At 46.1% G+C, this 120043-nt stretch overlaps 2 protein-coding genes across 8 annotated transcripts; one reads left to right on the top strand and one right to left on the bottom strand.

Annotated features, from left to right (window-relative positions):
- Positions 1 to 14630: 14630 nt before the first annotated feature.
- On the top strand, positions 14631 to 48023 carry FHL1 (four and a half LIM domains 1). 3 transcript variants are annotated; one of them, XM_082488063.1, is made up of 6 exons: positions 14631 to 14809; positions 44282 to 44463; positions 45175 to 45352; positions 45860 to 46029; positions 46616 to 46802; positions 47547 to 48023. In XM_082488063.1, the coding sequence occupies exons 2-6, from the start codon at positions 44308 to 44310 to the stop codon at positions 47702 to 47704; spliced, it is 849 nt and encodes a 282-aa protein (XP_082344189.1). In that variant the 5' UTR covers positions 14631 to 14809; positions 44282 to 44307; the 3' UTR covers positions 47705 to 48023. The 3 variants fall into 3 exon arrangements, with proteins under 3 accessions (XP_082344189.1, XP_082344188.1, XP_082344187.1); XM_082488062.1 differs by lacking the exon at positions 14631 to 14809 and adding an exon at positions 35685 to 35819 and having other exon boundaries at positions 47550 to 48023; XM_082488061.1 differs by lacking the exon at positions 14631 to 14809 and adding an exon at positions 35685 to 35819.
- Positions 48024 to 48161: 138 nt separating this feature from the next.
- On the bottom strand, positions 48162 to 96362 carry MAP7D3 (MAP7 domain containing 3). 5 transcript variants are annotated; one of them, XM_082488057.1, is made up of 21 exons: positions 96215 to 96362; positions 82171 to 82272; positions 81315 to 81395; positions 79726 to 79889; positions 76733 to 76847; positions 75895 to 75927; positions 70764 to 70865; positions 68216 to 68314; positions 67710 to 67808; positions 66488 to 66613; positions 64234 to 64379; positions 63734 to 63864; positions 62904 to 63148; positions 57943 to 58078; positions 56664 to 56844; positions 55404 to 55508; positions 55085 to 55138; positions 54194 to 54287; positions 53530 to 53728; positions 52088 to 52383; positions 48162 to 50813 (listed from the first exon to the last, which is right to left on the bottom strand). In XM_082488057.1, the coding sequence occupies exons 1-21, from the start codon at positions 96297 to 96299 to the stop codon at positions 50806 to 50808; spliced, it is 2601 nt and encodes an 866-aa protein (XP_082344183.1). In that variant the 5' UTR covers positions 96300 to 96362; the 3' UTR covers positions 48162 to 50805. The 5 variants fall into 5 exon arrangements, with proteins under 5 accessions (XP_082344183.1, XP_082344182.1, XP_082344184.1 ...); XM_082488056.1 differs by lacking the exon at positions 48162 to 50813 and having other exon boundaries at positions 50933 to 52383; XM_082488058.1 differs by lacking the exon at positions 48162 to 50813 and having other exon boundaries at positions 50933 to 52383; positions 64234 to 64355.
- Between the last annotated feature and the right edge of the window lie 23681 nt (positions 96363 to 120043).

Genomic DNA, 120043 nt, shown 5'->3' with positions numbered 1-120043 from the left:
AAACTTGGGTCTCCGTCTCCATGTCACGCTGAGGAAGCATTGATGTAGATTTAGATGAGACATGAGGAAGAAATCCTTCCCTGTGCGGGCGGTGAGCCCCTGGCGCAGGGTGCCCCGAGAAGCTGTGGCTGCCCCATCCCTGGAGGTGCTCAAGGCCGGGTTGGACGGGGCTTGGAGCAACCTGGGCTGGGGGGAGGTGGCCCTGCCCAGGGCAGGGGGTGTGGGACTGGGTGATCTTTAAGGTCCCTTCCAACTCTATCCATTCTAAGGTTCTATGTGAGGTAAGATTAAAAAAAAAGCAAGCTTTTGATTCTTCCTTATCTCATCGTGGCCTGCAAGGAGCTCTTGTCCTTGCTGGGTCCTCTAGATGGCAATATTGGAAAGGACAGTAATGGTCCATCACGGCCATGTCCCTGCAGGTACAGGCAGTACAGGGGTTGCCAGCTCACCCCTGCTCCAGAGACCCTCTCCATCCCCTGCCATGCTCACCCGTGCCTTATGCACCGTCCAGCTCCAGTCTTTATCTGCAGAAAGGAGAAGAGACCCCGGTGCAGCAGCGACTGCTCTTACACCCTGAGCCCCTTTGCAGAAGCCACCGCCTTCTCAAACACCCAAGAGTGTGGAGGCAGTTGAGGTCACCTTGTGCTTGGAGACTGTACATCTGCCCTGCATCTTGCTCTCCCCTTTAAGGTCAGCTGCTTGTTGGCATTTTTTTTCCCCCTTTAGGCTTTTAGGATGGGGAGTTTAAGGCTAGTGGTCACAAGCTGCTTGCAGGACCACTTTTAGCCCCTCAGAGATGAGCTGCAGCCCTTGCTGGAGCTGCTGATGAGTATCAGAGCTGGTTCAAGCCCCCACGCACAGCGTCGAGCCTGGAAGGGCACCTTCCTCCATGGTGCTTCTCCTTCCAGGCTACGCAGCTCTCGCAGGGAGGGCATCGCCCGGGCTTTAAGCCATTCCTGGCACCAGAAGTTGCTGTCATCTGCAGTCGATTTGTGGTCGCGACGGCTGTTTGCACTGTTGCAAGAGCGCTTTTCTCTCTGCTTGGCTCCTGTTCGTCACAGCCCCGAAAGAGTGTTTGTCACCAGATGTGGAGAGTATTCTGGAGGGAGTATCTTGGCGAGATTACCAGAGGAGGTGGGGGTGGACGTGCCTCTCGGATGCCGGTGGGCCCAAATATAGTCTTATAATACTAAATTGCAAAAAAATCTTTTGGCCACATATGTCTGTGATTGGAGAATAACTGGAAGGCGAGGCAAGTGAAAGGGAAATGAAGAAATGGTGTCCTTGCTGACAATCCTAACGAGGTCTGCCAGGCCCGTGAGAGAACCCAGAGGCCGTGGCAGTATTTGTGTACGCTCTGTGTCCAGCGCAAGCGTAGCAACACTGCCCAGCGCAAACGCCGCGCGTGCCCGCTGCTTTCCAGCTCCTCCGCCGAGCTGAGAGCGATGCGGGTGTCACTTCGTGTAAGGGCATCTACACCTCACCTGCTGCCTTCAACCAGGTTAACGTTCAGAAGCTGCTTTGCCCCTTGCTGGCAGGAGCAGCCCTGGGGACAGCCTGGCTGCGGGTGCCCTGAGCGCTCTGCCATGGATAAAAGGAGAGGGGCAGAGCCATGCGGTGGGTCTGATGTCCCTGAAGGCTCTTGGCCTTCAGACAAGCCTGGGAAGAAGCCAGGTAAAGTCTTGATGGGTTGGCTGCTGCTGCAGAGGTGAGATGTCAGGGGTGAGGCTGTGACCGGAGAGCCCAAAGCTGGGGAAAAGCAGAATTCCAGCAGATTTCCAACCTGTGCCTGCTTGGTGCTGCAGGATGGTGCTGCAGGTCTGCCCACAGAAGGGAGTTTGGGAAGCAGGGGCTCTGGAGCGGGTTAGTTTGGGACACGCAGCTCTCACACAGCCCATCTCGGTGCTTTTCCTTACTCCATCCTTTACAGTCCATGCTGGGCACTCCGAGCCTGGGTCAGAGGCTACAAGATCCCTTAATGACTTGCAGAAGACTTTGTAAGGTTCAGGACTGCGGGGGTAGCAGAGCCTTGAATTTGTTGTCCAATATTTAGACATACGTATATACAAAAGGATTTGGTCTTTATTAATTGGCCTTTCATAGGAAATTCCACCAGCTGTCCTCCTCCGAGGGGTGCCAGCGATGCTCCAGCCCCAAGGAGTCCATATATGGTTGCAATCTCCTAACCCGGCGTGTTTCGCAGAATAGTGTGGTCATAGCTACTTTTAAGGATACGTGTGAACGTTGCTGCCTTTCCTGTATGCATAAGCTCCCAGGAACGTGGACCAAGATAAAAAGTGTGTAAATTAAAACTTTTGGCTTTATGCAGCACGTCAGCCCTTCTACCTGCAGCAGCAAGGTTGGGTATTCGAGCCGACCCACACGGGCGCTGCGCTGAGCTGGGAAAGCACCATGGTGCAAAGGATGCTTTGTGAATAGGTAAATACAAACCAGCCGAGCATCAAAGCATTCCGCAATGTAAATGTGCCCAGGCTGAGACAGCAGCAGGAATATTTTCCCTTGCCCATCCTCCTCCTCTAAGCAACGCTAAACTACAGCCAAGAGCTGCAGGCACCTGGCAGCTACCTCTGAGCCCTTCGTGTTTGTAAGGGACTTCTGTACCCTGAATCCTGCCTGATCCTTCTGCCAGGGACTTCTTCTCCCTCCTCCTCCTCCCCGTTTCTGTGGCCTGGGGTCCACAGCCCACGGCTGGCTCCCGCTCTGCTCAGTCTCCAAACGCAGCAAGAGGAGCTGTCGTCCCCTTCAGTGTCGGTGGCAGTAAGTGTCCTACAGCCCACTGACCTCCTCCTCCTCTCCCCCACGCCAGCTGCAGCCCCTTTGCCTGATTTAGGATGGGCTAATCACAGAAAATCAGAGAAGGCATGTTCTACACCTGAACCCCATCTACAGCACCTCCCTTCTCCTCCTGCAGCACTGGCCTGTACCAAAATGCACCTTTTCTGCTTAGTAGCTCCATAACCTTAAAGACAGCTAAGGGCAGCCTGTCTCCCACATCCCCGCAGCATTCTCTTTCTCCACAGCACCTTGAAGTATCTCCTCCGCACCCTTTGATGATGGATGGCTAAATGTGCTCTTCTGTGATACGGCTCGGTCCTAAAACTCCCAGCGGTACCAGAGGAAGGAGAGCAACAGATGCAGCATCGCCTGCTTTTCCCTTTTCCCAGGCAGTTAATATTAATCACCGGTGCTTTTGGATACGTTGCGTGAATTCTCCTAGCCTCCGAAGAGGCTTTTGAGATCTGTAATAAGAGAGAATTGGAAATGCCTCTGGATCTCAGTGGCGGAAGGGCCAGATTTAATACAAACTTCTTCCCTTCACCGGATACTCTGCCATATTTTTTAGCTTTGGAATAGACACAAACGTTCTAAAGCTGTTTAGCTGAATTATATTCAGTGGAGTGGCCTGAAGTCGCTATTTGCACTGGTGTCCGTTTTTCAAGGTGCAAAATGAAGGCTTCCTCTGATGAGGCAGGTTAAGTGATGCCTCACCGCCAACGCACAAGGTACGTCTGGGTTATGCTTTCCACTCTGGGACTTCAGAGCTGTGTCCGCTGCCCCCATGAGAATGCCCAAATTGTTAACAAAAGGCAAACGAATTTCTCTCGTGACTTTGTTCCTGCTCTGCATGGGCCGGTTCACCAGCTGGGGCTTTGTTGGGCAGATATTTGCTGTCGATAAAATGCCTTAGCTCTGGGTCAGATGCCTTGAAGGGCTGAACGCTATTGTCCTGCCACAGAGAAGCCGGTGCCATTTGGCACAGTTACGTGCCCAGCCCCAGCCCCCATCAGCGACTTGTTGCTTCAGCTGGAATCTGTGCTCCGATGACAGAGCTGATAATAGACCCGTGGCGCTCGTGACAAGGGTGTAGGGGTTGAGTAAAAAAAAATTCCCTGGAAAAAATGGATCATCCTGGCTTGACGGACATTTAATTGGAGATCTCATAGCCAGCACCGGGCCCCGGCAACGCTCACAGGACTGAGTTTTGTCACCGTAAGGGTGAGAGCCCAGATGAGGGTGAGAGCCCGGATGGGGGTGAAGCGGTCGTGCCCAGATGGCATCGGAGCGGTTGTGTTCGCAGCAGCCCGGAGCTGCCGGGGCTGCACAGCTCCGCTCATCCGGGCAGCGGTGGGCAAATCTAACGCTGCAGGTACACCAAAAGCAGAGAGCGACGCCCTGGCACCTCGGGCTGGGATGAGGAGCGTCCGTTGGCCCCCTCGGGAGTGGATCTGACCCAGGACACCGAGACGGCGGGCATTATGGTGCGGCTGAAAGTCCTGGACCACAGCGAGCGGGACAGTTAATACCTGGACTTCTGCGGCTGGCCGTGCTCCTGGGGCGGCAGGATGAGCAAAGCCGAGGAGCAGCCTGTAAATATTTATAGCCCAGTTACCAGGTTTCGTGTTTGGCCGGTCCCTCTCGGCTCCTGCCGCCTGATGTTTGTGGCTCCGAGTTGCCAAGGACACTGGCAGGGTTGCTGGAGGGGCAGAAGCCGCTCCGAAGGGAGCCAGGGGCATTGCTGCGGCACCTCCCGGAGGCGGCGAGGACGGCCTGGCGGCACCCAGGGCACGGGCCGACTTGTTTCGGCAGCGAAAGCGGGTTCTGGCTGTGGTGCCACGTCGCAGCAGCACCCGCTGCACCCACCCAGCACCCACATCCCAGGCAGCAGCTCTGGGAAGGGGGACACGAGGCGCCGCTGAGCCCTCCCAAAAGTCGGTCTAGCGGTGTTTTTCACTGAGCAGCCCAGGTATGAGAGAGGGAGGTGGGAAGCGAAGGCACCCAGAGCTCTTTTCCCCTTGGGTGACGGCTCTGTCACCCCTCGCTGTAGCGTGTTGCTCTCCCGAGAGAGGCTCCTTCATCTGAAAATCTAAACAGCCTCTGCATAACTGTCACATCCTTCCTCAGATCCAGAGTCTCCAATGCCAAATATTTTTTCCTCGCTGTTGGTTCAATTTCTTCTTCTGTTCCCAACCCTCACTTGAGCTGACGAAGAAAAAAAAATCCCAATCTGTTTTTACTGAAGATATTTATTTCAGTTTGGAAGTGTCAGGAAGACGGCTTCTCTATATCCATGCATGTATCTGAGATCTTTCTCTTGGGTCTCTTTCAGCTTTGACTTCAAACCATCTTTAAACCACTTTTCTTCAGCAGAATTCAACAAAGCAGGGAGCTCTCTCATTTTTTGCATAAGACACGATTCCCAGAAAACTTGGTTTAAACCAAAGGAAACACACCCATGTGCCCTTTGTGCCAGCTGAACTAAATCAGTGCAAAATCCCATCTGAACTGGAAGGAGAGGAAAAGTCCAGCACAGACAAATCTCCTTCACAGCCCGGTATCGTGTCTAAAATCTGTTGGTGGAGAAAGCTGCCTGACGGCTATTTACTGCAGCTCCTTCAGCACACTGAGCTCAGGAAATTGCATTCATAATTTCCTTAATGCCAAACGGTTTGTAATTTTCCCATGACTATTCCTTTTTTTTTTCTTTTTTTTTTTTTTCTGTTGTTTGTGAAACAAAGCCTTTGAGAAGCCCACGCAGATTTACTTTTTGCCCAACTGTGAAGCTGACACGAAGCGCACGGTTTAAGGGGATACCGTTTACTTGATTTGTTTGCCGTGGGAAATAAAAAAAACTGTTTGGGATAGGGGATAAAAAAAACCAAAACAAAACACTTTATTTGTGACTAAACCTTCCATAAATAGCCTTATAATTGTAATACAATCTTTTTTAGCAAAGGGAAAGCTGATCTGACAGAGCAAGTAAAAAATTCCCGTAGAGCCGGTGCTGGTGGGCACGAGGAACGAGCGGAAGAGGCAGAAAGGTGTGACCTGGCTTCTGGGTGTTGTCATCGGCACTGAGTAGCAGGTATGATTCCCTGAGCATTTATACACAAGAAAAAGAACTCGTGTCTGGTGAGCTGAACTCCAGCCCCTGGGACCGATCACATCCACATCCTCGGACAAGCGGTTTCTGTCTCCACTTTGCCCCCGGCGTAGCTACGGGCACCGCCTGGGTGGTTTAGGTTGGTACCCTGGAGGACACCAAATCTAAGCCTCCACATAGCTTCAGCTGCTGTTGACTATCTTACTAAATAAGACTTTCAACGGCATTAATCGTGAGTCACGCGAAATCACTATGCGAGGAGCCAGCAGGACGTTTGCTATGACCCCCCAGCCCGAGGCTTTGCATTCAGCGGGACGCGGATGCTCCACGAGCGGGCGGCGGAGGGGACTGGGGTGCGACTCTTGCGTCCCATCCTGTGTCTGAGGGGGACTGGAAGAGGCTGCAGCAGCAGAGGAGGTTTGTGGGAGTCCCTGGCGGTGATGCCACGTCTCCAGCTCTGCTTTCTGAACCTGAATCTTCCCCATGGGGTGCTTTTATGTCTGGCAGCTTGTCCTCTTTCTACCTGGCTGATGTGGTTGCAACGGCGGCGTTTTGAACAGAAGACAAGTCGCTCACAGTCTCCCTAGGAAGCAAAAATTGTTATTAGGTCTTTTTGTACAGAGGGGAACCCGAGGCACAGCGAGGCGAGGTGAACCTCTCCAGCCTGGTGGTGTAGCCAGGGCAAAGGCAGCCGCAAACGAGCTAAAAGCGAGGGGCTGCCGGCACTGAGCTCCTTTCTGGAGCGTGTCCATGGCATAGGCAGCAGCCCCGGAGCCAGGCGGGTAGACGTTACGTGGCTCAGCCAAAGTCAAGCAAGAAGTTTGTCCCAGGATGAGGAATTGAATTTTGGTCCCTTGAGCTGTAGGCTAAGGCTGTAAGTCCCAGCCAATGCCGTGTCTGCCGCTTCTCATGGTCACCGCGATCATCTAATCCGGTTGTGTGTGTTTCTTCATGGTCCTCAGCTTTCTAGTCTGATTTTAGCTGTAGACTCAGCAAAACGAAATTTGTCGGGCTTCAAAAACCTCCTCTGCTACTAAGAAACTTATTTTACTTACATTAGCCTGTGGGTACCTTGAATGAATTTTTTTCCGAGACTTAAATCTAAAGCTAAAATTAATAAAGGGGCCAAATTTGAGTCTAATGCCTGGAAGCCATCTTTTCAAATCCGAAACATGAAACTCCTGGTGATTCTGACACCAAAAAAACCCACCACTGCTAGGGTAATTATGCATAGTAAGATAAAGATAAACGTATTTTAGGTGTCCATAACACGTACCATCACAAATCCCTCTGCTTTGTTAAAAGTAAAAGCTGATATTGTATTACTATCCCTTTAACTGGTAGCTATTAGTATCCTTTGTTTGTTAAATCTCCTTGGATATGGATCCACCCTGAAACTGACAATTGTTAAAGACCAAGCTGACCAACGGATACAGACCAAGAACCAAACCTCCTCTCAAATTTTATCTATTCTGCTTATGCAAATGCTCAAATATTTGTTGGATTACAGTTATTGTCTAACGGCTGGCCAAGGTGTTTGCTGGAAGGGCCAAAAGTCTGGAAACACTTAAGCAAATTTTGACCCAGCAGTTGTCGAAGTCAGTGGAAACTTACTTGACTTCAGCAGACGGTGGCTGAAAAATTTGAGTCATAGCAGTAGTTCCGCAGGAGCAAAGTTATCTGTTTGCCCAGACTATTCCCCGTGCTTCGGTTTGTGGGCTCTGCTGAGGCTTAGACGGGGTTTACGCAAACCGTGAGGCCAGAGGAGGCTGGCGTGTGGGCTCGGAGAGGCAGAGGTGTGCGCTCACGGGGCTAGCGTGTCCCACGGCCCGCGTGGCCAGGCGGAGCGGTGCCCGCGGCCGCGAGCTGCCTGCTGCTCCCGCGTCCCTGCCGGTGATCCCGCAGGCGGCGGAAACCACAGCGGGACCCAGCACGTGAGCGGGGATGGAAATGCTGAGGTTCAAATGACCGTGGACCAGAAAACCTCAAGCCCTACCCTTGGCAGAAAACCTGGTGTGTTTGAATAGCCCCCTGCAGGCTGCAGATAAATAGCTGCGACGGCTGCCAACATTCCTTGAAAACTTATGTTGTTGCTGGAAAGACGGTTGGAAACCTCTGTTTCTGTTGCCTTTTCGAAAGGCAGCCTTGCTGGGGCCGGAGGGTCAACAGATGGGTCGGTTTCTGCGGGGCCCTGGTGCATCATCTTTTATAAATGGGAGTCACCTTCGTAATTTTCCATGCGTGAGAGGAGCAACTTGTACCGGGAGAAGCATTTTGGCCTTGGCCAAAGGACGCCCAGCAGGCCGATACGGCCGCTCCCCTTAATCCGACAGCTGAGCCATCCCCGCAGCTGCTTTTTAAAGGTGGGAACAACCTCTAGCTGGATCCCCTCTCGGGGTGCAGGTTCTGGTGTCACTCAGGAAAATCTGAGTCGCGGCGGTGCCTCGAATAACGCGGTCACTGTAATTACTCACGGGCTGATTTGATAGCGGCCTTTCAGCAGGTGATCGCCCAGTTTTTGAAAATCTCTTTTGATCCGGTGATGCAGGTTTGCTGCTGGTGCTGTAGGGCTACGCTGCGGAGATATTTTGGCACTAACTGGTGGAAAGCCGAGTAGTTTTATGCATGTCACCCGACACAACCACAACCCCTTGTCTTTGGTGCCCTACTGTTTTGCCCACTAAATTCACAAGAACTTCCTCCTTTGCTGGTTTGCACAGCCACTGGGCGACGACAGATCCACCACTACCCCTCGGGGTAACCCCTCACTCCCGCGCCGGTAGGTGATTTCCAAACCACACCGATAGGAATCGTGATAGGGGATGCTCGGAGGGAGCTGCCTGACGCCTGGTTCCCTCAGGGGAGCCCTGGGGCAGCCTGGCCGCTCCCCGCCAAGGACGGACAGGTTGCAATGCCCTCGCTTGCGGCAACGTTATGTGTTTAAACTCCATGGGAAAAAGGGTTTGTATCACCGATGTTATACCCCCCCCCCCCACACACACACTCACTGGCCTGAGAGGAATGACTCTGAAACGTTTCAGCTTTTCCATTACTTCGCCTGCCTGGAGACTTTTTGCTAACGGCCTGCGAGGTAATTAGCCGCCGCAGGTGAGGCCCAGCTGCCTGCCGGGCAGGGGTTCAATTTGGCCACGAGTTATCCCCCCCCCCCGGCAACAAAACGGTGGGGCGGTTTGGAGGGTGGGACGCTGCTGTATCTCTTTCCCTATTCCTTTTTCTCTTTTTTTTCCCCCTCCCTCCTTTTCTCTCAGATCTCTTGAAATGCCTCACTGCAGGGCGCTGCATCTTCCCCCGGGCTTCTGGGGCTAAAAACAGCCTTTGGAGAAGTTAAAGGAGGGCTTGAGGAGGGAACCGTCACCGGGGCCTTGAGCTTTCCAATGTGACTCTTCTCCTTTCAGCTTTTCGTTCCGGAGCCCTGTATGGGTCACAGGTGCTTTAAATGCAAGTGGGAAAACCACCAGCCCAAACCAGGGCATGGCTCTGCTTCCACATGGAGCCATGGACAAATAGATGGTGCAGAAGCAGCCAGCATGTGTGGCTGCCTCCACCAGGAAGGTTTCCTGCTCTCAGAAGCCGGTGGGAGGAGGTGGTTGTGTTTATACAGATGAAATCCATCAATTAGGCAAATAATGGTGCAATGACCCCGGGGAGCCGGTGTGGATGGGGAGGTGAGAGGTTTGTGGTGGCACCTTGTCCCCAACATGGTTACACCCCTCAGGTTGCGATGCTGAAAGGAAAAAAGAGCCCTTCTTGGCTGTTTGGGATGGAAGGGGCAATGTTGCTTGTGAGAAAGGAGGTCTGTCTGCAGAGGGTTAACGAGGGGGAGTTGTAATTGCCCTCACCTGGAGCTGAGGAGGGTGTGGGGGCAGCTGAGGGGAAGGGCTGAGGTATCAGCCCTCCATGTTGGGAGAAGAGGGCAGGAGAGCTCTGAAGGGTTTGTGTGGAGAGGTCATACCTGTTGGCATGGAGAGCTGCTGCAGCTCCGTGGGGCCGTGATGTCCCACAGAGGAGAGGTGAGTAGGGCAGCCCCGTCCCCTCACACGGGGTGGTTGTCACCCCTGTCAGCCCTGACCTGGGGATACCTTGGGTGAAGTACATCACTCCCAATCCCTGCTTGGCACCTGGAAGCCAGGAGGACAGCTAGACCTACCCAAGGGGCGTCATTCTGCATGGATTCACCCCAAAACGCACATGACTTCCTTCCACAGAGCATCAACTTGCAAAAACGTGCCTTGTGTGGAAGACTTCCCCCCACCCTCTGTGGCTGCAGAGTGACTTAATGAAAACAGCATGGAGACCCAAAGGATGATGCAAGGCACTTCACCAGCGTGGATGAGCCCATGGTCTGAGGTGAGTCCTTCGTTTTGGGGTAACGTCCGGAGCTGCCTGGGGTTTCTGGCAGAGCGCTTGGCCGTAGAGCAGCCTCCCTCCGCAGCTGGGCGAGCGCCGCCGTTTCCAAATAAAGTGTCCTAGCAGTTAGATTTGAGTGAGTAATTCAACCGGCTCGGCTTTAAGTGCTTCTGCTCATAGTTCATTTTGTTTGGATAACTAGTCAAGGATATATTGGAGCATCGGAGACTTTTTTTTCTTTTTTTAATTTATTGTGTTTGCCAAAAATCGATGTGCGGGGTAACTGATTGTATTCCTTAGCAAGCGAGGTGATAGCGTGGGGCTGACTCAGAGTTGTCTCAATCCTTTGAAATGAGTTGTGTCATTCTTGCAGTTTATTTTTGTTTAATCCAGTGCTTTGGCAGAGATTTTTATAGCGCTATATTGTATCTGTAATATGCCCGAGTGCCTTTTCCTTGACTCTCGTTGCGTGCTGTCCTTGCTCTCTAAATCATCTTCTGCTCTTTTCCAAACAGAATAAAGCTGCTGTTGTGATATGCGCGAGGTTAAGGGTGTTTAAATTCTTCTCTGTCCGGTATACTGGTCATTTGAAGTCTGCAGACTTAAGGTCTGACCCTCCCTGCAAACGCTCACTCGCTGCCGGGAGCGGCAATATTGAGGGTGGGGTAGAGTAGTCGCTCTGCGCCTTTTATTCTGCTGCCTTTTTTTTTTTTTTTTTTTTTTTTTTTCTTTTTTCTCCTGGACGTGCCCTTTTGCCTGCGGGGGTGGCTGTGGAAGACAAAGGGGATCTGGAGGATGCAGCAAGTGTAGGGTCAGGCCTTGAGCTGTAACCCGACAGGAGCAATGAGTTACTCAAATACCAACCTGCTCTGCTGTAAGCCCTGAGAAGCATGTTGAATAGGTCAATTTGTCATTTAGCTGCTACTCTGTTAGGCCCACAGACATATACTGCCTTTTAGTTGGTTTTGATGGCAGCTGGTGTTTGGGATTTAGCAGCGAAATCTCCGGTTTGCGTTGTATACAGAAGGCATCCGATATTTTAGATAAGAGGCAGAGGATCCTGGCAGCAGCCTGATGATGCTCCCTGCAGATATGGGATGCTTGTTACGCTGCTGGTGGACTGCGTACCTGCCCTGGGGCTTGTTCACTCGCTAGTGCGCTTGTGCTTCTCCAGCATGCGTAATGCAGTCGCGCTCCTCCAAGACGCTTCTGTATCAGGGTCAGTCCCCAAATACTCCCGTGGTGGCAGGGGCACTGACTGGTCTCTGGAGAAGGGGCATTAACTAAGCTCCACTGGTACCCTTGCTACACTCTTGTGTCCTCCTACTTCTGCTCACTGCCAGAAGCAGGAAGGCTCCTTCCTTTGAAGGAAGAGACCCTGCAGGAGGTGGCTGCAGAGTAACTTGCTCCTGGTGATGCTTTCCTACAGCTGTGCAACACCTAGTTTGTCTTTATATCCCAGCACTCTACAATTCATGATTCTCCTGGAGCTCTTGGCTTGATTTATCTAATTGGAAATGTTCTGTCTGAATGCCCCATCCTTGAGGGGCCTTAGCTGCTGTGACTGGGAAAAGCCAGCACGGATTGACCAAGGGCAAATCGTACTTGATAAACCTGATCGCCTTCTATGACAAAGTAACCTGCTCGGTCGATGTGGGGCGAGCAGTGGACATTGTCTACTTGGATTTCTCCAAGGCTTTCGATGCAGTTCCTCATAGATGACTCCTAGAAAAACTGATGTGTTACGGTCTAGACAAGTGGTCCCTGCAGTGGGGGGGATCTGGCTGACACCCTGCAGGGTGGTGGTCAATAGCTCCTTTTCAAACTGGCAACCTGTCACAAGTGAGGTCCCCCAGGGATTGATACTGGGCCCAACGCTCTTTAATAACTTCATAAGTGATCTGTACGATGGCATCAGGTGTACCCTGATGAAGTTTGCTGATGACACCAGACTGAGTGGGGAAGTGGACACTTTGGAAGGGAGGGCCACCCTGCAGGGGGAGACCTGGATAAGTCAAAGAGTGGGCTAACAACCTGATGAAGTTCAACAAGGAGAACTGTAAGGTCTTGCACCTGGGAAAACGTAATCCAGGAGTGCAGCGCAGGCTGGGATCTACCCGGCTGGGGAGCAGCTCTGTGGAAAGGGGCCTGGGGGGTCCTGGTGGACAACAAGCTCTGTATGAGCGAGCAGGGTGCTGCTGTGGCAAGGAAGGCCCACAGCATGCTGGGTTGCTTTATCAAGGGCATCACCAGCAGAGATAAATGAGTCATTATCCCACTCTACTCAGCACTTGTCAGGCCGTGCCTGCAATCCTGTGTTCATTTTTGGTCCCCGCCACACACAAAAGGTGTGGCCGGGCTGGAGAGGGCCCAGAGAAGGACCACCGAGATGATCAAAGGACTGGGAAGCCTGCTATATGAGGAAAGGCTGAGAAAACTGGGTTTATTCAGCCTTGAGATGTCGTGGTTTGGGCTGGACCAGCCACTGAGGCTTAGGGGAGACCTTATCACCATGTTCCAGTGTTTAAAGGGTGGCTACAAAGAAGATGGAGACTGCCTTTTTACAAGGAGTCACGTGAAAAGATGAGGGGTAATGGGTACGAGTTACTCCTAGGGAGTAACTTGTCCCATTGGACACAAGAGGAAAACTTTTCCCAATGACAGCAATCAGCCATTGGAATAATTTCCCCAGGGAAGCTGTGGATTCCCCAACATGGGACACTTTTAATTCAGCTGTTCAGGGTGCTGGGCCATCTTGCTTAGACTGTGCTTTTGCTTTTTGGTTGGACCAGATGATCCTCGAGGGCCCTTCCAGCCTGGTATTCTACAATTCTATGATTTCTCGTGAGTTTCGGAGCTCTGTGGCTGCAATCATATAAGCAATATCGTAGCTCGGGGACAGGGGGCTTTTGCTAATGTTATTGTTGGTCTGATCATTGGTTACAGACAGCCGCTAGAGAAAAGCTCTTGCTGATGGTTTTACGGTTGCTGGGAGAGCCGTTGGAAAAACGAGCTAGAAATGGGTATTTGGATTCCTTTGAGAAACAAATGTAAACTTCAGTCCATAATGATAAATAATGTTTCACATCTGTATTTTATGCATGCCTGAAGTTGCTCTTGGCAAGCGGTGACAGTCGGAGCCTTCAACCTCGGGGCAACACAATGTTCTCCTCCCTGCTAGGAACGTTGTTGATACGGATGATGGGGTGTGCAAGAATCGGTGGGAATCACCTGTTGAAAGAATAGAGACACACAGAAATACAAATGTTTTCGTAAAGAGAGTGCGTTTGCTCTTACACCGTGTTTGTTTCATTTTAGTAAAGAAACAGAAATTCCTTGGCCCGGGTATGATGATGTGCTTTCGAGGGATACCAGTGGCGCATCCAGCGCACCCAGCGGGATGCCCAGCCTCTCCTGCCAGTAGCCAGAAGGTCTGTGGTGCTCCAAGGCACCACGAAAGCCTATTTGTAGCGCAAGAGCTCAAACCCAAGCACCTCCTGTTAAAAACCCAAATTTACTCGCTCGCTGGACCGTATACCCAATAGCAGAAGCGTGGAAGAAAGTGTGGAACAAACTTAGAGGACATAAAAGCAGAAAAAAATAAAGGGGGATAAGGGATGGAGAACGGAGGGGGGAAAGAAAACAGACACGACTGTTGGCAGATTTGTCTGGTGTGGTGCAGCCAAACAGGCAGATTTGTTTAAAAATAGGAATGACTCGCTACCTGATAGTACTTTGAAGAAAATACACCTCTTCTGGCATTGTTTTTGCTGTGCTTTCCTCAGCTGGGTTGCTTCCCTCCCTGCAGGCTGCTGGCTTGAAATGCATCCCTTCTGTTGGTTTTCTCTCCTGCAAACTCTGTCTATGAACCTGCAGGTGACACATATTGCAAGAGAGCTGCCAGGAACAGCTTTAGCTCTGGGAGAGGGTAGCTTGGACGGGGTGGGATGCTGGCGACAAATCCACGCAGAAAACAAAGTTTTTGTGCCATGTTTTCCTTGCGTGAAACAGCCTGGGAGGGTGACGGGGAGCCCTTTGCGGATAGCGGGGCTTTGCCCAGCCTGGCGCGTGTCACGGGTCCCAGTAACAGCGCTTCGCTGTTGTGGGGAAGCAGGGGAAGGGCTGTGCTGGCCAAGTGCCGGTGCTGGGTGGGTTTTCCCCTACGGAGCATGCAGGGACCCTGGGAGGAGCAGGCTGCTCCCCCCCCCCCCCCCCCACTCCAGCTGCTCCCCAGGCAGGAACAGTGCTATTGGCTGGACTAATTTATTTTTTTAATTTTTTTTTTTTTTTTTTTTTTTTTGCAAAGCGCCTCCCTGCTATAAGTGGCAAAGCAGCCGCTGTCCCGCCAGCTGGACGCTCCAGCCCAGCCGCCTTGCCTCTGCGAGGCTGGAGGCAAAGGCGTTGGACCGAAGCGCGCCCTCCCACATCCATCCCGCTGCCGAGGGGCTGTGCGCGGCCGCTGGCCGAGCTCGGTCCATCCCTGCCCTCTTCTCCAGGCAGCAGCCACCTCGCAGCAGCTCCCAGGCTCTCCAGCAGCCAGTAAGCACATCCCTCTGTCTCTCTCTCCCTCTTGAGCATCACCTCGCAGGGAGCGTTTCAGCATCCCGGGTGCCGCAGATCGTTGGATTTCAGGGCTCGTGCCGGGTCCTTTCTTTGCCTTGCGACTGCTCTGCCGGGGAAGGGTTTGTGAGAGAAACGGGAGGTCTGTGGGCGTATAATGTGCTTCTAAAACACTCTTTCTAGCAAGCAGTTTCTTCGCGGATCACCGAGTTAACCTCAGAAACCGCGTCTGTTTTATAGGGTGTTTTGGGGGTGGGATTTATCTAAATTCTCGCTTCTGATTTCTCTTGCATCCTCTTTTTTTCTGATATGCGTATTCCCTCCCTGCAAGGTGGTGGCTTTGAAAGTACGGGCAGCCACCGGGGTATAAATATAGCTTTTTCTCTTTGCTTCCCAGCTGAGTGGGTGTTCAGGGAGTGTTTGCGGTGGTACAGAGCCGTGTAAGAGCTGTCAGCTGTGTGTCTTCCCAGGCAGGTGATCAGATGTGCCTGTTCGAAGCTTTTAATGACAGTTGGGGAGGAAACGGCTAAAGCCGTGGTTGTTTTGTGGGCTCTCAGGTGATGTGATGCTCTCGGAAAGCGAGGAATGATAACCCTCTGTATGGCGGGAGCAGGCTGGCAGTGACAGAAGTGGGGGATACGGAAATGCAAGCTTTTACCGAATAATTATCACGTCTCCCTCTTTCTTTCTGCGTTACAGAGTATCAGGCAGTTGCAGAGTTTCTGACGAGCCACACTGTGCCCATGTGAATTCAAACACCTTTATCTGTACAAACGCTGCGCCCTTTTATCTATCTAGATTTGTGACATCACTTGCATGAGTGAAACTCTTCGCCCGTGTGTTTGCAAGATGGGTGTTTCTGTCATTAATCTTTAGCAACTAGGCAAAAGATAAGTTCATGCGTGTGACTCTGGTCCAGTTCATACTGTGTAAGCGGGAGCCAGTCTGTGGTTTAGAAATAGACGCGGCTGCTTTTTAAATCACTGAAATCTAGCACGTGAAAGGGAGGGGAAAATGATTAAAACAATCCACCTCCCAATTAGTCTTTTCCCTTGTTTTGAGAGGAAGAGTGTTTTTTTTTTTTCAAAATAACGACAGCAAAAAAAATCTTCAGAAAGGAAGCTGATTAAATTCTTAAGCCATGATGTACAAAGCAAATAGCTGATCAAGCAACCAAATATGGCTTTAAAAATTAAACTTTCTTCTTTAATGATAAAAGCACCCACATACTTCACTTCAGTGACAACATCCTTCTCTTTTCTTCTCCCCCCCCCGCTCCATGAGTACAGCATTCTTGAATACAAACCAGTTCTTAATTTCTTCTAAAAGATCTCAGTATATAAAAATTCATTCTTGACTAATACCTGCTAGAAAAATGTGGGTGTGGGTTAGGTGTTTCAGAACTAATACCACAAGTGGGTAAAAAAAAAAAAAAAAAAAAAAACCAAACAAAAAACCAAACAAAAAGCCAAACCATCTAGAGCTCAGTGCAACAGAATGTGAATTGCTCAGATTTTGGACTGCGGCTCTGAGGAACTGGTTTGGGGCTGGGGTTTTGCAGCTGATTTCTAACTTGCACTGCTCTTGGGGAGTTTTGGCTGGGGGAGATTTGTAGGATTGGGCTCTTGAAGCTTTTCTAACAGGAGAAGTTACTCCCTGCGGTGAAGGATGGCTTGCCTCCGCGTATGCTGGTATAATTCTCTGCCTGGATGTAAATAATGGCAGCCGTTCAAAAGGAGACAACGTTTAGGGTACTCTAACACTTGAAAATAAACACTCTCCAGCCCATCTTGGCTGGCCTTTATTTCGGAAGCAGCCTTTCCATCGAACTGTACCATGAATGGAAAATCCAGACATATGGTGTGCTGCAGCTGGTGGGAGCCCTGTCAGGTCCCTGTCTGTGGATAGGGGAACGATGCTGTAGGTTGTACTTTATCTCTGATCTAAACCCGTATCCCATGAATATGACTTACAGTCCTTACTAAGATATAACAAAAGCTTTAAGTAACTGCCCTGTTTGCCCCCAGGAAGCAACTTAGTTCCTTTTGTGTAATACCTATGTGCAAGGAAGGTCGTTCCATGTTATAGGACATCCCACAGCCCTTCCTGTGCTGTGTGCGTTGCCGGTGGAAACTCGTGCTCCTTTGGTGCGGTTCTTGGGTATCATGGCTGTTATTATCTTCCCCACCTCCGCCTTGGAAACACATACTTGCGGTCAGTACACACAGGTCCGAGCACTGGGTGGGAGCTGGGACGTGGCTGAAACGTCCAGCGCTTCAGCGGAGGCAACTAACGATGTGAGCCAGGACTAATACTGTCCCCTCAGCAGCAGCCTGTGTGAATGATGCCCTTTGAAGTTTACTCCCCTCCCTGCCGTGAAGGGATGCACTGGGGCATTTAGGTGTCAGCTCCTTAAAGAACCTTGGAAAATTCCTCCGATCTTTGTCGATGAGCCAATCCAGTCCAGCCTATGTTTAGTGCTTTCCCATTTCGTGGTGCTGCTTAAACCTGAGGCCCCAGTGGCGTGAAATGCAGCAAGGTAAACCTCGCCATCAGCAACCTGCAGAGTGTGCTCAGGCTTTGGGTGTGCTCCGAAATCAGAGCAGCTTCCTGAGCTTCCAGAGCGATGGGCTGAGTTCTGGCTGCCGGTGCCAAGCTTCCCCTGGGGTCACACTGAGATGCAGGTGTCACCAGCAGATGTGGGGGTGCTGAGCCGTGCAGCTGGTGTCTGCCTCTCGCCCTCGTGGTCCCCAGTCATCGTCACCTTGCACTCTGTGTGTGGGAGTGCAAAGGTAGCAAAGCTGAGATTTCGGATGCAGTTCTGTAACTTTAGCTGTGTGGAATTACTTTTGCTTGAAAAGTTAGTGGGAATAACGTCTATACGATAAACCTTCCCAGACCTGACCTGTGATTTTTTTATTGTAAAAAATACATGGTAAGTCAAAATACTTCAGCTTGATTCATTGGGATCTCTTTTTTTTTTTCTTTTTTTTTTTTTTTCTTCATTTCTTTTATTATGGAAGATGCAGACAGGGAGAGTGACAAAGCAGAAATGTCTGACATCAGTCGTTTCATGTCTGATTTTTGGCAGAGGGAATGTGGGAGGAAGAAAGAGACCTCATGTTTCATTTAGATACCCTGATTTGGAGAGGAGTTTTAAGCAGATGGCTTTTGAGACACTAGGACTCTAAAGCATTAAATGCTATTTAGATAAACGCCCGCTTCCGCTTCTGCAGCACTGTTTTAGAAAGACTGTGCCATATATTCTGGTTTCAGTTCTCTTATCCCTGGGTCCAGGCAAAACCCGGTCTGCGGCCCCTTGGCCGGCTGTCGGAGCAAAGGCGCTGGGGCTTCCCTGGGGTGCAGAGACGGATTATCGCCCAGCACGTTTCGACTCCCTGATGTACTTTGACTGGGGCTTTTTGTCAGAGCCAGCTCTGGGGACGTCACCCCGGCTGGCTTCTGTGGGAATCGGAGTAGAGAGGCAGAAGATGGTCTGTGATGAGTGTTTCTCCCTGCTAACCCTCCACCTGTGTCCAAAGGGAGCCTGCGGACTCAGCAAAAATCCTGCGGACGCTTGGGCTCTGAAATGGTGTGTGAATTGGTGGAATAAAGTCCCTTAAAGAAGGACTATGAGTCGCTCGGCACAGGGACGCAGTCCTGTGGTGTCTAGAGACAGTCACAAAAACGGGCTAAAATGGGGTCTACGTGCTGGGAGAGAGCCCGAGGGTGGGGGCTGCCGACCCCCCCAAAACAGGCAGGGTGCAAAGAGGGCATGGGTGTCAGGAAAACAGAGCCCCGTCCCAGCTTCTCGCCCTCGATCCCGGGGGATGCAGGTGCTGCGGCATGCCACGTGCTCGCCCTCCCCAGGGCCATCGCCAAACCCCCTCTCTCCTACCGGAGACTGACCCGTTTTGCTGCCCTAAGTATTTCCCGCAAGGGCTTTCCTCTGCTCCGAGCTGGGATGTGGAAAGCCACCAAAAAAAAAAAAAGCGCCTTCTCGGTGGGGCAGCGTTCCCCCTCCCCGCACATCCCTGCAGGATTTGGCCCCCGATGCTTTTGGAGCAGTTCAGGGGTGTGCGGTGCCAAGAACGCTGCCAGAGCAAATTCCCGCTGTCAGAGCAAGAGAGAGCAGTGTCATCTGGGGGACAGACGGATGGGTGGATGGATGCTCTGGTGCTTCTCCAGCTTTTTCACCTCCCTCCGAGGAATCGGCTCTTTCCCTCCTGCCAAATAGGGCTCACGTCCTGTGGCGGGGCAGGGCTAAAATGACATTTAGGGCTTTGGAGCTATTCAAAAGCAGGGCAAGAATTGCACTGCAGCCGCAGTGGAATGGGATAGACGGAGTCCTGAGGGAAGGCTCTTTCAAAAAAGGCCGAATTAAAGAGTGCGCTGGAAAAGGCTGGAGAGCCAGGACAGGGTTCCCGACAGCGGGGGAGCCGCAGCCCATGGTGGGAGGGGTGGTATTTTGCTGTGCGCCTGACTGGGAACTTTAAGGCAGAGTGACAATTTTGGTTTGGACGGTGTTACGGAATTGCATTATTTTTGTAAAATAGGAAATTCAAACCCCCTTGACTTTGGATTGGGGTTTTCAGAAGATCCGCTCATTCCACGGATGTGCCTGATTATTTTTTTGTTGTTGTTTCTTGAGGTGCCCCTGGCGACTGAGGTAATTTGGGATGCGTTCCCCTCTCCCTCCTGCTTGGCAGAGCTGGCATGCGAGTAGGCAGTCAACAGCCATTAACTGTGAGGGATTAAAAGCACTTGGATACGGCTGCATTTGTGGTCTGTTGGGATCAAAAGCAGAATACCAGTTGTCACCCAGACCTCTAATGAAGAACGGGGGGGAAAAACTTCCGAATTGGCTCCCTGCTGGGCACGAGCACGGCGGGGTGGCTTTTCGGCTTCCTTTTTTCTAATATCTTTCCACCCCTGGAAAGGGGAAACCAAACCAAAGGGGCAAAGAAGAGACTAAAAATTGCCCACTGGAAGCTGAGTGACAAGTATAGCTGGAGGCTTAATAATTTGAGCCAAACGGTTTCAGAGCCAGTTTACTTGTTGAACTGCACAGCTACAGTGAAATGAGTCTGTTCTGATGTCATAGAGATGTGGATGGGGAGGAAGAAGAGGAGAAACAGCTAAAACCAACCAACCAACCAAAAAAAATAGAAAAACTTTCCCTCCTGGTAAATCTTGTGTTTTAAGACACGAGAGACCTTTGGGCTTTGTGATGCTTTGAGATAGGGAGAGCTTCAAATGAAATGATGGCTGGCTCCAGTGGTGTCTATTTGCTGCAACGATGGGTTTAAGAGACCTCTGTTAACAAGCAATTGCATGTGTTAGATATGCTGAGGGTCTCCTGTGGAGAGGCACGGGGTGTACAGGCATCTGAGGTCCACCTAGTTTGCTTCAAGCTAGCTTTAATGCCAAAGCAGCTGCCCCAATACGTGAGGGTTCTTGTGTTACACCAGTGTCTAAGTACCAGAGGACTTCAGAGCTTCTGGCCAAGCAAGAATTGCTCTCCGCTGTTTTGTTTGGCCAGAGACAGTGAAAAATCCACTCAGTCCTCCAAAACTCTGTCTCATGAACCAGTGTGCTGGCTGTGCCTTTCTTCCATTGCGAAGAAAAATAGAAGTGGTTCATCGTACTAAACCCGTGGCTGGTCCAGCCCACAACGGTCACTAGTTGGCTTTCCTGCAGGGAATTGGCTCCCAGCTATTCCCCAGTGCCTTCGTTTGGGAATATTCAGTTTGGGAATATTCAGTTTTCATGCGCTTCCAGTGGTCTCTGACCAAAGATCCCCTTAAGAGTAACTATGAAACCACCCTAAATATAGCTCCCCCATTACTGATAGGATGCTGGGGTGGGAGAAAATACTGTACTTTCTTTTAAAGAAATGCCCCAAGTTGTGGGAACCGTTCTGACTTGCAAGGCATTTGCTATTTGTTTAACTTGGGCCTGGCCGCCCCTGGCAGTTGTTACCATCAGCCGCCTTTCTTATCTACTCTTTTCTATAATAAACATTGGAGCAAAGATCTGGAATTAGTCACTTCTGAGGCACTGCCTGCCTGCCTTTCCAGCTTCTGTCTTGTCGTCTCAGTTTTAGACTCTCGAGCTTTTTCCGCTTTGTTCCGTGCCTCTTGGTTTGCCCCTCTTCTGCCGTAGCAAAGAGCTCTTTAGAATATGCCATAGGTGTGTCATGCCCAGGACTGGCTGCATCCCAGGGGATGTGCTGCCCTGGGACCGCTGCGCGCACTCATGTTGCTGCTGGGCACCACAGGGATTTTTCCAGCATGACTTACCTAATCCGGTGGATGGGCTGGATGAGTTGTTCTGGCTGACGTCCGTTCAGATGAACGACCTGTGGAGGCAGAGTAAGGATCCTGAGAGCATGGCGCCACGTCCTGCTCCTTGGTACAGCATTAACCGCGGGGCAGCTGGTGCTGTGAGGGAATGCAAACGCAGACAGCACCTCCAGAAGCACAGGGCTGTGCGGTCTTCATTCAGAAATCTGAGTAATTCCTACCGATTTGCTTCCATTTTACAATTCCCTGGTGATCTCTAAGCATTGTTTTGACCCGGTCTTCTTCTGACGGTACTGTTGGAGAGGCAGTAATGAGCAGTCCAGGGTGCAAGAATCTCCCTCTCTCCCTCTCTCTCTCTCTGTCTGGTCTCATCTCACTTTAAAAATACACAGAGCTATATATTTCACTCAACACATGCAAATACCGTTTCCTATCTACCCTCGCTCTGCTGACTGAAAGCCAGTCACGCTTCCCCTCCGGGACAGCCTGCCAGGTAAATGCCACTTGATGTATAATGTATTTCAGTGCTGCCTCTGGAAACGGCCCGGGTGGCAGCATCGGAGCAGGATGGAGAACAGCCCACGTTCCCCCCGCAGCGGCACAAAGGCTCTCAGTGGGGATGCAAATCTATTCAGTTGTCCGCATTTGCTTTGTTGGATGCGCGAGCATGTCATCTGCCTCTCGCCGTAACCTTCCCTTCTCTCTTATACCATTGTCACCCCGATGATATTTAGCTGAAGGAGGAAACTTTCACTCTCGCTCCGTCTCTGTGGTGGGACGGGTTTCTCGCAGCGGGTCGGGGATGCAACCTGCCTGTTTTCATTTCAGAAGGCTGGACTGGGGGCTTAGCCATGGATTGCATGTCTTGACCAACATTTCGGCTTGCTGGATTGAACTCTAGATTGAGCGTAGAGTTTCCCTTTCTTGCAAAAATGCATTCAGCAAAAAAAACCCAAAACAAAACACAAAAACCCCTCAACCAAACCCTTTGTTAAACATAAGAGGCCATTCAGGCAACTTCCGAGCTGTTATCTGGTCTCTGGGTGTGACAGAGAACCAGACATTGCTGATCTCTTTCAAGCACTCTACATTGCCACGGGATCAGGCGAATACCCTGAGGTTAGTCCTGCTTCTCAGTGCCCTTCCTGCTGATGCATGTGATCATGAATGGGAGGAAATTCCTGCCCAAAAGCATAAACAGGCAGGAAGACCTATAAGTGGCCGTGTCCTCGTAGTCCTGGCGTGTGAAACGGAGCTGATGATGGCTGGTGTTGGTGGAGATGCTAGTGTCAGACCCTCCCGATACCTGTTTCAGGGAAAGATTGTCTGATGTCTGGCTGGAGAGGATTGCAAACAGCTTCTCCCTGGTTGCTCTGATGTGCTGGAGGAGGCTGACACCCACCTGGTGTCTGGGATGGCAGGAGGCTGCCGTGCAGGGGCACCCGTGGTGCGCGTAAGCGAAGACTGTGCCTCACACCTCCTTTTGCAGTTTCACGTTGCTGGGGTCGGGCCCGAAATCAGCTTTCCCTCTGACCCCCAGTGCGGACGCAGCCCATCTCCATAGCGATGGCTGTAAATACCTCCACGCGCTCCCACCCCAGGCTGCGCTGGTGCTCGAATGTGGTGGAGCTCTCTGTGTACTGCACTAGACACTGAAACAAACAACCAATAAATCTGTTATAAACCAATGAGTAATTTGTTTTGGTTACCAGGGAGATTGCCAAGTGCAAATTCAACCTGAAATAGCGATGAGCTCATGCTCTGAGCAATGCCGGTGCCTGAGCTGGAGCAGCCGGATGGAAAGGGAGCCAGCACCAGTAACGCTGTCTGCTCCACCAACACTTGGGCGCCGTGTGAGCTCTTTTGCCAGAGAGCTTTTCCCTTGCAAGTGAGACCGAGCAGGGGATGGTGTGTGAGGCTGGTTGCTTAGCCCAGGCTTTTACAATTTCTGGAAGTGTGTATATATCTTATATGTGTCTTATCAATACTTATAAATACTTTAAGTGGCGGTGCCGGGGGGATGGGAACAGTCTGTGTTCAGTGGTGCCCAGTGACAGGACAAGAGGGAACGGGCACAAACGTGACCATGGGAAGTTCCATCTCAACCTGAGGAGGGACTTCTCTCCTGTGGGGGCGGCAGAGCACTGGCACAGCTGCCCAGAGAGGGGGGAGTCTCCCCCTCTGGAGCCATTCCAAACCCGCCTGGATGTGTTTGGGCTGTAGGTGCCCCTGCTCTGGCGGGGGTGGGACTGGGGGAGCTCCAGAGGGCCCTTCCCACCCTGACCTTTCTGTGATTCTCTGTGGCTGTGATGTTCCTGGTGGGCTGGAGAGCCCTGGGGATGGGCTAAGGTACTGCAGAGGTGGTCTCCTCTGCTGTCTCCCATATCTTGGAAACCCCTTCCCGTGCCAGGATTGTAGGGAAAAAACGAGACATTTGACTTGTAGATAAGGGCTGGGTTTCAACAGCTAGTAGACACATGTATCTGACAAGGACAGCCTCTCCCCTGCTGCTGCTTGTCATGGTTTGGGCGCTCAGAGCAAGGACTTGGAAAAACCTCACCATCTTCAGCAACGTACCTGGGGTGGGAGCTTGAAAATTTGGACTCTGGCATGATTTCACCCTGAAGCGTGCCCAGTTTAAGCAGAGCAGGACTTGACTTTTGAAGGGCTGATGCTAGTGGCGGCGTTTGGCAGCTTTCTGTGTCTGTCCGCCCCTGCAGTTGCTCCCAGGAATAAGCCCACAGATGACACTAGGTGTCAGGAGGACCTGCATTTGGACGGCCACTGGGGTCACCTCCTGCCAGGGCATAGCGGGCAGTGCAAGTGCTGCAAGCAGAGAGGTGGCTCTCTTGCCCTCTGCTGCAGAGGCTGGCTGATGGAGGCTGGGCTTGGAGAGGCTCTCGCAGGACGAGGAGGCTGCGCTGCGCTTGGTCTCTCTGGCAGCCCAGTCAGAAGGGGTCCCGGCAGGGCTCCAATAGCATCCTGCACTTTTCTCTGCTAAGGTGGAGATGTTTCCAGCTGTACTTGCATTCAATGAATTAATATTGTCTGAAGAAATGCAAGTTTTAACTAAAATATTCTGTCTGAAGATGGAAGTAGCCCCCTGTCCCTCTGCACGAGGATGCTGCAGGGGAGAGGCTGACAAATGTGTGGCGGTGATCTCTGCTGCTCCCTTTTCTTGGTTTTTGCTCCCCATTTCTGAGTCAGCAAATGCATGAAATGACTTAGAAATACACCACCGTGTCGCCTGGCTCCTGTCCTCATGAAGCAATGCATAAGCCACTTACCAGAAGCCCACTGATGGATTTCACCAAATCTTTTAAGACCTAGTTACCACTGACTGCAAACAGATAACTATTACCAACATCACGAATACAGACAAAAGCTGAGCCCCTGAAATGTAATCTGTGAACCTCCTCATGTGATGCGAAAACACAATCTTTTTGGATTAACCTCATGGCTTTCTGGAGCAAGGGATGAAGGCTGCATCTGTAAAAAGGGCATTGGTTTCAGCAGAGGTATTTTTGTATTTTAGAAGTCTTTTATTATAATTTTACAAGCATGGAGTCATCTGTCTCTGTGTTCTTGCAAGTCCCTTCCGGGCCTGTGGGTTGATGCCTTCCAGCTCCTTTCTGGAGCCATGTGGGAAACGCTTTGGTGACGTGCCCAAGTCCCTCCGCATCCTGGGCAGCTCTGTCGCAGCCACCAGTGCATTCCGCCACGAGCTCTAGGGAAGGGCTTCGTGAAACCCTAATACTTGGAGTAGGTCGGCATTTGAAAGAAGGTGCTTTTAATGTGAGGAGTTATAACTGGTTTTGAGTCCGCACGACTCTGCGGTGTAGTGCAGCTCCTTCCACTGTGTCCCCCGTGTTGTCCATAACTGAGCTGGCAGGCAGATAACGAACTGCTCCACGGCATTTTATCTTTGGCTTTCGGCAGCTCTTTGGAGATGAGGCACAGCACCTCTAACGCCTGTGAATTGTTTGCATGCGGTGTTTGTTATTCCTTTGCGTCGCAGCTTTATGACGGGGCCGAGTGGTGGGCGATAGTGTTTGGGAGTGGGCCAGGCATCCCTGCAGGACTGCGAGGGCTCTCTTCCCCATGCCACACACAATCCCAGACTGGTGAGGGCTGGAAGGGCCCTCTGGAGCTCCCCCATCCCACCCCCCACCAGAGCAGGGGCACCTCCAGCAGTGGCACAGGACACATCCGGGCGGGTTTGGAATGGCTCCAGAGGGGGAGACTCCCCCCCCCTCTCTGGGCAGCCTCCCCAGAAGTGTATCCCCACTCTGGTGTTTCACCTACTTGGTATCAAGGCATGTTTGATTTTTATTTTGGCTGTCTCTGGGCAACTGAAAACACTGCTGTACTCTGCAGACCCTGGACTTGGCCAGGACGGAGCCTAACCTTGCTCAACGCCGGCGCAAAGCAGGCACGGCTTGCCGCTGGGCTCTTCGAGCGCAGCTGAGGAGGCAATTTGGCGCAAGAGGTGTAACTTTATCAAAGGGACAGTAGAGTCCTTGCTATTGCAGGAAAAGCCCTCCATGGTTGGCGAGCCCTGCCCTTTCCCCCTTGTCTTACAGCGTTCCCAGCGGGACACGGGTTGCCTGTGGGCTCTCGTGGAATGCGGGGCCGCACAAGCTGGTTTTCAAAGAAAGCAAGCCACTGTTTCGCATCTGCTTTAGCTTTTTGACAGTTTTCTCTGGCGCTTGTGTGCAATTAGCGCTGCTTTTTTGTCACACGGAGCCCATCCTCTAACAGTTTGGTTTGGACAGTAGTTTGACAGCTAGCAGCAATTGTATCGAGAAGGGCTGTTTCTCTTTGCAGACTGTGTTACTCGTTGTCTCTGAATTTATTGTCTCACTGCTACTTGAAAAAGAAAACAAAACCGTTTTTGTTTTTTTTTTTTTTGCGCCGGGATCCAGCCACAGCGCAGAGGATGGCGTAATCAAACACAGAAGTGGTTGTACCAGCTCCAGTGGGTTTATTTCTATGTTTAAAATCAAGCACTCTTCTAAGTACCTTATTTTTCTTCTTCCAAGACTTGCGTTTAATAAACAGAACGGCCAATAGACTTTGCCCATCGCTCCAGGAGTGAGCACTGATAGAAATGCTGTAACGTGCAGTGCCGCTCCGAGACCCTCAGTGGGATCGTGGGAGAGGAGAGGGGACCTTCTCTTGCCCCCGAGCGCCCTGGCACGGCCCTGTGGAGGGGGGGAGAGGGGGGGAAGATGAAGGTATTTGCTGTTTCAGGAGGCAAATTAAATCTAGCAGCTTAAATAACCTTGCTTCGCCATACTGCTTTAGGCTGAACTGCCTCTTGCCAAGTATTAGTCTACTGATCTTAATATTTCCAAAGACACAAGAGCAACTGAAATTTTGCTAGGTTACCCAAAAACTAGAGTGGGAGGGCGTTGCGGGGAGGGTGATTCCCCTGCCCTCGCCTCCAAAACTGCCTCCATCCTGCAGGTGAGGACACTCAGCTGGGATGCTGCAAACCGGAGCTGAGCACTGTCTGGGCTGGGTCTCTTTGGGTTGGGCTAAAATTGAATCCTAACCCTGATGAAAGATTTAAGGATATTTGTTCCTTTTTATTTATTTAACAAAATGAGAATCAATGTTTTCTAACCAACCCCATGGAGAATGTTTTTTAGTGTAGTCCTTGTCCTGCTCTGATCTGACATGATTTCCGGGGAGACCTGGGATCCTTATCACTTTATGAGAAATGAGATTTACATTCCTGTATCACACAGGCACTTTGAAAATATTATCCCTGACTCCAGAGAAATGGCTCATACATTTTAATGCTGTTATTAGAAATTGAATAGACAACGCTTCTCCTCAATGGAAATTGCTGTGCAGCTCGGGGAGGGAAATATGCAGAAAGTACGGATGGTACTTCAGAGAGCTCTCATCACCCCGAGACGTGTGTGCTTTTGGTGCCGTGTTTCTGCTGAGTGAAAAGAGCAAGGTTTGATGTATGCCAGAGGAAAGGGAAAGCATAAGCGTGGGATGAGACTGCAGTGGGGCTCAAAGTATCAGACCAGCTTCTGGAGTGGAAGGCAGAGCGTACCCAGGCCTTGCGCGGTGGTGGGAAACGTGGGCTGCTCTGGGCTTGCGTGTCCCAGAGTGTTGTGGAGGTGTTGCATGCAGGTGCTTTATTTGTGGTCATAATGAATGCAGAGAAATCAAGCTGGATCAGTGCCGGCTTAAATTGGCGTTAAGAGTGAAGAGCTATTGAGGTGCTGAGATTGGTGAAAGATGCCCTTGGGAGGAGAAGGAGCAAGGAACTGCAACAAAAAAACCCCACCCAAATCGGGTTCCTTTCAAAATAAATTCTTTTTTTTTTTTTTCATGGTAAATGAACTTGAAAGAATCACGGGGCTGATCTCTGCCCCTCTCAGGGCATATGGCCTCTGAAGAGGACTTCACCTTTGGCTGCAGTGCATCGAGGCTCTGGAGTTGCTGAGTTGGAAGTCCCTCACTCATGAGTGTGGAGGGAGAAAAAGAGTCACGACTGGCAAAATAGTCCTTTTCTCAGGGTTCCAAGCTCTTCTGGAAGTCTGGCTGACTTCTCGGGTTTTGCCTGAGTCCTCAGTCTCCTGGAAGTCAGTTTGGGAAAGAGCAGCCAAGGCAAGTTCAGTAGGGCCAGAGCGAGTGGTCTCCTTGTCTGGCAAGGGTTCCAAATTACCTGCAACAGCAGAGGGGCGAGGAGTCTGGCCGAGCAAGGTGATGTGCGGTCATTAAACGAACAGGGCTTTGATGAGAGACCTGATTGGCAAAATATGAATGCGAATGGTGGCTGACGTCAACTCTGGCCACAAACTAAGCCTGGGCAAAAGGGAAGGTTAAACGGCATCTGCTTCAGCAGAGGAAATGTGTAAAAAGCAGGACCAGGGCAAGGTGTCTTAGAAAGGCTGCACCGTGGCTCCATCTTACAAGTGAGCGGGTGCTTGTGGGCCTCCTCACCCCCCTCTGCTGGGGGTCTTCTCCTGGGTTTGTCCTGGAGCACGTCCCCAGGCTGTCCTGGAGCACGTCCCTTGGCACGGCCAGTGAGTCCCCATGTGATGTGGTGCCAAAAAAGCCATTGCGAATTTGAAGCCACTCCAAGGTGAAGGGTTTCCAGATCTCCTGCCTGTGGTGGTGGCGCAATGTGTCCCATCCCAGCTGAGCTTTCATTACAAGTATCAGGGTGCAGCGAAGCTGACCCTTTCCTCCATTTTAAAATGCACTTATCTGAAGTTGGACATGAAGTCAAATCCTCCCAAAGCGGAGATTTCTGAGAATAACTTTTGTGACTAATCCAATCCCACAGCCCTCACTGGAGGGGACTTTGCAGCTTTGTTTTTCCTTGTAAAGAATGCCCAGCATATGTCCTGACAATTAGTCAGAGTGCCCAAAAATACCCGTCAGCCCTGCAAGCTGATCTCCTTTGGCTCTTGGAGCCGAGACAGACGCAGGGTTATGCACTGGGGGGCTTTGGGAAAGGTTATTTTTGAAATGGCCACGTAAGAAGGGTGATCTGGTCCTTTCGGCCACCAGCGCTATCTACAACTGAAGGTGTAGATAGCCAAACGCTAATCTTGCTCGAGGCGACTGTCCTGCCCCCAGGGTGATGGGCTGGTTGTCCTGCTAGACCCATGCGCCAGGGCTGGCTCCTGTCAGCTCTAAATCAACGCTCAGGGCACGGCCCTGGGGCCTCTGCCAAGAGCGGGCAGTGCTTTGATGGTGTGCTGGATGCCGGGGAGTCTTCCCAACCGGCATGCCAATGCTTGGAAGGGCATGTCCTTCTCATTGAAGAGGTGGCCTGTCTTCACCCTCAGCCAGGTGGTGTGCTTTTGCCCAGTCCTCTCCTGAGAAGCTTTTGTTTTACCCACCTCTGACCACCTGAGCTGAAGTCGCTCTATCCTTAGTGTTTTCTGATGTGCTGGATTTCTGGAGGGTGATTTGCTAGAACTGCAGTCCACCCACAAACGGCCCTTTCTTCTCCTCCGCTGAAAATAAAGTTCTCTAAGGGGAAAGACCAAGGCTCCTTGGTCTTGCAGAGTGCTGCTTGTGCGGGGCTTTGGCTTGGCCCGCTGTGCTGTGGGGGCAGAGGAAAGGAGGTCTGCAGAACCGACTGCCCAGCACCTTCCTGGGAACGTGATGTTTTGCTAGAAAACATCACACCGAAAACGTTCCCAGCCTTTGAAGGAAGAGCTTGGGGCATGGCCGGCAGTGCTCATCTTGAAAGTCCTCCTTGCTGCCAGGTGCTGTTGCGTGAAGGCAGGAGGGCAGCAGGGCTGCTGGGAACCCGCGGGGGGGGATGCTGGAGAGCGCGTGTGTTGTAGCTGGTGTCTGGGTAGCTGCTAATTTCTGGCTCGCGGCGGGTCGATTTCCAGGGAAGGTGACTGACCTAGCTTTCAAGCACTGATGCAAACTCAGAGCTGAACTTCCTTCCCGGCTCTCCGCAGTGAGCTGTTTAACTTCACCGGGGGAGAGCGTCGCGCAGCCAGCTGCCGTGCCTACGAGAAGTAATTGAAAGCAATTAGGAGCGTGGAGAACCTAATGGAGATTGTGAAATATTATTTCAGTGGTGGCTTGCTAACGACTTGGTGAAGCCCCGACACGAGCATTTACTGTGTGGGCATGGTAGGATTATATCTCTGTGAGTATTTATCAGACCTCATCTTTCCTGGAAGAGGCTGCCATGCTGCCTGGCTGGGATCGGTGTGATGTTTATTTGACAGGCACTGAAGCTATGTTTCTCGGCTCTGATGCCAGGGCTAAGCCACAGGGGGAAAGCTGTGACTGGCAGACCTTTGCCCAGTTACGGGTTTGATGCCCTTACGAGGCATCTGAACTGGACCAGCCTTGGCAGTACCTGTGGATCTTTCTCCCAGGAGGAGCAAAGGAAGTCTTTGTGTCCTCTTAGGGTTGCCCACTGTCCAGGCACGATCAGACCTATGTTTTCCACCTCGCGGTTGGTGCAGGGGGGCTGGAGGCAGCCTGCCGAGTCCCCCAGCCTGCTGCCCGCACGCCCACAGCTCCCCTCCGCAGACTGAGGCGAGGCAGAAGGATGCGGGAGACGGGGCTGGAAAGCAGAACTCGACCCAGGTTTAGCCGAGACTAATATATTTGTCTTTCTAAGAGATGTTAAAAAAAAAAAAAAAGTCTTCAGCCTTTTGGGACTGTCCCTTTTTGAGCTTTTACTGAAGGTCTAAATGTAACTGTAGGGACCACAGCAGGCACTCGGCATCCTTGCTGCTGGAAGATACAGTCTTGGCATCTTATCTATAACATAGCAAAGAGCCACGGGGAGGAGGGAGCAGGGATAGGAGGAAATGGATTATCTTGTTGCGGTTGATTCGAAGCTAACCCTCTGCGGCACCTTATACCGCTGCAGCCTCCTCTCACCCCAGTCCTCGCTGGAGCCTGTATGTCCTGGTGCTGCTGCCGCGCGTCTGTACGGTGCCTGAGCCCTACCACGCTGCGGCTCCTGTCCTCCAACCCCGACGTAGCCGGGAGCAGGGACGGGAGCTGGACAAAGCCTTGGGTCTGCAAAGCAGCTCTGGATTTGTGCGCAGATGCTGCCCCCGGGCCTCGGTGTCACTTGGCTTTCAGCAGCAGCCAGAGGTCTGCCATGTCAGCAACAGGTGACGGGACGAAGTGCCAGTCGGGAGCGTGTGCGGAGGGGAGCCGCAGAGCAGATGGCAGCAGGGGAATAAATTTGGAGCTGCCATGGGAATAGTCCTGGAAACTGTCCAGCCTGTGGATGGAGGCAGATGGGAAAAACCCGGTTTAGATCTCTTCCCAGTTTTGCTTTTTTTCAGATGCCTTCATTTCCAGCTCTGTTATCTCTGGGCCATTCTTTCCTGTCTGTTATTACACCCTCATCCTTATTTTTTTTCTCTCTTCTCATCCTTCCTTCCTTTTCCCCCTTTTGTTTCTACTCGTATTATATCTGAGTTCATGGAGGGCTACCTGCTCTGTCTGTCTCCTTACAAATTTATTCCCAGTTCCTTTATCCCTACCTCCGTAGCTGATCCTAATATCTTCCCCGGGCACTGAAAGGCTTAGCGCATGGATCTGACGCAGCTGCGGGCTGGATTTCGGCACGGAAGAAAGGAAAACACTTTACCATGTGCTACCCATTTCCTTGTCCACCATCCCCTCTGAGCTGGTTGCCCGAGGGCATGGGGCTTGCCCTGTGGCTAGTACCTTCCTCCCCTCTGGCATTGCAGGGATGTCCTTGCTGGCTTTGCTCTGGGTGTGGGCACATCTCGCGTGAACCAGGGTGTCTCTGTCTTGCGTCCGCTTGAGCTCCTGCAGGATGCTTCAGGGGTGCGGAGCTGCATCCTTGATTGCAGAATGGGGAAAATGAGCCAGGTTTTGCGTCTTCTGAAGCATTTTTGTGATACGTGAAAGAGAAACTGTTTGCATTTGAACTGACCTGGCTCCCCCCCCCTTTGAAAAGACTAGGTGGAAACTCCGCATTTTCGTTGATGGCTTGTGGGTTGCAGGCAGTGTCCCTGGCTGGGGGGGGGTGGGGGGTGGGGGGAAGCAGGGGCCATCCCCTGGCAGCCCTCTCCGGACGGTCCGCACACACTGTACCGCGGTGACTTTCACCAACCAGAGCCGGTGCTGGGAGCAAGAAGCACACAGGATACTGAGTGCTTGGAGAGCTGGATCAGCCCCAGGTGTCAGTCCTGGATCCCAAACCTGCCCGGCACCTCTGCGGCAGTGGGGCTGCTGCCTCCTCCGTCCCACTGATGGACCTGCCACAAATGCAAAGGTGGGCTCATTCTTCTCTCTCCTCTTGAGCCCAGCTGCTTTATTGGTTGGCTTCCCGCAAACTCTGTCTTTTTTTTTCTATATATATGTGTGTGTCTATATATGTCTATATATATATACACATAAAATTTTGGTTAGTTTCTGCCTCAGAAGAGCCAAGGGAAGTTTAACTGGGGTCTGCGATAGGCTGGGCAAGAAGGAGTGCTCTCTGCTGTGGGAGAACACACATTGCATGCAACCTAAGATAAATTTATAATTAAAAAACAAACAAACAAACAACCCTCCGAAACTGCTGTGCTGTTACTTGAAAAGAAAGAAGCGTTTGTGCAAACGGTGGGTGGGAGCAGAGCTGGATGTGGAGCAACCCCCTGCTCTGCCTGGTACATCCCTGGCCGATGGGACCGTGTCGGTCCTGTGCTCTCGCAGCAGCAGCTGGAGCCGCAGTGAGAGCGTGGATCGAGTCCGGCGCCCGCCTGCACGACCAGAAGGGTGAGGAGCAATATGGGGCTCTCGTTTTCTGGGGAGCCCGGCGAACGGCTAGTGTGCATTGCGAAGTGGTGCGTATGGAAGCAGAAGGTACAGCGTTACCCGACGAGGTGGACACGTGCTCCCCTCCTGCTCCTATTTACTGCCGCTTGCTTCTTTCTCCGATGATGGTGACTAATAGTTCATCAATGCCTGGGTTATACCGGCTCTATTTAGGACTTTCTGCCCGTTGAGTGACAGCAGGATGTGCGAGCAAGCTGAGACGCCCAGACCTTTTCTGGCAGGATTGTCTAGGGCAAGAAAATACTCTGGAAACCACAATGTGAATCATTTGTCTATCCGAGCGGATGACACTATGCCCCAGCCATGCCGCTTCGCAGGCAGACCTGTGTGGTGGGGTCAGCGTGTCCAGACCAGGGTCCTTGGCCTCCCGAAAACATTAAACCTGTCCTGTAGGTTAAAAACGTGAAAACCCAAGCCTGCGTGCCCTGCTGTGCGCTCACCGACAGGTTTGTAGCGCTCTCTCCTCTGGGACCCCCGGGTGCGTGGTGCCCGGCTAGCAGAGAAGGGCTCGGCCAGGGCTGGCCCACCTTCTCTCTGGGGGTTCTTTCCTGCAGGTTTCTGCTCCCTGCCATGTTCACAGGGCACCGGTGTCCCTCCTCAGCACTTGGGCTGTACTTTGCACCGCTGGTGTGTTTGATCACCTGGGCTTGTGTGGACACAGAGGGGTTTTGAGATGGGAATCCTCCCTGGTCATACGGCTAAAGCCAGCCAAGAAAGCAAGAGCAGCCCTGTCCTCTCGGCAAGGGTCATTCCCCAGCCCGTGCCCGCTGCGCTGGCCCAGGCGGCCACAAACTCAATCAAAATGACCTTTTTACTACAGACTGCTCTGGGGAATCACCAGAGGCTTTGCGGAGCGAGCCGTGCCGTGGAACGCTGCTCCTGGGAGTTTCATGGTAAAGCTTCACGGGCACCAACAGGGCTGGGTCTTGCTCCTGGTTTGTTTTTTTTTCTTGGCCAAGCTCTCCTTCTCCCACCTCCTGCAGCCCGTGCCCGTTGTCGTGCTGCAAACACACGTGCGTTTGTACGCGTGAACTATTTTGATGGCCAAGCGGCCATCCCTACTCTCCGCGTGCCTCTGCAATGCTGTCAAACCGCTGCTCGATTGCAGCCGCCTCCGGGGTGGGACGTGGCAGCTGCTGGCACCGCACGGCGATGCTATTCTGCATTTTAGGATGGGGGGCAAAGGTTGCTGTTTCTAATTGGAATACGAAGGTATTCAGGGGGAAGTAGGAAATGACTGCTGGGTGGGAGGGTGCCAGCGCTTTGTGTAGGGGAACCAGAAAGGAATGAGAATGGTTAATGGTGCAAACTCTACGGGCATTGCCAAAAATGAACTCATGTCTGTAAATATTACCCTGCGTGCAGCAAGATTAGCACAGGAAAATAGCAGTTGTTAGGGTTCCTGTTACCATCTGAATTATGCAAACAATTTGCTGGAGTTTATAGATGAGCTGGGGTAGAATGACGTTGGGTTTTTCCTAGCCAAAGCGTTTCAGCGTGCTCGTATTTTAGCATGTTTCCCAGTCCCAATCTGCTACACAAGTGGGTCTACGCTGTGCTCTTTGGGGATGGTGTGCTGTCAAGTGTGGCCTTTTCCAGGCCGTATTGGAAACTTGGAGATGTTGGGATGAAGCTGAGGTGCTGACCTTGCATGTGTGCTAGCTGGGAGCCTGAGACGGGTGGGAAGGCCCAGGGAGACACCGAGCCCTGTGCTGGGGCTGGAGGCTGTGCGTGCCCTGCCACGTGTGTGCGGTCGAGGAGCTCTTGGGTCCTCTGCAAGCGAGAAGCGGAGGTGTTCCCAGTTCCTGGCTGTAGCAGGGCGAACTGGGCTGAAGATGATGCTCAGGACTCTTTATCAGGGACTGTAATGATAGAACAAGGGGGAACGGTTTTAAACTGAAAGAGTGGAGATTTAGATGAGATATTGGGAAGAAATCCTTCCCTGTGGGGGCGGTGAGCCCCTGGCGCAGGGTGCCCCGAGAAGCTGTGGCTGCCCCATCCCTGGAGGTGGTCAAGGCCAGGTTGGACGGGGCTGGGAGCAACCTGGGCTGGGGGGAGGTGGCCCTGCCCAGGGCAGGGAGGTGGGACTGGATGATCTTTAAGGTCCTTCCCAACACTAACCATTCTGTGACTCTATGCTGATTGCTGTTCAGAGGCCAGACGCCACCGCGATGGGCTCTGTGGAAGGAATGATAAACATTGGCTCTTCCCAGTGCCTGTCAGGGAGGTTAACTGACTTTCCCACGGCCATGCAGTGAGTCAGTGTCGAGGCAGGATTAGCAGCTGGGCGTCCCTGGCCGCCAGCCCTGAACATGCGCTGCCGCCGGCTGCATAACCCAGAGGGAGCGTGGCCGTGGAGCTGCCGCAGCCTGCTCATCCCTGGGGGAGCAAGCCCTCAACCAGAGCTCCCTCCGCTCCCTGTCGCGGCTTGGGTGGAAATAGGTTGGTTGGAGCCACGGAGCCGGGGTCTTCCAGGGAGCTTTGTGGACACCTGAGTAACGAGGACAGAGACACGAGCCGGCAAGCTCGCTATAAGCCACGTGCTGGGGAATGGGCCCAGCCATGCTGTTAGGTGCCGGAGAAGTCCCGTAATCGTGACCCCAGGCTTTCTAAGTGCTGCTGCTCAGGGACTTGCTCGCTTTGAACTGCCTTGAGCTCTCTTAGGGTAAAAGCTGGAGGAGGACCAGGTATGAGAGTTTTACAGGCAGTAAAACCGCAGCGTGACGCTCATGTTGAAGGCAAGTCTGACCTCCCCCATGAAGGTATCTTCTATTACTCCCGTGGGCTCTCGGTTGCGTCCCCAAGGGTATAACCCACGGCATTTATGGGCCCTACAGCCAAGGGGACAGCCCCTTGCCGGTTCCCGGGACCGCGGCCCCTCCAGCCCTCGTGGGGCTGTGATCCACCTCTTCCCTTCAGCAGCGGCAGTGCAGAATTAATGTCGGGTCTGTAATTTAGCTCAGGACTGTTATGAGACACAATCTAGCTCTAAAGCCAAGGCCAAATAGTACTAGCATGGGGTCAAGTTCCTGAGGCACACTCTGCCTTTGGGACTAATTTGGGTGCTGAGTAGCCGGGCAGGTATTTACATGTTGCCTACAGAGACCTAGAGGTCTCTGGATCCTATTCTTCTCCCTCAGATCACCTAAAATGGTAAGAATTTTCAAGGGGGATTAAGGTTGTGATCTCTGGGGAGGGGAGTGGACATCTGGTAGGAGTCCCGTCCGTATTAATAGCCTCCGTTTAAATGTATGTTATCAAACGGGGCAGCTCCTAATCGGCCAAGAGACTGTGAACTCTGGTACCTAAGGGGGCTGCTGGTGACTTTGGGCTGCTCATCATGGCTTTCCACAGGCACACAGGTAAAGCGGAGGCGCTTCCAGGCGTTGTGGGAAAGTCCCTGTGTGTGTGATGCCCGGTAAACGGGGAGGAAGGTTTTGCTAACAGGCTCCTGCACCAGCAAAACAGCTCTTTTGAATGCCATCTGAAGCCTCAGCGCTCTGCAGCTGTAACTAATGATGGCAAATGGGTTTATAACCAGCGTGAGGGACTGGTGTGGGGAGCGCGGCGGTGGTGGCGGCCTCATCTGTTTAGTAAAACGCATTGGCTGGTAAGTGCTTTTGCACCCGCCGCTGTGGGAAGGCTGGCGCTCAGCCGTTATTTTGGGAAGAGTAGGTGAAAACACGGGAGGAGGACCTCCTCGCAGCAAGCTTGCTATGGCAGTGACCGCAGTGAGCCGGGGAGACCCGTAGCAGAGGGGACCCCGCAGAAGCCCAGCACGTGAACCCGGATGGTCTGCTCTGCTCTGGTGGGAAGTTTTGTGTTTACTCCCTCTTCTCTGGGTTTGCCTTGTGGACCAAATGTGCTGACCCTCACTGGTGATGGGGAACCAGTAGCTTTTCCTTCCCTTTAACGCTGACAGGAATCTCGAGAGCACGTTCTGCATGTCCCCCGTGGCATGTAGATGTGTTGTGCCTTCCCACTGCGACTAAACTACTCCAGCCCTCCGATTACTGACGATTGCAAGCTCTTTGGGATTTTTAAAAGCTTATCCGCCTCTTAGAAGCTAACCATGTCTGTGCGTGTGTCCATCATGTACTTACAGCCCTACATCACAACCTACAACGGCAGTGCTGTTGCATCTTTTGATGAGACGTAGCCCAAGGGGTGGACATGCCTGGGGAGGGGGTGTCCAGTTTGGGGCGCAGCTCCTGTGGGCATCAAACGGAGCTGTGGCACACCGGGAGCCAGGGGACAGTGGTGCCCGTGAGACTCTGTTGGGAACACAGAGCCTCTCCAAAACTGGGGAGGAGAGTGACAGCGTGCTGTTCAACTTCCCGCACAGCCTCCCGGGACAGGGCACAGCTGCGAGGCTTCTTGCACGGCATGTAAACTGCTTAGGATTTGCTTGTGTGACGCAGACATACGTTGTGCAAGGTATCTAATCTGGCTTCTGTGGTACCGTTTTTAAACAGCTCAAAGGTGTTTAAAAAGAGCAATCCATTCACTTATAAATGTAAGACGACATTTATTTTTTAACTTCAGCCCACGAGGCACGAGAGGATGCTGTAGCATCCTCTCATTACAATCCCAGCTCTATCTATCTTTTCTTTCTCATCTTCCCCAGGGAGGTGTTCTCCGGGGCAGGACCCACGGATTTGATGCTGTGCTGTAATAGAAAATGCTGCAGCATCTTCTGAGCAGATGCTGCGGTTGGAGCGCTGCCACCACCAAGTTACAGCGCACCATCCGCTCCCGCATCCTGGAGGGAGCCCAGCTCTCCGGGGAAGCTGCGGTGGGATGCAGGGGGGTACCGTAGTGCCCATCCCCGAGGGGGGGAATTCCTTGCCACAGGGGAAAGCCTCACGTTTGGCTCCTGGGCAACCTGGGCATGAGAAGAGCATCCAGCTACGGAGGTGGGGACGGATCCGTGCGTAGCAGGGAACATAAATGAGGAGTCTCAAAGGTCAAAGCTTAAGGCAGGCACAGGGCGAGTTAGCTACTGAGCAGGACTTTTTTTTTTTTTTTTTTGCTTTAGCTGATTGGGTTTGTTTTGAAAGGTTTCGTCTTCACTGCTTAAACTCTGCCAAAGTGCTCAGCCTTACCGTAGGCAGCGGTGCTGCGCACACGGGGAGCCGTGTTAGCCTTAGCCGGGCTCTGTATGAGGTGCAAAAGCAAACTCTGGGGGGGTGTTTGCAGGGCCGGAGCAGTGTGTTTTTTTTGTGTTTTTTTTTGGTTTTTTTTTTTTTTTTTAATAGCACATCCCTACTTCCCTGGGGAACCGTGAAGATTTAATAATGATTGGGATGTGCTCAGACGTGGTGGCAATAGGACCGTAGGGAATGTTTCTGGCAACCGCCTGAGGAACTTGGAGCCGTTCTTGTTCTAAATAAAGAAGCTTCCATTTTATCAACAGACTAATTTTTGAATTATGGTGTGCGAGACTCGCACGTGCCCCAGCCTGGCAATGGGAGAGCACAGCTCTCCCCTCCTCACTGCCAGCTCTCCCAGCAAAAACGACCAGCAAGTGATTTCTTCCTTTCCTTCTTGTCCGGGGCAGCGTGCCAGTGACCTTGAGGCGCAGTCCTGAGCGCCGCTTTGCATTTCGGATTAAGGGGACTCTTCTTTTAAGGCTATTCCCCAGTATTTATAGCAAACCACGCAACGCTGCAGAGAGAAAAGCTGAGAAGAGTCGCTCAGGTGACAGAGCAGGGGATGCCAGGTCCTGAGCTGAAAGGGGCAGGTGCAGCCCGTGCCTGGCGATACGGGGGCTGCGCGTACGCGGTCTGCTGAGGAAAACAAAACCCATGGAGAGTCAAAAAGCAATCGCTGTTTTCCTTCCGTATAGAGCGCGCTGCTGCATGTAGGGCACCTTCAGCTTCATCTGGTCTCCGAAGTGGCAGAATAGAGCGTGGGGTTGAAGTAGGGTTTCCCTGGTTGTTTTTTAGAGACCGCACTTCAAGTTCTTCCTTGGTGGTTTATCACATTTAAACATATTCCCCAGAGACATTAACACATATCCTGTGCTAAGTGCTTTGCTTATCAGCTGTGCTTCAGCTCCCTTTGCAGAGGGACTCGGTTTAATTTGTTGCGCAAACCGCTGTGATGCTGAGTTGTGGTCATGTGAACGGGGAGGAACCAGCCCAGGGGCCATGGGAGAGAGGAACCCACAGGAGAGGCACAGCGTTGTTGTTAATGCGATGGCTTTTGTGGGGTGGCACTTCTTAGGTCTGCACTCTCCTTTCCATCCTAAAGCTTGCCACGCTGCAGGGCTCAGGCACAGCCCTGACTGTCACCACTAGCTGGGACAGCCCTGTGACTGCTCCGCAGCATGAGTTGAGGTGCGTGGAGGCTGGTGGAGCCCAGATATCTGTGATCTTTCTCTGAAAGACGGAAGGTATGGCCGTCCAAGGGCTGCAGGTCTGTTTTGGCAAAACAGGAGATGCTCCTTGGGGACAAGTGGCTAACTGGCACCTCTGTGGTCAGGTAAATGTTAGGGTTGAATTCCAGTAGGTCTTCGTGCCAAATACCCTGATACTCGAGAAGGCCACTGGTCTGGCCAGCTGCCCTCGTGCTGTAGCCAAATCCATCGGGGAGCTACATTTAGACAGCACCCCGCCAGGGCTGGTGGGAGGGGGACACCTTGCTTAAAGGGGGGTTAGCTGCTGGAAGTATTGCTGGATTTTTTTCTTGAGCTCTTATTTTTATTGAGGGTCCTCTAGGCTATTTAAGGATGGTCACGTCCTGCACTTACCCCTCTCCCCAGCAGCCTGCGCGCTCTCTTCTCACCTGCTTCTCTCCACCAGCAGAACGTCCTCTGGGCATGGGCATCAGCCTGGGCCAGGGAATAGTTGCAATCTTTCCATGCTTTTCCTCTGTTTCCTAAAACCTGTCCTGTGGCCCCAGAGTCAAGCTGAAATGGGGTTTGGATCAGCGCACGTCCTCAGGGTACGCGATTCTCCCGGGGTTAAACGGGAGACGCTTGGCCGGGCTGTGGGCTCAGAGACACTGCAGTCTGGTACAAAGGTACAGCCAAAGAAACTGTGCTCAAACACCTTCTAAGCTAAAACACCCGCATGTACCGCTGTCGTTTTAAGCGCACCGCTGAGAAATGAAGCGCAACAGTAGAGCGCTTAGGGTTTCGGTGGTTGGTCTGATGAGTGCTTACTCTGAGCACCCAGTTTTGCGTTGCTGTGCCACGGCTGTACCACTGGTGTGAATCCCCACTGTGTGCTCAACAGCTGCTGCACAGCTCGCATGGGGAAGCCGTGCAGCGCGCCTGAAAATAAAGGCTCCGAGGAAGAGCGAGGAGGAGTCACGGTTTTTCCACGTACCCAGTGTGTCCTTAGTTTCATGAATCTCCTATTTTCCAGACAGCAAAAACTTCTGGAAAGTTAAGCGGTGGGGGTGTGGTCCAGCTGAGGGGTGAACAGGTTATTAAGGAGATAAACATCTCCAAACCCATGGCCGGGAGCCAACCAGGCTCTAGATGATGTGTACATACTTTTTTACGGAGCACAACGAAATACCTGTTCTGCCTACCTTCGAGGAGAGGAGAGGAGACTGGGCTGCTTAGGGGAGCAGCAGTGAGAGGCTGAATGTTTGTTCTCCAGAGCAGCAGAGCTCCGAAATCTCCACGGACGTTTGCTCCGCTCTGGGAAAATAACCCGGTGGTCTCCGCACACCCACTGCTGGCGTGGGGTCCTGGCAGATTTTGGGGCTCTTGTGCACCAGCCCCAGGGTGGGCTGCTCCTGCGGGAGGGTTGTAGGGGACGGTCCGGCTGGGGTGGGCTCCCAGCATGGCACGGGTGAGCAGGGACCAGCAGCAGGCAGCACGTTTGCTGGGACGACGTGGTCAGTGCATCTTCATTGCTGGCGAGGGGGTAGAGGTGCTTCTCCCGCGTCTAGATCCAGGGGGATACTGCCAAGGGCAGAAAGCTCCTGGAACGGCTGGAGGCAAATTCATGCCCTCGCCTGTGCGTGAGAGGGGCTTTTTGGTCCGTGGGATGGCACAAGGTCGGCAGAAGCTGGCACGTCTGCAGGTGCAGCCCAGCTCCTGGGGCCCCGGGCCCGCTGTTAATTGTCTGTGGAGCTGCAAAGCTGCTGCGGTAAACGTGTGTCTCCCGTTAGCGCATGATGCATTACATGGGAACACAGCGTCGCGTTACTCCCTGAGCCATATGTTCACGATTACGTGTTCTGGTTGAAAGCAGCCCTAAACCTGAGATCAGGAACGTTTCGATACCATTTGCCCTGGACTCTGGGCAACTGCGTTTCTTCTAAATTAAACTCCCTTGCTTGATAAAGCTCTGCAGAGCTGGCGGCGGCTCGCATAGTTTCCACGTTCCCCAGCTGTTTATTTGTTTCACTTACTTGAACCGGTACAAACACAACCCTTGGCATAGTTGTCAGCAGGACATGGCCGTCTTCTGACCTTGGCAAAGCGGTGTTTCCAGACTTCGGTCCCCATGGAGTGCAATTCCTGCCAGCTCAGCTTCCAGCCTGCTTCTGTGTAGGTTTTAGGGGAAGGGGAAGGGTGTGAACCTGGTCCCCACCTCTGCTGCAGCCTCCCTGCGCAGTGCTCCTCTCCAGGACCATCATGTCTTGCTTTCTGGAAGAGAAACGCTCCAACTTGTTCCATCCTGAAGTTATCAAAAGAGTGACAGAGAGGATGCGGTGAGTGAGGCTGCATCTTGAGTGCTGTCTTCAGTTTTGGGCCCCTCACCACAAGGAGGACATTGAGGGGCCGGAGCGTGTCCAGAGAAGGGCAATGGAGCTGGTGAGGGGTCTGGAGCACATGTCTTATGAGGAGCGGCTGAGGGGCCTGGGGGTGTTCAGCCTGGAGAAAAGGAGGCTCAGGAGAGACCACCTGGCTCTCCTTCTTTTTCCTGCCCAAGTGAAATGATTTGTAAATATTTGCAATATTTTCAAAATATTGCAGAGGAGGGCAACAAAACTGACGAGGGGTCTGGAGCACATGTCTTATGAGGAGCGGCTGAGGGAACTGGGGATGTTCAGCCTGGAGAAGAGGAGGCTGAGGGGAGACCTTCTCGCTCTCCACAACTATCTGAGAGGAGGGTGCAGAGAGGTGGGGGTCGACCTGTTCTGTCAAGTCACAGGTGATAGAACAAGAGGAAATGGCTTCAAGTTGCACCAGGGAAAGTTTAGATTGGATATTAGGAAGAATTTCTTTACTGAAAGGGTCATCAGGCATTGGAACGCGTTACCCAGGGCAGTGGTGGAGTCCCCATCCCTGGAGGGATTTAAGGGCCGTGTAGGTATAGTGCTGAGGGACATGGTGCAGCGGTGGGCTTGGCAGTGTTAGGGTAACGATTGGACTAGATGATCTTACAGGGCTTTTCCAATCTGGGAGATTCTGTGATTCTGTCACTCTTGGATTTTAAAATCTGCAAAGTAACAGCGTGAATCCCGTCTCCTGTGTCCTGTTCTGGTTCCTCCTTGGCTTGCAGGTGGTACTGGAGAAAATCAGCTCCTGATTTTCCCAGGGCCCACAGCATCTTCTGCTGCCACCCATCTGGCAGTCTCCTGAGCCCAGAGACGAAGCAGGAGAAGAGCTCTGAAATAATGGCAAAATGTTCATTTGCAGGCAGGCACCTCCTTGGGCTTTGCACCCGGCTGCATCGGGGCTGCTTGCGGTGTGCTGCCGACGCACGTTACTCCCAGGGAAAAATTGGGTTGGAAAAGGAGATGGTGAAGGCAGGAGCCACCCCTCACTTCTTGCTGCGGTGCCTGGGCTTGAGGGGCAGGACCGTGCCCTGCTCAGGACCCGTTGGGTTTGATGTGCCAGGTGAACTTGCACTGCTGCCCCTCACGAAGGTGGCAGCAGCCGTCCCTCGGCCCCGGGGTCCCCCCTGCCAGCGTGGGGACTTCTCGTGCTGACAGGTTGGGCCACGCAGTCGATGGTAAATCTAGAGTTACTGGGGTGGGCGGGTGTCCAGGAAAAAGTGGTGTAAACAGGTCCTCGTGCCATAACAACACGGCCATCCTATCTGCGCAGCATCCCGCAGCCACAGGTGAGCCCCGTGGGGTCCTACTGACCCAGCCAGGAACGACGTGTCCTCTCTGCACCCCAAAAATGCAAAGCCCTTATCCAGTTTATAAAGGTTCTGTGCTGGGGCTTGGAGCAGCACGGCTGTAACGGGCGGCCGTTACGCTGCTGAGCTCTGCCGGGAGCAAGCAGCAAAGCAGCCCCTCAGTTCTGGGGCTCGGTGGGGTGGTCGGAGGTGAGGCCATGCGATGGAGGTGCTAAGGGCCTCCTCCACCTCGCAGCAGGAAGCAGCAGCGATTTGTATTGCTGGACGGCATCCTTCTCCTTTTCCTCCTCTGCGTTGGTGCTACAGCTCTACCGGGAAAAGAATAATTAGATCTCCTCTTGGCATCCTCTGTTGCCAGACATCTCTCCCGTCCGGCTGCTGATGGCGCGGAAAGTTCAAAGCTGTGTCCTGGGTTGTTGTCTGTAGAGGGGAGATGGGGGTCGGTGGTACCGGGGGCTGTGGGGGCAGAGATGGAACCGGTGTCTGGGTCTGCATGGACCCGTGTCGCCCTGCCCGAGCTCTCGCAGGGGTGTTGATGGCCTCCTCTGGGGCTGCGTGTTGGGGAGATGGAAGGAGCCATTGGCAGAGGTGGTGCGGGAGGCTGAGAGCGGGTGTGCAGGCGGGGGACGCGTGCCTGGGGACAAAGTGTGAGCGTGCACCTCCGGCCAAAGCAGAAAATCCTGTCAAGAGCCCCCACCCCTGCTGATGTGCTGGTTCCCTGGCCAAGGTGGAATTTCACGCCTTGGCAGAGCCCTGCCGGCATGAACCGAAGAAATTTCTTTACATGTAGGGAGATCTTTCCTTGCTTTTTTTCCCTCATGACTTTATATGTGAAAAAAAAAACGGTGAAAAGAGGCAGCTGGAAGCTGCACAACTATCCGGCACAAAAGGCCTGGGAGGGCTGGAGCTGGCCGCGGGCTCAGGCTGGAAACTGGTGCGCTCTGCTTGTGGTTGGCGGCCATTTCTGTGCACAAATGACGCGGAGCCTCCGCCAGGGCCTGGCTGTAATGAACGGAGTGGCCCTCAGTCAGTGATTAGGTATCGGCACGCTCGCTTGATGGGAAATACATAAATAAAGCAGTCCAGTAGCCTTCCTGTTAAGAAGGTGAGGGGGAAGGGCTGGTGTGGGACGCTGCTCTCATGAGCTCGTGGCGGGTCAGGTCCCGGAGCGGTGCGGTTTCGTGCTTGGCCAGAGCCCATCCTGCCTCTCTGCAGGCAGAAATCTAGTGTCCGCATCTGGGATGGCTATTAAGGGAACTACAAATATTTGTGATACTAATGCATTGCTCACGCGAAGCGTGGTGGCGAGCAGAGGGCTTCCGCAGCACGGCCAGGAGTGGCCTGAGTGGCCTTACTCTGTAGCCCGCGTTTTTCTGAGAGTTTGTGGCATTTTGCTGCGTCCCCATGGCAGTTTGGGACCCGGGAGGGGACATCCAAGCTGCCTCCTGTATGAGTTTTGTGACTGCTGGGAGCAAACCCCGGTTGTCTGCTGCACCCCACTTCCCCGAGCGTGGTGGGGTGTTAGCTGAACCCACACCCTGAAGGCAACGCTGGAGGCAAATGTTTTATAAACCCTTGAGCTGCCTGATAGAAAAACTGCCTTAACAGTGCTGGCATGGACACTGCTTTCTCTACCAACAAGCCCTGGAGGAGCGTGACACCACCCTGTGCTCGTTGTGGAGCCACCTTCCTGATGTTCTGGATTTGCATAGACCCAAGAAGTTGGAGCAGTTATCAGGGCTGTAACTCGGTCCTCTTTCCTCTCGCAGGGCCCGGCAGTTACACCGTGGGCACCATGTCGGAGCGCTTTGACTGCCACTACTGCCGCGATGCGCTCCAAGGAAAGAAGTACGTGCAGAAGGAGGGCCGCCACTGCTGCGTCAAGTGCTTCGAGAAGTTCTGCGCCAACACCTGCACCGAGTGCAAGAAACCCATCGGAGCCGACTCCAAGGTGAGCACCGAGCGGTTAAATGGGTGATGAGAAGAGGGGCAGATGCTGATAACCCTCTCGCTTGTTTTCCTGGCTCTGGTCTGTTTAGGAGTTTCTATGTGAAAAACAAGTTCTCTTGCGAGTCCTCTGGCTGATGGGCCATGTGCTCCTCGGGCAAGGAGCCAGGGGCTCAGGGGAGTGCCATGGGCTGCTTTTGCACGGGAGCTGATTTCAGGATCTAGATTCAGCCATGTGAACGGCTGCAAATGCCGAATTGTCCCGAAGAGAGCACTGCAGGTAACCCAGCCTGCACGGGACTCGCAGAGAACTCCTCTCCTGGGCAAAGCGCTTAGGAAGAACCCAGGGTCTGATTTTTGTCATTGTGGCAAATGTTTATTGGTTGGTGTTTATGGCAATAATAACGCACACCTGAACCAGAGGGAACATCACAACCGAAGCAGCCCACGCTTGCAGAACTTCAAATCTCTAAGCTGTTGGTTTGAAGCACCTGCTGCTACCCCGAAAGCCCAAAGTGAATGTGATGGTGTCAGTGAGTTGGGTTAAATGTCCTTCCCTTAACCGCTTGCAGCTGAGCTGCACCTCCGAACGCAGACACACTTAGGAACTAAGGAGTCTGTCCTTCTCTGCCGAGGCGGCTCCCAGTACATCGGCTTTAGAGCTGCTCAGCAAGAGAGAAGGGCTTATTGCTCACCCCATTTCTGTTCGTTCCAGGAGCTGCACTTCAAGAACCGTTACTGGCACGACAACTGCTTCCGCTGCTTCAAGTGCTACACGTCCCTGGTCAACGAGCCCTTCATGCTAAGGGAGAACAACAAGGTTTGGTGTAGCAACTGCACTGCCACGGAGGATGCTCCCAGGTGTAAGGGCTGCTTCAAGCCTATTATTGCAGGTACTGGTGCCAGTGAAAGGGGCGCAACGGCCACGTTCTGCTCTAGGGCAAAGCCACAGCGGTTCGTGGTCATGTGGCTGCAGTTAGGGGTATGGACACCATAGCGGAAGGCTGGAGCACCACCAAATGGCGCAAGTTTTGACTGTTGCTCTCGCCTGTCCATTTTATTCAAGGGTTGGAAGGCTGCTTTGCAGTTCACCCTCACGTGGATAGCTCACCCTAGCAGGTACCCTTCCACCATCTCTACCAAAAGCTTTGCTCTGTGACTCAAGGTCCTCTTCTCAGGAAGGCTCAGGCACTGCTCTGACAAATATTTTAAGAAAATCTAGAACGCCCTGGCTAAAGTGAGACAGAGAAATTAACAGCTCAGCCCTTGCCCAGGTTACAAGCGAAGTGCTGGGCAAAGGAAGGGACAGGTTTTGCCTACAGGCGTGTGACACTGCCCAGGGTGGGGAGTTTGTCACAAGCCTGAAATTCCACCTAACAAGTTACTTCTGTCTGTTGCAGGAGACCAAAACGTTGAGTACAAGAAGATGGTCTGGCACAAGGACTGTTTCACTTGCAGCCAGTGCAAGCAAGTGATTGGATCCGGGAGCTTCTTCCCCAAGGGCGACGACTTCTACTGTGTCTCCTGCCACGAGCATAAGTTTGCCAAGACCTGTGCTAAATGCAAGAACGTAAGTCCTTCCAGCTGCCAGAACTAGCCCTCGCCTGTCTTTTGGAAACTGGGAGAGTTAACCAGCAGACAGGTCATGCTGGAGCTGTACCAATGCTTATGATCTTTCCTTGAGATATGGATTACTCCTTGGTGGTGTAATAATGGGAGAGAGCTACTGGTTATTGCACAGGACAGCATCTGAGGAGGGGCTGTAGGGTTATCCGACAGCAACGCTGCTGAAACCAAGCAAGCACCGGCCTTGCGCTTGCTTTGGGGAGGGTTTAAGCTCTCTAGTAGATATTGTGGATTCAAGCAGTAAAACAATGTTTTATAAAACAGCTGCTTTAAAGCTCTTGCAACTGATTAATGTAGAATTGCAGAGTCACTGCAGGTAAAATAAACTAATATGAAAGCTCCAGGCGTGCAGGATTCCAGGCTAGAGGAACTCAAGTGTGTGCGCTGCACTACTTGATTTTAATTTTTGACAAAAACTTCAAAGACATCTTCTCTGTGACAAAGCCCTCCTACCCCCCACCCCATGCCTGCGTCGCCTCTCTTCCTCCCTCACGATTCTAAAGCATACCTCTGCTCTTTGCCTCCTACAGCCCATCACTTCTGGAGGCCTCACTTACCAGGAGCAGCCTTGGCATTCCGAGTGTTTCATTTGCTCCAACTGCAAGAAGCAACTGGGCGGGAAGCGCTTCACAGCTGTAGAGGATCAGTTTTACTGCGTTGAATGCTACAAGGAGTGCGTTGCCAAGAAGTGTGCCGGCTGCAAGAATCCTATTACAGGTATGTTGGATTAAATGCAGCTCGAAGGGCGGTGGGTGCAGCGATCCCCAAAGACACGCAGCTCAGAGGGTGCTAACACAGAAGCAGGTCTCGTATCCCACGCCCAATCCGAGCAATTTACATGTGAGCTAATTATCTTACTGGATGGAGCTCTTCACCCTTTGCATGGCTCAAATCCTCTGTCCTTCAAAACTTCCCCAACTAGAACAGTTCCCACCTATATCTTAGTCTGGGAACCTCAAGTCTAAAAAGAGCAGTGGTTCATTGCCCCGAAGTGACATTTGCTTCGCTTCTGATGTATTTCACATGTCACAGTTACTGCGTCAGACAGCTCAGCCCTGAAATGGGGGCACGATCCTGCCAGTCCCATGAGACTCGCGTTCCCTACTGCATTTTAGAGCACGGATCTGAGCCCGTAACAGCCAGGTAGGGCATTTGGCTCCAACCTGTCCTTGCTCTACAGCTTGAACTTTCCTTCAGCTTGTTTTCCTAGAGAAAGGATCCAAGGGGAAAAGCTTACTGCAGAGCCCAACCACACCAGCCTTATGCTCAGCTGCCTGTTTATCTAAGAGCAGTAATCAAAGTGGTTCAGTTGCAATTTTGGCCAGTATTTTAGGCACGCAGATATGGTCTGCAAGACTACAGCAGCACAGGAGGCAGTAAGAATGGGATCTGCTGTTTGGTGGGCTGCCCCAGCCGAGGGAAAAGCTACTATCGCCGTCCTATAATTGTTTTCTCTCCTAGCAGGATTTGGAAGAGGAACCAGTGTGGTTAACTACGAAGATGAATCCTGGCATGATTATTGTTTCAAGTGCACAAAGTGTGCCCGCGGTCTGGCCAACAAGCGCTTTGTTTGCCATAACGGAAAAATTTACTGTGCTGAGTGTCCCAAACGACTGTAAGGAGCGAACAGCAACTGCTGTAAAATGGATTTTAGAGCCCTGCTTTCCAAAACAGTCCCGGTAAAGGAGCAGGTTTTTGCATGTTAAGAATTTTAAATTTTTTCCATTTTAGTATAAAAACTAAAGTAGCCTCAACATACTGGGTTTGACTTTTGAAGCTCCTGCAGTACAAAAGCATGTAGCCTTGCAAAAATTTAACTTTGCTTCCAAGTAACTCTTAGCGTAAAGGCTTGAAACGCCATTAGATTTGCATTAGAGATTCACATACTACACAATCTGCGTGTGGCTTAAAACTAAAACAAAGCTAGTTTTAAACTTGTCTGGTATACATTTAAGCTTGGCACTTAAGTGAAATAGGTTTGACAAGGCATGCACCTCGGAAATGGAGATGCAAAGATTGCACCTGGGAACAGAGCGATCCATCATTATGCTTTTATAATTACAGGTACATTACATACATCACACATCATTAATAGCAGCACAATAATAAATACTTTTAGCTTACCCCATCACACCAAATTGCAGCAAGCGTATGGAATGGCTTCATCTTACATATAACAATGTTTTGGCAGTACGATTTAGCTTTAGTTAAGTTTCCATAAACTTGTTTTAGTCTTGATTGCCGCATGGTTTGCCCCAAAGTTTTGCTCATCAGCTTTTTTTACATCATCATTTAAATGAGGCTGTCTATTAATCCATTAACAAGAAGTAAATCTTTCAACTACAACAAAATGCACACGCATTTAGAAGTGCCTTAAAAATAGCTCAGACAATGATAGCTCTCCTATCATGTCAGTGTATGTTTTATGATTTAATAAAACTGAGACTAGTGCCTGCCTGGAGTCCTGCAGTCTGGAAAATTGTTGGTTTTTGATTGACACCTCTTAGAGCTCAGCTACTGAGATCAAGTCTGATATGCTGAGACTGGCAAAGTGGAGTCACCTGTTCCATATCACACCCTTCGATATCTGAGGATCAAAGCAACAATTTCCATAAACTGATTTTTTTTAATATATAACTGATGCTGGACCATCCAAGAACAGCCTGTGTGAAAAAGCCCTTTGGTGAACACGTGCAGCCACTGTCCGTACACAGATCCACCACTACCCTTCAGCAACCTGAATGCTGGTTTAAGTTGTTGGTTTTTTTTTGTTTTTTTTTTTCACAGCAATAGTTAATACCATACAGAAATATTTATCGACTGGATGCTGCTCCAGTCATTCACAAACACCTACCAGATACAAAGAACCCTCGCAAGAAAAACAAAAGGCAGCATCTTGCTGTCGTCTTGACAGTCACTGCTCCCCGGTGGCCATGGAACACCGCCAGACCCACCGTTAGAACATAAAGATGCTGGTGCTACGTGTAAAAGGCAAAGGCTCACAGTGAAAAAAGCAAGTTAAAGAATTCAACAGTTATGAACACGTCATCAGCACATACAGACACAGCCAGGTCTGAAGGTGTTAGTACAAACACCTTCCCAACCACACAAATGCAACTGCCAGAGAAGCCGCTAGTTTGGGGAATCTGCGGTGTGGAGTAGTTAGAGCAGTGCCAGCGTGCAGGGCTGCATGGCAAGGGGTTGGCGTCTCCTGGTAAGGTAAATGTTTAGCATTACAGAAATAAAGCATTGTTCAACTGCAAAGTTTATTTAACAGTGTGCACATATTTACATAGAGCTGTAACAGATCATTCAACAAATAGTATCAGCACAGAAAAAATATCGGCATCTTTTTCGTTAGAATGATTGTCTCTGCCAGAATGAAACAACTATCATACAAAAATACATTTTTCCTTTTACCTAAGGCACTGCTCTAAAGTCTAAAACAGTTCTACCGTATTCTGAATAGCAAACAGCGAGAGTAAGAAGGCTGAGGGTTTCCTATCGTAACTGCGATGTCGAGGAAAGAACAGGTTTAGTTCCAGCAAAAACAATTTGCATTTAACCACTGAACGCACGGCTGCCATTTGGATGATTCAGTTGAATTGAAGTATCAGCCAATGGTTTAGAGCAGGATTCGAGACAGTTATTCTTTACAGTGATCACTTAGCCAGTATATCTGTTATAGGAGACTTAAGACTGCATTATTACTTTACTTTTAGTAGCAATTTTCAGAAGATGCTTAGTTAATCTCTTCATGCTGTAAAAAGCAGGCTAATTTAGGTTAAATAGATTACTTAATGCAGGCTTTAGGGGAAGGGAAATATATATGCAGCTTGCAGCCACTGTTATAAAGCGAGAACAGGAACGCTTAGAATAATTAACATGAACAAAACATGACTTCAGTGGTCTAATACTGTTATGTACACAATAAAATAATACTTCCATGAGTGTAGATAAATTTAAATAAGTAATTCAAAAGGAAAACATTTTTAAAAGCATGACATGTTAAACTGCACTACGACAAACATATCTAGGTACTCAACATTTCTGTAACATATTAGTGCATACGCTGTAACATGTTTTGATGTTTGCCAATAGATTAAAACATATTAGTGATGGTACAATACTGCATTTTGAAACCACTAATATTTTCACATTAGAAAATAAGGAATTTTTCTTCTCAATTTGGAATTGAAGATATTCAATTTTACGGTTTTTAAATAGCACATGAACCAACAAGTAACAGCGCTGTTCTAGAACATTACAAAGGGAGTTCAGCTTTAATGAACACTGAATGAGTCTTTTATTTCATCAAGTGCCATTTTTAGGAACATGCAAAACCTGGCCAGTAGCTTACTGGGGAGCCTCCAGTGGCACAGTGCTGTACATGATACTGATATGAAAATAATAATAAAAAAAGACTCAAACTGGTTACTGTAAAGTCTGTAAAAGGGAAGCAAGTGATATTTGAACAAGGAAATCTTATCTAACAATCAGCTAAATGAATGGAACAGGAACATCAGCACAATAGTTTCCCTGAAATGTTTCAAGGTGCAAATCTAGAAGTTTGTCATCCCTCCCCTGGTGGTTATTTTTTTTTTTTTGCAAACTTGAAGATGGATAAAGGTAAACAAGCAGCTTTTCAAAACAAGGCCTTCGGTACTTGATAAAACTGGATTACTGAAGTGCAATCAGATTATTTCCAGGTCTCTAGTGTTCACAGTTCTGTCCAAAGAGCAAAGAGAAGAAAACATTTAACCATCATAACTGCATATATTCCACATACATCTATCATCACTGTCAGAGTCTACATCCAGGGAGCGAGCACAGAACTACTCAGTTACTTATGGTCCAAAATTTTTATATACGAATGTTAGTTTTCAAAGATACGCAGATAATTCTTACACCATATTATGTTCTAAACAACACTTTCTTCACTAAAAAGTTGACGGTTTTGATCAGAACAAAATGCAATCAGCAGTATCACATTGTTTCCCACGGCCTCAAGGACAGTGTCAATAAGGCTATGCCCACAGGACTAAAATTCATAAGACGCAGAGTGACAGAGGAGACTCAGGAAACAGTTCAGTCTAGGAAAGTGCTACACTTTAATCAAAAAAAGTGCTACACATGACTTAAAGAAAATGTGGATAGCAAGTCTTGTTTTTTCCACTACCGTTCATTTCAACTGTTCACGCAGTCATTTATCTCACGGAAGGAGATCTCCTGCTGTGAGTATGTCCATTTGGGGTTTAGCTCCAACACTAGAGAAGTCTAGTTTTACGTAAACCAGCTTACTGAAGCCTCTCTGACACGCTACGCTGTACTGCATCAGGGTTTGGCTTCTCAAGTACATGCAGCTTCAGACAAAGCAGTGCTTCTTTCAGAATATTGGGTGTGCAGCTTTATTACTCCTCCCAAAACGTAACACAACCATCTGCAGAATTTAAGGTTGGTGTTACCCCCCTAAGTGAAGTGAAAGACTATTCATCAGCAAGTAGAGAGGACAGCTAATATCTTGCTTGAAGAGACCTTGCGAGACCCTGCAGACCAGCATCAAAAAGTTACAGAACATGCCTAGGAGTGGAAAGGTCTTGTCTGTAGAGTTACATCAGACACCTTTTAAACTGTTAGTATCTTCAAAAGTAACATGTGCCATTTAAGACATCTCAGAAGAAGCCTAAAAATACAACACATGAACTTGAGTGCTGGTAGGAGATACAGGAGCTTCACAGAGGCCCAGTTGTGTCTTTGGAAGAGCGTTAACGTCAGGCCTTGGCTCCTGTCTAGAGCAAATCCCTAAAGAGGCATCAGTTGGTGATTCCTTTTGACAGAATGCAAGTTACAAGCACTAAAGGAAGAGCTTTCCCTCCAGTCTACACATTGGAAAAAGTGCCTTGAAAGTAAGAAGTTGAACTTAAGGCAAAAGAGAGTAAAATGCAAGGAAGTTAATTACCTAGCCAGAGGAAGAGAGAGATAGGGAAATCAGCTTGGATTACCTGATGAAGCATCTATAGGTTTGGTCAATGAATTCACTGCACCATCTTCCTCAAAAACCAATTTGGGACTAGAAGGTATTGTAGCAGCATCATTCAAGTTTTGATTACAGTTACCAGCAGAGATGCTGTCCGAGCTCAGTTTGGTTGACTTGGAATGTACTCCAACGTCAATAAACTCCTCAAAATTCCATGAACCAGATTTTCCATTAAGATTCTGAGTAAGTCCGATTGTACAATCAGCTTCGTTAACACCCAGCTTCACTGAGTCACCGATAACCATTTCTTTTGCAGGATGGCTGGAAAAAATGAATGGATACTTGTATTAGAATTTCTGGATGTTTAACCTTTAGATTCATTACAGGAGAGCCAATTAGCAGTCTGCATACTTTGCAAAGCACTGAATATCCTGAAGGGTGTTCCCAGACAAGCTACTCCAGCTGCCACGTGGGATCTCCCCTCCAAGAGCTAATGGGGAAGAACGACTCACCAACACACACTCACTTTTTACTATACTAATAGCTCTCAGGTAAGATCTGGCTCCAGAAATTTGATATAAGAAAGCAACAAGTTTAAAGCCCTGCACCATTAAAACCCTATTTTAGTAGCGTGCATTTTTCCTTTTTTCTCCAGTTAAGGCTTCTAAAACACAACACAGCCTCACAAGACTAGCAATACTTAAAACAGATTCAAATTCTAAACCCAAATCAGTGACCAATTTTCATTCATTCTTAAGAAAATCATGAAAAAGTTTTTATATTCATTCCATCACTGGAGAAGTAAAATGCATTTATCATCACTTTTAAAAAAAAGTTCACAATGTCATTTCTAAATCATTAGCATTTAGATGAGCAAAAGAGAACAAGCATCAGAGGACAGATTTTCCAGTAGTAGATGGAAATGCTTTATGTTCAAAAAGATAAAATTTGAAATAATAATAAAAAAATTCCATTAACGGAGGTTTTTGCATTGTATCTGGTGTTTCAGCACAACTGAAACTGTTCTAGAGCTTTCTGTAGCCTATTCTTCCTTTTCAGTGTTGCCCCCCTCGCTCTTGTTTAACATTTTGTTAATGAAAAGAACCGCCAGCCATTTCAAGGGAAAAGATTTCAAGCCAACGTTGTTCTTTCTGAGTAACACTGCCGCATTGCTGGCTACGTGTCTCACTTCTTAGCAAAGCCAGTACTGTTAACATGGTGCCATCTAAACAAACAATTATCCTGAACTAACTGCCTCCGCGTGAAGCAGTAAACCGACAGCATGCACACGCCACATGCCTGCGGCATGCCAGAGGAATCCCACAAAGCTGAAATCCCACAAAGCTAGCAGGGTGCAAAATTTGATGCAACACTACACACAGCACTAAATTTAGTTTAAACATAGAGGGATTTCTCGTGTGACAGGTAACTGCTCTGACCGTAAAACAGCCCCCTACACAGACTCACCTGGAATCTTTTAACTCAGTAACAAGTAGAGACCCCTCATCACTTTTCAAATCACCTCCATTCATAAATACTTCGCTGGCCTTCAACTCTGACACATCTTGTTCCTCAGAGTCTGTAGGGATCAAGCCATGCGCAGTCTCTGAACAACCCTCTGCCTCCCCCTTGACTTCCTGGGGTAAGTCAACGCCATTTAGCTTTCCTGAAAGTCGGGGGAAAAAAGGAAAGAAAAAAAAAGGAGGGAAAAGGAAAAAAAAGCTTCAGTAACAGAATTGCTATTCTAAATGAATAAAATACAATTGCCAAAATGACCTTTCCTAGCCAAAACTCGAGGCACTTGGCTTCAATAGATTCATTTCTTTGTAAACAAGCTGCCTATAACAACATGAAATTTGTTTTCCATCTTTAAAAATACACTTGTAAAATGAAAGCATGCTGCCTGGATTTCACTCTCAAATCATTTTTGCATTTAATCATTTTGACTGTCTCCTGCGGTATGGAAGAGGCAACGATAAACTCTCTGTTCAAGCAGAGAGCCTCCCTGGCATTTCTGGGACTTGTGTCTCAGACCACCACAATGTTATTAAGTGACTGACATTTTAAACCATGCTTAAACATCACTGAGACACTGACTGCCACTTAGACCTGACTCATCAAGTTTCCTTACCTGGTTGATCAGTCTTCTCAAGACCCAGCTCTTCCTCCTCTTCAATATCCTCCCCCTCCATGGCCTCAGAGGCAGACTTCCCTTCATTCTGCAACTGAATTGCCGGAGTGTTACTCAGAATAGCTCGCTACCATATAGTGTTTCACAAACAGTTCAATCACAGCTCCCATGCAGGACTATTCTGTGGCCAGCCGCGAGGCCACACTAGTCCAGAGGCTAACACGCAATCAGGTCACCCAGCAACACACGCTCTGCTGAGCCAGAGCCTGTAAAGGAACATGTGGGACCCACTTCCATCTTCGGCCGATGAACTATTCCCGAGTTTCCCTTTCCCCTCATTTCTCCAAGGTGTGTGGTAAATATTTACTGATTTTCAGCTATATGAAGACCTGGGTTTTTGAATGTTCAGAGAAGAACAACTACTCCTCAAGATAATATGCAAAATTTACCACAGCCCTTATGTCACCGCATTAACAAAAATACATCCAGTTTACTGTAGCAATCCAAAGGGCATCCAAGATTTACTTTAAAGCAAACAAAAGAAGCCAGGAATTTTCATTTTCTGAGGAAAAATAGCCCCAGCAGAATGCCTAGTTATTAAAAAAGCGCCATTGCTAACCAGTGCTTTTTTTAACCAATCTGCAAATAATAATACCAGATCACATTGTTTCTATACGCCTTGAACAAAAACACAGCAAAGACTTCCGGTGAGAACAAGCAAAGCAGAAGAATGCGTGCAATGGGAAGCTACTGAAAGTTATTCTGGTGCACCAGAACTTTGCACTTCATGTGGAAAGCAGTTTGTGCGAGGACAGCAGAGGAAGAGAGGATACCAGGCACAGCCTTCTCTGGGAAGGGCCAATTCTGTCATTACACAGATCCAAACAGTACCTTGGATTCATTTTGATCCGATTTTCGTGTTCTTTTCATTATTTCTTCAATTCTCTGTTAAAACAGGGAAAATATTTGCAACGACATACAAAGCTTTATATTTCAGCATTCTGGTTTAAATTTTCATCAGTTATACTATATTTTCCTATTTAATAAATTTACTACTTTTTTCACCATTTTTAAAGCTCACAAGCCAGAGTTGGCTTTTTTAAAAGAACACACTACTATTTAGATGCGTCTGAGACCGTTCGTCTGTTCAGTTTAACATCTCAACCACTATTTTAGGCTGAGAAACTTCTCTGCTTTCAAAACAGCATACCTTTCTTCTTTCCAGCCTTTCCTGCATGTTTTGCTGCATAATTCTCTCTCTTTCCAGCCTCTGTCTTTCAGCCTCTTCTTGAGCTTTTGCTTCGGCTTCTTCTCTCTGAAAATAAAACAAAAAGCAGAGAGCACCCAGTGCATAACTCATTCCCAAGAGCCAAAATCAGGGCCGTTACAGAAATTCGGGTTCAACACCGACAGGAACATCAGACAATCGCTATTTAATATTACCATACATTGTAGCTAAACACAGCTACTGACATGAAATATATAGTACTATGGCATTCAGAAACTGATCTGAAAAGAAAAATTATGTGTGTGGCTATATTGTGATTATGCAAGTGTTCTGGATGATGTTGAGCTACTCAGGGTTCAAACTATACTTCAGGTTTAAGATTTGTCTAGGAAGGATAATTTAATAAAGTAACAAGACAGCAATTAAACTCTAAGTGTGGCAAGATTAATATTAAAATCTTGGCAGTCAGGTATTACTACAAAGATACTTGGTGCTGAGCATCTTCCATTCCTTCTACACTGGAAAATCTTTTCCAGTATGACTGGAAAGAAGATAGAAGCCTAGTTAACACTTTGAATAATTTTTATAAACTTAAACAAGCTTTTAAAAGAAGTGTTCAGACACATGTCAATACTATCCATAAGATACAGCTCTTCAAGCACAAAGAAGTTCATTGTAAAATTGCTCTAATTTTCAAAATTAGCGTCATTTAAAGAAAGTCCACTTTCTGCAAAACAGCTCCCTTCAGTTACAAGGATGCCTTTGTACAGGTACACAGATATTAGCTGTGGAAGACTACTTAGCAACCGGAAAAGCAGACTTCGAAACACTACCAATCTTTCTTTTACAGGAATCAGAGCAAGCCAGATGACTTTCCAGACAGACCACCTCCTCGTAATCTGTAGCAGTAAGCTGGTAAAGTGGGCTCAGTACAAATATTTTACATATGCAAAATAGCATCACAGATGGCTAAGAAAGAAATCCTGCTTCTGCCCCACACTTGAATTTATCAACTGTTGAAAAAAATAAATAAATTAAAAAAAAAAAAATCACATAGACTAGGGCAAGGGAAGGCCTTCAAGACATTCTCAAATCCATCTCAGACAGGATGAACTCTGCTTTACATCATTCCTGGTAGGTTTGTCAAAAAACGCTCTCTGAAAGAAAATCAAAGTTAACCCCCTCGAAAACATGCCAGCAGCTTGTATGAGGACCACGGTTGGTGCCTACAGATAAGCGGACCTGGTGTTGAAGCTCTGCAAGTTTTTCCTGCTCTTCCTGTTCTCGGCGCATCCTCTCCTCTTCAGCTTGTCTTTGTTGCTCTTCATAAGCCAGTCTCTTTTCTTCCTCCTGTTTGCGAAGCTCCTCCTCCTGTCGTGCTTTATCCTCAATTGCTCTCTTGGCCATTTCTTCTTCTCTGATTCTAGTGTTTCCAAGATACAGATTACCAACTGGGTATTTATTTCTTTAAAAGTGTGCATGCACATGAGACAGAATAGGAAAGCAAGAAAGTTCTAAGTTATCCAATCACAGAATAACTGTGTAAAGATAATTTCTGGTGTGGATTGACAGATGCCACCATCCAGACCCATCAAAGGAAAAAGCAGAGTAACTAACTAAAAGAAACTATCTATGAGTACATTAATGTTCTTTGCTGATTAAGTCAAGGCCAAGGCAGGTTGCTGCAATAATGGAATGTTTGATTGAGAACTGGATTAAGTCACAACTATTTAATACATACCACCTGCATCCACAATGTGAATGAAGTTTTCAATCACTGTCAAACATAAATTTAGTTGAATTTGCTAAAAGACTTTCTTCTGTAGTCTAAATTCCAGATATAGTGGAGGTGTACAGTCAAATCATGCAGACGTACACAACAGATCTGATGACATCATATTTCTGATAAAACATCTGTAGCAGACTACATGCAAGTTTATGACACCTTTATACCGATGAGTGGAAAACAGACAAAATCTAATGTTCTGTAATGTTCACAGAAGCAGAGACAGGTGAGCCCTGATCAAGAATAAAGTTAGTTATTTTTAACAACTTCTATGCAGTGAACCAAATGTACACCGATTTATCACTTCGAACTACTTGGCTGCAAAATTTCTGATGCAGATTTAGAATCCCTAACGTGAGATTTAATGTAGCATCAAACCACTCCCTGAGTTCATCAAAGGAAAGTTCAATAGAGAGAAGCTGACTATTGTCAAGGCAACAAAAATACAAGTGGTGTAAAAAGCACATCCTAGTTTTGAAATAAACACACCAGTGGTGACTGGAAGGAAGAAGCAGCAGTGATTTGCACAGGGACCACACATTACATATATACCAAGATGCAGGTTAATGATATACACAGCAAACTGTCCCATCTAGTGCCTGTCTCTCTGCTTCAGGAACTGCATTAAGATTTACAGGATCTTAAATTAATGCTCCAGAAACACATACAGCTTAAGTACCCACTCCAACCACACCCCACCACTGAAAGCATCCCTTCCTTCTCCCGAATTGTTACCTTTCCTCTTCTTGTCTCTGAATTCTTTCTTGGTCTTCACGCTCTCTTTGCTCCCGAGCTAGACGTCGTTTCTCTGCCAAGATTTTAGCAGCTTCTTCAGCTGTGGTGGTCCCTGCTACTGTTTTGCTACCTGATTCTGCAAAGGTTAAAAGAAACTGCTGTTAAAAAGTGCCAGTAACTTAAAATTAAGACAAATGTTCTCACTGCGAGATAAGATTTTTCTTCCAGCCAACTGATCCACTATCTTTTCAACCCGTGCTCATCACTCAGCAGGTACACCCTGTATCTAAAGGCCCACAAGAGCCAAAGGGCAGTCCCGAAGAGAGGCAGAACTACAGTATCTCACTGAGACTTGAAATAATAGCAACTCATTTCAACTACACTGATCCAGCCATATTCAGGATGATACAGTTAAAGATATTCTCCAATTACCATAGTACTTAGAAATATATTTCTAAAAAGACACCTTTATTCTATAACACTTAAAGACACAAAAGAAAACTGAAAAAATACTGCTTTAGGAAATACACTTCCTTCTAATAAAACTGAACACACATGACCCTAAAGAGGAAATACAAATTTTTTTTGATTTCTCTTGTTTCATAACATTAACGCCTTTATATTTATAGAGTATCTTAGGGTGCAAATAATCACCACGTTATCTGGCCCTGAAGGCACATATTAATGACTTCAGTAATACCATATTTCTACACATTTTAGCAATAAATCATTTTCCAGTCTTCACGGAGATGAGAACAGCTCCACCCACCAGGTTAGCAGATGTTTGTACCGTCCTACAGTTTACGTTTCTTCACATCCTGCCTGGTGTTATGGTCAGAGGTATTACAAATTACATATTGTAATTTTTATACATATTTATTATGATTTATGTAAATTATAAATTAACATTAGGAAAAAAAACACCCTTGCCATCCAGTTGCTCTCAATATATATTGAAAGAACTCTGATTTTTATCACTTACTCCCACTCTCTAGAAATATTACTGTTTGAATGTGGCTAAAGAACTGATCATCTGAATATTCAGAGAATTAGCTCTTGGTGTCACTTAGAGCAACAGCATCATAATGTAGGTGAGCACCTGCCTTTCTTCTTTTTAATATTTCAAAAAGCAGCACATATATGTTTGCTTAACATTCATAAAACCTTCAAGGCAAGGTAATTTTAATGAACAATGACATCAGGGTTTCATCAGTTATTTTGCTTCTGACCTAAAGACAAATCATTCAAAATGCAATGCCATCATCAGGAACTTTAATACCTGAAAAGCTGCTTAAGCCCTGTGGACACATAACCACTACCTGCAGCTGTAGGGGATAATTACACAAAGTACACCCATAGCAGCTGAATTGCAGCAGTCTTTTGTACATAAAAATTGTTCTTGCAGTCCAAAGAACAGCGTTCCAACACATGTAGTGGTCACAGAGAAGTTTACTAAAATTTAGATTTATCCGGTGCTGAAAACACAGCACCTCCCCAGGACACACATTGCTTCTGATTTGGGCAAAAATACATTCACGTCGGTACAAACAAGAATCAGCCGCGACACTTCCAAATTGGAACTCAGTCAAAAGGGGTTCTCCTCCTGCTCATCTCTGAGCAGGAAAGATCAGTCCTTTGCAGCTGTAAGAACCATCAGCAAGATCTGCCCACTTGAGACTAGCATGTACTAAGTGCTTTTCTTCCTATATTCTGCAACTTTTTTTTTAATTTAATGATAAGGTGGGAGGTTTCATTTACTGTTGCCAGTATACAATCATGAAGAAATCAAATTGCCTCTTTTCTCCTCTACCACTTGAGTGTCTTGCCACTTCTTACAGCAGAGGTCATCTTCTATTATGCACTTGTACAGCACCCAATGCAGCAGTGCTATTTTTACACTACTGGAACTTCAGTCGTATCAAAATTGGTTGACATTTAATGTCAGGGTTAACCTATTTCCCCCCCTCAAAATTGAGCCTAAATAAGACAACTTAATCCTCAGCATGAAGGCTGAAGGTTTTAGGCTTTTAGGTTATAGGTTTTAGGGTTATAGCATCATAACAATAGCTTGAAATATGATGAATATCCGGTATCAAAACAAAAAAATTAGAAAATTACGTCATAACGACTCAGAACACAGCAGATATAGAAAGAACAAGGGGCATAAAAACCAAAAGAGTGTAGGAGACCTCAAGTGTATGGGGGACCTTCCCATTGCATTTTCACTTTTGAAGCTTTACTCATGTTTTTCATATGGTTACTTCCATAGTGCTTTCATCTCCATGCAGCCCTTGTACAGTCTACTTCCATAGGGCAGGACATGGGACTTGCCAACGCAATTGCTAAGATGCCTTAAGAAGATTCTTCCAGCATTTTACACTCTGCTCCATTTTCTGTGCACTCCCACTGTCATTCCTGATAAGAACTGTCTTTTTCTCAAAGGACCTTTTTTGTGATGGAAGGGTAAAGAGGGAAACAGGCAAGAGAAATGTCTCAGAACAATTGTAAAATGCATCTACAGGACTGAGAGCTGATCTGTTGGCCTTACTTAATTCTAGGCTGTGGTTTAAGAGCAAAGAGGCACAATTAAGATGCTTGCAGCCATTAGGAAAACAGACTGCCTTTAGGCAGTTCCTCTTCAGCAATATTTGGTTGCCAACTGAGTAGGAAGGATGCAGAATATCTGCAACTTGTGAAAAGGTGGAAGTTGAACCTCCTCCTTTTCTCCCATTTATCTACCTTTTTTTTTTTTTTTTTCAGAAGATAGAGAAGAATATTACACAGATCTGCTATGTGAGGAGAGCTGATGTCAGTTCCTTACTGGACTGTTATTTTCCAGTTTGACAGCAAGAACACAAACATGCTTGTGTTGCAGTATTAGTTGGATGGAGGGAAGACTCCAACACATTTCAAAGCAAGTTATTTATCACATTCCAAAGCCTTCACTACCCAGATAGAAAAAAGCGAGGCTCCATGATAGTTTATTACCTATCATCATGCATAAGGTGAGAGCTCATGAAGGAGCATTTCTTATGCTTTAAGTTGAAACAAGCCTTTTAACTCTCAGAGAAGCTGCGAAAGGCTGCTGCCAGAAATGACAACTGCTCCAAGTCACTGAAAAATAGAAAGTGTTTTACTGCAGAACAGCATATTTTAGTAGGAAGACACAAAAAACAAGACAAAGACTTGATTGCTGACTGTCAGCAAGGGGCAATCAAGTTTAGTTTGAAGAAGAGATGGTACGACGATACAAGCACACAAAGCTGAAATTAGGCTGAACCTACAAGACCTAGAGACCGATTTGCCACATGCCATTCATTGGTGTGCTCTGACTTCAGAAGCTGTCTGGAACATGGTATTGCACCAACCCACAGGGTGAACTGCCTACACAGACACATAAAATGAAAATGGCAAGCAACTTTTTCTTTTTAAGAACAAAGATTTTGCCTCGCTTAGCAATATTGCAGTGACCCAAAACATTCAAAGAGATAAATGAAATCATCTCTAAGTTGAAGAACAAGCCCACTATTTCCTTATCTTGTATGTGTCAAAGAAAAAGAGCTTCAGGCAGCCCCTGTATGAATCACTACAAAGATGACTAGCTTGGAGATTAGCCATAAAATAAAATGGAAACAGATAAACTGGGTTAATACAGTTCCAGAAGTCAGTGTGGAGTGGAGACAGGTGGGGCATCCAAGGAACAAGGACAGCTGTTCTTGTTCCAGAACAACTGGAAGATATAGAAATAGGGCACATTGTTATGGAGGCTTCAACCAACCACCTACATTGATCACAATTGATTATGCCCCGTCTGAGGCATGCAAGACATTTATCACAGTACTGCAGCACATCAAGGGATGGACACTCTGACTCGCTAAGATGAATGACGTGACACTGAAAACGGGTGTGCAACTTCATACGAACATCCACATTTGACTATGACATCCAGGCTTCCTTCTAGAGGAACATATGCTCAAAGAACTGTACCATAAACGAGTTCTTCAGCCAACACTATTTCACATCCAACACTGAGCAGTGTCTGTAAGAGCCTCAGAAATCACAGGCAACTGCAGCAGCTGAGGAACACACAACAGGAACTGTACATGCAGTAACGTGCAGCAAGCATATGTTCCCACTTACCTTGTGTCTGAAGGATTTTCACCCCCAGTACTGCCCACTGGCTGTAGTTTAAACTCCAGAGATCCCTCCTTTTCCTGTTAAGTCTCTCCTAAGTCCTTCTCCACAGAGAAGTGCCTGCCAGACCTCATCAGAAGGCTCTCCCAGATTCTGTTCTGGAGATGGCTGATAGCATTCTTCCAGTAAGAGGGACAGAAACTGTGCTTACTTGGCACGAAGAAGAGGACTAGGAGACTGATTGCTTATCCAGTATATGGCTCTCCTTAATCTACCGAGATCATTTGTCAGCATGACCCATGCACTGACCACTTCTTCCAGAGGCAACAATGATTATGCATTCACTGGAATCGAGACTGAGGCAGTCTTCCAGCTTTGTGAAAACTGGCTCTCAGTATATCATGCACCAGTAACTGTTTTCTTCCTCCTAGCAGGTCTCTACACAAGCAATTTTAAGAACTACCAACTGGACTTTGCATAGTTTAACTATTGACTTTGCAAACGTAAACTAGTAGATCGCTCAGCTAGTATGGCTGAAGTCCAAAAGGCAAACAGGATTTCTGCTTTTCTTAAAATTATAGTACAAGCAATAATATTGAAAGCTCCTGACTTAAATCTCCAAGTCAAGTAAACTGACTACTGCACTAAAATCCACATCCAAAAGTCAAACCACATAAAATTATTGTATAAATAATCAGCAATGAACAGCTTCCGCCTTAAAGCATCCTATCCTCCAGTGGTCCGCCTCATGAACAAATTATTTCACTGGTCCTAGCACACACTAGATGTCTTGAATAAGAGTGCAGCAGTCACTGAGGAACACTCACCTTCTTTGGTCTTTGTGCTAGCTGCTACCGCATCCCTGTCCAAGGCTGGTGAAGCACCTTGCTCTTGTCCTGTTCCCTCTGTGCTCTTATCCTTTGGTTTGCTCTCTGCTTCAGTTTTCTTTTTGGTAATATTTATAACACCTGGTGTCAGAGGTGGACGTTGGATGGGTGCTGGTTTAGAGACTGGAGTAGGAGATGGTGGCCTTTGTTTTGACATGCTAGGCGAAGGTGGGCGAGTCTTTTGTCTGTTGAAATAAAGAATATTTTTCAGGGCTAACACTGAAAACCTCAAACACGCAAGTGAGGACAGCAGTCTACTTTGGTTAGTTTACATTACACACCTCACTTTTAAAAATAAATCCACACACAAACTACTGGTGCCTTCCTCATAAAAATCAAATACAGGATTCAACAATACCCTGGGCACCTGGGACTCGCCACTGGTGGGCTAACATCAAACCAGATTTGCTAGCCCAGACCTCCATTTACTCCACATCAAGGAGGATGAACCCTGTGATTCCAATCCAAGAAAATTCCTACACAAATACAGGTAGGTCATCTTATTCAGAAGCTCCCATGCACCCTGTTGGTTTTAGTGCATAGACCATACAGAAAAACAGGGTGTATTTCGTGCACACACAAGAGACAAAGGTTCAAGTAAGAGCTGCATCCCTGCTGTGGAAAATGAAATTGGACCAAAAGCAAAGTCCTCATGCGTATAAGCATGACATAGTGTAGGTCATGCAAATGCTAACAGCACAGCTGTCTGAGGCAGGAAGCATCCTTCATTTTCTTCTGATTGAAAGAAGATATTTAACCTGGATGCATACCTAACTGTAGAAGGTGATGGAGGACGCTTCACCAAATTAGCAGGAGAAGGGGATCTTCTACGGGCAGACACAGATGGCGAGGGAGGGCGTCTTAGCCCAGAACCTGGGGATGGTTTTTCCGTCTCTGATTTCTAAGAAGATACATAAAAACAAAATAATGCTCACTCTCTAGAATACACTACAGACAGAGGAGCTGCTACCACAAAAACCATACAACTTCCCAACAATATGTACATTTCCTTTATGTTCCAAAACATAGACCCAGTCAATGTGTTACCTAAACTAAACTTTGGGAATCATCAGCAGCAAACAGCAGGTTTTTGAGATACCAGAGAGATCAAGGACCATCAAATTACAATTCAATTTCAATACTGTGGTCTTTAAGCAAATGCTATTGAACATTTCAATAAGCAAGCAAATTGTTGAAACAAGATCCCCTCCTGAGCTGTTCCAAACCCCGAGATTAATACAAACCTAATTCCTGTGGATTTTCAACAAACCTGGGTTGAATCTGGTGAACTTGCATCAGATGAAGATACAGAGGACTTCAATCTGTCGATGCTACGACTGCGCACGGGCACTTTAGGAGCTGGGACTGGGGAACTGATGGAACTGGCTGAAGCTGAACGAGGACAGAGGTGAGATTCTATAAAAGTTAGGAATTTGACAAGACAAAACGAGAACCAAGTGCACAGCATAAGAAAAGGAGAAAAGGAAGAGGGAGAAAGAGAGAAAGATTGTGTGTGTTAGAAATCATACAGAGAAACACCACAGGCGCTGCACACTGCAATGGGTCACAGACACAGACACCACCACCACACGATTAGTACTTTGGAAGCAACAGCACCAAGAACAAAACCACTTTGAAAGCAGCAGTCTGCAGTAGATAAAAATAAAATGCTTTTCCAAACAAACTCGAAATCTGCAATACACCACTATTACTTTGACTTTAGTCAAGCTGCATCTACTGACAAATACTTCAGTTTTAATGGCTTAGCATCTTTCTTTACAAGTTCTTCATGACAGGTTCAAATTTTAAGCATGTTTCCCCCATACTCAAGGAGGAAATCCTCCTTCTTTTCAAAGAGTAGTTATAAAGCAGCATTACCTTAGGAATCTGAGCATTAGTTTACAAACTTTTCTTGTGAAATAAGTGTTTGTGCAACATAATTTTATTCTACTTTTCTTCTCTGACCCCTTTATTACTATATAAGCGTGCCCTTTAGCCACATTAAAAAAAAAATGAAAAAAGGTGGTGTACAAGATAACTTTCAAGAGAAAAAGGTCAACTGTTAAACTAAAATAGCTTTCCTACCTTAAGTGTCAATCTCTTCACACATGAGATATCGAAAGGAATTGTATCTTCTAACTACTTCTTTCACTAAGATAATCATAGATGGACAAGCATACATAGATGTAGAAATCTACCTCTGAAACTAGATACTGGATTTTTCTGTAGTCTGGATAATTGTGACAGATGCCAGCACTTAATTTTGTAACTTTATGGAAAATACATTTTATTTTTATATTTACAGCATTTGTGCAAGGAGAACTGCATTCTGTTTGTGCTTAGTTTGTGCTAAAGCACAGGTACGTTTCTACTGAAATGAAGAAAGTACCTTTAAGTAAACTGATAAAAATGTAAAAGTTATCTTTAATTCAGCAACAGTGAATAAGTCACATGCTGTCAGTAACAGTGAAAAAGATGGTATTTCCCCATATGACATGAGCAGAAATATTCATGGTAAAATAAAAATGGCACATAGATAGGTGTGCAAAAATATGACCAATGACTACAAACCAAAAAAAGTGAAACTGATTATTACGCAAGGGGAGCAGTGTAGAAATGTCACCATTACCAACAAGGACCAAGTTAAGTGGCATAAGATAAAAAAATAAAGATGGAAGAACATACTTAAGAGGAAACAAGCAAAACTGGGAACACAAGTTGTAAGGTTAAGAGAGGAGAAAGGACTCCACATTGGTTCCAGATACACATTTACCAGGGCGTTCTTACAACCAATAACTAGGCACGTGGGATGCAGCTAGGGCTTGCCCACAACGCAGAGATTCCTGCGCTAGTACCAAGTTGAGCCAAGGTGTGGGCTTATCAGCTCAGTCTGGACCAATACAAAATTGCTTGAGCCAGCCAGGGTTCCTCTACAGTATCTTCTCCTTCCAGTACGCCTCTACTTCTAAAGCCAGCATGAGCGAAGCCAGCTCAGGGCTCCCTGTACTTACGTTAAGAGAACCCCTTTGTCATGTTCCTACAAGAGTTCCTACCTCTAAAGAAATTTAGGCTTTGCACTTACACCTTTCAGCCTCCTTTGAAATTATATGTTTGTTTTTCCCCCCTTTCATTTCCTAGCACTGTTCTCTGACCAATAAGTCTCAGATTCATTTGAGGGTACACCCAAAGGCAGGTCTCCATCAGTTAAAAAAAAAAAAAAAAAAAAATCACCCACAAACAAAACCCAAAATGAATACCAGCATCTAGTTCACTCCAGAGCAAGTAAACTGGCACTGGAGTTTAAAAGCCAGTATTATTCTATGGTTTTGTAAAGTAAACATGCAACATTGCACGTGAATTGGTTATTACTGACCAAAGAAAATACCGGATAAGTAGTATTATACATAACCATACATTAAATGTCTGATTCATATTTAAGTGTAGCACAGTTAGCGACTATCGTGTAAGTTCTTGCTTGAAGAGCAACTGCATAAAACTTTCAGGCTTTGCTGCCCTCCTGTTACCTGAGGGATCTTGTCCATCAGCCGATAACGTAGCAGCACTTTTACTCCTAGCTAAAGAGGCCTGTGTGGGGGCGAGGAGGCGACTGATTACGCTACTGTCCAGAGGACTGAGCTGGGAGCGACGAGCTGAATGATGAGAACAAATCAAAAAGGATCCAACATGAAATCATATCATGAAAAAGACAAGCAGTACAAAGCAAAGGAAGATTGTGAGCATTGTTGCAAATCGTAAGTATTTTTCCTCCGAAACTGTTAAGTCACGGAGAGGAAAATCCAAACGAATAGCACAGAAGGGAAGGGTTAAACACTGCAATCTCTTATGTTGCACTTCTTGTCCTTGGCTTGCTAATCATTTTAATGCGCAAAAACTGGCATGCATACAACAGAGATGAATGCTGAAGGCAGTCAAAATAGGAAAAGGTTTTGACCCAGCTCTTCACAGGTATATTCTCTAGATTGCAGGAAAGGTTGTTCTGACACAATAAACAGAAGATACGCAAGTCAAAGCAAACGGTTATCATCAGGCATCATTTGCACAAACAACTTCACACGGACAGCACCCATCATCCTCCCGTACAGGAAAGATTCTGAAGCAGACTATCATTTCCACTCTTGGCAAGAGCTGCTAAAAGGGAAAGTTTCAGAGTTGTTAACTCAAAGGGAAAAAACATGTTAGAAAAGTTGCTAGTCTTCAGCTTTAGGAAGAGTTCCTAGAAAAGAGGTTATTTGTAACCTAGTGGGGAATACACAGACCAAAAGAGACTCAAGTGAGAACAGGTTTCCTCCTTTGTTTGCATGCACAAAGTTTAGGCCAGCAACAGGAACAGAGAAGTTCCTTTTAAACTGAATAATGAAAGAGAGCTTAAAAAGCAAAGGTAAGATTTAACTAAGGAGTGAACGTACCAGTGACATTTTTACTCTATTTTACATTTAAACCTACCAGCTTTCAAATAAATCTCTCTCTCAAGCAGAGACACATTTTGCTATCTACTTACAGTGCCATTTAACAAAGTCAAAGTCTTTCTTAGAGGATTTCTTTTTTTGTCCAAAGGGAGAAATTTTATCTTTACCATTTACAATTTTATCTTTACCACCAGATAACTAAAAAGCCATGAAAAAGTCCAAAAAACTTAAGAAGCAAGGAAACCGGCGAATGTAAGTCTATCCAAACTTTACTATGAATGGCTTTAAAAAGAAATATTCAGCTTTATGAAACAACCACCTGGTTTTTCTTCCTTTTTCACTTTTTCTAGTTCTGGAGAGGGTTGGGGTTTACTACTCATTCTATTCAAAGATGTGCTCCTCTTCTTTTCTGTTCCTCCTAGAGACCAAGCGTAAGGAAGATTATTTTTAACAAGATATTTCTATATATGATTTTCTAAACTGCCATTCCCGTGCTTTGCTTTTGCCAAGAAATCAGCTGAAATCAGCGATCTATCATTATGAGGCACTATTTTCTCATGACCTAAACGGTTTGGCTACCATTTGTCTACTCTCCCCCCACCCTTCCACTTTTCAGAGGAAAAACACTGGTTTATAGACACAGTTACCCAATATCTGGCATTGCAATGGGCGTAACAATATTTATGCCACAGTGCACAGACTACATGCGCAGCAGTGAAAGCCCAAGTAAAACCATTTATAATGAAACTGGGACATGGTTTAAAGTCAACTTCAAATATCCCATTTACTGCCTCCCAATTCTCAAAACAAACTGGTTTCTAGCACCTTTCTGTTCCACCTGTGAACTTTTGAGTGCTGACTGCTGAGAATGTAGAGGAACTTTGTTATTCAGTCTGTTTAATGAGGCACTTCTCTTTGTGGTACCTGGAAGCGAAAACGCATAGATTAACAAAGCTGAAAAGCCTCAAAGTCCCCTCCAACACCAGCCCTACTTCCTTAAGATACAAACAAGTAACTAAGTCTCTTTATAGTACGAATCCTTCAGAAGCAGGAAAACTGGATCAGGGAAGAATTACTCTATATAAAGCATTATTTCTTATATTTCTCTGTGTTACTGATCATAGCAGCAGGATGCCAGTTTCAACAGATTTCTTGTTTGACCTACTGAAGCCATCCTTGTACACCTTTTTAAATAAAGAATTAAAAAAGGCCATTGCTCGCATTCTGTATGAGTAAGAGCGAGAAACAAAGTGCTCAGCTTAGAATTCACAAAAACCAGCTGATTAAATACTCCACTGATCCAGAGACAAGCACCTTCCTCTCAATTCTGCGTTCTGATCCTCCACCTTCCCAGGCACATACACACGGCAGCAGCAAACCGGTTAATTCTGTGGCTGCGTTTTCTGTTGTTTGAATTTAGCTATCATTTTACAGACAGTTATTTCTTTCTTGAGCGCCAGATCAAGAGCACAGAATGGCTCCAATTTATGGGATGACCTAAACTAGTCAGGTAGTCGATTTCTGTATCATTGGAGTCCTGTTCAAATTTCTTGTATTTCAGGCCACCTGAGAATTTTTCCTCCAAAGTGAACCAGGATTCACAAAGGATTTCAAGGTATGACACTGACTTTGAAAGCAATACCAATTAGTTGATAATTAGTGACTTCCTTTGTTAGTGGCTTAATTTGTACTTTACAGACCTGTTTCTGACTCATACCCAGAGCTGAACCCTGCAGACACATAATATATATCATTTTAAATCACAAGCAGCCTCCAGTGACTCAGAGCCCCTGCAGCTATGCCAGTATAGATATATTCACTGACTCCCCTCCCAGGCACACAGCGTACAAGTTTTTCTGCTGCATCACCTTCCAACATGAACCAGCGAAATCACTGTTAGCTGTGACCGTGTTAGGGATTCTTCTAGCACAGCTCATGCGATCAAAGGTTGTAGATTGACAGAACGCTGCGGCATAGGCCTGGTGGAACTTGTTTTCGCATTAAACAGCTCTTAGCTTATTAATGCTTTTCATCATTTTGGGAAAAAAATACAAGGTTTGGCACACAAGCAAGCTCCTACGAAACACTGAGAAGATTCCCCGCAAGGAAATCTCAGACTAAAACAAGCTGAAATGTGCTCATACAAATAATTTTTATTCTAAACAAGCAGATTAGGACAATTTCTTATGTTTTGCATTTTTTTTTTGATTTGGAGAAGAGAGATTGCCATGATTTACAGAATTACCTTGATGTAGCATTCTATAAGGTCTGTTTCCCGTTTGCTCTCTATACGTAGTTTACGTGTATCGGGACAGGGCACAGGGGAGGAGGCAGAGAAGAGACTCGCATGTACAACAGGTTTACCAGAGAGTGGGAAAACCAGAGATCTACCCCATCCTCTACATCCCTGTTAAGACTAGTTGGGTGGTACACGTTTTAAACATGACATGCTGTAGTCAGGAGCCTCATCCACCCCAAAGCTGCAATTCAAAATAAGACTGGAAGCCACAGAAATTAGTAGAGGATTTCTAAGGTGCAAACACTCTCAGAAAGCCTTTATAAAAAAATAATCAAAGGAATAGCTGGCTTCCAGGCCATTTCTATTCCTTGATAGTCGTTGGCACAGTTAGTAACCCAGAATGCTTGCAAGCAGTGGTGTGCACTAATAGTTTGAGAAACGCATGATCTGAGCGTGAGTATCAAGCTTACACTACTTTATTGAGCTAGGAAGTGATGTGAGAGCTGCACGCTATGGCTATAATAATTCTAGAACTCCAGGTCAAAACAAAACCACCTCCTCCCACCCAAAAAACTCCCACAGGTGTCAAGAGATTTTCATGCACCCTTCTCTATTTGGTTAAGGCAGAATTCTAATATTAAAAAGAAAGCGTGTGTCTATAGAGTACAGGACTGTCACAACAGAAAGATGTCAAAACTACGTTGATTTTTCCTTCCCACAGGCAATCAAATTACTAAAGCTGTCTAACAGAACAGAAACTTATTTTTGTACTATTTTTATTTTGCTGAAATTTTAGGGTGTGATTTAAGGCATGCAAACCCGTAAAGATGATGTGAAATGATTTGTGAATCATCATTCACCAAGATTCAACTTTAGTAAAACAATTACAGAAATAAAAATTAAAAAACAGCAATCTTTACCGTTACTCTTCTCCTCTAACAGAGATCACATCAACTGGGTCAAAGCCCTGAACAGTCAAGCTGGATTAACAAATTGCACGAAATGCATTTGAGATCAAAACATGAAGTGAGTTACAGAGCAAGGGAGGAAGAGGAGTATCATTTCACCTCCTGTCTCCTCCCCAAGTAGCAGTTAAGCAGCACAACTGCTACCAGCGGACACACAAACACTTACTTCGATCAGACGCGTTTAAAAGCGCTGCAGATGATGACAATCGTTTATTCATGACAGCTTCTGTCTGTTTGAGGTTTGCTGTGGAGGTGGACCGCTTGCTGGCTGTGTAAAGAAGCGCTGACTTTAGCATTCACCTTCATACCTGAGGAAGAACCTTTCACACATTGCTGGGAGCTAACTTTGGAAGTATTACATCCTGAAAGCTGTTTCCAGTTTTGCTTAATAAGAAACAGGGACGATTCCGCCCCCCCCCCCCCCCCCCCCCCTTTAAACAGACTTGATACAATTAGCACCAGTTGTAATGTGCATAGAAAAGGCATTTAGTTTTAGTGGAATGACGCCAAGATTTCAGGCATATGGATACAAACAGGTGACTTTTAAACCCTGTGCTCCTAACATGTAAAGACAAAAGCTTCTGAGGCTCTGTGTTGCTACCAGACTGGCAAGACAGAGAAAGTAACAACAAAACCTGAATAACAATAATTTCTTTCTTTGTTCCTTCCACATAGGTATGTCAAAACAGTTTTTCAATCACCAGTTAACAAAACCAAAACAAATGCTTTCCAAGGGATAAAAGCACGTCCTGAGGAAAGGCAAGAAAGCATTCCTATTTCCAATTACTTCCCAAGGGTTGCTCTAATTTAGAAATTTCCATTTCTTTCTTTTTTTTCCAAAAAAGCTATTCCTTAAGTTCATGTTTCCTACATGTTTTCTAACTCTTCTCAAAAAAGTTGCCACAAGTGTGGGTTTTTTTTTTGTGTATATGGACACACATATACACATAAAAATCACACCTCACAACAGCAAAATTTCAAGTTTACCACACGACAGATAAATACCTGCTTTTTAATTTCAAGGAACGTACTTTCAGGATGAACACTACTCCAGAGTGTGAAAGCCTTGGAAAAGCATGTACCCGCTGCTATGGAAACTCAATAAGCAAAAAAAAAAAGGGTAACGCACATAAAGTAGTACGGACTAGCATAATAAACACAAGGAATTCTATACATCAAACACAAGCAATTGATTTTGCTGGCATATTGGACAGCAAAGATGATTAATGTGAACCCATTAGTGCTGAAGTACCAAAGGAAAAAGCAGCACTACTCACCACAGAGGCAGCATCTTTTCCCCTTTGGCCAGCGTGCTATAGCAGCTCCTTATAGCAAGGGCCGGGACATAAGGATCCCTACGGACAGCCCTGCCCCTGCGTCATACTTTTGGGACACGCACCCATGCCGGGCTTCCCAAGTCAGGGGCCTCCCGCAAAACCACACCAAGCGAAAACCAGATTTTTGGAGCTGAAGCTACAAAAATGGCAAGCTCTTGTCACAGTGAACGAGAGCAAAGTCCCCAGAGGGTAAGAGGGAGAAAGGGGGATCTATTGAATCTCGTTCAGAAACTAAGATCTGAGCTTAGTGGATACTGTCCCAACGTAACAAAAAATAAAAAGAAAAAAAGGCAGTTTATGAATGAAGCCTGAGTACTGGGATATCTAAAACGGCCTTGAGAGGCTTTATAAATGAAAATCAGGAAACTCATAATTCATGTATTTGGGTGTTTTCAAAGGAAAAGACTACCCTCTAGCGTCTGCTCTTAAAAAGAAAGCCTGGTTCAAGCACGTGAGTCTAAGGCCTTCAATCATCGTGGAGATGCTTCATACAAACTTCTGTTGCTTCAAATTAGCACTTGCATGAAATCTCAGATTTGGTCTATCACCTACTAAGACCTGGACAGCAGAAAATTAAACCTTGCCTTGAGGAAAAATTACACCGAGCAGAGAAATTTTCCAGCAAGTTTCCAGGTTCTGGAGGTGGGCTGTGTTGTTCAGTAAAGACACGTGGGATGAAACTCCCACTAAAAGATTCACAAGAAAAAATGACAGTCTATATACGACTGTTCAGGCAAAAAACAACAGTGTCATTTTCTATTTTACAGGGAAAGAGATCAGTGGTGAGGGCATGAGCTAACTAACATCCCAATTGATGCGTTGACTGAAAAATCCTAATTGCTAAAGGGTATTCATACAGATATTTGAGTTTTCTTTTTCCAGAAAATTTTAAGATCTTCAGAAGTCAATATTTTTTTCATCAATACTTTTGCAAATATATGATTGGATGGCCTCAACTTCACTACTTTGACCAGAAGATAGCTTCTGCAAACCTGAAAACTTTGGACAATTCAGGATGAAAAAAAGGCTTTAAAAGACAGACAGGATATTCTAGAGTAAGGTAGTCTGGTTACATAGATAAATTACTCTTTTGCATTTTGGGGGGAAAGTTAAATTACTTACATCAAGGGATTTTAAATGGAAGAAGCATATAGCATAGTCCCACGCAATACCAAATGTCTGCATTGTTTTTTATGGCCGAGGGAAAACAAACTGAGCAGCAAAGCCAAATAAAGCATCATGCAGCAAGGCTTGCAATGGGGTAAGGTGCTTGGAAACACAGTATCTCAAGAAAATTATCATTAGAGTGATGATCAACTCAACCTAGCTTCTGAGTTTCACTGAGAGAGGGTGCTGGAGCACTGCCTATCTGAGGCTGGATAAAATTAGGCTAAATAAAATAAGATTGTCTGTCTCTTAGTACCTTCCAAATTTCTACTAGGACAAGGAGGCTCTTTATTTTGAAAGGAGAGACTCTGGCAGCCCAATTTCTATTCAAATAGCACGTCTCCACTACAAATGTACCTGAACGTCTAGTTTTGCTCATCAGTCATCACTAAACCTCCCTCATTTACAAGGACTCTGTCATCAAGGATGCTTTATTACACAGCCTTGCCATTTCTCTTGGCAGACCCACACCCTGCATGTTTCATCTCAGCACTGACAGCAATGTCATTAATGTAACAGTTGACTCTGGGGCTTTCATCAATTTTTAAATTTCAGGCCATCAGCAGGGTACTTGGTGCAGCCTTAATGAATCACATTCTGTACACAATGCAGAATGGCTGATGGTTGGTGAAACGTTCAATTACATGGGGTTTACTTTCCAGAGCACTCTACCTCTATCACCCACAAATGCTGCTTTACCAGTCAATGTGGTTGATATTACTGTTGACATGGCCAGCTCATGGAAGAACGTGTCTGATTTTATGCACAGCAATACAATAGACAAGAAAGCCCTTAGTCCTAAAATAATATAAAGAAATAATATAAAGAATAATCAATATCTGTTCCCCCAATGGTTTTCATTTTAAGAAATTGAGCCTTTAATCCCAAATCTGCCACAGAAACCAATGGTGGAAAAATAATATTGTATTGAAACTTGCTCTAGAGGTGCTGTTAGAGAAGGTGCACTACTCAGCCACAATGATGTAATGTAGCAGAGCTCATACAGTGACATTTTCCAGAAATTCAAAAGTAATTGTTGTCTTTCCAGCAATTTTGCAAATATAAGGTGAATGGGACCAAATAAGGATTTTTTAGAAAGCTGGCTAGACCGAGGCATTCTACGTGGTTTGGTAGATTTTAAATAACAAAAAAGTTTTAAAAAGCTAAGGACAATCCTGAAACAGGAATAAATATGAGAAGCATGAATCCAATCCCGATTCCACATTATCCAGCCCAAGTAAGAGAGCCGTATGTTTGAAACCTCAACATAAAGATAAAAACATATTTAAAAGTGTGGATGCACAAGTGTCATGGTCAAACGCTGCATTATCTGTTTATCTCCACAGTCATTTTTTTCCAAAACTGGTGCTAAGTTATTCAAATTGATCGACAGTGGATGAATTTATCTGTTCCTCCTGTTGTTACTTTATGATGCGTAAGGTACAGCTTAAGTGCCTGTTTTTACACCACGAGCATGTTTGTTGGAAGACACTTTATTTTTAACGTGCTTCAGCAACACTGCGGTTCAAGTCTTCCTCCATGATCAAAAGGACAGACAAGACTATTTCCTCGCATAAATGAGGACATTATTTTATGTTCGTTATAAAGTTTAGCTTGAAAATTAGATAAGGCGCAAAAGAATAGAGGAGGAAAAAAATAGTACTTCCCTAAACATTTAAGGCAAATGTGATTTCCTAGTTTCAAGGTTAAGTGACATTTGGAAATGTGGGACACAGTAATTGGATTTGTATATGTATCCAAGGAACACATGTTAAATAGGTAAACCAATCCAGTCAAACTGGCTAATTTTGGAGAAAATTAGGGATTCATGCTGTGCAGCAAAAGGGAAGAGAGTAGTTAAATAAAATACACATGCTTCTGCTGTGTTGCCAGAATAAGCCACAGTAGTTAAATCACACTCAGTCAGATTTTTGTTGCATTTTCAAGTCTCATATTGTGAGCATTACAAGACAGCTGTATTGAATTAGTAATGCAGTGAGCATGCACAGATTTTCAGAATGCAGATTTAGTGGGGTCTCAGCTGAGAGCTATCATTTAAACTAGCTACAAGAAATAATTTTGCTTATTAAACATATAGCCTTGACAAATATATCTGTGATCCAAAGCATTTCTATGAATGGCTCAGTCTGTGCACTGGGAAGTGCCAGAAAGCCAATGAAAACACATTTGATATATAGAATTATGTTTAGATAATTGGACAGATCTGATTTTGCAAAACTCTTCATGGAAAAAGTATCAAACTGGACAAAGGACCCATTCCCTTTCACAAAGTTTCAGCAAAATATCATTTGATTTTGCAAACGATAACTTCAATTTCTGGTAAAACAAAGCAAGAAGAAAACAAACCAAGCCCTACCATGTACTTTTTGCAAATTAGGGAACAATGAAAGGGTTCAAAATTGCCCTTAAAAAAAAAAAACAAAAACTTAGACTACTGAACTAATTTATATTCAAATACATACCACTAAGAATTTCTCTTCTCCTCCCTCACGCTGTATCCAGTCATCTTTAAAAACCCAAAGGCATTTTCCCTGAAAATTCCCTCAGAATGCCATGACTTAAGCTCTAGTTTAATTAGCTAGAAGGGATAGTTAAAAACGTTGGGGGGCTGCTTTCTACTTAGGGATCGCATTTGTTGCACAGCTGGCCAAGATCCAGGAAAAGATCTATAAGAAGATGGTTTTCCTTAGTTTCAGAGAAACAAGAACTCAAGTTTAAAAGGTTAGTAGTGAGAGTGAAACAACAGAAAAAGAACATTTTAGAAATCAATACCACCAGTTCCACCTTCATCTGCGGTCTGTTGTTCTGTAGAAGAAGAAGGTTTGTAAGCTAAGTCATAAGGTCAAATAGGAAACAATGCAAGTTAGCCAAAAAAAAAAAGTGGAAGTTGGATATCATAATGATAATTTATATCAAAGCACTTTCAAACATGTTACAAATAAACACTTAAGAGTCAACACTCAAGCCCCTTCCACTGCAATTTTGATTTGCTGGTCTGATTTCAGAATGTTTACAAGCAGAAACAGTTAATTGTGTGAAATAGGAAACAATCTGCGTTCAAATTAAAGACTGTTAAAATGCACCACCTAATCTAGAATAGAACCTATCCTCCGAGAAGCTCGGACACTGCCCACTGCGTCTCCTTACCCGTTACTGGTCGTTCAAATAATCAGTTAGCATTCTGTAACTCTAAGGGTGTGTTCAAAACATTTTAGATGTAATACTACACTACAACTGATTTTTTTGTTCTGTTTATAATCAGTCTTAGCATGCCATTACATCTACTGCATTTGAAGGATTCAGAATTATTTTAACATTATACACTACAGTTCCCCTTATCTGACGGTTGGGAGCTGGCAATGCTGCCAGGTGTTGTGTTTCCCATGTGGCTTCTCTCTAGCTCTTCCCAAAAGTCAAAACCAGCTCTAAGTCTGAGCAGCATTTCAGGGCAAGTACAGATACGAATCCTTCTCTAAGAGCTGCCCGTAGATCCTGGTGCAAGATCCAAGATAGGAAAGGATGCCTGGGTCCCTGAGAACAGTGCTGCACCTGCCAGTGTCCACACATAATACGCTGTGATTTTAGCCACGCTAGAAAAGGTGCTACTTACCCGTTTTGCTCTCTGAATCTGGAGTTACAGACCCTCCCCATGACCATCTCTTCTGTCGTGTTTCCAGTCGCTGATTCCGTTCCAAGGTACGATGCATGACTGCTTCATATCGCTCCTATCATCAAACAACACCTCTATGAAGCTATAGAACTATAAAGCACAGCTATGCCAGAAGACAAAATACAGATATTTTTTTTTTCCCCAGTATGATTTTAAATCTGTTTTACCTATAACACCTGATAACAAGCTTTTGTTACAAAAACTATCATGCAAAGAACATTAAGGGCAATTAATGGTTTCAAAACACCACAACCATGATTAGGTTGAGCTAAAGCACAGATAATCTATTCTACTCTTTACTTAAAATAGCCACCAAACAGATTTCCTATTAAGTAAACAGCACTGCTTATTATCTAAATAGGGATGAACCCCAAACTGAGGAAAAATAATTGCTTAACCCTTCAAACTATTTATATTCTGAAGTCATTTCTAAAAGGTGCTAAAAATTCTCCATCATAAAACACCAAGTGGAAGGTTATTTGTATTTTCAGATAACTACACAAACCCTAACCCAAATCTTAACAGATACTGGCATTAATAGAGATACAATGAAACCAGAAATAGCAAGACATGAAGGCAAAACTGTAGAAAAAGACCAATGAACTCCAGACCTCAGCAACCACTGCTGACAGGACGAAGAGGACCAAAAGAAGCTTTCTCTTCTGTCTAGTACTTCTGACTAGTAACTGCTAACGTGGGAACTTTACCTCTTGTGCACAAAGATGAACTGTAACCATGCTAGACTGTTTCTTCTCCATAATCGGCCAGGTTTCCATATACATGTCAACAAAAGATTTCTCTTCTGGAATAGTCATATCCCAAGTGATCTTTTGAAGCAGTATTTATTGCTGATACATTGCAGTAAGATGCCAAGGGGACTCATTATCCAAACATTTCTCCCTCTCGAGGACACTAGACTTTCACCTTCTTTCAACACCAATTCACAACACAAACTAAAAAAGCCATAGTGTTTAACAGACAAAGTAAACTTGGGAGGTAGGATTCTGTTCAGTGACAAAAGATAAAATTAAAAGGTTTTGTTTGCAATATAAAGCTTAGCTTCGCCTCTGTTAAAGAAACCTGAACTAGAGTTTACCTAAGGAGCCAAAGTACCCAGACATGATGTAATCTGCAGATGGTATTTCCATGGAGGTATCTGCAGTGTGGTAATTCTTCAAAGTCCTAGTTAAAGCCATAGGCTTCACTTTACAAACAACAGAAAATCAGTTATACGCTCAAGACATTAACGTAGTAAGTTGCACAGCTGTACAGAACAATTGAGTAACTGTGAGAAGACGGGTATCTCAACCCCAGCCACGGCTAGTTGTCTTCAAGACTCTCCTAGGCAGAGAACCACTTCTTTTCCCACAGTATTTGCTATTGAGGTGCTGCTTCTACTTTATCTAAGGAAGTTGATTAATTAAATGAGACCTGGCTGAAGTACCAAACAAGAATGTTGGAGACTATGTATTTCTTCATGCACTTCTACCTACTAAATTTACAACTGTAGATGATACCTTGCCAGCAAATACTGCCCTAAGACAGGTTAGCTTCTTTAGAAGTGATTATTTTCTAATGTCAGAGTACAAAAGTCAAGATCTGTTTTCACTCTGTGGTGGAAAGCAAGGTTTACGGGTCAAGCGCACACTATTTTTGCACCTGACAGAATCTACACAGATAACTCTCTATGTACAAGGTCACCTTCCTCCAGGGACCAACTAAAAGACAAGGTTAACACCAATCAAACACTCATCGGCTAGTCCTCGTCTTCCTTGATTATTCACCCCAGTGGCCACTCAAAACATTTCCACTAGCCCCAAAATTACATGAATAAATGTACTATAGGCTTAGGGGCAACACCTCTCGAAGCATCAGGGATGCTTTTTGCTTAAAGTAGTTGCTTAAAGAGATGATACTGCACTGGACTGCAGCCAAGGCCCACCCAAACATTTCTGCTTGTTCTTCAGCAATGTAAACTATTCCATGAAGTTTAAATGGAATATCAATCTGAACACACCCAGAAGCTGATTACAGATAACCAAACACCAGTGTAGAATACCACCAGTGAAAAAGGGTCAAAGACAACGTATTGCTAGAACAATGTAACCATGGCTGGACTCCAAGGGAGCAGCCAGCTAGGCTTTCGGGCTTTTCGTCATTGACCCACAGCAAGTTCTTACAACTAGCTTATGGAAGCACATATGCGTGTCATGCTTTTACTGCTAACACCCTGGAAATGAACCCTTCAGAACTTGCACCACATTTAAATACGCACTAGCAGATCTGCTCTTCAAAGGGGATGGCATAACTTCATACATTTATTTCTACTTTGAGCTTCTATCAATCTTGCCATGAACTCTGCAACTCAAGTACTGCTCTGCCGGTCCATGTGCAGTTAAAGCAAAGGCAAAGGGTCAAGTGAAAACAGTCAATACATAGCTCAAAGCAGCAAATGGTAACTACACAGAAAACACTATCAACTGCACAACATATAGTAACAAACCATAGTTTGGAAGAACTGAAAGTATGTGAGCCTCTTAGGCCACAATGGGGCCCCCAAGAAGCAAGACACAGAATTAAGGGAAGTCTAAGACCTCTCACCCACGCTGATTTACAAACAGAATCTACAAAGTGCACTGAAAGGATTCTAGAAATCTAGGAATATGGGGTGGGGTTTTTGCTCATGTGAAAAGTAACCAGTGGCCAAACAGTAACCACAGCTCCTAAAGTCCTGAATGCCTTGGGGATTGTTAAAGCTAGGCTGGGATGGGGAAGGAGGATGTGTCTATATAGCCCACTGTACAGATGTGGAAAATATTTTTGTGTTCTACACCATATGCATAACTTTCTATTTCACACCACTTCAGAGCACAGTAATGTAGGAAAACAATGTAGGAGTTTCTTTAAAACTACAGAACTTTGATGAGTAGTACCTTTTCCTCCTCTATTTTTTGTTTTCTCTTTTCTTCTACTGCTGCCCTCCGTTGTTCCTCTTTCTGCTTCTGTTCCTTTAGCTTTCTCTGCCTTTCTTCTAACTGTTTTTCATACTGGAGTTTTGCTTTTCTCTCCTTTTCAAGGATTTGTGTCTCTTTGGCAGCTGTAAATTTTTAAGAAAAACTTAAAATCAAACTTAATTATTCATTGATATTACAACACAACTTACAGGCTAGAGACTACCTAGCAAAATAATCATCACTTAAAGCTAAAACATACAGCAAGATTAGCTTGCAGTGCTGGATAACACTGCACACGATGACAGAGGGTTTTAATTCTGTCCCCAGGTTGGGCAGGAATTAGAACCTTTCCTGCCATTAGACTTTACTGTCTAGACAGGAATGTCAGGATATGCATATACCCTATGTTAAGTATATACTTCTCTTGCCATCGTATATAGTGAAGTCTTTATAAGTAGGAAGTTGAGTATCAAAGGGCAGAATTTTCTATGTTGCAATTTTCATTTTTCTAGAACAAGATATAATGAAAAGATTTAAAGCACCAAGTGACAAGATGGGAAAACCCCACAGTTACTGCACCCGAGTTCAAAATAGTTATGTCACTGTTCCCCGCAGCCTCCACCTAGGAACAGCTGTGTGCAGTTTTACAGGAAGCTTCAAGTCCTGTGACAAAAAGCTAGTGGTTGAATACACAGTGGAAGTATTTTCTGTGGCTAGACAGATGAAATGATCCGAGAGACCAGATAATTACACCAACAATGCATAATCAGTATCTACATATAAGGCTGCCAAAATACTTCTGAATTTATATGCATCCTAGTCCTATCCTCTCTCCGTGTTAGGATAACACAATCATTCCTGTTGCTGTGTGTCTTTACTTTTATGTTAAGAAACAAACGTACAGGCCAGAGAGACACCACTCCTCACAAGCTGGGAGACGGAGAACCAGGACTGCAGGGCATACTGCGACCCTTTCATCTCTAGCTCACACACATGCACCGATTCGCGTCACTAACAGCATCAAGCTGGGCAAGAGTTTTACGCTTTTCTCGAGGTCTCAGATTCTTTGGTAAGATAAAGCGTATACTGCTGACACTTCAATCCAGAAGTCGTTGCAGTGTGCTAGGAAACAAGGGAAGCAGTGTTCAAGGCAATCATGCCATTCAACCAGCTAAATCTTTTTTGGTTTTCTCTGAATCAGTGTTCCCCAAACCTCAGTCTTCAGGGCTACAGGAAGCAGTCCTAAGCTAAAAGTTACCATTTCGGAAGTGTTTTTGTTAAGGCTTTCAATAAGAAATTGGCTAAATTTGCTTGGTGGTCACTAGGAAATAGAAGGTCAGAAGTGAAATACTACTTCAAGAAACTAAAAATCTCTGGAATGTTTTCCTCTCAAATATAATAATTCTCCATTCAGGTTCATAGATGGTCACTGATGCAAAACAAGAGAAGACCTTGTCTCTTGTCCCCAGTAAGCTGAAAACAGTGACTGAACAGGGAGTAGGAGAGTAAGGTATTCCTTTATCAAAAACTTTTTAGGAAATTATATTTAAAATGAAACACGAAAATACCATGTTGCTTTTCCCGCTCTTCTCTACGCTCCCTGGCCAATCTTTGTCTTTCTTCTGTTCTTAGAGTGGAACCATCTATCACTGTCAAAAGAAAAAATGAAGACACATAATTGTCAGTTATTTTGAATATTCTAACTTAAATAAAAAGTCAAAAGTCTTTACTTTCAGATAATAGAGCTTCCCATGATACACATACTACCACAGCAATGCACACTGTATATAGAGATTAAAGATGTCATCTCAAAAATTCATAGGAAGCTGAATACCCTCCTTTTCCCCCTTTCCAATCCCTCACAACAACAAATCCACTATATTTAATAGATGCAGCAGAAAGCAGACACAATATGAAAAGGCCCAATGCATACAGTCAAAAGAAAGCCTGAGCAGACGTCAGACATGTGAAAACATACCCTTATTCCAAATTCAGCTCTGATCCTCACTCTTGTACATATTAATTCCTATGATCAAGAATTATAAGAATCTAAGAAAACTCAATCTGAGAACAGATAGATCACCCATCATCAAAAATTCAAAGCGCTCAGGATAGCTTGTTTGCAGGCAAAGCAGAACGAAGACTGCTTAAGCCTTTGGAAGTATAAAAACTCGAATTTCAGCAAGAAGTGAACTGGTAACCTGACCAGAGCACAAAAAAAAAAATCATTTATCTTTGTCGTTATGTCCCACTGAACAGATAGGCAACTTAACCAACTACGAACCATCCACCAAGGGCTTTTCACTCTGATGCTTCCTGAAGAAAGAACATAAAACTTCTTTTTAAAAGACGTTTTATTCATTCCCTACCAACTCTCCCTTGTGAACCCAGTACTTAATTAAGAACAATGACCAATAATTATACCTGGTTTAGTTGCTGTCTTTATATTTATTGAGGTCTGGACCGCAATAGGGCTAATGCCACTTTGGCTTCTTCTTTCTTCTGCTATGGCTTGGGCTGCAGCAACTGTGAGAAAGAATCACTCCATATTAAGAAAAGCCCAACAACCAAAACTCACGAAATAAATATCTAAAATAAATACATAAAATTCTATTTGAGGTTGCAGATCCTTTTATTTAATAACTAACTTGGGACCACTCAACTTGTAAGAAGAAAAAACTTGTTGATTAAGACTTCAGACCTGTCACAGCTTCTCTTTGTAAAAACGAGTTACAAAACCTTATGTTTTAAAATGTGTAGCAAAGCACTATAGAGTTTCAAAAAAATCAAATTTATTAAATAACTTTTCTAAGAAGAAAAACAATATTCAGCAAAGTTACAAGTCTGACTTACACATAATAAAAACTCTTCGCTACTGCATGTGTATTTGTGGGCTGAACACACATGTATGCAACAGTAGATTAGCACTGGCAGAATCATATTCTGACACGACCCAAGCAGCGAAAGGTTTATGAAGACCTTTCATTATTTCATGACGTGAAACAGACAGTGGATTAGCTGCATAAAGTAAACCATTAAGGGATGCTTACAATGTACTTCTAAAACTGGATCTTCAAAAATAAATTTTAATTATAAATTAGACTCTAAAACAGTAATTTGAGCATTTGTGCAGAGACCCATTCACCTTATTCAAGTTTCACCAAGGTGAGTCCAGTGAACTGCAGGGCTATGACTCCCAGTTAATCATACAGAAATGAAATGCTAGCAATATTAATTTCGCTAAATAACAAAACCCATTAAGAAGTCAGGGAGACTAATTTACTGTATCACTTTCCACAGATTTTCTTTCTTATGCTATCAACTTTCACTTTAACTAATCACCCTGTAGGGTGTGAAGGGGAAGCGTTACAGGGAAAGCAGGCAGGGCACCCTGTAAGACAGCATTACCCCATTTTCCTGCACAGCTTTGAACAGGAGTGTCCTTACAGAAGTGACACCTTGTTCTCACCTTGGCTGACAGAGACAGGGAGATCAACCTGTTTCTTAGAGAAAAGCCCAACTTTGGGGGAAGCAAGAGAACACACTACGCAATCAATCACATGCGAGAAAACAGAAGTCAACAACTGTTTTAAACAGAAAAGGCGATCCACAAAAGTAACACATAAAATGCCACAATCTCAACCATAACATGAAGGACAAATAATACAAATTAGTGTTACATTTTAAAAAAGACAACAGCGTTGTCAGTGATCTCAGGCTTCCCTTTAATAGAGTAGTGCAGAATGCACAGGAGGAAGGAAGAGTCTCCCTCTTCTCCATGCATTGCCATGACAACTAGTTGTGTCATGGTAATAACCCTCCCTAAGGCTGTGCCCAAGGACAATCACCTCAAAGTGTTTAATCCCATGTGATGTCAGTGATAAACGCCGATTACAATACTTATTCAGCAACTCTAAATTGTCACCCGCAGCTGTTGCCATGTCTTGAATTAATTTTTCATTGCAGCACCAAACAAAAGTCTTCCTCAGTTCCATCCCATACATCTCTGAGGCTCTTTTCAAACAAGTCGGAGACCAGATATACTGCGACACAGTCAGATTACCAATTGGCAAAGAGAACGGTTAAAAAAGGGCTCACTGTAATTTCACTACATTGTACAAAATCACCTTTTTTGACTGACTTTTGGTCTTTGTTGCACATTCCGTGGATGGGAATCTAACCCAAAATTTCACCAAGTGAAGAACAACAAAATTACATATTCTCAACACAATCAGATGTGAAAACAGCCTGAGGAAAACCAGCCTACTGCAGTTTTTTCTGAGAGCGAAAATATACAGCCAGGGCATTTGTATCCGATGACACCTCTGTAGATCACAAAGGCTGTAAGAACATGAGCTTCTTCAAATACCATTTAAAATTAAGACAGATACAGAAACCCAGCTGCATCTTCGGTCTCCATCAGGAAAGGAGGAGAGACAGGAGGCGGACAGGCAGACTGAGCCAATTCAGCCCAGCCCCAGCGGGAAATGAGCACGACAGAATAAATTCATGCTACACCAGGTGTAGTTAAGGCCAACACTGGAATTTTGCCTCAACTCTCCAAGTTTAAACATCCAAGTTTCTGAAACAAAGTTACAGTAAGAAGCAAGCTGCAATTTAAACAGGTACAACGTTCATCTTATTTTACTTGCAGAAGTATTTCATTATTAGAAATCTTGCCAAACAAACCAGTCATAATGGATATAGAGGATTATGCATTTAATTATGCATTTAAAAAAATAAACAAACACTTGAATAATGTTCATGATTAGAAGGCACTCGTTTAAAAAATGTGTCATATCTGCAAAGCAATTAGTCAGTTCATTTTAATTAATTAATTAAGGTTGCAAAAAATTACTTGAGGTTGCATAGAAAAGGAAAGTGGGTTACAGAAACAGTACAGCTTGCAAGGACACAGGGGTGAAAAAAAGTCTAGAAATACTTAGCCAAAGGATTTTGTATCTCAGGGGTTTTTTTGTATGTCAGTTAAAATACCTACGTTCACTGCTTCAATGCTTCGTTATTTGCAAAGAAACAAGGTGCTTACAAATTAAAAAACAGCAGATTTAAAGGCACTAGGAGTGCACCTTCCTGTTACATAGAAGCAATCCATTTAACAGAAAGTTAGAATTAAAAGTGAACTGGGGATTCGAACAAAAGATTATTAAAAGGGGAACAGCCATGACATTAGATGCATCCCCAAGATGCACGAGCTCAATTTCACTAAGTCTCAGGTTAACAGACAGGTTTTACAGCCCTTGTCAATTTTACGGTATATTTACAACATGAAACTGATTTTCAAAATCCACATTCTACTACAGTAAGAGAAAATGAACTGCGTACTGTTGTACTCTGCAACCTTTAAAAAAATACAGATTTTATTTTGCTTTAATCTTAATTTTTTAATATATTTAAATACTTTGGCACAGATGCCTACAATTTTTTTGCCTAGTTTTCCATAGTGAATATAGCAGTCTGCTATGGAGCAAAGCTTCACTGAAAATAATCTTCACAAAACCTAACTATAAGCTTAATACTTTTGTAATTAATCAGGATACCCCAGAAGAGGAAACCTGTTAACAACCATTTCACTACAAGCTATGTCATGTGCTGTATTACTGGGGGATGCCTTCGTGGACATATTCAGCAAACTTCATGGAGAACAAAAATTCTCTTAGAGGCAAATTAAATCTAATTTCTGTGCTGAGCTTCCCCTCCGTCAGCAGTCACTAAAGGCTTTCACATCTATAATTTGTGACCAGCATAATGTGTGTGCTTATTTTACAGTAGTCTACCTTTAAACGCTTCAGCTAAAATTAATAAAAGTACAAGCCACACATGTGGCCAATAATAATATTTGCATTCATGCATAATAAAACGGGGCTATTTGGAACGTAAAACGGTTTGGTAGTTTGGGAAGCAGTTTTCCTTCTGCACCCTCCCCACCGTTTAGCACTGTGTGTCTGGCCAAGCACGTCATGGATAAACCAAACCAACGGAAGCGCCAGGAACCAGCCGCCACAGGAGGCACCATGCCAGATAAAGCCGACTCTCCCTTTTCACCTTCTAGCTCCAGATCTGGCTAACCACGCAGGTATGGTGCTGCCTGCCTTGCGCCGAGCATGACGGTACTTCCCTTCACCGATCAGGTTTCCAATATGCCCTGAAGAGACCAGTGCCAAAAATAAAACTTGATTTCTATTTCAGTCCTTGCACTGAGTTAATACCCTTGGCCCTTGCCAAGACTGGCAAAGGACCCACACAGTTGCTGTTCTTAGTAAAACTCATTAGGGACTGAACCGTCTCATGTCCCTTTACCTGGCGAGGTTCAGGGCTTCCACTCCATCGCCTCTCCCGGACACCCGGCCAGACGCTGCCCCACTCGCTCTTCCCTTCCCAAACCAGAAAGGGGAGCAGAACGTGCCGACTTCCACAGCGATCCTTCTGGTTCTTATGATTTAGTGAGTCATTATGCAAAGTGCACAAACAAAAAAATCCCAGACTAAGCCTCTGAAACAAAAGTTAGGAAGTCTCCTGAATGTTAAGCATTGTTATGAATCTAAGTGTTTTCATAAAAGTTTAAAGCAGGTAACAAGAAGCCAATAAGCAATCCATAAAACAAAAGTGAACTTCCCAGGAAAATATCTGATTTTATAGCAAACTCTGTCAAATCTGCAAGATGCCATTTTTGTCTTGCTCCACTACAGGCAGCTGCTGTCTGTCTGTCTAGCGGATAGTAATCCTTTCCAGTAACACTGTTCAGATCCTTGTGCTTTTAGTAATTTTTGTACGTGCTTTCAGGAAGGACGAGGGAAGTCAGCATTCAAGTTTGAGATTTCTGCACACTGTCTTTTAAGCTGATTTCCAGTCATTAATTAACACAGGTTAAGACAAACGGATGCAAGATTATATGTTAGATGCTTTAAAAATTGGGTTTGTTTTACACCATTACTCCTTGTTTAAAGGACACCAGAAGAAGGATGCACCCTCACACAAACAGGTGGACAACACAAAGTTTCTAATGATGAACAGAAAAGCCCTCTCTCTATGCATTCCTGTTTTCCCTGCTTTCCCCCTTCTTTACGTCTTTCCCAGTTGATCCTCACGTCCCATCTTTGGGCTGCAAGGATTGACAGGCTCCACAACCAACACGTGAGCCTCCCAGTAGGCACCTTCTGACGGACCAGCTGGAAGGCAGATGGTTCTCCTGTTTTGTCTGGGCAGTCACCAGATGGGAAGCACACAGATTTCCAGAAAGCAGTGCATGCCGTCTCTCAGCTTCAGCAGGCCAAAAGAGCTTCCTGTTGTCTTATCCTTACTCCAGACTCTGGTCACAACACTTTCATTCCATATTTCTTCCTGCATGGGATACCTATTTTGTTACCTTTATGTGCTTTCCTCCCTTTAGGCATTTCTGCAGCCAATTCTGTACAACAATCTGATTTTCTTCCCAATGTTCAAGGCAGTTTAGGATGATTTCTTCAGTTCACCACAAGTATTGGTCCCACTGGAAAACTCTTGACACAAGCAGTCCTTTGTAGTATATGAATTAGCAACTCCACGTATTTGAGACATATTTTCAATAATGTAAGTTTTTACTTATCCTTAAACATCCACACTCAGACTAAAAGCTGGAAACATTTTTTAAAAAAAAAAAAAAAATCACATCACTAACAAAATACTACTTATTTTGTATAAGGAAACCTACAAAGATACGGCTGAAGCAATCTCAAAGACACGTTACCATATTCGTTCAGCCTAGGACATGATCAGAGAGACACCAGGAAGGTTGCTAGTTAATTTGTGGGTTGATCTCTGTACTTTTTCCCTACGGGAAGCACACAATCCAAACCAAAACTGAATGTAATACAAGCACAGACCAAGGAATCAAAATTCGTCCTTAAGAGAATTGGCAGCCATCTCCAAAACCCTTCTATAGTCAGATATGCTATACCATTGTCTGACAGCCACATCAGGTGAGTACCGTCCTTCGTCCAACTGCTAGTGATACATACTGTGAACATATATCCTACAGAGCTTTACCAATTCCTGCTGCCACTTGTATTGTCTTATTTTAACCTTGCTCACACTGCTCAGCCAAGAGTTATGCTTCTCTCTACTTAATGGGAAAAGCAGCTGCCAGCACAAAGCTTAAAGAAGACAAAGAGAAGTCACCAACTCTTGCAGAAGCCATCATGAGGTTGGTAAGAAGCACTGCCTGTACTGTGTACGCAGGGCTGACAAGCTAAATCCACCCCCTTCTCTGGAAAAGACACCCAGCTTCACAATTTGGGGTTCTTTATTAAGGTATGTTATTAATCACCACTTGAAAGAAATGAAACCAAACCACAGCACACACTAGTCTCACTCACTAGCTTTTTGTTGCCTTCACTTTCCCCTTTGCCACCCTTGTCTTGCCCACGGTTCTCCCTCACCTTCCCAAAGGAACCTGAAAAGGCTTTGTATTCTGCATGATCCCCTGGTCAGCTTTTTTTTTTTTTTTTTAAAAGAACACAATCTTTCATCAATCTCTTTTGATAAAATACCATGATTTGTACAAAAAGGAGACAAAGGAGACACTTCTCTAATTCATGAATTCCCAACTCTCTGCAAGCTTTAACGCAAGTCAGATCATTTCCCTGCTCTACCTGGCATTAGTTATTAATCTGTTTACTGCATTGTGCTTACCAAGCTTATCTGCACAATGACCTCTCTTTAGAGCTGATGCTTCCTACACAAAGGATCTAGATGCCTTACAGTCCCAATTGTGTCCTTTAGCAAACGGCCATGCAGTGCTGTTGTTTCTTTGCCTTCCAGAAGCAGCCTTAGTAAGGCACAGCCACAAGGAAGCCAGAGGTTTGGAAAGGCTGGAATGCTCGTTATGTTTCTCAGTGAAAGAGCAAGGCACTAAGGTATTTGTACTCTCCGTAAAATTCTCCACCAGAATACATTAAGGCTGCATTTCAGATGTAAAGAGAATACTTCTGCACAAAGTTTCTGTGGGTTGGGAACTACAAACTCTTCTCGCCAACTGCAAAACAAACAGAAACTGCTTTCATCCACCTTGAGTGATTTATTTTAAAGATATATTAGACACTGACTGTAATGCTGATGCAATAAACTATGATTAAAAGTCCCTTCTGAACCTACCCAAGTGTAACAGAAATCGGTAATTACCTGTTCTGCATAGTGGAAATTCCAAAATATCCTAATATATTGGACTAAAATGAAAGCATTTTATGTAATAAATATACCCTTACATCATTTCAAGTGGATTCACTGTGAAATGTAGTAGTTATGTGACATAACTTAAATGCTTATATATAGGAATATATAGATTAAATGCTCCAAACCTGACAGAATTAAACACAGGTTTTACAGCTACAGGATGAAAAAGGTAAAATGGTGGAGTCTTAAACATGGACCGGAAGATCAGTAGTAGCCACTTTGCTCTACAGATAGATCATTTTCTTTCTTTGCTAACACTTTCCAATGCTTCAGACTCCTGGAGTACATTAGAAAAAAAAATAATTAACGTTATTTGTCACTCACATTGGACTGGCTTAACAGACGTCAGAGCAGTCCCACTTTTAACCTGCTCTGAGTAGTTTAGTTTCCCACCATAGTTTGAGCTCAAGTGTCAGCAAAACCTAGACAGTCACAGATCAGCTAGCTCTGCTCTACTCATCCAACTCTGCAGGCTGCCTTAAATTAACTTCTGTTCACACTCCTGCGCAGTCACTGAAAAAAGTAACATCAAGACAAACTTGCTCTCTTCTCCTCTTTCACATCTGTTTTCCCCATTGTATTATTTCTCTCTTTTATATTGCACTATCCCTAACACTGGAAATCAGCTAATTTCTATCCGCTACTTCCCCCTTTCCTGAGCAGTCTGCTTTCTTTTGCTTGCTCGAAGCATGTTCTTGTAAATGCTTTTGTCCTCTTGGTTGCAGGCTGGCTATTGTTTAATACACCCAGCCCAAACAATGTCAGCAAAGAATACAGCCTAGTACTACAAGTCACAACTAACTTGGGACAAACCCTGCGAAAACACCATTTTGAGCTTTCTTTAGATGGAAGGATAAGAGCTGCTTTACTGACAGCAGCGAAAACTACTGCTTTTGCCTTATGGCGACTTCAGAGCTCGTTCAAACACTGTCTCTGCTTCAGAAGAAGAGGGACTGTATGGGCATTTACCCCCAGGAGACCTACCTCTAGATCAAATCAAATCACTCAATACAGTCGTGCATCAGAACAGTGCTATAAGACACTAACAGGTCTTAATGCAGCAAACCCACTAGCTAAAGCAGAACACAGTGGTACAAAATGTAAAACAAATTAAACTGCAAGTTTTCTTAAAATTGCATGCTTAACCTAATTAAAAAATGAAAGCTCTGAGGCTTTCCACTACAAGTAATGTAAGTCCCCAGCAAAGCAATCATGAATCAGTCCCTGCCCCAAAAAGCTTAAAGAAAGGGTAAGTGAAAAATGACAAAGAGGTGGAAAAAACCCAAGCAAGATAAAAGGGCAAAAGAGACAATATTTTTGCTTATTTCATTAACTAGTGCCAGAAAGTCTTTCAGAGAAATCTGAAAGTGAGTAAGGTGACACTTGCTGTCTGGAGACAACCATCCTCAGTTTTCAATGTCCAGAACACAACTTATATATCACTGATTAACACTGTGATGCAAAAGTATGTTCCTTTAAGAAATTCTCTTGGCAAAACTAAGCAGAGGATAAACTTTCAAATCAATAAATGTGTTCTATTAAATTATGTTCCTTAAGTATAAAGATCTCTATGGGATTTCTGTATTCTTGTAGCCAATCCCTCTCAGACTTGAGGGGGGCAATTTTAACACTTGGAAGCTTTAAAATACTTGCCCAGAGAAGGCGATTCACAGGCCACTACAGTATCTTTGCTCCCTCCCAAGACTCAGGTCAGTGCATTTAAACAGCAAAACGGTGTCTGTAAATTAAGAGCCAGTTAAGTACTCATAAAACAGTATTTTAAAAGTTCCCTGTGAATTATGAAGGCAAAACACACTATGAAGAAAGACAGAGGTTTTCTGAGCACAGCTAGTGGTAACAGTTTTCTTCAAAGGCAACTTCAGCTGTGGATCCTTCACCTAGAAAGCAGAAGTTCAAAATTGACTGGAAAATGAAAATAATTTAGAAGTAAATAAATGGCAGGCAACGTAGCCATCCTTCCTTAAAAGCAAATGCTCATGTCCATTGAACACTGCAGGCATATGGGGGGGATGGCTGAGGCAAGACGCAGGGCAGCTGAGGCTCCTCTTGCAGACAAAAACACATCACTCAATGTGAACATTTGAGTTTTCTTCCATGAACCCCACACTCCAAACAAGTTAATCACCAGCATCTAGAGCAGTTTTAGTTATTGGACAGGCCTGTGCAAACACATCGAAAGCATATCATCAATAAAGAACCGCCTGGTTGTAAGCTGCATAATTGGAAGCTAAATGGTGCTAATTTATTTGTGGTAGATCAGGAATTTTAAGTCCCTAGTTTGTTTTTGAAATATCACAAGTCATCTGATAAGTCATATTCACAGAAGTCATTAAAATTGCATGCTCAAAATGCTATTTGCCAGGGTATCCTTTCACAACAGGACTGCAAGCACCTCCAACTATTTATTCAAGTTTAGAGGCAGACAGCAGCATTTGATACCCCCACGATTATGACTAACCCAGAGTATTTCTTCCATTTATCTCATAGTAACCCAGTGCTTTTCTTCTTAACTCTCTCACACTTTTAAGAACTGAGAATTAATAATAGGAGTATTTAAAGTACCGATATGCTATCTGTTTTCTTTTTGGTCACATTTTACGGCTGTGCACAGTTTGGGATAGGACCAGCCACAGTGTCTCTGGGCTCTCACCATTAGAGTTATGATCCCTACAAGTCATTATTTGTTTAATACTTCCATCTGAATTGAAGCATGGAATCCAAATCTATCTTTTGTAATTTTAACACATGAAGAAACATGTAGAGAATGGAACGTTCCATATAAGAAATTTCCTAAAATATGCTATATACGCACATGGTTTTGAGATCAGTTTTTTTTGCTTTATAGCAAGGAGGGTATCTTTCTTGAATGCATTTGGAGAAATCTCAAGAATTTAAAGTTTTAAATTAGAACAGAACTTACTTTATAAACCACTTACAACTGGAAGTAATCTTCAAAATGTTAAGCACCTAATACATAGCATACATCTTTACGAATCAGCATGAAATTATCCCTACTCCATACTATTGCATTTCTGTGAACAAGAAGAAAATGAAATTACGGCTCATAGCCACTAAAATTACATTAAGTTCTCAGGCTGACTTGGGAATGTTCTCTCTCACCACTGGCATCTACGTGAAATCCAATTTCTGTCCAGTTCTTCACATTTATCACTTTGGCACTGCGTAAAGCAGTGTAACTACTACTTCCATAGTAGAAAAAAGATGAAGCACAGAAAAACCTTAAAGACCTTCTCCAAAGTTATCAGGAGTTTGATAAAACAAGATGCTGAAACCAGACCTACTGAACACCCGTCACTGGGCCACCTTTGCTCCACAGATGGCACACATACCAGTCATTTGTGCTAACACCATCAAGTAAAACAACTGAATGCTGAAGGTGCTATTCCTGTAGCACCCCCATGCTACCAAAAACCTGGCAAAGGAATAGTTTCCTTGTCCTGCAGCTTCCCAGACAAGTTTTGGAGTGCACCTCTACTCATAACTACACTGGAAAACCCAAAGGCTTAATTCAAAAGTAAATTCTTTCTCTCTTCCAGAAAGCAGCTCTGATGCAGAGCTCAATTCATCGGTTGTCTGACTGACAGACGCTTCTGGATCCCAAAGCATTTTTTCTAGACAGCACTCACCAGCTTCTGTTGTGGGACTTTGCCACCAGGATTCTGCCAAGGAGGTCTCTAGCACTGCCACAGGTGTTGGTATGAATTTGTGTTCTTAAGTTACATTTTATAATTATTACCTAGAGACCAGACAAATCTGCTCATGTTCCTGACTACTTGCTTGAGCAATGAAGTTTCACTATTAGTTATCCATCCAGCCTCCTTTTCATGCCAATTCTATATATATATATGCATTTGGTAAAGAAGTCACCAGGAACTGTGCTCCAGGCAAGACAGACAAAGCCAGACACTGTCACTTATACAGGGAGAATCAACCGATCAGACAGAATGAAGCTCTTATTTTATTAGGCAACTTCCGACCAAACTGGGCTTGGCCATGCAGGTCATGGGAATTGTGCCTGCAGCTAGATTTGTTGAAAAAGGCACTGAATTTCTGTCCCGTGTCCTGAGACAGGCTTCCCAAAACATCATCTAGATCTTAGAAAGGAGAAATATACATAAAGCATTTTAATATACTGTTTTTAACAACCTTCACAGCAGTGATTCAATACACTAGTGGAAATCCCAGCAACAGTGAAGCCAAGCTCTGGCAAAAAGCAAATACACATTCTCTACCACTGATATTACAAACAAAAGACAGGATAGGAGATTTTAGTATTTCAGTAAAAATGAAGCTAAAACAATAAATGTAGGCTACAGTATCTTAAATTATATGTATTTTTATTCTGATTACTCATACCATTCAAGAAAAACCTCACTTACTGGCTAAACCACAGGCAACTGGCTATTCCCCTCTTCTCAAATCTTAACAAGCTCAGCAGTGCTTATGGCATTAGAATATGAGAAAAAATTCCTCTTCATCCCTGAAGGATGACAGTGGCAAGAATGGATCACAAGAATGAAGTAAGAAACTGCCATTTACGCACCAGTGTACAATCACAGTTCGTTTCTAATGTTAAGTGACGTTCATGCATCACTGATAGAAAAGTTAACTGGCTTCTAGTTGTAGCAGCAAATTCTGCTTTTTGTCTTCCACCTAAAGGAAGTAAGATTGGACAATAGTGTAAGGGCAGAAAATGACTGCAAAGGAATCATGGAACTGACACAGCAGGCATGATTTGGCCTGCAGAGTCTTAATTACAGTTGATACTCAAAGAAAGAGAAACACCTTTTCCTCACCTCAATACTAGCTTGAATTGGCAGGAAAAAGATTCTCTTTAAACTTACCACATTGGTATGGAAGTTAGTAACAAGTGGCACCATGGGATTCTACACTTTCAAGGCCTAAAATAATTAACAAGCACCAATCAGCCACAGACCAAACCAGTATCAAGAGGCTGGTGACAGAAACCGGAAGCAGGGAACAAGAACTGAGCAGCATCTTGTAATAAGGACCCAAAAAAGGAACCTGTGCAAAAGGTACATGTATACACTGCCTGGTCAGACTACCAGAAAGAGCCATGGTTTCTCTGCATGATGCTGCAAATTTATACCTATTGTCTTTATGGGTGAGATTCCCAACCAGAAGTTCACTGGCAAATGACTGAAGGTGCACAGCACTATACTTGTTTTGCACAGATGTTTGTTCTCCAGACTGATTAAGACAGCAAAGTACATAATTTCCCACAGACCAGCAGAAACTGGGCAAAAATATTCTAGTTAGCAGGTATTTTGGAACCGAGAAGCTCCCCACGTAGCCAACTGAGCTTAGAAAGGCAGAAAGTTATGTCCCTCTCCAAACCTATGGAATCGTAGTGTGGGACTGAACAAGGTTCCTCCTGCTGTCTTATTTTTCTACACCTTCTCCAAACAGCTGCGGTATCAGCCTTGGTTGCTGCTCACAACTTCTCCAAATAGCAGCAAACACAGTGGCAATTATCTTGCAAATTCCACTGTTAACCACCGGATTGCAAGGATGATTTCTAAACATCATCTGCTTTCCCCAGAGAGTGAGGGAGCACTACTGACAAGAAGTCAGGAGCAGAACTGCAGTGGCCTGCACACTCACAGAAAGTATTGCTTCAATTCACATTAGCAATGAGTTCATCTTCTAACATGCAGCTGCTAGAAATGCATTCGATGTAAATTGAAGTTCAGATTCTGGTTCAGTGACTTCTACCCCCTCGGGAAAAAAAAAATAAAAAAAAAAAAAAAAATCAAGGGCTAGCCTTTCCAGAATCCAGCAAGGGGTTTTGGTTTTGTTTGTCTTTTTCTTTAACATGATGTGCCTATCTAAAGGGAGATAGAGCTGCCTGGTTCAAGGAACATTTCACCTCTGGTTTTGGGACTAAATCTAGGTCATGAGAGCTGTCAGCAAATGTGGGTGCCCCTCTTTAGAAAAACTTAGGAGCCACAGTTAAGGGCATCCAATACACAAAAGAAAATTCAGCAGTTCTAGCAGGGAGGATAAGGATCAAATAGACACTGCGCAGGTGAGAAGCGTTATCTTTTAGCAGATCGTTATCCTTCTGGAGCACTAGACTGCCTTAATTTTGAAAGATAAATAAAAAGTAATTAAGTAATATTTCTGACACACAACACACTGAAAAAGAAAGACTGCCAGGTGAGAGTTGTGCATTCAGGACCTTTTGCCAGCACTCTTCTTTATGTAATTACACAGGTACATTGAAAACAATCAAACCAGAGGCTGTCAGAGTAGTTTTTGTACATCATCCAGGTTAGTTAGTTTAGATCAAACCACGATTCTTTTTTTTTTTTTTTTTTTAGTCTGGGATAAGAAAACGTTTACCTTTCCTTATGGCTCAGCCACAAAGAGATGTGCCATGAAATTATGCTTGGAGATACATCACGCATTATGTGTGGAGATGTGCCATGAAATTATGCTTGGAAGATGCATCACGCATCCACAACACTCATAGCAGAGCAGGATATTATTAAGGACCTTCAGTACAACAAACACACTCGAGGACAGAACCAACGCAGAGTTCTTCTACCCATCTTAAGGCAGCAGTTCAAAAAAGTAAAACCAAAATAACAGCAGTTGAGGCATTATCAAGTGTTTGGTCAGGCATCAATGCCACAGGCCGTCCCTGCCTCCTGCGCTCGGAGCAGTCAGGGCACACACACACCGCCGGGACACGCCGCCAGCCCCAAGGAGCCGCCGGCGACACCGAGAAGCCCACACCGCCAAAAAGCGGTGCAAAACCGGGCGATTCGGTGTAACGAAGCAGTCCCGCAGCCGCCCCTGCTGCTGCCAGAGGTCCCCAGTCAGCAATTAACGCCTCAGGAAGGGGGGGGGGGGGGGGGGGAGGCCGCTCCTCAGCCCCACGGCCCCGGCGGCGGGAGGCGCGCCTCTCCCTCAGCCCGCCGCCGGACACAAAGCCCGCCGGCCCCGCATCCCCCTCCCGCTGCTCCTTCTTCCCGCCCCGCCGCGGGGAAGGGGGACGGCCGTTCCGCGGGGCGGAAGGCAAGCGGGAAGACGGGGGGGGGGGGGGAGAACGGACGGGACACCCGGCCCCAACGGCGGGCCGTGCCCTTGGGCCGCCGGAGCCGGACCCCACAACCGCCCCCCCCCTTTACCCCATCACCCTTCCCCTCCCGGCTACGCTGCCCGCTCTCACCCATCTGCTCCCGCAGCCCTTTCAAGGAGGAGGAGGAGGAGGAGGAAGAGCAGGAGGGGGGGGCCGCACCGCCGCCCTCCGCCATCTTCAGCGCCGGGACGCGCGACTGCCGGGCCCGGGCAGAAGGGGGGACGCGGGAGCGCAGTGCGCAGGCTCCGCGCCGCCCGGCAGCGCCGCCGCGGGGGAGGGCAGGGCAGGGCAGTGCCGAACCGCGCCGCGCCTCGCCTCGCCTCGCCTCGCTTCACAGCGCCCGCCCGGCGCCTGCCCCGGCCCCTCACAGCGCCCGCTCGGCCCGGCCGGGCAGGGCGGCGGCAGCGGGCGGAGCGAACCCCCCCTCCCCCGGCTCCACCGGGGCCGCCCCTTCCCCGCTCCGCCGGCATGGCGGGCGCTAAAGGGGTCCCCCCCTTTTGCTCCGGCGGGGAAGGGGCGTCGAAGCCGCTGGGAACGGCCGCACCGCGGGAGGCGTCGTAGGCCCGGCCCTGAGGGGAGGGGAGCGGGGGGGTCCCGGCAGCCCAGGCCGCCTCAGAGCGGGACGGCGTTACCTCCTCTCCAACTGCCCCACGGGCCGGCCCCTGCGGCGGCTTCTGCCCCCGCGACAACTGCAGATTTACCCCCCGCCATTAACCATGATGAACGGCCTTCCCGCAGAGGGAGACCTCTGGGCCGGCTCTTCTGCGCGGTAGTGAGGCGTTATAAACGCTCGCGTCTGCAAACTCAACTTTTCCAGCAGACTTAAGCAAAAAAAGGGGGAGCGGGCTAAATTTTCAGGCGGCGCAGCCAGTTTTAGGCTGGGGTTTGGAGGGATGGGCCTTGGAGGTGGCTCTGCAGGGTCGCGGGGCCATCGCAAGCGCGGCGCAGGCCCGCAGCAGCGGAAGACGGGCCGGGCTGGGCAAGCTGGCGAGGGCTGGAGTTGCCCAGAGCTGCAGGCCATCCGCTCGGCTTGGGTGGCCCGTGGTCCAATGGTGAAGCACATCCCAGGATTTATCGGTCCTCCGGAAATTAAGGTTTGCAAAAAAAACAGCCGCAAATATACACGCTGGGTTGCACCCGCTGCAGAACCGGGCGCTCGCTGGCTTGCGGTGGGGTTAAGTCCTGCGTTTCAAGCACTGCTGCTTCTGTACGTGTTTCCAAAAGAAGAGAGGGGGGAAAGGGTGAGGTGGTCCTCCTGCCAGTCGGGGAAAAAAATTACTCAAGCCCCATTAAATGAATTCGCTCTGCATTAACTTGAACGTATCACCTGCCTACTCGGTTAACCAATGGATTGAATTTTGCTTCCTGCTTGGTTATCAATGCATTCTGGAATAGTCTCTTCTCATTTTGCCTCTGGGTTTTTATGCTGTGAGAAGAGTGAGGATAAAACAGCATCCATGGCCGTATTAAAGGGTAGGATCTTCGGGCCTTGTGCAGAAAACCCGCTTTGAAATCATAAACCTGTCAGAGGGCCACAGAATTAGCTCATACGGGGAAGAATGCAGAAAAAGCGGCAGAAAGATCATGTAGTGTTTCAAGAGAGTAAAAAGGAACCTTACAAAAACTCAGAGCAGAGCTCCATTTTACCTCGACTATTCAGACCAAAGACTTGCCCTGTTCTTTGGTTTTTGTTTGTTATATTGGCTTTCTCCGCTTCAGCATGTGTGTACAGAGAATCCTTTGTCTGTTGTTTCCTCTCGGTGTTAATAGAATGCCAATTATTATTATTATTTAAAACAAAAGGTCAGCTAAAGGGGAAAAAAACCCTAAACATTTTGTGCCAAACTTCCCAAGTTTGCATTTATAATAAGTAATAATAATACCTTGCCACTTAGCAATCTCAATGTGCTTTATACACATGCTGAAATTAAATTTCACCATTCCACAGAGAGACATTCAGATTTTATCCCTGTTTTACAGATGAGGAAACTGAGTCACTGAAATCAAAGTCTCTAGTTATGTCATGAACAAAGCACAGCAAAAAAAAACCCAGCCCAGATTTCTTGACTCCTTGTTCTGTATGCATTTCTTTTTCCATCTTCCTTTCATCAACTACCAGAAGATATCACTAAAATGGTTTATATTGATTCTCTACAGCGTAAAGTCCAATAGGCGTGGTACCAAAAAGATGGTTAAACTACCCGATAGAATGTAATTTTTATGTTTTCGGAAGCTCCATAAGCAACATGTAGTTATGAGGCTGTATTTTCCATATCTGTAAAAATAAAGTGCTCGTGACTGTTTTGGGTGCCTTTGAATTTTTATTAGGTTACATATATTTTCCTTAACTTACAGAATTTCTTTAACACACTGCAATAAAAGGGGTCAGTGTCTATTTATCCATTTTTGTTCCTCTGAGAAAAATCAGACAATTGGCATGGGAGGAATCGCTCTGCTGAAGGGAACGCTTACAAATGGAACAGGCAGCTAAAATTAATTTTCAAATGAGATGCTATTTTCTGTTCTTTCCATTTCAACAGGCACATATACGAGCGGCCTCAGTGCCTGCAATTTAACACGTCTGATATTCTGCACATGCGAAGCTTCAGAAGAGAAGGTATAAATTACAGGAAGGGAAATAAAGCGAGTGGTGCACACTCAGGATATTTGTGGGGGGACAGTGGGGGCTGTAAACTTAAAATAAAAAGGCTGAGCACATACAAATTCATGAGAGATAAAAGGACTCTTGAGGTAGAAGGGGGGCACTGTCCCTTCCTGCTCCCCATACATATACATACTGCTTGATAAGTGTATCTTTTATCTTTAGGCACACAGGAACTGAGCTGAGAAAATCTGCCCCGATGTGGAAAATGTGTTGTCTTTTTCTCTGATGAGCAGTTTAGGAATGTTTGAGCTAATGTTTCAGCAGCTGTAACTGTAACTTCCAGCTTCTTTCCTGTTTAACCTTGTTTCTCCGATTTTCAGTTTGGTCATGCAATTACTGCTTATGCATTTTTAGTGGGACTTCATTAAAATTGTGACCTTGCGTGACTTCAGCAGCACTTGCAATCATCTTTCAATTTTGCAGCATTTCCAGATTTGATTGCGGTGGCTGATTTATTCTAATCCTTTAAAGACTGTCCTTTTTCCCATTGTCCCTGTGGAAAAGTGAATAATTTAATTTTACAGTCATTTCTTCTGTCCTTTTAGTTTTCATGTGATAGCTTCTGACAAATCTTTCAGAAACATTTCAGGCTGAATCACTGATGGGTGCGTATTGGCATCATGAGATGAAAATCAATGGAGCCCTGGCACTGCATGCAATTGGAGATTCCAGGGGGTTTATACTATCCATTTCAGTCTGAGAAATACCGAAATTAGTTGAAATAATAGTAGCTGAAATTAGTCAAGTAGAAGCTTCCACATGTAATGACCCAGATGCAAATAAACAAGTAACATGCTAACTCAGAAAATACTTCAGCCATTGGTAGATCCGGGGAGGGTGTTAGAGGAAGAACTCACCCGTTAACCTGTTTCTTACCCCGTTTTCCAAAGTATGCAGTGTTACCCAGTATTAGATGTTGTGCTTGACTGGATGTAGTCAGAAATCTGGTATAATAGTTTTTATATTGTCGTGGAAAAAAAATGCCCCCAGATTTTTGTGAGCCTACAGACACCAACCGCTCTTTGATCACTGAAGTGTCTGACAGTAAAATGTTCATGTGCAGCCAACTTCATTTATGTCAGAGCCTTGCCGAGTAAGAGTTAAAACAAGACACCAGGGAAATTAGATGTATATTTATATACAGGCATGGGATTTTGAAAAATTATGAAAAACTATTTCAAAATGTGCTAAATCCAAAAGCGTAAGGCATATATTGTGACAGATTATAGTGGGTTTCCTGTGGCGAATGTAACTGCTGCGGCTGATAGAAAAAAAATTGGTGGCGTGAAAATTACTGTAGCCGTCCAACCTTCTTTCCAAATGGGCTTTAACCACACATTCTTCTGTATTACTCCCCTGCTGGGAGAAGTACCTGCAACAACCTGTGTTACTAACCCAGCTATACTCTGAGGACCTCGTTTCCCAGTCTTGGCTCAAGTTGACTTGTATTTATCTGGGTGGATAATTCCTTAGATGTAAAGTTATCAGTCAATATTGCTTAATATAAGAGATACAGAATCAAGCCCTTAGTTTGTTCTGGGTCTGGTATGCTTATTAATTACCCAGATGATGGAACGGAAAGCATCCCTACAGCATGTGTAAGCACTGCTGATATGTTAGAGGACAAGCTTAGAATTCAAAATTATCATGAAAGTTAGAAATACGGTCCAGGAGAAAATGAGGAGAAATAGGTACTGATGCAAGTTAGAACATTTAGACAGGAATAATTAATCGCAGAAAGACAAGGCAGAGAGCAGCTTGCTAAACAGCAGACAGAGCAGAAAATCATCTGGGATGTCACAAGCTGACTGTGAGTCAACAGTGCTGTGGAGTTGTGAAAAGGGAAGCGCCCTCGTTGTGAGCACGGGCAGAAGGGACCACTCTTGAACACACAGCGGTCCTCCGCTCAGCGCGGCAATGGGAAAGCATTAGCTGGACTACTGTTGGGGCACTGCTCTAGAAGATCCAAGCCAATTGGAGAGGGTCTAGGGGAAGTCAACAAACATAATGAGAAGATGAATGAGGAAAGTGAAAGAATGGGGAATTTTTTTTAGTCTAAAGAAGGGACAAATGAAGGGCCATAATCTGCTTTCTATGACTGAAGCTAAGAGAATAAAAGGCAATAGAGTTGATTTTAATCAGGGAAGGTGAATGTTCCATTTTAAGGAAAACATTCCCAGGTGTGATAGATTGCTGGGGAAGTGGTAAAGCTCCAACACTGGAGATCTGTGGCTGGATGAGCACCAGCCCAGAAAGGCAGGTCTGATCGGAGGGCAGGAGGAGGGACTGCATGACCTCTTGAGGTCTCCTCCATGTCTGGGTTTCTGTGATTCTACAATTCCTGCTTGTGGCTTTGGGGACTATTGGCCTGAACAAGTATTATTCAATGCAAAGATTGCAGAATCATAGAATCGCCTAGGTTGGAAGGGACCTTTAAGATCATCAAGTCCACCACCAAACCATGTCCCTCAGCACCACGTCTACCTGTCTTTTAAATATCCCCAGGGATGATGACTCCAGCACTTCCCTGGGCAGCCTCTTCCAGTGCTTGACAACCCTTTTGATGAAGTTTAGACAGAGCATACTAAGCAGGGACAAAAGCTAAATAAGTGCAAGGGAAGACGCCGTGACCATGTGGCTACCTTGGGTAGCTGGCAGAAAAGGTTTGACACTTCAGTGCACGACACCAGTTCTGTATCTTAGATCATCCTTTGCTGTGTAATAGTTCTGTGAGGACAGGAGACCAATTTATACAGAAAGGAATAAAGTGGGAAAGAACATGCACATGTAACACGTGGAAACAGGTCCACTCCTTTCCTGTCTGTACGCGGCATGCCCACCAGTTCTCATTTCAGGGAATAATGCCTATGTGTTGCCTTAGCAGACATATTCTCATCCAAATTTTAGTTATTGCTGGGGTCAAAATAGGGATATGAAAGCCTTTTCTCACCATCTCTGGTCTTTTCAGTGTTTATGTGTCTACTTATTCATTCTGTGTTGTTCCATCAAGCAGAAGCTCTCTCTGAGGTTGACAGTTACTGTATTTATGTCTATATGTGTGTGCATCTGGTAGACTGACCACACTGAATATAGTAAACAAATAATGGTAAATAATAAAAGTTCAGCTCTTGGGCCAATTTTGTGAAAGTGCCTGCCTTAACAGCGTGTGTAAAAGCTGCATCTGTTCAACCAAACTGAGGTGCTCTGTGCTCGAGTGCTCACGGCATGTGTAAACACCTAATGCTCTCCTCGCTAGCTATTTATTTGTATTGCCACAGGGTCTGGGAGCCTGCAGTAATAGCAGCTAAACAGAGACGGCAGTAGGCTACTCCCTGCCCCAAAGAGCCCAAATCTGTTCCAGAATTTGTGGTAGGATCTGTAGAGGGGCTGGCTAATTTTTTAAATAGTTTTCTTACTTGTTTCTGTCTTGTCCTGCCCTGATTTGAAGCAGTACGTTTCCCAAAGAAAAGATTAAGGTGAATCAGGCTCAGTGAATTTTCTTTAGGTACAAATCCCATCTCACTGAGTCATTGTACAAATGCTGCTCTGGCTGTGCCGATCCCAGCATTTCCCTTTCCCTACAGCACAATCTGGTAATTATTACTGAATCATTTGAAATTATCCAGAATTTTGATGTGATTACTGTCAATGGCACTAAGTAATACAATTCCAACAAGCTAAACACTGATATGGTAATCCTTATCACTTCTAACACCAAACAATTTAATCTTATCATCATGTGCTTATGAGATAATATATTCCAGCAGTGGCTTTTTATGAATATTGTATTGTTCCAAGTGCTGTTGAGATAGAACACCATTGTGGAGCATTACAGTATTATGCTAACAGTGCTGCACATCTGACTGAGAGGACATTTTTGGGGAAGACTCTTAGATGTCTCCTCAAATCTATGTAATGATGTAAAAATCTTTCTGATTGATCCCTGCCTAGAAGCAAGTACTTATTGGAAATGGGAAAATACGGAATAATTTTTCAGTTATCTGAGCGTGAAAACATTTCTCAGTAACTCAACGCTGCTTAGATGTTTTTCTTTCTAACAGCTTAAAGGTGGCTTCTTTTGAAAGATCAGTTTTCAAAGAAGTCTTCTTGGACAGAACAGAAGAGCCGTCAGTCATGCTTATTTTATGATGTGCAGAGCTCCTTGTCAGAGCAGCGGAGAGTCTCTGATAACTCCTCACCACTTTTGGAACAGGCAAAAATGAAGAGCAGATTGTAGTAATGAGGCGGAAGGTTCTCAGCACAAGGGTAAAAGCTTTGTCTGAAGTCTTTGCTGTCCTAAGTTGATGTCAGATATTTGCTTGGAGTTTGGAGGGTGGCTCTGCCCGCAGTCAGGATGAGATTTGTCAGGAACAGCTCCCATTTCCCAAGCTCCTTGTAGACTTTTTGCTTTGTATTGCCACCTGCTCTTCCTAGATTTCTTGGCAAGCCTAGATTTAACAACCTCATTACGTTTGTCTTGATTCCCTGTGCAGCTCCGGTATAGGCAACGTGCAGCCTTTTGCCCGGCCGTTCCCACGCCAAAGGAAAGGCACCACCAGCAGAGGCGAACCCCGGCAGGGACAGTTACGCTGCCCCGCTCCCAGAGCGGGAGAGAAGGGAGAAACTGCTTTTCAGCAGCAACAACAAAAACCTCACCAAAAGGCAAAAATCCGATAAAGATTTTACTAACAGACTTCATAGCTGGAGCTAATTTAATCCGAATTTCAACTTCCTGCAGTATTTTGGGATTTACCTACCTGAAAATCCCTCCTTTATCCCAATGCCATCTAGCTGCTGTTCCAAGCAGCCTGTAAGGGGGACCCTTCCCCTACACATAGGAGTGGGCAGGAACAAGTTGTGTTTTAGGATGACTGCATCCAGTTTGCTTTCCTCTCTGTCGGTGTGAGATAGATGCTGTTAGGGCTGCACAATAAAAGACCATAGGTGTGTCAGGCACAGATAGGTGCTGGCTGCATTCATGGCGTTGAGACGCTGTGGTTCCATCGCTTGTTGGGGAGTTACAATCTGTTAATTCTGCTGAATTTGCCTCTCCCCATTCAATTAATCCAGCCTTACCAAGTTCAATATGGGGGTAAATGCTATGGGTCCTATTCAGCTGTATCAAGAAAGATTTCAGCTCTTGGATTCCTTAATCAGTTTTTAAAGACGCCTGGGCAAACACAGAGTAGTTCCTTTGTGTAAGAAAAGTATTTAGAGAAGAGGCTTTAGCAGTGTGAAGGTGACTTAGAAATTAATCTTATATTCATATTTTAAGGAAAGGTACAGCACCAAAGAAACTTTCAGGGCAGAGTGCAGGTGGTATGCAAGGGATACATTCCCCAGAGGTTCCCTAAGCAACCTTAGATGTTGGTGACATCGGGGGAGTCTGGTGTGCTAACTCTAAGAGAAATGGTGCGGGGGATGGAGCGGAGTGGAGACACTGCAGCCAAACTCTGTGATAAAATCGGAACTTGAAGGTCTTATGGAACCCTTGAAGGTCTTATGGAAGTGATAAGCTGCCTAATTGCTCCCCTAAGCCAACAATCTGTCATTTTTTTACAAGATGCTATCCTTTGGGTAAACTTTGCTCATTATAATGTCATTATAATACCAAAACACACCTCCATCCCAAGCACTACCCGCCTCCAAGGTGTGACCACTCCTCACGGAGCCTGCACTCTGAATTTTTCGTAGTCTATACCTTTAAAAGCCAAGCAAGAAAACTTTGCACCAATCATAACAAAAGTATGTACGACTGAAGTCCCTCGAGTTCCACCTGAAAGGTAAAAAATAGTATAAAAATAGTTTAAGAGAGGAGGGATGTCAGGGAAGATACCATCGCGGTCAGGGAAATACCATTGCTGACCACCCCTGGGATCAGTCGCCGCGCTGAGCCTCTCTTCCCCCCCATAAGGATGCTTGTGGGTAAGATTCAAACACTTGGCTTCCTCGGGAAACTTAGAAATCTCTATAGAGTTGCTTTACAACTTAGCATGTTTGTAGCCAGGCTGTATCACTAACATCCTCTGTATTTGCACGTGCTTTGCACACAGTAACTTTATCACCAGCAATCCAAAAGAACTTGTGCGTCTGCTGCTTCGATAAACTACACTTTTCACTAATCTAGCTGTGAGACTTCATAGTGAATGGGACCAAATTCCTTAAGTGTGGCCGTGCTAGTTCACAGAACACCGCTAGATCGAATTGTGTATGGTGTTATTACTGCAGCCGTAATCGTGATAGTTCAATATACATATTGAACGTGACCAGACTTCTAATGCAGAATTGAGCATCACTCAGCATCTAAGCCCAACTGCCCCCAGCCCCTCTGATATTTGAGGACAGGCTGGAACGCAAGGGGGTTTATTTTCTGCCAAATCACTTTGCCCTTTAATGCAACAAGCAGTATAACTGTTGGTGAAATCTACGGTGTTCCTCCCTCTTTTGGCTTGGAGATTGCTGCTTTGGCAATTCCCACTGGCTTCTTACATGGCTTGGAAAGACCCCGGTCTCGCAGCCCGCTGTGCCATAGACCCTACCTTGTCCTCCCATGAAATGGGCCCTCTACTCCCGACCAGCTGAAGGAACTGAAGTGGGATTCTGCAGATCGGCTCGGCAGGGACAGCGGGAGGCCCCTGCCACGGCTTTAAACTCAAACACTGTGAAGCTCCTGTATTCCAGCACAAAAAGAGGGCAAGGAGATAAATGACTCCAGTGTTTGTTTGTTTGTTTTGCCTAAAGAAGCTTCTTTGTAAGCGTATTCCACATGAGTATTCTTCTGTCCACGTAAAATAGATCCCTTGTGTCTGAGTTTAAGTCTCTGTATATTGTTACTTGTGCGATGGCTTAGAAATACTTTGGAGGCATTCTCTAGGAGCTTTTATGACATATTTCCCCTGCCTCCCTGCACCCACACATCCATGCGCACATGGTGAGAGATGCAGGGTCAGATTCTGATCAATCTTCTGCTCGGTTTACACAAACAAACCCCTCTTTTTACACTTTTCTTTTTTTCTTCTCCCTGAATTTAACCCGAAAGTCAGCTTTGGACCCATTAGACAGCTCTTGGTAAACACAAGGACCTCAGACTCTGGAAGGAGCAATAAGCAGCTAGATTTGGGGCTGAGAGCATTAAAAGACAAGCATCAGCCCATCTGTGGCCACTTTCCCTGCCTGGTAGGGTTGTTTTGTGAAGTTGTTGCTACAGAATGGCAGCGGTGTCATTTATTCTCAAAACTGCGGATTGCATTGCAGGAAGACTCATAACAAATCGCTGGCATCTGTCGTAAGCAGGTTTCATGCCTTCCCGTTTGGATTACTCTTCATTTAAAGCTCTGAACGGTGGTGTGGTGCAGGAAGGGAAAGGCCAGATGTTTCTCCTTGAGCATTTTCTAATTTTCTCTCCCTCAAAAGTTAACTATTCCACCATTCCTTTGGCTTCACGTTTTTATTTAATGTCAGTTTTGGGAAGTCTGCAAGATTAAAATCTAAAGAAAGCATCTCAGGTTGGAAGCAATAAAGCAAGGAGTGCTTTGCTCTTTGGGGAGATCACCGAGCACAGAGTTCTCCTAGCAGAACCCATTCTCAAAACACGGCTGCGAGCTGGAACAGCAGTAGGCTTTCCACCACAGAAAAAGGACATGTGCTCCGTTTATGAAAAAGCAAATGAATTAATCAAAATTACTATAATAAAATGGTCAGGTTTTTAAGAGGCAGGTAACCAGATGTCCCCGAGTGGACCAGGTGAAGGTGGTATGTGAGACCTGCCTATAGTAACTAGAGGTTTCTAAGTCAGAGGTACAAATCATGCAGATGCTACAAGTGTGCCAGTCCCACTTTGCATGCGCTGCCAATCAGTTATTACACCCCCCTCCAATGTAATCAGTGATGTACTCCGCAATTATCCCTCCAGTGTAGCTGTCTGTAACGAGCACCAGTGCAATTCTTTGAAGCATTGTCAGTGTAAAATACTAGGTAAGCGCACCACGACGAGTGAATTGATGCTGTGGGTAATGGATTCAGCAACAGGCAGGATTGTAGCCCCCCAAGAAATCCACCCTGTCCAGTCTGTTACCTTCTAGCTTCTCATTTATTTGCATCTTTGCAAAGGACGGCCAGATTTGGGGGTTGGGACTCGATGATCTTCAAGGTGCCTTCCAGCCTAAACCATTCTATGATTCTATGATCTCTTTCTTCTAAAAGTTTAAGGGCGAAACTAGCGAGACATTTAAATATTTCTGAGATAAATGAGACACAGGAATAGCACGTGGGAATCCTTTGGATACCTATTGTGGCAAAGCCAGGTAATCATGTACGTGAGATTAACTCCAGTAGAACCCTCCAGAGCACCCACTGTAATTCTCTGCCATGCCCACACATGGCAAACCACACACAACAGCCACAAACCAGCTGAGTAGCCAGCGAAACAGCTTCAGTAAAGCACTGAGCACATACTCTAGTGAGCTTTTCAAGGCAAACCCTTCAGTTTTGGTACTCTCTGACCCTCTTACCCTCCTAATGGGGCTCTTGTTGTGTGGGAGTTCATGGCTTTCAGCATGACTGCTATTAGCACAGGGCACGGAGTTGCTAGTGGAGTTTCTACTAGTTTATTTGCCGTGACTCCTGCCTTCACGTGTGAAGGTTTCTGGCTCAGGTCAACAGTGGTGAGCCCTAAGTGGTTTGGAATCCTGTGGTAAGCAGCCTAGTACAAATTACTGTGGATATAGTACCCACATGTGTAATATGAACTCGGCTGCAAGCATGTTGTTGAGGTTGCATGGTTTGTCCCGTGAAGAAGGAAAAGGGAGAGAGGTTTGAAGGGCCCTGGAGATTCTCCTTCGCCATACCGTGGTGATGCACCACCTGCTTTGGTATCTGAGATTCCCAGTTTCAAGGTGTTTTAGCACTGGGCCAAAGCAGGGGACTCACACAGAGGCCCCTTGCAAGCTTGCTCTGCTATAGGGAATGAAAAAGAAAGAAGCACGCAGTGCCTTGGTAGGTATGAGCATGAGGTGCTTGCTTTCCACCAGCAATACTGGTTCTTCTTAGCGTGACAACAACCTGCTCAGCCTACCAGGTCTGTAGCCTTGTCTTGTCTCAGGGGGTTCCCAGGGGCACGATTTTCAGCCAGCCTGTGCCCCACCGACTCAAGGTGGTGTCCAGGCTGTGTAACTCGTGTGAAAAGAAGTCGTGACAAGTCCTGCAATGGCAGCACTTGAGCCGCACAACTTCTGCTGGAGGAGAGGATGGGGGCAGGGGGTTTCCATTTGAAGTTTCCATTTAAACGCCGACATTTGCCCGTGATTACTGTACAGTGGCATCTGAGCAAACTCAATTATTCTGCTGTTCCACACCTGGGAAAACAACTGCTGTAGTTTAGACCTCAGGGTAATAAGTGTTGGCTGCTACTTGCTTTTCAGTGGTAGTTCCTTATCTGCTTAAAGGCGATGCCATGAACCTCAATTAGTCAGTGGTTATACAATGCTTTGAAATTATAAGACGCTATCTACCTTTTGAGTATTATAATGTTTCTATAACATATTGTAACAAGTACATGCTTCAGTACAAAGCAGCATACTCGGCTGTCGGCAAGAAATGCTTCCCAAGTGAAATGAGGAGGACAGGGCAGGTATAGAATCATCTATTTCCAATTATTTCCATCAATGCCCAGCCCAGGAGCTCACGGCTGCTCTGAGCAGGACTGCATGGTGCTGTGGACGGGTTCATTTATTTTGAAACATGGGAGTGAAGGATAAGCCTGACTTCCTCATTTTGCTCTTCAGCCAATGCTCCCAGTGGTGAATAAAATGCGTTGCTAAATTAATAAGTCATAACGGTTTTGGGCTCGGGCCACTAAGCCGTCTCTCTCTGCTTTGCACGTGAGTATGGGAGATATGTCAGCCCAGGGATAGAGTAACAGCCCCGAAAGGCTGCAGTGAAATGCAATCTGGGTCTGACACAGCGCAGCCAGCCAGGCCATCTGTGTGAAGGAGCACCCAAAAAGGGAACTGGCAGAGGCCAATAATCCCCAACTGAGCCTCGAAAACTCAAAGCACCCAGCCTAGCTGTGGGGCAGCTTACAATTCGCAAATCTGAGAGTTGTGACTGTGGCACTGAAGTTTTACAGTGATGGCCAGCAGTTAGGAATAAGAATATTGGTTTGTATTTCTTGACAGGGGTCTTTCCCTGGTTCACCAACGCAGCGTGGGCGTGCAGAGCTGTCACCGAGCAGGACGCTCTGGTGTGGTGGAAAGGGTGCCCTGGCCGTGCGGTACCAGCCCATCTCTGTCTCTATGGAGTCAAATCGGGAGAAAACTGACCCTGTGGAAAGGGTGTGAGGGCACAGCCTCCCGCAGCAGCCTGAGCAAGGCCGGGTGGATGGTGCGAGGCACGGGTAGGACTGGAGGGACAGGGATGGGGGGCTGATTAGTGATACCCCCTCCCTGGGCGCAGCGAGCTGTTGGCTTCCCTCAGCTGTAATCCCACAGGCACTTGTGCCACTGGCTCCTGTCCAGTCTTCCCCCCAGCTGGGGCTATCTATGCCTTAGACCGCGGTTCCCACCTCAGTCCCAGAGACAACGAGGATTGATGGGTGAACCACCCACCAGCTGGAGGGAGGCCACGTGCTGTGCAGCCGCGGAGGGTCTGCAGATGAGCAGGGTATTTCGCCGCAAGAGAAATATCTGCAAGATATTTGGCTGCGAGAGGTTCTGCACAGTGCAGCACAAGTCTTCCCTCTATAACGTGGTTTCTCCACCTCTATTTGCGTGCCTCGTGTTGCACAGGTACCTATCCAAGAGGGAAGGCTGCACAGTTCCATCATTCCTCCCTCCACGCCCTTCGCTCCCCTCCTCTGCTAATGTAAATGGGAAATTTTGAACCCATCCCTCTGGATGGAAAAATGGAGAAGCTACGGCAAAGCAGGTTTCACCATGAGACTTGTCCATGGGCCGACTGACACATCCCAGCCGTGCGTGGCTGTGGTGTTCATCAGTCAGGGAGTGCTTCTCGTGGAGGTCAGCTCACAGGAGCAGAGAAGAGAAACTAAGAAAAAATTAAGCTTTTGAAAAATTAAATGAGGCTTATGAGGTTGTAAAAAAAATAATCCTGCAGATAGGAGTGGGGACTGGCACAGAACAGAGAGATGGGACTCAGAGCTGGTGGAAGAAGTGTTGCCTCACCTCGGTGAGACGTAGCTAATGTCACCACCATCCAGGGATGAAGATCAAAACAGACCCTATTGCTTTGTCTATGCATCCTTCTAGTATATAGGTTGTGATATGGGAAGGGTTGATAGAGTAGCACAGAGAGCATCCTTTAGATATTCAAAATAATTTTAAAAAAACAAATACGTCTCAGAACTAAGTGCTTGGTGCCACCTGCAGAAATAAAGAGAGAACTACTCATGTCTGTTTGCTGCTTTTCTGACAAATACCTCATTTCCAGAGAGAAGTGGTACAAGCACAAAGCCGTATTCTGCATTCAGATTTCATCCTGCTTCCATGGGACAATTTTCCTTAAAAGCCTTTGACGCGGTACAGCCCTTAAGAAACCATTCACTTGAACACACTGTGCAATTTAACACTAGAAATGAAATAAGGTGCGTGCCTGCGTGGAGTGACTAAATGTAGGATACAGCACAGAAGGATGCTGCGTAGCATCTGATCTGGAATTTATCTCCAGCAGGCTGTGGCTGAACAGAATAAATCTGGAATTATAAATGCTTCATGCGTGGTGGAGGGTGCATCAACTGCAGACTTGGTTAAAGCTGGTGGTTCACTTACCACTGTGCTCTTGGAAATGGAATAGAAAGACCGATTACCACCTATTTCTGTAATGACAGCTAAGGGTTGATGTCTCTCTTTGGTTTCCCAGCCAAAGCATTGGGCTGCATGTCAAAGCTTGTACTTGCAAAGGTAAAGGGTAGAGGATTTGAGGCAAGCTGGATGGTTTGTGTGTCAGTGAGAAAAGGAGTCATCTAATGGACTCCTGAAAGAAGAAGACAGACTGCCCTGGGCGTAGGCCATGCTAATGACCCTGATTTGGAAACTGTGAATAGGAGAAGCCCTGCTTGGTTTTCTTCTGTGTTCAGCGACACAAGGCTCAGTATTGGAAATATCTGACTTGTTTTCAGCCTTTCTTCCCAATGGGACGAATGCAGTGAGGCCCTGGTTATTACCTGCTGTAAATCAGACAAACATACACACTTCAGACTCGAGCGGAGTCCCTTCCCCTTCCATTATCACTCCTTCATATGTACAAACGTTGAAGCAAAATTCAATTAGCAGTGAGCTGGGAGAGGGCAATTAAAAGCTAGCTCTGGCTCCCAATCGCCCCAAGCAGAGCAGATATAATGTTCTGAGGGGCTGCAAAGGTACACCCCTTCAGCAGAGCTCAAACTCCGCTTTAGATTTAAGCATATCCTGGGCCAGGCAGCTTTACAGTCACTTTTGGCATCAGCTTATTTCTGGCCAGAGCAGCGGCAGGCTGAAGGGGGTGCTCCTGGAAGAGACACTTCCTTCACCGTTCCCAGAGGATGGGTTAGACCCAGCAGCGGCGCAGGCTGGGGTCCTGCCAGCACGGGTGGCAACCGCAGAAATATCACCAGCTGCCAGTCGTGACTTTTCCGGTTTCAGAAAGCACGTTTCACTGGATGTGAAGGGAAGTCTGAGATTTAAGCCTTATTCTTCGTGGCCTGAGCAAGGTCCTTGCCCCGCAATGGGAGAGGGTCACCTTTAGGAATGCAGATCATCATCTGCAGCACATCTACGTATGTGCAGCACGAGCGTACAGCACCTCGCATGCTGACATGTCTATGGTAAACATAATCATGACAGAAAAATAATGGCTATTTTCAGTTTTCTTCAAGCAATGCTACTGCAGCTGGTACATCCCAAACTCCTTCTTTACCTAAAATCAGGGCTATTTTTTTGCCGAAACAATCTTGATTGGCACAGTGCAGCTCCTTCCACTGAGTTATTAGAGGGTTTGGGCTTTCACCTATTAGAATTTTGGTGTCTCATTACAGCAAAAAAATAATCTCTGTATTAGGAGAGTTCTAGGTGATACTGTTGTAAACTCATGTTAGAAGAGGGCATCAAAGAACAGCATGTGCCCTAGGCATCTGGTAAAAATACAAAGATCGCAAAAAATTTCATCCCTTAAGTTTGTTTTTCCTACTCTGGTGAGATTGTTAATGTCAATATTATTTCAGAAGTATTCCAAAACATAAATCTGAGTTATATTGAAGAAGTTCACATGTTTGTAAAGATTTATTTTTTTTAGGACTACTAAAATGCATCCTTCCTCTTGCCTCAAGAGTTAACAGTAACTATACAATTGAAAATGGAACGATTCTGAGAAAGGGCTTGAGAAGATCTCTGGGGTGGTAGTATTGATTTTACAAACACACTGTGCAATCCTGTTGCTATTTTTAATGGTCTGCCTCAGCTAAAAAAGGAAAAATATCAGAAGATGTAGAAAATGTGAAGAGGAAGTACTGCAGAGCGAACCCGGGGGATTGCTCAGAGAGGAAATGAGTCAGGCAGTTGCTAAGTAAATGCAGTTGCCTGTTTACAGAGGAATTAAAAGAGTTAAAAGGGTGTCTTATGAAATTTCCGATCAAAATGTTCTGAGCAGAGTGCAGGTGGCATGAGGATGCACTTAGAATAAACGCATCTGGATCAAACCACTGAACTGCCTGAGGTTTGCCCTGTGCTAGCAGAGATAAAACAGAATCATAGAACGGTTTGGGTTGGAAGAGACCTTAAAGACCATCCAGTTCCACCCCCCTGCCCTGGGCAGGGACACCCCCCACCAGCCCAGGTTGCTCCAAGCCCCGTCCAACCTGGCCTTGAACACCTCCAGGGATGGGGCAGCCACAGCTTCTCTGCACCAGGGGCTCACCACCCACACAGGAAAGAATTTCTTCTGAATATTTAATCTAAATCTCCCCTCTTCCAGTTTGAAGCCATTCCCCCTCATCCCATCACTCCATGCCCTTGTAAAAAGTCCCTTCCCAGCTCTCTTGGAGCCCCTTTAGGGACTGGAAGGCTGCAATAAGGTCTCTCTGGAGCCTTCTCTTCTCCAGGCTGAACAATCCCAATTCTCTCAGCCTGGATGGGCAGCCGCACTCATGGACAGGAGTCAGAAGCCACGGACGAAACCCATGTCTACCCTCAGCAGACACTGGCAATGTGGGCACTGTTGTGGCCGTGGTCTGGCCACTGTGGGCAGGGAAGGAAGCCCTCTGGCCACCAGGACATCAGCCCTCCTGCTGACCACCTCCCAGGCCCTTCCCTGGAGTGATGGTGAGGATGGGTTGAGATATAGCTGAAGAACATCCAACCCCTCTGGCCTTCAGCCATCTATCCTACAGCAGGGTACCATCTTCCTTTTCTCCCTTTGCAGACCACTTGCAACCCCCTTGCCTGGAGGAACTTCTGCTGGGAAAGGATTGGCATGGCTCATTTTATCAGCCCGTGAAATGGGGAGTCACTGGGATTTGACGCATGCTATCTGCATGAGATGTGCACCAAAATCACCAGCATCTTCAAGGCAGGCCACAGAGCAATGTTTCCGTCTACCAGGCTCTACCTCTGCATGACTGTTTTTCCTTCTCAGCAGATACGTGCGGTTAACTAGCTGGAACAGAGAGAAAACAAAAGCTCTTCCTCCCACTCACATCTAGTACCCGTAATTAATGGGCAAAATACATTTCTCTCTGTAAGCAAGAGACTAAGTAAAAAGACTCCCAGCATTGCTCAGGAATAACATAAAATGTAGTAATAAATCCTAGCCTATAAGACGTGCTACAGGGAAGGGCTGTTGCCTCTTTGCAGCTCAGTCTGTCCTGGGGGAGCCAAATGCTGATGTGATAGTGTGCCGTCCTGTTACCTGGTGACAGTCCCTGTGGTTTGGGTCCCTGACTGCACAACAAGGGTTAGTGTAAGCAGAGGGACAAATTTATATCCTCTCATGTGAGATATGAATCTCACCCTGTTATGTTTAACTGCAAAGCTTTTACAGGGTTTTCTTTCTCATCTTGTGAAAATGTTATTATCACTTTAAGAAATTCCCCCACCACAGGGAATGAGAAAAGCAGCGATGATGTGACACGCTGAATTCAGGCTGTGGAAAAAATCTCGGCTATGACACTTATCTATTTGAGTTTCTGTGTCATCTGTACTTTCCTAGCAGAATGGTTCACATAGCTGGGGCAGCTCTGACTGCCCAGCTGGATGCTGCACTCTCTTCCACATCTGCAGCTGTATGACCATGGGCTCTTACGGAACAGGATTTCTTCCTATCGCTTTTGTCTGGTTTTGGCCCTGGCTGAATGTCTGAAATATTTAGTCTGTTTTCGCTATCACTGCTGAACCACCCAATTCAGGTGACTCTTGGGGTAACTGGAGCTTTCCTATTTTTGACCAGCAGCATCATAACCACACAGAAATCCTTGATTTATGAGCAGTAAGTTTCCAGCCTTCTAAATGTAAGTGCATATATAATGAAACTTGGGATCAGAATTTTCCTCCGTGGACATGCCTTGAGGGAAGATGCAAACGTGGGAGAATTTAGGAACGGCAGCAGGAACCCTGTTTGGGAATACCACTGGTCAGAAATGCCCCTCTGCACTCTTGATGGAGCAGACTGAAGGAAAAGGGCAGGAGGGAAAATCCCATTGTACATGGTGAGGAACAGGCAGCAAGTGGGTCCAGGGCGTGTTTCCAATGCAAATGCTCCAAGGCCAAATTCAGAGCAAGGGATCATTTTTCCTGAACCCACAACCACCAGTCATGAAAAAGTCAAAGAGAAGAATCAAAGAGAAGTAACTTGAAGGAAGCTCCTTCTATAGGTTCTTATGGAGGTCCCCATCTTTCTGAACCCCTGCTTGGACAGTGGTGTTTGGCTTAGAGGAGACCATTACTTCACCATATTTACATCAATATCACTAAGATTTAGGAAGGGGGGATTGAAAGCATAACCCGGCACAGGTTAAAGGCACAGGGCTGCATCTCTGGTTTGTAATTTTGGTGGTCTTGTACAACAGGGACTCTGTCTCACTGCCACAAATGATTTTAAATGTAACTCTAAGAACTATCTGAGCCCAGCTGATGGTTCTTACTTTTCTTCCAGAAGGTGTTTCTGGCTCGTGGAAGAATGGCAGTGGAAATTATTAACCACTCTTGTCGTGTTTGTTCTTCTGGTTTTGTTCCTGCGCTGTGCATGTGCCCAGGGTCTGGGCAGGAGCGTATTGAGAAAGGAGCTGAAGGAGAGGCGGAGGACTAACTGATGCTGCAGATCAGCTTTCCTGGTCCGCAGATGGATTTACCATGTACTGTGAGCCGTGCTTAACGGCCTTCTCAGTCTCTCGGGCTCATACATTAAGCGGTAACGCGTAGCTGACAGGGATGCAATCCGTGTATCCTTCCAGCATGTGTCAGCTTGGCACATGTCACCTTCTGCAGGGCTGTGTGTGTGCGTCTGGCGAGGCTCCGAGCTCGCGCTGCCGCAAACCCCAAGGAGATGAGCTTGTCTCAACCTCGGGCGACGGCAAAGAGCCCTCAGCAAAATTCACTCCCTCTTTCTTGCAATTCTACTCTTCCTTCTTAATGCCGCTTTTGAAAAATAAGCAGCTTGCTTCTTTTTATGCTGCTTTTACTCTTGCTTCAATGACAGCATTTTCTTTGCCAGAGCCACCTGCTGTGTGCCCAGGGAAGGGCCCATCGGCATAACTTGCGTGGGACAACAGTGACATCCAGCGGTCCCACCTCAGCCCATGGTTTGCCAACATCTGCCTGCATCAGTCCGCCGGGGTTCAGCCCTGTCTGTGGGAGGAGTAAACTGGGTCTCCACTGAAGTCAATGGATGTTTGTTACTTCCTTAATAGAGTCATTAAATTAAATTCTTTAAATTTCACCCAGCGTAATTAAAACCTTGCACGCCTTGTCCTGGCTGTGATGTGATTACACCTTTGACAAAGGAAGGACAAGAACTTGCTCAGAATAAGATATAAATGAAATTCCATAAGAAATATTTCCTCCTATGCGTCACGAATACCTTAAAAAAGAAAAGCTGTGTTGGTGGCTTATCTGCATAACCTTTATGGTATGTGGCTGTAGGTCTTTCTGCTATTTGTTGTATATTTTTGCTATGCTGACCTAGTGAGACGTCTAGTGAGGCTGAACCCTTACACTAATCACCCACTCTTCATGCTTCTCAAGCCAAAGTTTAAAGGCTCAGAGTTCTGCAGAGAAAAAGTGTCTTGGGATGTATTTAATAAAGTTTCTTTGGCAGCAGAAAAAAAACACTGCTTCTTCTTATTGCCTAGTATGCAAATGGATTGAGATTCCAGTGGGGAGAACTGAAGAAGTCAGGGAAAGTGGGGAATATTCCTCCATCTCACCAAGTCCCAAGCCCTGTGCCCGTCAGTCCACTCCCCGGGCCAAGCTGTGCCTGTGTGTCTGCGAGCATCCCCTTCACCGGGGGAGCACCGAAGGCAAAGCTGGCTTCATCAAGGGCAGTGAAATGCAATCAAGCACTTCAAAGTGGTGAAGACTGCTGTGACAGAGGTGGGGGATCTGATCAGAGTCCCTGTTAGGGATATTTGGCTATGCTTGGGACTTCTGACCTGTCCTGGGCTCCAGACAGAAGTGTGGTAAATCAGCTTGTGCAGAGTAGTGCATTTGAGGTGGCTCTTTCGGAGCAGACCAGGTGTCTTTGATCATACCGCGTTGTGAGGACAAGCCAGGTTTAAACAGGTCATTTTAGAATCCGTCTTTTCATTTCACACAAGTTTTGCTACAAACCTATCTCTCAGTCTTTTAAACTCCCACCACAGCCACGCATATCTACCTCACCTTTCCTTCTCTTCCCTCTTTCATTACTTAAATGGACCACAACGTGAGTTTAATATGATATTAACCACTCAAGCCATAAAGGTCCTGTTCCAAAGTCTCCTAACATCAAATGACTTTCAAGGCAATTTTCATAATCCATAATTCCAGAGGACGAGGAGGCGACACTGCTAATAAAATCAGTTATGAGATTGACACTGTAATTTGTGTCCGTCTCCGTCATTCTGGGGCCATTAAGCCAGGGAGTGGAGTGCAGGTGTGTTGCATGGCAGTAGCACTTTCCGTCCCCGCAATTCTGTGTTGTGGCTGTAACAGCAGTAGCAGACTGGATCGATGAACCACCTGCTCGGTGCTGCAGAGAGATTCATGGGCCGGACAGAAGGTTCTCTGCTTAATTTGCTGTGAGAAATGTTGGTGAGACTTGATTCTTGGGGGTAATACAAGATTGTGGCTGCCCCATCCCTGGAGGTGTTCAAGGCCAGGCTGGATGAGGCTGGGAGCAACCTGGGCTGGGGGGAGGTGTCCCTGCCCAGGGCAGGGGGTGGGACTAGATGATCTTTAAGGTCCCTTCTAACTCTAACCATTCTGTGATTCTGTGATTTTTGACATGTGAAAGGCCAGGGCCGAGCCACTCAGGAACCTCGCATGAGATGCAGCGTGCTGTGGCCATGCTCCTGGCTCTGATGTCTGGAAAGGTGCTTGGCTGCGGGGAGAGGAACAGCCCTGGGCTCAGTGCCTGGACACCAGCTGGGGATCCCCGAGGCTGGGGGACCTGCAAGGACTTCAGAGGTGCAGCAAGACCAACAATCTGTCCCTTACAGCTGCAAAACAGATGTCCAGATGCACTTTTTACAGATATGTCTTTTGTGGTCACAGAGAAAAAATTAAGGGCTGCTGAGAGCAGAGTAAGGGCTGCTAAGAGTGAACAGATCCTGCTCGTGGGTGGTACATGAGACAGTCTATGTGGGCAGCAGCACTCCAGCTGTAACACCTGATGAGTAAAGTGACAGTAGCATCTCAGCAACCACACGGCAATGAGCTGGATGCAAGCGGATAAACATCTGGGGCATATTTTCCCCAGCAAGGGCTGCGCAGACAGACATTCAAAAGCCCGTGCCCAGGGAACTCTGCCGAAACAGCAGCGCAGCAGGAAAAAGGAGAGAGAGGCCATGATCCGGTTGAACAGAGTGTTCTGGAAGTTCACCCGGCATTTCTGCCATGTGCAAAGGCAACGTGAGGTGATGGCACAGCAGAGTGCCATAAACAAGGTGCGAAATGCTCGCCGACAGTAGGTTTCTTTCAGGAACCATTGATAACTATGCTACGGGGGAACAGGCTTTTGATTTCATTAAAATTTCTACTGCTTCTCACGTTGAAACATAACCAAGAAAGAAAAAGGAAAACATGTCTCAGAACATGGTCTGGGTCACTCAAAATCCTTGTTCCAATTTGAATTTTAAAAGTATAAATCTTTTAAAATAAAAAATGAATGCAGAAAAATTGTGGGTTTTTTTTTTCCTTCTAAAAATAACTGCTTGGGATATTTTGACAGAATGAGACATATCTCATTCTAGAATCAGCCTGTAGCAAAGGGCCCCAGTAAATCTGAAGGTGCGGTTGTATTCTTTAAGTTGTATTTCTTGAGCGCCTATAACTTCATAAGGATTTTACCCAGGTTTCTAAAATACCTACTACAGGAGTCAATAAATCATTGTCAAAACAATTTTCTCCTAGCTTTGAAATTAAAAAGGAATGAAAAAAGTCAATTTTGTATTTAAACCAGTTTGTAAGCTAGAAGTTTGTATGGGTTAGCTGTCAGCTGCCTCAGAAAATACTCTGTCATATTTACAGCCTCCGAGGTTTTTGAAAGAGAAGATTAGCACCCTGCTAATCTTTTCCTGCCCTTATTTAGTGAACTAATCTAATCTTTTACACTAAATTGTGCAGGATTATGGTTTATGGTCAAGGATGTTATTTACAGCTCAGTGTCCAGAGGGCAGTTGCAGCCCTCCCTCTGCTCCGCCAGCCGCCCCGTGCCGTCGGGTCCCCCTGTAAGGCGCCCCGACCCATCGGTTTTGAAGAAAAAAGATAACAATTGCTTGTTGAAACTTAACACTGGATGCCTTTGCTGTTAAATATTTTATACTGTTCGTTTTCAACAACAGAGGTCTGATGGTTTCTGATTCAAAGGACGTGTATTTTGGGCCTTAACTCTTTTTTAAAGGCGCAGTATCTGAGGGGAGCTGTGCAGAACTGGGTGGGTGCGTTGACTAGCAAACGTGGAGGATATTTGCACAGGCTCTGTGCTTTCAGCGCTCAGTCAGTGACTGCTGAAGTAAATAACCAAAGCTAAAGAAATGCAAAAATACTCCCCTCATTATGCACGTTTTAGTTCAGGGACCAAATTTGAATGTCCAGTGATAGAGAGAAAGCTCAGTCTGATCGCGAGCTAAACCTAAATAACCTTGGCTGATGCATACTGCAAGACTGGGGTGTGCTGAAAAGGGAGCCTTTTAGTTAAAAATTATTCAAGGTCCTCGGAGGACGGCAGCCAGCGAGGCCAGAAGGTTTCATAGAAACTGTAAGCAGCTGTCAAAGGCACAAGTATATGAATCTTTTTGGTTTGTTTTAGAATAAAAAATGGCTAGTTGAAAAACATCCTGAAGAGTCAGCCACCCACACTCTTCCTCCAAAGAATCAAAGATTCCCAGCTCACAGGCTTTGAGATGTAATTACAGTATGAGGAGGTTTGGGAGAGCTGAAAAGTCACCATAGCAACCTCCTGGCAAAAATCTTCGCGCATCCAAAGTAAAGCAAAATTCCTTTTTATCTGAACAGCCCCAGTGAGTCTGAATGTGTTCTGTCTTCATTTTCTGCTTCTCTTCATTTCATTGTACTCCTTAATCACAGGTTTTTTCTGCTCTTCTAGAACATCTCTGGAAAGTTTTGACCAGAAATGGATGCAGGATGCTGGTCATTAGATGAAGCTCTGCCTGTGCCGTAGCGTTAGAGAGGAGATGGCCTCACATGGTGTGCTAGACCCTTTGCAATAATCTCTAGCGAAGCTGATGAACAACTTATGTTGAAGAATTAAAATCACCAAACTAAACTAGAAAACAGGGAAACCGAGAGAAGAAGATGGAGGAAGTGGAGAAAGGGGACAGCTAGACCTCAACAGTTGCTCTGGGGCTGCAGTAAGAACTCCTTCCATACCACGATGCCGTGATACTGGTTTAATGGGTACAAAAAGTTGACAGGTACAAAAAGATGACTTCTGAAGCACCCACCCTTAAAGGGTCCTGTTCAGTCCCGTGCTTGAAAAAAAGGCTCTCCAGGTGAATACTAGAAACCATGCAGCGTGGATTTGACGAGACAAACAACGCACGCCGAGCAATT

Source organism: Vanellus vanellus (assembly GCF_965231255.1).
Source record: "Vanellus vanellus genome assembly, chromosome: 10".
Taxonomy (NCBI): Eukaryota; Metazoa; Chordata; class Aves; order Charadriiformes; family Charadriidae; genus Vanellus; species Vanellus vanellus.
This window is presented reverse-complemented; position numbering and strand designations above follow the sequence as displayed.

Excerpts from the sequence above, each read along its gene's own strand:
- MAP7D3 (XM_082488056.1), bottom strand. The coding sequence starts at position 96,299 with ATGGCGGAGGGCGGCGGTGCGGCCCCCCCCTCCTGCTCTTCCTCCTCC. Across the intron at positions 82,273-96,214 it reads AGGGCTGCGGGAGCAGATGG|TTGCTGCAGCCCAAGCCATA; the intron begins GTGAGAGCGGGC and ends TCTTTCTCACAG. Across the intron at positions 79,890-81,314 it reads AGAGCGGGAAAAGCAACATG|CTGCCAAAGAGACACAAATC; the intron begins GTATTTTCGTGT and ends AAAAATTTACAG.
- FHL1 (XM_082488061.1), top strand. The coding sequence starts at position 35,798 with ATGGCTTTCCACAGGCACACAG. Across the intron at positions 35,820-44,281 it reads GGCTTTCCACAGGCACACAG|GGCCCGGCAGTTACACCGTG; the intron begins GTAAAGCGGAGG and ends TTCCTCTCGCAG. Across the intron at positions 44,464-45,174 it reads CCATCGGAGCCGACTCCAAG|GAGCTGCACTTCAAGAACCG; the intron begins GTGAGCACCGAG and ends TGTTCGTTCCAG.